Below are 137,219 nucleotides of genomic sequence, written 5' to 3'. Positions count from 1 at the left end.
ATGTTGATACGACTCAACTTCTTCTGTTGCTGATATAACGCAGGCAAAATAGCCTTGTCAGACCACTACTGGTCATTTCCTCCCAATGGCAGAAAGCCAATCACCACAATCCTTTCTAACATTTCTTCCTTGACACGAATCCCAATCACAGTGGCATGAGCTCCCTGGGAACACATTTTGAGCTGCACCGTACCAACATAAAACCCTCCAGTCATTTCCCATAAAGAGTAGTTAGGCAAACAATATATAAAGGTCTAGCCGACTGTATTGTGATTGTAATTAAATTAATTGTTCATAATTACAACAACACTAACTCACAAGCCATTTGTTGTTGATAACAGGTGAAATATGATATGTATTGAATGTTTTTTTTTTTTAAACCAGCCATAAATATCATTAGAAAGGCCAAGGATCTGTTGGGAATGCATCAGGAGGCTTTCGGTCCCGTGTGGTTTGTGCTCGCTTGTTTTGTCTTTGGGAGCAGCTGTGTGTGTGTTTGTGTGGAAGTGCTATTTTATTGTTAACTTCACAATAAATCACTAAAGAAACTTAAAGGAGATTAATAATAATAATAATAATAATAATATGTAAACGTCATCCAAATAATCTTTTTAAAAGCGCTGTTTTACACCACAGGCTGGTCTATGACAGGAATCTGTTTTGACTTTAAGTTTAAAAAAGGAACTGAATTCAACATTTTAATTTAATATTTTAGCTGTGCTAATGCTAATTTGCAATACAGCAATGGAAAAAAATCCTGCTCTTAAAAAATTCTGATTAACTCGGACGATGTTGTGTTTTGCCATGTGGCTGTCTGCGTTGTAGAGTATCACGATAAATATTGGCCTAAGGAAAAATGATTTCCTTATTATATAAATACTTTGGATGATGTATATGAATCAGATAAAATCCTTATTCAGGAATAATCCATGCTTGGGAAAGAAAAGGTGTCTCAGACTATTTATTTTTAAACTCATACTTGGAATGTGACTGACAGTAATAAATGTTATCAAAAAATGCAAATGGCCATTTATTTTCTTAAGGATGTGTTCAAAAACAGCACAAAAAATAGCTGTACCGCCGACTAAATGAAGAATGATACTAGAATGCTCTCCTGAAACAAACTATAACCTGAAAACATAAGACAAACACGACTGTCACGCAAAAAATTAGCATAAAATGTTATATATATAATATATATATATATATATATATATATATATATATATATATATTTTTTTTTTAACATTTAAATTACCCGTCCTGCCCCTGTGTAAAGTGACCACAGCTAGGGCTCTCAGCTCTCTAATAAGGCCCTAAAAGATGCCTCCATTTTCTATGGCGGGGCTTGTGACACAAACAGACAATGGGACAGGCAATCAGCTTAGAAAAGTACATCGCCCGAGCGCCCGAGCACCCCACCCCCTGGTCCTCCACCCCTACGTGGGGCAGATCAACAGAGGGCCCTACATATCCAGAAATGACTGTCACTGAGCTGTTTGTCAGTACAGCTATGAGTGATATCTGACTTCGTCTGCCTTGTAACCATGTGACCGAGCAGCCAAGGGCCAAAGTTTAGGAGAGCGGGAGGGAGAGAGCCTGACCCCCCTCCTCTGGCCCTCTCCCCCCACACCTCCTTCCTCCTCTGCCCTGTTTCTCTCTGAGACACAGGCCTTTGCTTAGGCCTTCCCGGTCACTGGAGAATCAAATCTGCAATTCACAGTGTTAGCAGTGGATGAAAACAGTACAATGACGAGAGAGGACAGACATAAGAAAACCTCAGGCTTACCTCTGTGGATGCATGGCTGAAACAGTGTAATGTCAACACTTATCAAACATGGAGGACAGCCTCAGCCTGTAGACTAGGGAGGGCTCTCCTCTCCACACTCGGAGCTCAGGCCTGTGTGATCAGAGCAGGGCCATGATTGGCTGCCCTCCGGCTCGCAGGATGTAAGGCCTCGTCTGATTGGCCGAGGCGCTTCCTGAGTAACCATCTTTGTTCAGCGTTGCAGGATCAGTGAGTGCGGGAAAGAGCACAGGGGAGAGGGAGAGACACAACTAGGCCTCACTCGATCAAAAACAGGCTTGATTTGAGCAGAGACACTGCGAACTAGCAGCTGAATGTCGGTTATCTGTGGAAATATGTTGTGATTTCGTACTGAAACTGCTGTTTGTCTCCAGTCCGTGTGGAGGCCTTTGTTTAATCCCTGCCCCCACAGGAACCGGTTGAGAAATAATGAGACACTCCTTCAGTGAACATTAGCCCTAGGCAAAAATAGTACAGCCACCATAACTTCCTGTGCTTGAACTGCAACCGATTCATGAGAAATATGTAAAGCAGATATTCAACCTAAAATGTGAAGAGGAAACAACAACACAATGTATTATTCCACCGTGGTTTGAAAATGAAGGGATTCTCCATCCCAAAAATGAAAATCACCTACCGCCTTGTCGTTCCAAATCCGTGAAAGCTTCGTTCATCTTAGGAACACAATTTAAGATATTTTTGGATGAAAACTGGCCTCCCAGACTGTCCCATAGACTGGCCAAATAAATAACAGTGTCAAGGTCCAGGAAAGTCGGAAAATCATCGTCAGAATAGTTCATCTGCCATCAGTGGGTCAACCGTAACGTTATGAAGCAACGGAAATATAATTTCGTATAGTTAATATCACACGAGCGCCCTTTAAAAAATCAGCATGGTTACATATGTGATATTGATTTTATTCAACAATTCAATAAACAATACGTTAATATTAAGAGACTCACGTTTTAGACACCATATTAGCAGTTCTTGGTCTATTTCGCCCCAAAAAAAAAAAAAAAAAATTAGTGTTTCGTTCCTGAATTAATCGATCGTTTAAATGAATCGGTTCAGTCGCAATATATATATATATATATATATATATATATATATATATATATATATATATATATATATTATATATATATATATATATATATATATATATTATATTTAAAATAGCAGTATTTAACATTTCATGTTTAAAATATCAGAACATTATTTATGCAGTGAGTAAGGGCAGGATAAATCATTACACGTCCCTCTAGGCTGCATTAACATGTAAATGCCTCTCCATATGCAACTTCTGCAAAAGATTAGTTTCGTTGATACAGATGTCCTTTGTTTAGTAACAGTCTAAATGTATTATTATTATTATTGACTGATTACATGTAAGAATTTGACTTTTTTTTATAGGAAAAAAATGGCTTTATAAAGGTAAAACTGCACATAACAGGTAAAAATCAATTTAAACTTATTGGGAAAGATTTATTTATGTCACTTCTGTGAACTAACCACTCAGAATATGAAATAAGGTTTGTTTGTTTTTTTTTTTTTTTTTGTTTTTTTGGCTATTAGAAGTTATGAATGGCTAGTAATATTACAAAAAATATAATATTCAAATTGGCTGTTGAGATAAAAATTAAAATTTTAATCCCTGTGTGCCAATATTATATCAGTAATCAGTGCAAATCCAAATGAAATACACTTGACATTACGTAATGAGTGAAGTAACAAAACAAATAAATGTAAAAAAGCTTCCAGTAGGCCTCGGAAGACATTTACACAACACTGACATCTCCTGGAGAGACAGGGAATACACTTTGGTCTGAAATCACCTTAAAGATTTAGAAATGAAATAATAACACGATGAATTCACAAACCTGCTTGGTGAACGTTTATCAAAAGAAAATATGTCTACAACAGTGGTGTTATTGTTAACTAAATCTATTAAACATTTATTTTTTTGCATTGAAAAAAAGTTGAAAAATGTTAATGTAAAAAACATAAACTAAAAAAAAGTCAATAAATTTTGCTTTGACAACTGAATGAAATCAGTAAGTTTAAGTCACATTACTGAAAATACTAAACAATTTATTTAATAATTACTAAATAACTTAAATCCAAAAAGAAAAACATATAAACAAATAAAATATAAAAAAGAAATATAAATATAAATATAAGACTTTTTTTTAATTAATATAAAATTATATATATTGCATTGGCAACTAATTTAAATGAATAAAGTTCTTATTTACTAAAAACAAAACTAAAACTGAAATAAAATAAATATAGAAATGCCAGTAAAAAAAGACAAAATCACATCACAAATTACTAATACAGAAATGTAAAAATTAAAACTTATTTAAAGTTTATAAAGTTTATAAATAATGTCTTCAAGTTCTACACTTTCTTTTAAATTTTTTATTTTATTTAATAATTTGATATTATTTATTTATTTAGTAAATTTAGTTACATTTTAAATTGTGTATATGACTGTGTAAATGTGCATATAAAATGCTACTTATATATTCATAAATATATTTAATAAAAAAATGTATCCACACCTTCACTCTCTCTCTCTCTCTCTCTCTCTCTCTCTCTCTCTCTCTCTCTCTTTAAAAAAAAAAAGGCAAGGCATTTCACGTGATATGAAGAACCACAAAAAGAGTGACCTGATAAGAAAATGAAGAAGAAGAAAAAAAGATAGCAGGGCACGAACAGCTGTCTGGAGGCTTTGCCAGTTGTCTCTCAACTCCCGCCGAGAGGTAAGCTCACTAATCCTGTCTTTAATACTTTGCTTATATTTATTCACTTTTCCTAGAAAGTTTTCAGTTAGTGAAAATGGAGATATCAATTGATAAACGTGTACAAAGATCAACTAATGATTTCCGAGTGAATGTGAATGAGTGTTCTGTACTTCTATTGAAAGATACTGATGTAATCATACTTTTAAATTATTATTTTAGAGAGGAACTAAAGCAAAAATGCCCCGACCAGCTAGCACAAACCTGGGCTACACTCCTCCAGATGGAGGCTGGGGCTGGGCTGTGGTGTTCGGGTCCTTCATCTCCATCGGCTTCTCTTACGCCTTCCCCAAGTCCCTTACCATCTACTTCAAGGAAATCCAGGAGTATTTCTCCATCTCCTACAGTGAGATAGCCTGGGTCTCCTCCATCATGCTGGCTACCATGTACGCAGGAGGTTAGAGAGCATATTACTCAACTTTGCATGCTAATATATACGTGCATGCATGTCAGTTTTGGAGAGCTGCGCCATTGCTTGGCACTCCAGGTGCTCCCACAATCAGGCAGAGCAGAACAGTGTGTGCTAGAAGAAACCAAATAACAGAAGGAGCCCAAATCAAAGATTGCTTTGTACCCCATGGTTGCATAATGAGCCAAAGCTGTGGTCTTTTTAGTCTAATTTTGCAGTCACTCACATTCAAACCAAGGTCAGATTACAAGTCAAGGCTTTAGTATAACTTTTATTATGAGCATTGCATCATCTTTCTGTGTCCCCTTGCAGGACCCGTGAGCAGTGTTTTGGTGAACCGCTATGGGAGCCGCCCGGTGGTGATAGTTGGAGGGCTAATGGTTGGGGTTGCAATGGTCACGGCTTCTTTTGGCACCACCATTGTGCATTTGTATTTATGCGTGGGAGTCATTGGAGGTACATATTTCAACGTTTCTATCATTTAAATACATTTTCCTGCTTGTCATATTGTTCTGCTAATCTAAACCATGCTAGATTGTGATTGGTTAGTACAGTGCACTGGGGTTCCTCCCCGGCATGTGTGTGTGTGTGTGTGTGTGTGTGTGTGTGTGTGTGAGAGAGAGATCAAAGATTACGACTGGCAAGGTCAAATCTGTCTGTTTGATCTCCATGTCTAAATTAATATTCTGGGTTTTAGAAAAACATGCCATTCCTTGTTATTTTGAAGTGAAGTGACTGATCCGAGACGTGATAGATATCTTGAATGAATCAGTTTGTTCATGTGTGAGATTGAGTGGCAACACTCACTATTTCATTAATAACTCGAAGCACTTGAAGCAAGTTTTAAATGAACAAATCACTGAATCTGTCTTGTCTGACTCGAAATGAGCCTAAAAGAGGGAGTAAAATGATTCTCAGAGCTCCAGTGTGCTGATCGGACTCGAAACTATATAACATCATATCTGCATTACCGTTCAAAGGTTTCAGTTACACTAAAGATAGTAATGCCGATTTAATGATCAAGAAACTTGTCGAATAATTATCATCATCAATGTTGAAGACAGTTGTGCCACGTAATATTTTTTTGTGGAAACTGTATATATTTTTTGATGATTTAGAATAAATAAAAAAACAGCTTTTATTTGAAATAGTATCATATCATAATCTTTTGAAACATTAATAGTCTTTTTCTGTCACTTTTGATCAGTTTAATGTGTCTTGGTGAATAAAACTATTAATAAAAAAAATAAAAAAATACTTATTAAATAAAATCTTCCTTGAAAAACTTTGAATGGTGGTGAATGTCACAGTGTCTGGAACATTAGACCCTTCTCTCAAAGAGGTGTTTTGAGCGTTATGGATTATGTCAAATCATAGTTACTTTTGTCTACAATGCTTTTTGTTTTTTTTGCCCATCCGCTGAGTTTTGAGTATCTGAGCGCAGGCTTTTTGTGTCTTCAACCACCGAACTGGTGCACGTCTTCAGTGAAAGAAAGGTACGGTTTATTTAATCTCTAAAGTTTTTATTGTGCTGTAAATGATTTATTTTACACACCGCAACTTGTGTAAGTTTTTTATTGCCAAAGCCTTGCATTACATGCACTGATTTACAGGTGCATCTCAGTAAATTAGAATGTTGTGGAAAAGTTTATTTATTTCAGTAATTCAACTCAATTGTGAAACCTATGTATTAAATAAATTCAATGCACACAGATTGAAGTAGTTTAAGGCTTTGTTTTTTTTTAAATGATTTTTGTGATGATTTTTGCTCATATTTAACAAAACCCCATCAATTCACGATCTCAACAAATTAGAATGCTACATGAAACCAATAAAGAAAAAAAATTTAGTGAGTTATTGGCCTTCTGGAAAGTATGTTCATTTACTGTACATGTACTCAATACTTGGTAGAGGCTCCTTATGCTTTAATTACTGCCTCATTTCATCGTGGCAAGTTTGTGGCACTGCTGAGGTGGACTGGAAGCCCAGGTTTCTTTGACTGTGGCCTTCAGCTCATCTGCATTTTTTGGTTTCTTGTTTCTCATTTTCCTCTTGACAATAGCCCACAGATTCCCCCATAGAATCAAGCACACCAACACCATGGTCATTTAACTAACTTTTGGTGGTTATGGCAGTGTGGGCAGGTGCCAAATCCTGCTAGAAAATGAAATCAGCATCTTCAGAAAGCTGGTCAGCAGAAGGAAGCATGAAGTGCTCCAAAATGTCTTGGTAAACGGGTGCAGTGACACCAGCAGATGACATGGCACCTCAAATCATCACAGACTGTGGAAACTTAACACTGGACTTCAAGCAACTTGGTTTATGAGCTTCTCCACCCTTCCTCCAGAATCTAGGACCTTGGTTTCCAAATTAAATACAAAACTTGGTCTTATCTGAAAAGAGGACTTTGGACCAATGGGCAACAGTCCAGTTTCTTCTTCTCCTTAGCCCAGGTAAGAAGTTTCTGAGGTTGTCTGTGGTTCAGCAAATTCCTCGACCGGTCTGTGTGTGGTGGCTCTCGATGCCTTGACCTCAGCCTCAGTCCATTCCTTGTGAGGTTCACTTAAATTCTTGAATTGATTTTGTTTGACAATCCTCATAAGGCTGCGGTTCTCTTGGTTGGTTGTGCATCTTTTTCTTCCACACTTTTTCCTTCCACTCAACTTTCTGTTAACATGCTTGGATACAGCACTCTGTGAACAGCCAGCTTCTTTGGCAATGAATGTTTGTGGCTTGCCCTCCTTGTGAAGGGTGTCAATGATTGTCTTCTGGACACCTGTCAGATCAGCAGTCTTCCCCATGATTGTGTAGCCTAGTGAACCAAACTGAGAGACTGTTTTGAAGGCTCAGGAAACGTTTGCAGGTGTTTTGAGTTGATTAGCTGATTGCATGTCACCATATTCTAATTCGTTGAGATAATGAATTGGTGGGTTTTTGTTAAATGTGAGCCAAAATCATCAAAATTAAAAGAACCAAAGACTTAAACTACTTCAGTCTGTGTGCACTGAATTTATTTATTACACGAGTTTCACAATTTGAGTTGAATTACTGAAATAAATTAACTTTTCCATGACATTCTAATTGAGATGCACCTGTAATTTTTTTAATGTTAAAATATGTTCTCTAATCTCATACTGTTTGTTTATGGGCAGGTTGTGGAGTCAGTCGCGGGATCTTTCAGCTGTAAGTGAAACACGAGGCAGCAGTCTGACGTTCTCAGTTTCGCCGCCCAACACGAGAATCAGGACTATTTTGGATAAAAAGGATAATAGACAATGTTTAATACACTTAAATTGAAATGTTACTTTTAAATATTACTTTTTTATTTCTAAAATGCTTGTTAATCGATTTAAAATATATGTAATATTGTGTAAACCGTGCTGTATTCACCCCAATAAATTAAATTTGTCAGTGTGCTCTTGCTTATTAATGTTTGTTCACCTTTTGATTATTACTGTTGCCTCTAGTAATTCTGAGCGTCTGATTTCTAGCTTCCAAACCATTTGAAGCCAGGAATTATATAGTCATTTTAAAACAAATAATACAACCCATGTGTCCTGTCCAATATTTAACCAGAGCTGGGTTGCTAAATAACCCATGGTTATTTTTAACCCTTAAGTAGAGTACATTTATTGTAGTAATGTGTCATCAGGACCTCTGTACTTCTCAAGTATGGGATTTATGTACTTTGTCAAATGTTAACCCAATGAAAATTCACATAAAATGCTTTTTGTTTTACAGGCTTTGGCTTAGCTTTTAACCTGCAACCATCCCTTACAATAATCGGTAAATACTTCCTTGTGAAAAGGCCCATAGCAAATGGCCTGGCAATGGCAGGTAGCCCAGTCTTCCTGTCCACTCTGGCTCCCCTCAACCAGTTTCTCTTTGACCATTTTGGATGGCGAGGAAGCTTCCTCATCCTCGGAGGAGTGCTGTTCAACTGCTGCATGGCAGGATCCCTTATGAGACCCATCAAGATGAGGAAAACCACTGATGAGAACGACACGGGAAAGCTGGACGTCACCTCTCAGAGAGCTGGAGAAGACGAGTCCAAGCAGTCAGGCTGTGCCACCAAAGTCAACCAATTCATTGATGTCTCCCTCTTCAAGCACAGAGGTTTCCTTATCTATCTGGTGGGAAATGTGCTCATGTTTTTTGGATTTTTTGCTCCTGTAGTCTTCCTGGCACCATATGCCAAGCATCAGGGGATAGACGAGTACTCCGCAGCATTCCTGCTCTCCATATTCGCTCTAGTAGACATGTTTGCACGTCCCGGAACGGGTTTGGTGGCCAACACCAGATGGATTAGACCCAAGATCCAGTATTTCTTCAGCCTCTCTGTGATATTTAATGGCCTGTGCCATATAATGTGTCCGCTCTTACCAGGTTACAGTGGCCTGGTGGTGTACGCCGTGTTTTTCGGCCTGGCTTTTGGGATGGTGTGTGCTCTCCTGTTCGAGGTCCTCATGGATTTGGTGGGAGCCCAGCGGTTCTCCAGTGCGGTCGGGCTTGCTACCATTATAGAGTGTGGGCCTGTCCTGCTAGGGCCACCAATCTCTGGTAAGTTCAGATGCTCACGGACTGACTGACGTATCTCTGTGTTACAATGCTGAGGATGCTTATTCACAGATTTCTTCCTCAGGTTTGCTGGTCGACATCTTCTTGGACTATAAATACATGTACTTTGCTTGTGGCGTGATGATGGTGCTTGGAGGTATCTTCCTCTACATCATGAACTATTACAACTACAGATGGTTGGAAAAGGAAGGGAAACAGAGAAAGGTGGAAGAGCTAGAGATCGGCTCGGCCAAAGAGCTTGCTGCCAATGAGGAAAACAAAGACACGAGGAAGAGATCAGACGAAACACACAGGAGGAAGGATGAGCTGTCTGTCTGTCTGTCTTAATATCTGTTGTTCTGTCTACTTATTTATTGTTCTGCCATTGTATTTATACGTATATCTATCTGTCGTTGGTATATCCGTCATTCTGTCTTTCTACCTATCTATGTATATCTGTCCTATGTCTGTCTGTCAAGAGAGAGGCAAAGAGTTGAAATGATTTTATATCCGTTCCTCTATATCATGTTAAAGCTTCTACTGTGATATAAGAGACATGAAGTAGTACCGGTAGTATTTCAGAAATATCTGACTGCTGAGACTGACCAATCAGAATCAAGTATTCCAGACATCAGCATTCTGTATTTTATTAAGATTTATTGCTTTAATTGTAGAGTTTTCATTGTATATTATTACTTAAACAATGATATAGGTTTCATTTCAATCTGAAAATGTTATGCTTATTGGCAAACAGATGACTGAAAAAAAAAAAACAGATGAGTGTACATTATTATAACAGACATTAAAATGCAGAGCGCCAAATTAATATAGTGAAATGTCTTAAGAAAAAAACACACATTTATCTATAAACACACAACACTCAATATAGGTTCATTCTTTACACTTTGATTAAAAAAAAGTTTAGTTGTTTAGTATTAAAGACATTAAAAACAGCTTTAAATATATTTGCTATGCAAGCTTTGCTATATGCATACACATCTATGTTCCAGACCCAGCCATCCTTGTTTAAAAGGATGGTTCATCCAAAAATGGTTTACTTTCTGCCCTAATGTTACCTGCATGCATTACTTTCTACTCTGGATCACAAACAAAGATATTTTGAAGAATGCTGTGCCCAAATAACATTGGACCCTATTGACACTTAATACAGACACATTTATCAAAGTATCTTTTATGTGTTTTCCACAAAGGAAAGAAAGTCCTACAGATTGGGAAAAGGACAACATGAGAGTGAGGAAATGAAGACTTATACGGACTTTCACAAAGTCTTTTCATTCGACACACACAGAACAGACATGAACAGAAACCTATTCAAGTAAAAAAGCCAGAGAGGGTTACAGATTTAGCCAGGGATGTTTGAGACACTCGGCTGCTGTTGGCAGGAAGTCCAACATCTGTAACAGGAATCAGAGAAAAGCTGCAACACTTCTTTTGGAGAATAACAGTAATATTAGTCCGGGCAACATTTAAATCATTCTAGCATTAAAATTATGAATCTGACCTGTCCAATTAGGAAAGCCAAATGTAGTATTGTACTCACCCTTACGGTTGAATACTGATAGAAATACTGACACTGGGATCTTCCCTTACGAAAGGAAAATATATTTACCAATATATTTCTTAAAATATATTGTGATATATTGTAATATATTATTTTCCCTTTTTATTTTCTAATATTTTATATTTTTGAATACATTTAATAATATATTGATGATACATATATTATATAATATACTGCAAAATATACAAATGATTGCCGCTTTCAATATATTGCAATATATTGGAAAAAAATAAATATATATAAAAATATATGCCAATATATTACATGATATTTTCCAATATACTGCAATATATTTTTGTTTCATAAGGGTTACCCAGGAGCTCAATAATATGAGCCAGCTGGTCTAAAAATAATAGAAATGGTCAACCCCAAAAAACAGTGCTGGGCTCCAGAGAGAGATACTGTCTGGTCTGGATCTCATGACAAAAGTGTTTGTACTATAACAACACAAAAAAAGCGGAAGTAATCTAACCAGGTATAAACATCATTCATTTGCATCCACAAGAGCACGCTGTGCATTCTTTGACTTTGAGGACAGCATTATATGAACTGCACCACACAACATGAGCTGCCAAGGTCTGCAATCTTCTCAGTGATATTATCCAAGTTTCCAGGCTTTGCAGCTGCTTCTGTGTGACAGTAGCAGATGATGAATTAATGCTACATTTATTGCAGTAATACAATGTAATGATTTACTTCATTCACACTGAATTATTATCAGTGACCCTGGAGGATTGTGGTTTTAATGGCTGAAGAGTGAGTGTGTGTTGCGCCCCCTGGAGGATGAGATGAGGAAGTCTGGTCCCAGCAGCTCCAACAGCAGACACATATCTACAATAACGGTCAAGAATCAACTAATGACTCTCAGTATGTATTGCTGTATTACATGAAGACTAAAATGCTATAAAAGCATACCCCAAATTTCCCACAGAACAGATGTGAAATGTTGAGAAGTTTATACAACAGTTAGTGTGTCTTTGAATGTGATTCACCGAGCAGCGTTTCAAAAGTGTTGAAATATGGGACTTTTCACTGTACTGTAGCGTTCCACGTGCGGTCACATTTATTGTTTCTCAGAAAACAATCGTTGAAACTGTTGCAATCCAGTCATTTCAATAGGAATCTGCTTTTTTGCTGACAAAGTTTGGCTGAAATTCTGCAAAGGAAGGACCATCTAGAAAACTTATTAGTGTGTGCTGGGCATTTTTAGTGACTCTCTGCTACACCATTATGCCAGTAGGTGGCAGCAAGTGACAGTCTATTACAGTTTTTCTCAGTCACTTTGGTGCATTTCATCAAATCAGAAATGAAATTCTCAAAACTACTTGTACAACCTCCACATCATCTAGTCATTTATACACATCATAAAACCAGTTTCTCATTCTTTTGAACAAGTTGCGATTGCTTTTGTACATTCATGCAATTGATTACGCACATTTATCTGTATTATTTATATGCACATTTAAATGTATTATATACTTTTGAAATGGATATATGGCATACATAAGCAAATTGCATACTGTTCAATACATTAACTGTCATCCAAAATGTTGCCATAGTTTACATCAGAACGTCCCTCCAGAGTACACTGTTATATTGACAACATGACTAAGTGATTTTGTGTCTTATCCGCAAACTATGACACAAGGACTTGTCATTCTGATGGCACTGACATGTTCATTGACACAGATATTTATTTCTGAGAGATGAACTAAAGATTTTGAGCAAGAAACTGGCTTTTGCAGATAATCCATGGTGTTCTTCTATTTGTATGAGTTGTTTTGAGAATTGCACTTACTGTTTTGCAAATCTCAAGGATGATTTATGAAATGTGCCAAAGTGACTAATAAAAACTGTAAAGAGACAATTTACTCACCCACAAGCCATCCTAGGTGTAGATCCTAGATGAATAAAGTCCTAGGAAACAAACCAGTAAAAGTCTTCTATTGTTTGCTAATGATGAAACAGTTCTTTTTTGCACATACAGCTTGTTGAATGACTGTACTGCAGGTGAAGATTGTTTATATACAAAACAGTATTCAAATAAAAGAAGAAGAAGATTTTTGATGGGTTGCCTGTTACTGTTGAAAGGCTAGAAACACCCCTGAATCTCATCATAAAGTGTGCTAATTTTACTATGAATATGTGATGAATATAATTTATTATATAATTTATAATTTTTATGCAGTGCTTCACTTTACATAAATGATATTATGAAAGTATACGGATTCCATTCACTCCAATTATCTTAAACTCACCCTGTAACTGCACTATATGTCCTTTAAGAGGGTTACAGGCTGTGGGACCAGTGGTCTGGAGAGAGGGAAAACATTTGAGATGTATGTGCAAACATACAATGGAAGAGAGACAAAGAGCCAGAGAGAGAGAGAGAGAGAGAGACTCACTCACACATCACAGTAATGTCAGTTGATCTTGGCCAGACAGAGTGAATCCATATTCATGTAACCGAGGCCAATGAGTAGGTGCTTTACAGGTAAACCTCACTACACGCATAACCACACATGTATGATGCAAAAAGTATCACAAGAGTCATACATTTTTGCAGATGTAAGCATAAGTGATTCAGTGGTTGCTGATGTAATGGAGCATATACAATATTCCCATATATGGATATATGGCATACATAAGCAAAAAAAAAAAAAAAAAAAAAAAACATTTTATTGACACATGCAAAACAGTACCATGGTAAATACCATTGTATGACTATGGTACTCAGTACCAGAGTATAAATCATTACCATGGTAGTTCCACCTGATACAAACACTTCACCACTAAAAACATAGAATTGATTTTAAATTAGTATTTTTTTTCTTGTATTTCTAATTTCTGATTTTAAGCAGCATCGATATGTAACCAAGCACAGAAAGTAAAAAAAATAAAAAAAAATAAAAAGATGGACTAAACTATACATTACACAATATATTGTTTTCATAATATATTATTAAATGTGTTCAAATATGTATAATTTATAATAAAGTATTTTACATTATGCAGAAACTATTATTGTTTTAACTGAAATTCATCTGAATATTAACACATACAACTGCATGCTAATTAATTCATTGTAAAATTATAATTCTATAATTATTGGGATGTATCTTCAACTAAAAGTACTTAAACTAAATCTCAAAGAAATGTAATTTAGGTAGATGTTCTTAAAAGATCTTAAGATTAAAAGTTCTTAAAAGTGGAACAAGACCTGAAGATATTTAGACCAATAAACCCAGCTATATATATATATATATATATATATATATATATATATATATATATATATATATATATATAAACAACAACATAATTCATCTAAATACAAAGCAGACATTTTGATTATACAAGGATTCACTTTTGCCAACACCAACTGGGCAGTACAGTATCCATCTCCCGAAGACGGCGTTTACTATCATACAACTTCATCCAAACTCTGTCATTTAAACTTTTTATAGAAGAATTTAAAAAAGACATTTATTATATGGCTACCAAATGAGGGATAGTAAATAACCAAGCATGCAAATATTAGTTGTGTACCAAAACTAAAACAAAAGAAAATAAAACTTTTCTGACATTTCACCAAATGAATGAGGGATAGCAAATATCACAAAATTTTAATAATAGCTGTTAACAAAATAAAACGAACCAAAAGAAAAAAAACTTTTTTTAATTAATTTAGAAGAGGAATGAGAGGTTGTAAATAGCAAAAGTGAACAAAATAAAATAATACAAAACAATAATGTATTTAAACAAATGTAGAAGAATGACGGAGAGCAAATAGCAAAACAAAATAAAACAATAAAAACGCAAACAAAACACAAAAAATATTACATTATGGTAAATGGTAAATAAAACAGAGCAATGATTTAGCAAACTCATACTCAGATCTCCATTGTGGTATTTAGTGCCATTCAAGTCCCAATATTTTCTGAAGTTAATTACTTTGATTTGGAAATGCACTGCATTACAGAAATAAAATCAGTTGTGAATACTGTTTCATGTTTGTTTGAAATACAGTCCACATAAACTTACTAAATGTCGAATCATTTTACGGAAGCCACCGTTCGATTTCAGTCTGATCACAATCTGATGATTAATAAACACTGATAATAATGAATCAAATCTGTATCTCAGAAAGCTTCATGGTAATTCTCTTCCTTCTTTTAGCGTTCTCCCCTGGGCTTTGTATTCTAAATGGGACATGTCTGAAAACTGCATCATGGGTCATAAATAGATCAGCTATTCTCACACTGCCAACTGCCAAAGTGTCTGACAGTAACACAAATCAAAAGCAGTTATCTGGATGAGAAAGCAGCTGAGGCGTTAATCACATAATAATGAATGAAGAGTTTGTTAGAAGTGAGAAGGATTCAGTAGGCCTTGAAAAGTGAATGAGTTGTAATTAAAGACATATTTCACTAGTTGAAGTAAACAATTACAGAATGTTCATTTTGCAATCATTGATGCAATCATTCTGTTTTGCAATGCAACTTTCTGAACAGTTTGTTAAAGTAAAGCTGAATGTCCAACAAATTGTGAAACATTTAGATTTATAGCAACATTTTATTTACAATAGAAATGCACAGGTAAAAGAACAACTGATGGTAGAAACAATTTACAGTCGCTTCAAACAGGCCAACACATCCTGTGCAAGACTTACAAAATAAACATAGCCACACATACGTACAAAAGAGTGAGCACAATAGTGAACTACAGCAAAAATAAGAGCAGTTTATCTGCATGAAGAGATCTGAACAAACACTGACAACTGCAGTCGGTCCACTGTAGATTACAGGCTGAAAGAAAAAAAAAGAAGTAGTTCATTTTAAATTTGGGAGGGGTGCATCATAATTACCAAATTTGGTCTGTACATTTATCAAACCCAAAATAAATAAATAAATACATAAAAACCAATAAGAACGTTAAACGTGCGAGCGATGCACACAGCACAACAGCTCACAATAAAATGTGCATTCGGGGTTCGGAAAACTTTAAAAATAGAAAAATCTAAATTTATGTGATCTGATCAGAAAAAAAGAAAAGAGATATATATATATATAAAAATGTTTGAAAGGATGGTCATGATCGCACAAATAATATATATAAAACAAAAACAAAACAGCATAAATTAAATACTTCAGGCATAATTATTATAGCTAAGTGTGCACACGTGGTGACAGCCACGGAAACCTTTTTTTTCTTTTACTGAAAGCCAACCAAATACATTGAAAAGCACACTTTAACACTGAAAAACAAACAAACCTTAATGACTAGAACAAATGCACAACTGAGCATTGTGAACGTCACATGAAACCTATTCACCTAAACCAAGTGTGTTAATCGGGTTAACCTGCCATTTACACGATCAGAATCCACGCTAAAATGCACACGCGACTTGCATGTGCCAACCTAAAATTCACGGTGAGTATTCATGCATGTTAATGTATATAATACTGTAGCCTGTGCCACATGAAAACATTTCAAACGGCCCTGTTGGGGCGACGTCCCTTAAACCAGTGTTTTTCATTTAAAACAAAACTAAAAAAATCTGGATAAAACCTGTTTTCAAGAGAAATGTTAACGAAAGGTCAATGGGAGAGTTGAGCAAGACGTTTCAGTTGTCCTCAGAAGCCATCCTTTGTTCTTTATGAGCAGGTCAAAGGCTGCAACATAAAGCGCATCACACTGAATGCATGGATAAACAGTTTATTAAGAATCCACCGAACAGTAACAGGCCTTTGTAAGACTTCTTTTTAAATCCAGAAGATGTGGTGTTTTGATCATTCTGTGCTCGGGCCGCACGTCTCAATGCAGGAAACCCTGTAGCACTAGCGCATCAGATAAAGGACTCCTCTCAGAAGTGTGTGGGTGAGTGACGGCTGTGCAGATGCAACTCTACAGACCAGCTCCAGTGTACATGTGACATCTGTGAGAGGTTCAGGCTCCTCCAATCTGTGAATGCTGTCTTTAATGGGAACCATCCGTCTCAGATATCCTCCGTGCTCTGGAGGCTTCAGGAAGTACGAGTTCATGCCTTCTGGCGAGGTCTCTGCTCTCTTTCTGCCACGGGCTTTGTCTCTTTTACAGTCTTTCCGAGCGTCTGTCCGAGGTTACAGGTCAGAGGTCAGTGACTTTATTCTCCACAGCTGCAGCGATCTGTTGGAGTCTGTAGCCCAGCTGCATCTTTTGAGCAGTGGAGTCCTCCTCTAAAGCTGTGATGATCTGATAGAAAACAAGGTTTTATAAGAAAAGGTCGGGTGTTTAACTGACTGAAAGTGCTGTATGTTCATAGCTCAATAAATATTTGATTCTCAAAAACTCTAGAAAATGAGACCTATGTCTACAGGCGAATATTGTTCTGCTTGTAATTGTAGATGTTTCCAACAAGAGTCTATTTTTGTCACTGTTAATACCGTGCATCATTGTTATTGTTATTAGGTTGCTATAAAACACATGAGCTTGAGCGCATGACAAGAACGTGCTGTCAAGACTTCTTCATCACTATTCACACCAGAGAAGACAAATATCACTAACTCATCTGAAGGGCAAAGCACCCAAAACAGACAAAAGAAGAGCTACTTTGAGTTCAAACGTGATTTCGTTTTAATAATCCAACAAATTTAAATATACACTTGCTGTTTGATTAAAAACCTAGAGAGACGGAGAGAGAGAAGTTCTCACCTGATCATAGTATTTGTTGATATACTTGTACAACTCATGCAATGCCACTAGATGATTCACTTCATTAGAGTAGTTCTGCAATGGAAGCAAAACAGAAGATAAATATTATTATAATGAATTCATTATTATTCAAAAATGCATTTAACATATTTGTTGTCTCACACTGTGGGGGGATGATTTACATAAAATAAATATATGGCAGCCTCAGATTGCGGTCCGTCATCTTAGTATGTTCAGGGCTTCGCGGTTTGCTTTATACAAAGAGCTTTCTAACAAGAGTCATGTTTGAAGGCCGGTCAAAACAACCACAATCTAATGGATCAGGTGAGGGCTTTATTTGTGGTTCATTTGCAGCTACTGCAGGCGGTTCGTCATCATCAGATGTGTAAATATTGTAACCTGAGCATCACGGTGTAGGTGGACGTCCCATAACTCACCCTAGAGAGTTCAGCTAGAGAAGAGTTCATCTCTTGGTCACTGACAGGGATGGTCTGTCTAATATCTGAATAATATCTGAGATGAAATACAATCAACAAAGTATGGTGAGTGCATCTCATTCCACATTAACTGCATTAACTGCATGAGCCGACTGAACTCACTTCTCCACCATCTGTTTGTAGCGTGGGATGTCCCGAGCGTACAGGAGCTTGTTGATCGGGGAGTCCTGTATGTACAACACAGAAAGTCATTAGCAGCTGATCTCTCTCTATCTGGATTCTTCCCACGATGCAGTCTGATTGGCTTACCCTGCCCAGTTTGTGGTCGGCGATGGTGCAGGAGTCCATGAAGGTCTGAGCAATGACTGACAGCACCGCGTCTACATTGTCCGAGGCCTGCACATCGAAGATGAACTGGGGGTTCTTCAAGATATTAATCCAGAATCTCAGCGGCAAGCTGCAAACAGTGACCAAATATAAGCTGTGACCGAATCACTGGTGATACCTGGCTCATTCTTTACCGACCTGTTTGTTTTCCATATGTGGATTGTCTCTGGGTCTGTGATGTTGTGCTGGGCGGCCTGGTCGTCCAACAGATCAAAGAAATATTTGACAGCCAGAGGAACCGGCTGACTGGTGCTCAGAATCACCATGAACAGATCGTCTACGAACTTCTGCAGGGTGCCCTAAAACACAGTACAGGTGACCCATCTGGCCCTGTCTAGAGGGAGGTGTGAGAGGGGAGTGTGTGTGTGTGTGTGTGAGGTACCTTCACAGACAGCAGGCGTGTGAGGTAGATCTCTGGGATGGCCTTGGCTCTCTCACGCTCTTTGTCTCTCAGACTGCCCCGTCTGTGTTTGGGTAGCTCCGCCTCCTCACCGGCCTTCACCAGGTGCCACTGCTTCACTCCTCCTTCATCTCCATCCTCCAACATCGGAGTCTCTGAGAGAGGAAAGAAAGAATAGGAGAAAATATGAGAAATCTCTTATAGTGGTCATTATTCTGGATTATACGCTACTGTTCAAAATATTTTAGTTTTGAAAGATGCTTCTCATGCGCACCAAGGTTGCATTTATTTGAATTTAGAATTTTAAATTCTGTTGTAATATATCTTAAAATTTATTTTATTCCTGTGAGTCAAAGCTGAATTTACAGCATCATTCCTCCAGTCTTCAGTGTCACATGATCCTTCAGAAATCAGTCTGATATACTGAATGACTGCTTAAGAAACATTTCTTATTATTATCAATCTTGAAAACTGTTGTGCTGCTTAATACTTTTTTTCAAGGTTTCTTTGATAAGCAGAAAGTTCAATTTTTGTAACATTACAGATGTCTTTACAGTCACTTTTGATCAATTGAATGCATCCTTGCTAAATACAAGCATTAATTACTTTTTACTGACCCCAAACCTTTGAACGGTAGCATAAATTCAATAAACAATCCACAATATCTACTATTGAAAACAGTGAATTAAATATAAAATAATGACGTGTAATTAATTTGATCTGGAACATAAAAACATACTATCATAACAAATAATTATTTCACACTTCAATAATAATAAAAAATGTATTCTTAGTAAAACTAATATTTTAAAACTAAAGGACTGAGATAGTTCAACCCTGAATTCTGCACAGATTTGGTCAATTTGTATGCGTTTAGTTCTCTCGAAAAACCCCAAAACCGAAACCCATATGTCAAGCTGAGAAAGGAGCAAACGCACTCTCTCCTGGGACGTAGTCTTGGCTGTCGTGGTGGATCTGCTTGGACCGTCGTGACACCAGTGTTACTGTGGCTCCGTCTGGGACCTGCAGAGATATAGGTAACACTTACAAATCAACAGTGACTCAAGCATGTCAAGTCTCGCTCCACAAAATGAACAACTTGAGAGACCTTGTAGTGTTGTAAGGTGTTGAGGCGCTTCCAGGACCCCTGGACCACTGATGTCAAGTCCTGATCCGACAAGATCAGATGACCAGCCACTCCAGCCCTCCACTCTATAAAACACACCATTACAACAACTTACATTTATTACTCAATATTCAATTAGACTGTGTTATTTACATATATTTTTAGTGTTCCTGTAGCTCAAGTGGTAGAGCATTGTGCTACCAAGCTATTAAGCAAGGTAGGGGGTTCGATTCCCCGGGAACACATGATAGGTACAAATTAGCATTATTATTTAATCTCTATGTATTTTAAGTAATAAATCTACATTTATTTAAATAATCGTCTGGGTTTTTAATCTTACCCAGATGCACAGCGTCTGCGGAGGGTCTCTGGGAGTATGACGTTCCCTTCCACGTCTGCTCCACGATCTTCTCCTTCACCTGTGTGATGGTGTCACAGTCCAGCACTTTAGTGGGGACCGTCTGAGACTCGCCCGCACCCCCGCTGCTCACCAGGACATTCAGGGTCTATGGGGCAACATGGACAGAGGTTGAAAAGCTTGTCGTTTCCTTTTACTGCTCGTGAAAAAACGTTCTATATTTTTTCAGGACTCTGCAAAGTTATATGTCATGTGTGAAAGAGTTATCAGATTAAAAACCATATCAACCTTGAATTATGGACAACACTTAGTGTAATGTTTATTTCTGCATCAGTGTAGAGTGTGTGTGTGTGTGTGTGTGTGTGTGTCTCACCAGTGTGCGGTACTCCACGTCCTCCCGCAGCAGTCGGTTGTCGTTGAGTGTGTATTTGGCTTTGCCTGTGACAGCGTCCACTGGGCCTTTATCCACCTGGTGCTTTATGGCTCTGAACAGCATGTAGAACGCCTCACCTGCTGTGTCCTACACATAAATACATGGATATATGTAACCCTTAAGTCGCTGGGGTATATTTGTAGCAATAGCCAAAAATACATTGTATGGGTCAAATTATTATTATTATTAAATTATTATTAAATTATGTTTCTTTTATGCCAAAAATCATAAGGATATTAAGTAAAGTCAGTTCCATAAAGTTAATTTGTAAATTTCCTACCGTAAATATATTACAACTTAATTTCTGATTAGTAATATCCATTGTTAACAACTTTAATGGGACTTTCTCAAATTTCTTTTTTTTTTGCACCCTCAGACTCCAGATTTTTTAATAGTTGTATTTCGGCCAAATATCATAACAAACCATACATCAATCAAATTTATTTATTTAGCTCTCAGATGATATATAAATCTCAATTTTGAAAAATTATGCAGACCCTTATGGTTTTGTGGTCCAGGGTCATATATAAATAAATAATATAAGAATGTATAATATATAATACAAAAATAAATAAATATATATAAATAAATCCTATAAATAAACACATGGATGTCAAATACCTCTGTCTATCAGTTTGCACTGGTTAACAATAACTGCTCACATATAATTCTAGACATTAATGTTTGTTTTCAAAACCAGCCCTGTCTCTGCACCCCTTTACCTAAATTCACTACTTCAGACTTATGTGTCTTCTAGAAGCTTGTGAATTCTTTTAGACATGCACTCTTTTCATTTACTAACTGCTTTGTTTTCTTTAAAAAAAGATTGTTCTATTCTGTTCTCTTTTTATTATATATGCTATATATTTGCTATGTGTACTGCGTTATGAAACTGAGACTTGTTATAGCACTTGCTATCTTGTTGATTTTGATTGCTACCATTGTCCTCATTTGTAAGTCATTTGGATATAAGCAACTGCTAAATGAAAATGTAATTATGAAATAATAATTTGAGTTATGCTTATGCTGGATTAACTCCATTTACTGACTCTTCAGACAATATATATTTACAAAAAAGAAAGTTTCCACATGTTTTTTCGTGACCAAACTGAACAAAAATAGGCAAGGTGCAGTTGGTGCGGAAAAATGTATACGGTAAAGGGATATAATTCAAAATTAAATCTTTATTACGGTTTAGCAGACTACTTAATTAAAATGCATATATACATCAATTGTCATTCCATATTTTACGTGGATATTATATGTCTTATTAAGATGATATTTAAATGCTTAGTTTTTTTGCTCAAATCTGTTTTTAATGAAATACAATGATGATTAATCTACCTCAAAAACCTCATGTATCATATTTGACACACATTTTAACATGATTAAAAAAAAACCAGTATAGATAATCAAGTAAACCTACATTGATTCAGTCCAGTAAGTGTACATCTTGCAATACTACTAACAATAATAAAGTTATTCTCACATTTACTGTAAAATCAGTAAAGAATAGAATCGTGTAGGGGACATTTTTACAATTATATTACTTGTTCTTTCTTCAGACAGTAAAGTTTTAATAATGCAGATCATTATGAAACCTTAGAAATGTGTGCATCAGCTATGATACAGCAGGCTCTATAGGGTTAATCTGCAATCCAAGTGACTTTTTCATGGTACAGTTACATATTTAAATACAAATACTGGCATGTCTTCCTCTCTCATCCAGTTCACTGTGAGCCGAACACAAGCATCACTCACCCTGAGGAAGCTGTAAAGACATATGGACATCCAGTTAGTCAGCAGCTTCTCCACCACAGACTCGGTCCTGCAACAGACGAGAGGTTTCCACTGAGACTCATAATGCAACAATTATAAGTCGAAAGGATCCAGCTCCTGGTCATTTATGCACGGATTCAATGGTATCAGTTCAGATGTGAGAGACTGGTCACTACTGACCTGCGCAGCATGAGTTTGGGGTTTTTCGTGGTGTACTGCTCCACCAGGTGACTGAGCAGAGTCTTTAGGATGTCGGTGAAATACTCCAGCTTGCCGTGCAGCGCCACCGTGAGGAGGGAGGCCACATACGCCCTGTCCCGCGGAGAGAAGGTCCGCTGGGCTTCCAGAGTGTGGATGAACTGCAGGGAAGTATATGAGGGATATGAGATGAAGAAGACACTACCAACCCTAAAGCCTTAATGGTCTATATAACCCAGTTTGAATGATTCTTCCTGGCAGGTTTAAGGAAAGCCCACCTTGGTGAGGAACAGTTTGCTGTTTAGCAGGTTGGAGAGCTGAACCAGGCCTTGCTCCACTGTGGCCCGGCGACAAGCGGGAACGTCAAGGTCCCGTCTCAGAGGAGAATCACGGTGACCGGGGAAGAAGATCCTCTCCGAGTATTTACGATAATCCAGGACTGGAATCCCAGAGCCCATGAGATCACTGGACACATCCATCATCTCAGTCATCAGATCTGCACACACACACACACACACACAGACGGTTTATTATAGAGGCATTTCAAGCATGTCGGCAGAGTCTGGCTGATGTTTACGTGGGAGCGTCTGACCTGTGAACTCCTTTTTACAGCGGTCTCGGACACTCGTCTCCAAGTTCTCCAGCTGGATCTGGACTTTCTTATAGTCTCTCAGTGCTTGCTTGCTTTTCCTCCTGTTAAACACACACACACACACACACACACACACACACACACACACACTGCTGAGTCTGGAAATGTCTGTTTATTCTTAACTGTGCATCCTAGTCATCTGATTTATTGTAAGTTTTGAGAAGAAAAGCATAGCAGCACAAACATATATACTGTACAGTGGGGTCCAAAGTCTGAGAAAATACTTTAAATCTTACATATTTGTTAGATATATGTTTCCTAATTTTATATGAACTTGTGAAGAATAATTAATACATTTTATTATTATTATTATTATTATATTATTATTTAATCAATGACTAATTTAAACAATGTATTAATTATAATTAATTATATCAAAACTTGATTGTAAAGAAATACATCTAGGTATTATGGGTAGGTTATAATATAGTATAATATAATATAATGTAATATAATCACAAAATGTGCTACTTTCACTAGCTTTCTCAGATTTTTGATCCCAGTGCATGTCAATAATCAGAAATAAACTGGTTAAACTGTGTGGGAATACCTGTATATGAGCACGATAACCAGCACAATAAGAGCCACGATGGAGGCGCCCACCCCGACCCCCACCTGAGCCTCCAGAGGGAACGCAGCGGGGCCCTGAGAATCATACTGCACCCGTCCCAGAGAAAAGTTCAGATTCCCCATCCTCACCTACACAAACACACACCAGATTTCCATTCCGTATCATGGGACACAGCACAAAATGAATAAGAGTTATAAGATAGAAGTTGTCGTACAGTGAAGTCTGGGAGCGCGTCGGCCGCCTCTCGTTTCTTCAGCGCGGTCACTGACGGCTGCAGTGACGGAGGCTCACAGTACAGATGGGTTCTGGTTAAAGTCTTCACAGCACACTCTCCATCACCGATCAGAGCTACCACTTCCTCTTTAGACATGGCCAGGTCCAGATTCTCCCCCTAGAACCCACATTCAGACAAGTTCATGGGACACACAAGTGTGGAAATAACAAAAATATATATTGTGTATTAACACACAGATCAGAAGAGATCCCAATCTAGATTTACAGTATGTTTTCATAGCACAATGCAATCTTTTTTAATGCATAATTTATTTTTATTAAATAAAACAATTATATATATATATATATATATATATATATATATACACACACACACACACACACACTCATATATATATAAAATATTAAAAATGCTAATAATCCATTGTAATTTAATTTGTACATTTATTAACTAAGTTTAAACAACTACATTCTCACCAAAAAAACCTCCTAAAACTACAAATTACACACAACGGCAGTACTATTTGTAAAATTATAGTGGATTCATGCATCCAGCATGACACTTGTAATATCATATATTGTAACATAATATAAAACAATACTTGTTCTGGTGAGGAAGTTTTGAGTTTTGAACATTTATAACTCAAAACTCATTTTCATTTAGATACTATTACAGTTTTTTATACGTTTTTGTAAGTTTTTGTCATTATGTTTATTAGTAATTGCTTTTTTAATATGTCTATACATTATAAGTTTTGTAATGAATATACACACATATATATATATATATATATATATATATGTAATTCATTTTAATTTAATATATGTAATTAGTTTCAGTATTAGTTATTAGTAATTTTTATCAAGTTAAAATTGTTTTTTTATATAATTTATTCATTTTTTTTAATAATAATTTTTTTTTTGTATGGTTTTTGTTAACTATAATAACTCTGGTTCTGAATACTTTTTTAATGGTAATAATGTCAATATTTAATATTTAATAATATTTTTGTAATTAAATAAACATACTAAAAAGAAATGTATGTTTTTTTTATAGGATGGTATTATTAATATAATATAATTTTATATAATACAAATACAAATATATTATATTATCTTAACTATTATTAGTTTTGGGGCTTTGAATTATAGTTAGCATATGTTTGTTTTACAAATCTTCAGTGCATTCACACACGTGTGAGAGGGGCCTGACCTCCACAGAGATGATGCTGCCAGGTTTGTATCTGAAGGGTTTGCTGGGCTCGTGTTGATTGAGGCTGTGAAGGACAGGATTGGGCTCATAACTGAAGGGGTTGCCGCTGACCGCCTCAAACTCAAAGTGCAGGTTATCCAGGAGGAAGCGCACGCTGACAGCAGCACGCAGGGCCTCGGGGCCCACCTCCGGAGTGGGACACAGGATCAGAGTCGAGCTGTTCACTGTGCACCGCTCCTCCACCTGATCACCCACAGGACACGAGGAAACCAACTGTGTTACAATAACTGACACGTGAGCACTGGACAGTTTGTTTAATGCTGTGAGAAAGCACAAGCACAGACTCACTTGTGTGAACTCTACCTGTTTGACCACACAGAGACTATCTTCAGGACAGTTGGGCTCTGGGACGATCCGCCGAGCTCTTCTGAGGAGACTGGGATCCACGCTGCTCCTCTTCCTCTTCCTCTTCTGTGAGTGTGGCTCCAGTGGGGACAGGGTCACGTGGATACGAGGCTCCTGTACCACGTCCAGATGCTGGCCAGACACTCGAATGATACGACCCCCGCTTAGACAAACACACATGATCCATGAGATGGTCATTATATATGCTGGACTAATAACTCATTTTTTTATTTCCAAATCACAGATGACTGAAGAAAAAAAAAAACATTGCAAAGCATTAAATTGCTGATTGGCGCAACTGTGCATGTGTCAAATATATAACAAATGATATTACCAACACTTCTGTAAATCACAATAAAGAGTTTATAATATAAGAAGTCATATGCATCTTTTTCTTCTTGAACTTTTAAAATAAAAAGGATTGCATATGTTAACATACTCATACAAAAACAATTTCTGAATATGACAGATAAATACACTGGCATATATAAGATTGCTCACATTTAAGGTAAAGTTGAAAGTTGATTAATTTACTTAATTACTTAATTGAATAAGACTTGTTAAAAAATCAACAACAACAACAACAAAAACAAAAGATTGGCAAAATGTTTTTGATTATTTGAAGCATTCTCACTAAAATGTCCTACTTTAATTAGCTTATGAAAAATAAACATTAACATATACTCTATATATATAACAAGTCTTGGTCTTTTGCAGTTTTGTAATATAAAATAAGATATATAAAAATACAAATAAAAAAAATCCTTAAAATAATACAACTTCATGGATTTTCACTCCATTGGCACAATGTTTAAAATAAATAAGTTTAGTAAGCATGTATTAGCATAATGAAGCTTTTTAATATAAATTAAATAGACTACAGGATTTCCACGACACAGGACAAGCAGTTTCGCAAATAAAATAAATATAAAAAATAAATACATTTTAATTTAAAACCAGCACATACTGTTCTCACTCCACTGGCAAAATATTAAATTTTCTACAAAAAAAAAGAAAGATTAAAAAACAAGTCTTAATACTTAGTGTAATTCTGTAAAAAAAATAAATAAATAAATGAAATAAAACTATGCTTAAGTTGATGTGATGTGCTGTTTCTCACCTGATGAAGCTTCTGGAGGGAGCAGCATGGGTCACGTTGGGGTCTGGGGTGTACTGATAGAGGACGTCCTGTAGATGGCGCTCAGCTCGACCGAAGCGCAGCGTAACGCCGCTCTCTCCGGTTCTGTTCCTCCCTCCAGTCACACACTCAACACGCTCACTGTTGTACTGCTTGGGAGAACTGGTAAGACATACACTACTAAAACTCTGTGTTGTCAAATGGGAATAGAAATAAATGACAATAAATCCGAGTAATTTATGAAGTATATTCTAGTCATGAATTGATGTTTTTAGAACACAGCTCATTGTTTTAGATCTTCAAAGACTTCCAGTGTTAACAGAAGGATGATTCATTATTTATAACACAATCAGCTGACATAATCACTGTATTTCGTTGCGTTGTACATTACATGTGCTATGACAAAGTTGTATCTAAACTAATCTAATCTAATAAGATGCAGAGATGACTTCTGTCTGACTGGACGGCTGCAGAGGACGCTGCTCTACACAGTCACTTACATGTAACATGGGACTCCACCAATCAGGATGCTGATCTCATTGGGACGTCCCGTCAGAAGGTTCTGTCCCGTGATGGTGAGGGACGTGCCGCCCGACATTGGGCCTTTCAGTGGAGACACTCCCAATAACACTGGGTCCTTGAGTTTAGGAAAACAGAACACGCACACGCACACACAGACACGCACACACACACACACACACACGTTAGAAAACACTGCCTTATACATGTTTGCTGTTACACAATGACCTCATCCTGTTAAAGCCCTGAATAATGCATTTTTGTTTGCCAGGAGAACTATCTAAAAATCCTTAAAATAAGATAGATTTATGTAACTGAACTGTATGAGATTTTTTACATTAAAATTATTATTTTTTTAAATTACTTTATATAGATATTTTTAACCAAAAAAGCTCACTATATTTCCCTTTTCGCCCTTTAGATTGTGTGGTAAAGCCCCTGAAAAATGCATAATATTTAGGTCTTCAAATAATATGCATTTACTTTATTAAATTGAGTTAGGCTCAAGACTTTTTAAATAACATGAAAAAAAAAATGTTTCACTACATTGATAAAATAGTATTTTTCTTTTCTTGTTTGAAGCATAAATCTCACAATATTTACTCATCCTATTAAATATTTATGTTTTATTTTCCAGTAAACATATCTAAAATATTTTTTTAAACAACTTAATATATTATATATATATATATATATATATATAATATATATATATATATATATATATATATATATATATACATATACATATATATTCATAACTATTTTAGTATAACTTTATTTTTCACCATAGTTTGAAGCATTAATCTTGCTATATATATATATATATATATATATATATATATATATATACACACACAATGTTTTTTAAATAAAAATAATTATTAAAATATAAACTCCAAATATACCTTTCACAATTATGTAATAAACAAATGAACAAACGAATAAAGTCTTAAGTGTGACAAAAACACTGTTAAGGAAAAGTCATTCTGCAGTGTAAAACTTTGTTTTAAAATGCTTGAATGCCTCCCTGCCTTTAATAAATACAGGATCAATTCCTTGCATGTTATTCATTTTTGCTAAACAATTTGTATCCCTTTCGTGCCTGTTGGATTAATGTTTACCTGGTAACGGAAGCGCTGGGCAGACTGCCCGATTCCTCCTCCTTTAACCTGAACTGATACGTGGCCGCTCTGCTCCCCTGCACTGGCTGTGGTCTCACACACAATACTGACAGACACACAGAGAGACCACTGGGTCAATACTCTTCATCACACTGTGGAGCTCAACTGCCTGAAGCCATTTACACAATGTCATTAACGAGTGGCAGTAATATCCAGCATGCCCTCGCTCTCACACTCATATCACATTACCTGGAGGACACCTCGTATCTGTCGGGGATGACCGTGCAGGGGACTCCGGCTACCGTCACCGAGTGCTGGATGTCTTCAGCTCTCTGACCCAGATTAGAGCCGGACACCGTGAGCACTGTGCCACCCTCCACTGGACCAGAAAGAGGCTCAATCTGTAATACACCACAACATGTGAAATGGACTCGATGATGACAAAATCATAGATGTGCATCGAAAACACTACACTAATTTTCAAACGTTTGGGGTTGGTAAGATTTTCAAAAAAATATTCTTTAAATAAATCTCTTGTGCTGTTCACCAAGGCTGAATTTATTTGCAGGAAAACAGGAATATTGTGAAATATTATTGCAATTTACAACAGCTGTTTTCTATGTTAATAATATATTATAAAATGTAGTTTATTCCTGTGATGTAAAGCTGCATTTTCAGCATCATTACTCCAGTCTTCAGTGTCACACGATCCTTCAGAAATCATCCTAATATGATGGTTTACTACTTAAGAAACATTTCTTATTAATATCAGTGTTTAAAACAGTTGTGCTGCTTATTATACATTAAAAAAAAATAGAAATTTCTCCTGAAAAATGTAACAAATCTCACTTTATATTTACTTTTTTCCCTTTTCTTCCTTTATTTTTTGTGTGGTGTTACACCATTGATCTTATCATATTAAAAACCTTGAAAAATACATAAGATTTTGTCTTGTTTTCCAGTGTAGCACATGACAGTCTCACAAATGAACTTTTTCCCCCACTCTAATAGCATTTTTTTCTCATTTGATGCATTAAACCCTCTGTATTATCTAAAAAATAAACATTTAAATCTATACTCTTAAAAAAAACTTAATATATATATAAAAAAAATAGTTTTAAAGGATGACAGGACAAAACACTATGAAAATAAATTTATGCAATGTAAAAGGTTTGCTTTTTTCAGTTAAAAATTCCTTGCATTTCATTAATTCCTGCGTTACCACTTCTAGACCTTTTTATCCCATTTTTGATCACTTTGACAAACAGAACATTTCAAAGAACAGCTTTCATATTACCTTATTACGATGGCATGCCAAACATCCACAGCACTAGCAATATTACTCACATTTTCATTAAGAAAAGTCCCTGCACACATCTATGAGGTAATTTAGCTAATCATCTAATGTCAGTTGAAATATTGTAATCTGCTATGCTCTGATTTATACATCTAATGGACAAAATTATTATTGTACAAACACACAGGTCAGCAAGGAAAGGCATAAGGACAAGGGTCAATCCTTAAAGGAGTGAAGAAAATCCTTCCACAATGCAGTTTAGCCCGGCAAGGTTTATTCCAAGTTCTTAAAGGGACAGTTCACATAAAAAAATAAACGGCTGAAGATCTTCTTGTGAGTGAAACGGAGGGCAAAAACACAGAACTGTAACTTTAACAATACTGAGTATAGTGTTAATGGCTCCCAAAAGGCAGAAGTAAACAGGTGTGTCCCTCACCGTGTGTATGTGAGGAGCAGGACAGGTCTGCTGGACGTGTTGGGTGCAGGAGCTCCTGTAGACGCAGCTGGAGCGAGACCCTTCACACCACACACACTCGTACCGCGGATCAGCTGTGTGACAGCGACTGCAGTCGGACCGGCCCACGGAGCAGTTATACAGCCGCACTGCAAACACAAAACACACGTCACAAACAGAGAACGGCACATTCATAACCTCAGCAAACAGCTGGTGACGTACCATGAAGGTCCTCTGGGTAATCCACCTGGAAAGAGTCCCTCCTCCTGACTGAGATCAAGCTCCTGTATTCCTCCACCGCAGCCGAATAAGAGTACTTTGAAACGAAATACAATCAGCAGAACAAAGCTTAACAGGCACATTCAGATATTTAATGGATGTTATATATCTGCCACATACTGGTTGTGCCAGCAACACAATTACTGTTAAATTAGATTGCGGTGAAATATAACGAAGAAAAAAAAATAGAAAAATTAGACTTATTTCAGCTAGTTGCCAAGGCAATATTTCAGACTTTCATTTAATATGCTAAAAAAAAAAAAAAAAAAAAAAAAAAAAAGTTTTGATAAAAATGACAAAAGCATAAAAAATGAACACCATAATTAAACCTTTAAATTTAAAATGAAAAATAAAAGGAATTTAAATAATTCCTAAAAACTATAACAGGTCATCAACAATCTGAATATACATTGTAAAAAAGAAAGAAAAAGAAAACGTACTGGTCATTTTTCTGCCTGGACCTTGTCCAATAATTCTTACCGACATTTCCGTTAATTCTAAATTCCGTAAACTAACTCTAAAACACAACGTAATAAAAGTGCTCAAATTCAAAAAGCAGGTAAAACACGTGTAAAAAAAAAATCACCATGAAAAATATTTTCATATTAATACAGATTTTTTTTTTTAACAGACCTGGTGAAGCTGGCAGGTAATGAAGAACAAAGATGGCTGAGAGTCGTCCACTTCCACGAAAGCGTCCACCACCACCGATCGGCCCTCAATCACCAACACACACTGATAATCAAGATCTCTGTCCTTAAAACACACAGATATATTCTGTTCATGGCCTACAGGTTTTTAAACACTTCATCAATAAACCAGACAACATAATACCCAATAAACACAATTCTTTTAAACTTTCCATTCATCAAAGTTTCATGAAAAAAATGCATCACGTTTTCCACAAAAATATTAAACAGCAAAACTGTTTTCAACATTGATATTAATTAAAATGTTTCTTGAGAAATCAGCATATTAGAATGATTTCTGAAGGATAATGTGACTCTTAAGACTGGAGTAATGATGCAGAAGCTTTGACATTTTTAAACAGAAAACAGTAATTTCATAAAATTGTATTACTGTATACTGTTGTACAGTATTCCTGTTTTACTGCATTTACCGATCAAATAAATGCAGCCTTAGTGAGCAGAAGAGACTTTGAAAAATCTTACTGACCCCAATCTTTAATGCAGGTTTATATTAGTGTGCAGGCTAGAAAAAACCACAGCCCCTTGCTGTCTATGTGAGCATTACCAGTCATTATTTTCATAGTCAAGCCCCAACAAGCCTCAAGACGTTGATTACCTGATAGAGGTGTAAGTTGCGCCCCAGCAGAGTGATCTTCCTCTCGACATTGACAGGAAGGAGGGAGCTGCCCTGGATGGCCTCCACACAGGGACAGGTGTGAGGACCTCTGCTCACGAGTAAACTCTCCTCTTCCTGATCACACACACACAGATGGACAACACACTTCATTACACACACCACGGCTCTGAAAAGAGCAGATGTGGAATATCTCTCTGCTTCTGCTACATTACAGCAACACGTATAACAAGCAGACTGGCAGCACAACAAAAGTGAGAGTGTTAAACAGAGATTTAATGAAAAACAAAATGGACACAAAAAGACACACAGGAAGTCACACATGACACACATGAAGTCACACATGTTCTGGGTTCAATACAGTGCAACACTATCCCTCCGCACTGGTTCAGGAAGTATTTTTTTCTATAAATTATTCTAATAGGGGTTTTAAAAAAAGTATTTATTAAAGAGTTATAATCCATGAACAACATCAACCAGTGACGAGGTGAATTACAATATTACAAACTTTGATTTGAAAAACAACAACAACAAAAAGCTATGTACTATGTACTTATCAGTTTTAATGAGGGAAAGAACTACATTCCCATTAAGCATTGTGAATTACACGGTGAAAAATTATGGATGCATGGATACATTTATTGGCCTTTAAATTCATACATGTACACAGAAATATTATATTTTACAATTATTACAATATTTACCAGTTTGATAGCATAGGAAGACTGACTATTGCGTGATTTGTGGTGCTTCATGGGAGAGGACGGGCACTAAAGAGCTCTTTAGGTGCTCTTTGCTTGCTTTAATTCCCAGATGGGTGGAGATTTTTTTGTTGTTGAAGAATCATGGGTGATGTTTTTCCTTTTTTAACCTGGTATTCTGCTGCTAAACACGATTAAAGAAATACAGGTACATCTCAATAAATCAGAATGTTGTGGAAAAGTTCATTTATTTCAGTAATTCAACTCACATTGTGAAAATAATGTATTAAATAAATTCAGTGCACACAGACTGAAGTAGTTTAAGTTTTTGGTTCTTTTAATTGTGATGATTTTGGCTCACATTTAACAAAAACCCACCAATTCAATATCTCAACAAATTAAAATACTTCATAAGATAAAAAAATAAAAACATGTTTAGTGAATTGTTGGCCTTCTAGACTTTGGTTTTCAAAAAACACAATGGACCAACACCAGCAGATGACATTGCACCCCAAATCATCACAGACTGTGGAAACTTAACACTGGACTTCAAGCAACTTGTGCCATGAGCTTCTCCACCCTTCCTCCAGACTCTAGGAGCTTGGTTTCCAAATGAAATACAAAAATTGCTCTCATCTGAAAAGCGGACTTTGGACCAATGGGCAACAGTCCAGGTCTTCTTCTCCTTAGCCCAGGTAAGACGTTTCTGATGCTGTCTGTGGTTCAGCAAATTCCTCGACACATCTGTGTGTGGTGGCTCTTGATGCCTTGACCCCAGCCTCAGTCCATTCCTGGTGAAGTTCACTCAATTTCTTGAATTGATTTTGCTTGACAATCCTCATAAGGCTGCAGTTCTCTTGGTTGGTTGTGCATCTTTTTCTTCCACACTTTTTCCTTCCACTCAACTTTCTGTTAACATGCTTGGATACAGCACTCTGTGAACAGCCAGCTTCTTTGGCAGTGAATACCACATTTTGCTCACAGTAGGTCTGTCTTCTAAGTTTATGTTGATAAGTTTATGTAAAAAATTACCCTATAGAAGAAAATTTAAATATAAATTTTTACTACAGGTACCTGTGTTGCACTCTAATTTATTGAGAAGAAATACAGAGACCTGTATTTCTTTATTCGTGTTTAGCAGCAGAATACCTGGTTAAAAAAGGAAATACATTACCCATGATTTTTCAATTTTTTTTTGAATATTTTCTATTTTGTAAAGTGTTTCTTTTACAAGCTGTTTTTGTATTTAAAATGAAAGTCAATGGGTATTGACTTTCATTGTATGAACAAAAACAAAAGAAACATTTTTCAAAAACATATCTTTTCCATATTAAGTCATACAAGTTTAAAACAACATGAGAGTGAGTAATGGAGTATGGAGAACTATCCATTTAAACTGCAAGAGCATTACTTTAACCCAGATTTTTGCTTGTTTTTGCAAACTGATGAACAAGTCAAAATGAGTTTCAGTGCATCATCATGAACCCAGAACATTGCTTTAATGTTGTGACATTAAATGACTTTCATATATAATTATGGTCAAATTTGTAATAGAGCAGAACCACTTTCATCTATTTAATTATATATCCCATCATTCACGCATGTAATTCACGCTTTAGGTACGTTCAACCTCCAGCATCTGCAGCGCTACATGCAAGCAGAGTTGGCCTGAGGACCCACACTCACCAGGAGGAAAAGGTCAGCTGAGTCGGACTGGTAATCTGTGTCTGGAGCGAGGGGGAAATCAGATGAATCAGGCCCTGCCTCGCCGTCGCCAGAGGGGGCGCTGGCTGACGACACAGGGACGCCCGTGTCTATAAGAGCATCTATATCCATCTCGGTCTGCGAGAGGGTGACCACTTCAGAGGTGGATGAGGGCAGTGCTTCAATCAGCGGCCCCATCGTCACCACTTCCCCAGCTCTCAACGCGGGCAGCGTCACTTCAGCGGCCTCTTCACGCGACGAAGGTCCCACCAGCTCTTCGTATGACTGTGGGGTTGGTGTTGACAGCAAACCTACCTGGATGCTCTCCTCCACCCAAGAGGTATTTTGTGAGAGGGTGGTGCCCTCTGAGATGGTATCGGTTGACTCTGTAGTGGCACTGGATGGGTGTGTAGAGGAGGTTGTAGCATGGTTGGGGGTGGTGGGTGTTTGCTCGAGGGGGGTTGTGGTTTCCAGAGCTGTGGTGGGGGCGGCCGTGGGCTCTGGAGTAGTGGGTGGAGTCAGAGGAGGGGTAGTTGTGACAGCGGTTTCGGTCGTTATGGCCTCCTCAGTGGTGGAGAGGATTGATGTCGTGGGTGTGGAGGTGGTGTACGTGTACGCGTCAAAGTCTTTTATTGTTTGAGAAGCAGACGTGGAGGGTGAAAACTTTAGACAAACACAGGACAAAACAGAGAGAATGAGGGGGAAAATGAAATAAATGGCAACTGAAATAAATTAATATCAACTCAAATCAATAAACAATGGGGCTGAATTAAACATTAAAAATTATAAAACACACAAGAAAGCGTTATGTGCACTACCATTTAAAAATCTGGGTTTGGTAAGATTTTATATTTTTGAAAGAAGTTTTGAAGGCTGAATTGATTTAATTAAAAAATGCAACAAAATTATTATTGAGAAATATTTAACAATTTCAAGTAACTGTTTTCTATTTGAATATATTTTATATTTATGTTTCTCTGAATTTTCAGTATCATTACTCCAGTCTTCAGTGTCACATGATCCTTTAGAAATCATATAATATGGTTATTTGGAAACATTTATTATAATTATAATGTTGTTTGTCTACAATTGTTGTGCTTAATATTTATGTGGAAACTTACACTTTTTTCCAAGATTCTTTGATGAATACAAAGTTCAAAAGAATAGCATTTATTTAATATAAATTTTTTGTTACATAAAAGTTTTTGTCATCTGTTGTCATCAATTTAATGCATTCTTGCTGAAAAAAGTATTAATTTTCAATTTTCAAATTTTCAAATGGTAGTTAATATGAACCAAAAACGGTTATTCAAAGCAAAAGGAACCAAAAACACATACAATGGGGTCTAAAAGATGGAGACTACACTGAAACGTGTGATTTAAAAATTTTCATATTCTACTAAGTACACTTGTAACAAAATCACGACAAAATATACGTTTTTCCACTTAAACTTCCACAAATTGCCAAGCAAAAAAAAAATAAAAAATGCAAACATGCAGTTTCACTGTTGGTCTCAGACTTTTTGCCTCCACTATAATTGCACAGCATATCAAACTCACAGATATGACCTCACAGACTAACACAAACTTACATGCTGGTTGTAGATGATCACACCACGGTCACACGTGGACCGGTGAGTGCACACATGCTGGTGGACACACCAGTTACATTTCCAGCGGCTGTTCACACAGCCCCTACACCTAGAAACAGATCGAGACAGAACACAGTGGGCCAGAAGTTTAGAAGTGACCGCATAAATTAAACCCATCTACACCCCTCTGAGCATTCAGATAAAGACAGCAAAGCACCACTGAATCCAAAATAGCTGAGGTCTAGAATGACACATGACTCCCCTAAACTCATCAAAGCACACAGAGCTGAGTTCACAGCTTTCCCACATCGCAAATCAAAACAGCATCAGGGAGAGCCGCCCAATCAGCGGCTGACTGCAGGGGTGTATGGGTAAGGGAGGATGGTCAGGGCGGATGATACGGCAGGAATGTGGGACACAGCTGTTAAATCATCAGGGATGTGCTAGTGAGGTCCGGAGAGACAGACAGCTGCCCTGCCCCTCTCACGCCTCTGGGACATTCTTCAACACATGACAGCCGCTCACCAGTGGAGGTTTAATATTGCTCTTGGATGATGATGGCATGACACTATATGGCTAAAACTTTTCACTACCTCTTAAAAATAAGTTTTTTTTTGTTAATATTAGCTAACATGAACTAGCATTACCTTTTATTAGTTATTTTTCAATTACCACAAGTTTGAAACTGTTATTTTTTAGAATGAAAAAACGTTGTACTGTTTTTTTAATGATTGCTTTATTCATGTGGCATTAAAACGCAGGAGAGTCCATGTGACTTACGGCCTGGTGCCAGAGAGCTGCTGCGCCACAGAGCAGTCGTAGAAGGTGAAGTCTGCAAGCGCTACGGTGACCGTCCGAAAGCGCAGGGACAGCGCGACGGACACAGAATCTGTTATAGAGGACAAAAATGAGAGGACTCTGGGTCAAACTGTTAAATGGATATTATGGCACTGGAACATCATGTCACGCAATACCTTAAAAAATAATCAGATGTAGTTAAATGCACCATCCACAGCTTATGTCACAATTCATCTAACGTCATTAACTTTTCAGTGGATTCCTTCAATGGAAGATTAACGTGCGGAAAACCAACAGCGGAAGAGAAACTGGAACAGGACTGTTATAAAATTCTAGAGTGATGTACTACTGTTCAACAGATCTTTCTGATGTTTTTGAAATAAGTCTCTCAAGGGAGCATTTATTTAATCAAAACTACAGTAAAAGTTTTAATACTGTGAAATATATTCTTAACTGTGAGAAAAACTCACACTGACAATCTGGACTGGACTTATATTTAGTTGATTGGTGCTTGAAAGTCAAATCACGACAATCCCGCTCATGAACGAGTCTGCACACATCACACAAAGGTTTGTAAACCAGTTCCTTAAGGCCAGTTTTTCAGGTTGTTGAAAGCTTGTTGTCATGAGTGTGTGGGGTTTCTCACCCTCTCCCTGTGGCAGCGCTGGGAGTCTGTGGGCCTCAGGAGTGGCACAGGTGACTGTGGTGCCCTGGACCGAAGCAGCCGTTTCAGTGTCTTCAAAGAAACACGAGTACATGTCACCCTCTGACAGACTGGGCAAACCTGGGACACCCACAGCAATCTAAACACACACACACATATTAGCTGTGGTTATAATCAAGCAATCATTGTCCAGTAACACAAAACACATTTCATTGTGTCATCAAGCTTTATAGCTTTGATCATTCTCTTACAAAAGCATCCCTTAAGGAATAGTTTAATTAAGATGACAATGATTAGGGAAAAAGCTTTTAAGCATCAAAAATGACTCAACGTGTGAAATGTCCCATTAGGGAGTGCAGGGCAGAATCTGCTGGCTTAGTGACTTTTAATCAAAGGGACAGTTCATCCAAAAATAAATAGAGAAAAAGAGAAGATATTGTGAAGAATGTTGATAACTAAACATTTCTGGTTCCCAGTGAATTACATTTGCACCGCATGGACAAAAATACAATGGACGTCAATGGGAGCCAAAACAGTTTGTTTACTAACAATCTTCAAAATCTGTTCAACAAAAATATTATTAAGCAGCACTGCTCAACATTGGAAACAGTAATAAATGTTTTTTGAGCAGCAAATCAGCATATTAGACTGAGTAATGATGCTGAAAAGCTTTAGATCACAGGAATAAATGCCATTTTAACATATATTACAATAGAAAGCAGCTACTTTAAACTGCAGTGGCATTACACAATATTACTGTTTTGACTATTTTAACATTGGTAAGCATAAGAGACAACCCTAAACTTAAGAATGCTAGTGGATGAAAGATATTGCAGGGTCTACTTTAGGCTTAATGGCTGAAGGAGGACTGAAGCTTGATGGGGCTCTGAATCAAATTCTGATGATGATTTTATACCTGTTTCTGCTCTCCAAGGCTGGCGTTATATTGGCTCAGTGACTCCACTCTCAAGCACTTCTGCTGCTCATCAAAACTCCAGAGCCAGTGACCTTCGACCGAGCCCAGCCTGCAGTCTGAACGCATCCCACACCTGCAGGAGAAAAAGGAGGAGTGAGAGAAATGCTCCTAACATAAACTGAAAACTGCAGTCCATTGCAGGAATTATAGGAAGAGACTCACCGGCCTTCAAGAACACACCAGCCGCAGTACGGGTCCTTCACTGCCAGACAGGAAGTGCAATCAGTGTGCTTGTCACACTCTGCCACAGGCCTCTTCTCCACCTGACCACAGCAAGCAGGAGAAATCACAAACAGTTTTGCAGTTTTTATAAGCACACTTGTGATACAATTGCCAAAAAAAGGGGATTTTGAATTATTTAAATTTGAAATAATAGTTCATAATACCAAATTCACAATATATATATATATATATATATATATATATATATATATATAAAAAAACAGCCTTGATGAGCATAATAAACCTTAATTATTCTTTTTGACTGTCAGTACTCATGTCATGGTTTGTTAACTCACAGAACGGCTGGTCATGATGTAGACGTGTCTATGGGTGGAATCCAGCAGTAAGTCACTGTTGATGGCCAAACCAGGTTGGATGAGAAGGGTGGAGTACTTCTTCACCTCTCCTGAGTTACCCAGGAACACCTAACATGTGATGAAAAACACCTTGAACTCACCACGAAAAAACAAAAAAGTTTCAATAACTAACCTGACAACGGCTCCTAAGAACTTCTTCAAGGTTTAATTGAATATTTAGGCTTGTGGAACTGCACTAATTGCAACAGGACACCTCGTAGACCATGTAGACAGGTCTAACTAAAAGTGCTGAAAGTGTCAGCTGAAATGGTTTAGCGCTAGAGCACTTCTACGTCTTATTAAAGGAAAACGACCTACAAGGATCTGAGAGAGGTGCCTAATGCCTCTTGAATTCTATCACGACGGGTCGATTTCAGCAAACCAGATTAGAATAGTGAGAATCCCCTCAGAAGAGCAGGTATCCTGCTTAAGAGTCTCAGACACCTTACACCGCGAGCTGCTCACGCACTCCACCCAGTCAGGTTTGTGTTTTAACTGGATTAGCATTGACGAACTGTCGGCCACAGTCTGCTGCAGGAAAAATCATGCATTGCAACATCATCGTATCATGCAAGACCAAACAGTTGTGTAGATGTAGGGTTAGAGGAGGTGTTCCTGCATGTCTGTTTGTGAGGGAAAATACAAATGCAATTAAGTTAAATTAAATATAAATAAAAACAATTTAACACTTTATCTCTCTCTATACATACATATATGTTTACACACTCACACACACACTCATTCTATTACATTCTATCAATCTATCTAGTAAAGTGTGTACTGTTTTATTTTCATATTTCAATGTTACCGGTTAACATGTATTTACAGTATATAAAACAATATCTATTTATATAATACGCAATACATACACCTCCCATTTCTGTTGTTGCATTTTAATAATTTAATTAAACTTAACATATTAAACAGCCAAACTTTATGCATATAGTTAAGATGCCTCTTCAATACGTTGTTGTCTAAATGCGTCACTATCTTCCACTGTGAAAATGTCACGCATGCTTGTGAACAATAACACTGAGTTGCCAAAATGTGTCAGAACAGCAGAGAACAGTGGATGGCTGTCATAGGGGGGACTTATGTCATGCACTGTTGTTCAGATTTAACCAAACACTACCTTTGTTTAACCTTTGTCCATTGAGACACGCAAATCTAGTCAGTGCAAGGCCTAGACGTAACTTGGTCTGTGTTTAAATTTCAGCCTAGGAGCCCTTAGCAGGAGCCCTTGCAAGCATTGTCAAACTGAGATTTCGGTGGTCTCTGAGTGATCACAATCCTGCAAATACAGAGTTTCACACAGCGTGCTCCGGTCCTACTGAGGAAACACAAAAAGCTTTAGGTATGCTGTTTCAGCACTGTATTGGCTATGACACATTCACCCTGCAGGCCAAATCTCTTTCCATCTGCTTAAGTAGATAGATAATATTACCATATTAAGTGGACTAATATTTCCCTAGTGGTTTAAAAGGCATACTATAAATCATAACTAAATTGTTTTAGAAATGACCAGTCAAACGGCTAATTTTCATGTCACAAACCTTATGCAAATAGCCTTTGGAGTCACCCAAGAAAACAATCGTGTGCCCCTCCTTCACACTAACGACGACAGCAGTGAGACGGGCGGATGAGCTGCTCAACACGGCCTCAGTTTCAACCGGCTCCCGGCTCGCCATTGGACTCGGGGTGTGGTCCGAGCCACAAGGATAAGCGTTCAGGGTGTTCTGTGAGGCACAAAAACAAGTTTTCGTGACTTTGGTTTTGGCAAAACCATCATGACACAATCCAGTTTCATGTTGTGTAATAATAAACTCTGCAAATCTCGTGTTTTTTGTACCGTGGTTCTCAGTCTATTGCCTCAAGGCTGTCGAATCCTCTTAGAGAAAGCCAGATTAGATGAAGATTATCTTGGTCTCACAGTAGGATGGCAAGGCTGCTCCTTTCTTAGAGACTAACACTATCAGATCTGCTCCAGCTTTCTTTGATCAAATCTAGTTTGCATGTCATGCCATGTTCCCTAATCATCAAAAGTGATCTGTTTGTGTACCAGACTAAAGAACATATGGGGATCAGGGAAATGTGTTTCAGTGTTTGGGGATTTGCAAAAAGCACAGAGAATCCTGTATTTGGGTGGCAGTGTTTGTCTGTGGATCAGTGACATCCCTAATGACATTTCAACCTCATGTTGTTAAAAACATGACTTTCTTCCTTTGGTGGAAGGCAAAAGAAGATGTTCTGAAGAATGTTTAAGCTGCTCTTTTCCATTCAATGAAAGTGGATAGGGACCAATATGGACAAAAAAGCATAATAAATTATTATAAATGTATTCTGTATAAACCGTGCCATATAAGTCCAAAGTTAAATAGCTTTATATACATATATTTCTTTACATTTTTGGAGATCTCCTCCAATTCACTTTCATTGTAATAAAAAGATCTGCATGATCATTCTGCATAATATTTCCTTCAGTGTTCTATGAAATAATGTCATATTGGTTAATACATCATGACGGTCAATAAATGAGCTAAAACTAGCTAAACGAACTATCCCTTTAAGAGGCAATGCTCTCCTTTCTTTAAGTAACCCTCTTCAGACTTTCTCCTCTCTACCCCCTTTTCTAGCAGACATCATTAGTAGTTTGAGCTTGGGGGTTTATTGATCCACTAACCCTGTTTAGGACCGAGCAGGCGGGGTTCTGGATGCTGAATAGGCAAATACTTGGAGGTCATGAGCAGGTTGTGTGCCTGTGAGCCCACATCCTTGAGGTCTTTGATATGTCTTAAGATCTTGTTAGGACTAATGCTAGGTAGGCCGGTCTTACGCTCGTCAAAGAGTGAAAACATAATCCACTCAGATCATGGCAGGCAGAATCGTCTGCGCTACAGCAATTTGCCTGAGAATTAATGAGGGGCGATGCATCTAAATTAGGATAAATGTTAGTTTGAATACACTGTTAGAGGAAAATGATGTGGCCCAGTTCCCTAGAGTTACATTGTGGGCATCATTTCCCCATGCTTTTCAAACAAAGTTAAACTACTATGATGATCATGTGGAAATGGTTGACCTCAAAACCTATTTATATGGATAATATATACGTATAATGTTTCAATGTGAAGACAATGTACAAGTGAACTGCGTCTATCAAATATTCCTGTAAAAGGAACTCTTCATGAATTAAATATATTTCTAGCATTAATAAAATCGTCTGATTTCTCCAGGGCTTCACAGAAGAACTCTATCATTTTTTTTCTTTTTTGGAAAATTGTCTTTTCCACCAAATTTCAAAAGACATTAATTATTTATTAATTTATTATTAATTATGTAAAAGAAATTACATTTTGAAACAACTGTTTTGGAATCAAATTACCGAGGGGTACTCACCGTGGGCAGGTAGGCACAGTTGGATTTAACGTCATACTCAATGTATGCCACCTTGTTGCCATCTTTTTCCCCGTATTGCGTGTAGCACAGATCTCGTGTAGAATCAATACCGTGGTCAACATCATTCAGAGAGTACACACACAAAGCAGATTCCTCGCCGGGTCCATTAGCAGCACTAACCCCCGTAGAAAAGACTCCCATCAAAACCTGCGAGCCTCCAGATTCCTCACCGCTCACCTGCGCCCCCTGGAGGAAACTGTAGTTCCTTCCTGTTGAGCCCGAGCGGCATATTAGCGGTACCTCAACGTAGGAGTAATACGCCTGATCGTCCAAACACACCCGGGCCACGTACGTACGGTATTCCCTTGATGAAGCTTTCAGGTCACGCCTGTAGAACAAAAAGTAAACGTGGTTGCGTCGCGCAAAAGTTGCGACAAAATTGTGGTCGTACTCCGAGAGGCGCCCAGCTACAGCGAGCTTAGCGGTTTCCTCGTAGGAAAATACAGGCTCTGTCGAAAGTTGGCGAGTGGAAACTGGCGGATGACTGCTGGTGTAGCCTCGTCCCACATAAAGGACAGGATCCTTGTCTTGCGGTCGCACCACAAGCCCAACCGTTGACACCGTAGGGTCGTTAGCCGCCACATACTGCGTATCAACAGGCCTCTCAGCAGAGAAGAGGACTTCGCTCACATTGGCTAGGCTGCGTTTCTGGCAGGTGCCCTGGTGTACACTCCCACAGGTGATGAGCTGGAGGGAATATGGATCCACTAACAGAAGCTTGTTGTGATTGTTAACAAGCCCAGCTTGAGGGCAGTTCTCCAGGGTAACCGGAGGCAGACAGTCCTTGCTGTCTCTCACCGGGCCGGTTCTCTCGTCCACTTCAAGACGGAGGCCATCAAGGCCAGCGAGCTGGAACAGATGATCCCGAGCCCCCACGTAGACTGTGCCTATGCTGGGGTCAGGGTGCAATGCCAGGTGCTGGAAGACCGTGTCATTGGAGGAGAAGCGAGGGTAACTGCTGTGGACCCCCAGAGCACCCAGGATGAAGGACTGAAGCAGGGTCAAGATGAGGGCCATCCCACACTGCACTGCAAAAACACTGATCGCATGTGACATGGGTCAGTATTACAAATGAGTCATCTCAAACACAGTACAGATAGTCAACAACATGTATTAACATTTAAGGAATTAGGCTATTATTATGATTACAATTAAGAATGATTGTCAGGCCTGTCAACAAATCAACAAATAGTTTTTAAAATGGATACTGAATGAAAAGAAACATTACACTCCAAGAAAACTATATATATATATATATATATATATATATAAAAAGCACTGAACCATGAAAATGTCTTGTACTTTTAAGTGAAGTATATAAATATAAATATTACTATTGAATATTTAACAATGAACAATACTAGGGTTGCTGATTTTTTTTTTTTTTTATCAGTCAACCTCAACAGAACTGTATGATACTCTGTATTATACCATATTCTTTCAAAATATTAATTTGAAATAATTAATATTCATTTAAATGGTACTCTGAACTATTATAAAAATATATATAATGTAAGTGTAAATGTACAAAATAACAATAACAACAAAAACATATTGTAGTATTTTTTTTGTTTTGTTTTGTATTACGGTAATATAATCTAAAATAAATATTACCATGGTGTAAGGTTTTAAGTAACAATAAAAATGTACTTAAAATAATACCAAGTGTTACCAATTTACATGAATAGAATGAAGTGGTCTGCTGCAATAATGAATTATCATTTGGACAAGACCGCAATCTTCAGACAAGGCCTGTAAAAACAACCCTATTGAATAAATACAATGGGAAAATAGCACACATACCATTTGTCAGACATATAATGTTCGGGAGGCTGCTGTCCTCTTGGTTATCCAGTGGCATAGCACATGCCTGTGGAGACAGTCTGTGAGGGTAGAAAAACATGCCGGTTAGCTCTTACACGGAGCGGCATTGAGCAATCTGAAGAGAGCAGGGTTAATGCCATTTGTGGCTCAGGGGAGACACAGCTGTTGAGCTGAGCAATCCTTCCCTGACAGGAAATTGGATGATACAGGCCACCATCGGAGTCCTAATGCATTGCTCTGCAGTAGCTAATTGGCAGAGATCCTGTATTCTGAGGAGGAAAACTGTTGATGATAGTTTATATGAATTTGATGCGATTAATGAGAAGGAATTATAATGCAGTAGTCACGGAGGCAATTCAAGCTGACCTAAACAATCAAAAAGATAAAAAGTGAAATAATGTGATTTTATTACTTGTGTTATGGCTCAGCATCACCCCTGATTCTCCATTACCCCAAGTGAGCACTAGGGGTGTCAAAATTGCTCAAAAATTACGTTCGAATATTCACAAAAAAAAAGCACGAATATTCGAACTATTCGAACAACTATCGGTGGCACATGTTGTCAATGACGCGCATTACGTCAATAACAGGACAAAATAATACAAAGAGACATTACTTGTATAGGTAGTCTATTTAAGTTTAAGATAAAAGTGGTGGTTTGAATCAAAAGGAATGTAACAATGGTTCCGATTCTTGTTCTATAAATGATTCTTTTTCATTTGAGGAAGAAGTACTTGGAAAACAGAAATGCTGTAATAATTTCATAATTAATGTAGGTCAGAGACAAAAACTGGTTTTCATGCAAAATAAAAGTGTAATACAGCTTAAAAAAAATGTCTATACATTATAATGTGCCCTGTTTAATGTTTAACTTTTTTTTCTGAGCACAAAATGACTTTTAACAATAGTTAATATATCAACAAATCATGCAGAACAAGAATCCTTTGATGCCATATTAAAAGACTCTATTCAAGGATCATAGTTCAGCCCCAAAATACCTATTAGTTGATCATTTAAATCTGTATACTTCACCACTATCCTTCAAACCAATAGGTTTTAATAAGGAAGTGAAAATGATTGAAAATAAAATAAATCTTAATATTATGAGAATTTTTTTATACAAGAATTTACATTAGTACAAGGCAGAATAAGTATGTTGTTTCATTTTTACATAAATATAGCTGTTAGGCAAAATGACGATGGTTTGTTACACTGAATGAATCATTAAAAAGAACTGGGTCATAAGAGTAATTCGTTCTTATGTCTGATTCCTGATGATTTTAGTGGCCATGCTTTATGTTTTTGGTGCACTAAAAAGAAATGGCTCATATGAGTCATTCGTTTGGCAAGTCTGATTCTTGCACAAAGGACTTTTAATGGGCAAGCTCTTTTTAGTAATTGGGCTGTATACGCTTATGATTACGCCCGGGGCGTAATTTTTTCGCGGCAGCACGAGCAGATAAACAAAAAATCCTCTGTGTCGCGAAGCGGTTTTTCGTCATTTATATCATTTCACTGTGTGTGGAATTGGCAAATTGGCACTCCCTGCAGCTGCCGGTGTTCTGTCGATTTGTCCTACGCTGTCAGATTTTCCTACCTCCCACCAAAACAGTGGGTAGTACAATTCCACAACGAAAATTCTACTGTAAAGTTATGATTTATTAATGTCTACACCTACCACAACCCTAATCATACCCTTACAGTACTGCAAATACAGTAATTATGTGTTATATTCGCAGTTGTAGCTAAAAGGGATACAGTTACAGGAAACCAACAATAAATATTATTTTCTACCAATTAGATTGCGTTTTTATTAAAGTCTACACCTACCCCAGCCCTAAACCTACCCTTACAGTAATGCAGATACATTAAATATCGTTGTTTAGCATAAGACAAAGGACGCGATATTGATGTGCGCGTGCGCAGTAAACCCGCGTAGGAAAATCTGACAGGGTAGGATAAAATGTCAGGACACCGGCGTCCCTGCTTGCTGAAAATATCCACTGTAGCTTTGTGTTGTGAGAGAAGTGTAAGTGAGTGGGGCGAGAGGCGCGTGCGACATTTCACCTCTGGGTCTCTCTCAAATGGAACGGACAGGGCGGGGGTGGACGGGGACGGGGGATCCACACTAGTAAAATAATTAATAATAGGCTAAAGTCAGTCACACACCTCGACTTTCTTCCAAATAACCCACATTTCATTCATAATGTTATAATACAGGCCTATAGTTCCTGCAAATGAAACTAGGTAATACAAGACGATTATGCGGTCATCAAGGTGAATTGGTTTAGTCTTGACTTCTGGTCCTGAGTGACAGTTGGGGGGATGGGAAATCTGTTGATTGTCGAGTGCCAAATAAACAGAGGTGGAGAAGAAAAGGTCAAAGCCAGGTGCCCAATTTCGAAAAAAAAGAAAAGAAGAAGAGGAGAAACGAGCAAAAGATAAAGGTATGCAACTATTGTCTCTGTATGATTACAGTATCCATTTCATGAATGAAGGGCTAATGTTAATTGGTGGTGGGTATAACTCTTTGTTAACCTTTTTGCTATGATGCTTGCTATGCTTATACAACAATAATTTGGTTTCAACTCGATGGCGAGATCTAATTTATAATATTGTTTTTTTGTAATAAAACTGTTAAAAGTTCAGTTATCATTTCCATCAGTTGGTTTAACATTAGGCCCTGTAAATAACCAATGGCATTTTATTTGCTACACAGTATGCCAAGTATTGTTTCCTAAGTATAGTTTTACAAGCCATAACTAAAAGTGTGTCATGCGTATAATTTGAGGCAGTAACCTAATGGCACCTCCATGATAGTTAGATTGATATACTAATTTTGGTTGAAAAATATCCTGAAACCCAAAAAGTTTTTGTTTTTGCCTATACACATAATTTAAAGTCATTTTATTTTTTTAAACAACTGAGTCCCAGTGACCATAGCATAACGTGAATAAAATATAATTTTTCAATGTATTTTTTTTACTATTTGTTTCTATGCTCTAAAAAATGTGATGACATGGGGAAACAAATGAAATAAATAAATGTTTTTATTTTCCGGGTCTAGGAGGATATAGCGTGTAATTACAGACATTTAGTGTGTAAGAGCATGTTTATGTAACCATTCTATTATGTTTTGAGTCAATTTGACCGTAGGCTGTTTTAGCTTTATAAAACATTATCCTATGGTCTTTTGATTTCAAATGCAGTTAAATTGCAATTTCAGGGGCACTTATTATTGTGGCTCATCCTGCCACTGGTCAGGATGAGCGAGGGGGGCGCTCGAAAGGGGTCTCGCCCAGGGTGTATTTCAATGTAGAACCGCCACTGAAGGGCACACAAGAGTCATGAGAAGTCAGTATTCGACGCTTTCTAGGCCATTGATACGAATCAGCTAATATGAATTTTAAACACACAGTCCATCATTTAAAACTTTATTTGTTTAATGAAATTTATTAGGTGTACAGTTTGTAAGAAAATGTTTTAAGCACCAAAATAGTCTGAAAATGAGGTAACTACTACAACTAAAAGTGTAAAGTATAAGTTGCGAACTAATGACAAACTTGTTAGCGCAAACATGCTAAAGCTAACCAAGTAAGTGCCTCTGCCAAACTGTATATAAACGCATAAATTTCACCCGAGTTAACAGAGAATGACAGTAAAATTAACTATTAACTACTATTAACAAAACCAAACAAATTAAAGTGCCCCAAGCTGACCTATTACCAGACTTTGGAGGTGTGTTCCAAGAGGTCCTGTTGACTGATTAGAAAACAGACAAAAGGTCTCAAAAAGAGCTCATCCTCCACAGTTAGCGAACAGCAACCTGAATAATAGAGGCTCGTTAGGCCGACTGCTTTTAAATCTTCACTAGAGCAGATATGCAGGTGGTGTTGATTTAACACCAGTGACAGTTAAAGCCAACACAATACAGAGTCTCCTTTTCACAGACCAGTCATAGAGAAAGAGGGGGAAGGAGATAGAGAAAGAGAAAAGCGAGAGAGCAAGGATTCCACACAAGAATGACAAGCACTTCACCCGGTATTAAAGGATAAAACTCTGAGTCGACCCCTCCGAATCGTCCCTGGGCTGAAGGGAGTGTATTGTTTGGAAGTGTTCCCAGGGGCACAGATAGACGCCGGGACCGGAGGGTAACAACAGGCTCACACAGCAGCGCCGAGAGGAGACTGACCCCTCTGTGTCTCTGGAAGGGGTTGGCAGTGACCCCACATTTTTATGGCCTCTAACAGAATGTTACGCTGTCAGGCCTCATTGGGCATGACAATGAACATGTAAAGTTGCCACTCTGGATGATTAAGAAAGCTATTTAACCATCTCTGGAGACAATGCGGCCTTTCAGCACATCGAATGAGGAATGAAACATAATTCACAGTCTATTAGACGTCTTTTCAGATATCAAACCGATGTCGTTAGCCTCTCCGCTAAAGGAGATTTGCCTGTAAAATATGGTGAATGGGTGTAGTGAACAATCCTCAAGAACTGAAAAGAGAACTGAAAGAGAAATGAGGAAGAGTGAGAGGGTGAAACAGTGGCATGTTCATGTTATTAATAGAGCTCCTGATCGTAGAGGGGCATCGCAGCATACCCTGCATTCCTGACGCTATTGTTGACCTTTCCAGAGGCTTGAGAAGCCCGACTTTATCACTAATGTTGGTCCAGATGTGCAGCTTTTACTAGCTAAGAACTGCAAAACTAGACAGGATAAAAATCATCTGATTTAAAACAACCAACCACACAGCGTTTAGTTTTAAGTCGAGTTTAGAAGGTGGAGTTATCTGATTTGATTGACAGATCAGCATGGGGAAAAATAATTTAATAATAATTAAGTGCACAACTGAACAAAAAGATGATATGAAACGTTACTTGCAAAAAAAAAAAAAAAAAACATTGCAAATATGTTGATTGTTTTAAAGAAGAATCAAATCACAATTTGGGGGTGAAAAAAATCGATTAGCGATTTTCTGATAAAAATTGTGGTTATGATTTAAAATGCAATATTGTGCCTTCTTGTAGAGCTGCATAATTTGGTAAAAACTATTTGTGATTATATATCATAAAATAACATTGTTATTAATAATAGTAATTCTCATTACTACAACTAAATACAATTTTTAATAAAACTAATAAATATTAGTATATTTAACTAATAGTAATATTTCTTTGTAAAATTAAAAAAGAAATTTAAGATAATGAATAACCTACAACAATAAATTAAACTACTTCTACTACCACTGCTACTAATAATTATTATAGATATAGTTATTCATATATTATTACTGAATGTAAAAATAACAAAACGAGAAAATTTTTACTGTTGTAATATTTCACTGTAAAATATAATAAAAAAATTATTTGAGAAATTATAATAATATTTACAACAACAGCAGCAACAACAGCAGCAACAACAACAATAATTGTATTAAACAGTACAACTGTAAAATTACAGTTCTAATATTATTGTTGTAAAATTAACATTAGCTAATATTAACAATGTCTCTGAGACCCTGAAAACACCAGATCACATACAGCTTGTTAATGAACAGCAGTGTTGGGCAGTAACATTACTTAGTAACACGTTACTGTAATTTGATAACTTTTTTAGTAAGGGAGTAATCTAACGCGTTATAATTTTAAAAATAGTAATTAGAGTATAGTTTCCCACTTCCTTCAAGCAGATGAACTTCCCATGACAGCTGGACCCTCGGCACTATAAATATCCCCATCCTAAACCACTTGTGTCACAGTTGCAGATCGGGTGGAGACACTAGCAAATGAACGCCGCTAAGTCTACAGTTTCTCAGCACTCTCACTGTATCTGTCTGCGCTGTCGCTGTCATGCTGTGCTTTTTTCTACAAGCTCGCCTGTGCCCACAATTACACTTGACACACAAACCAATGAGAGCGACTCGGAGTGCCAGTGTACTGACAGAAACCAGCACTGAAACTCTGTGGTACCCTAAGAATCCCACATCAAATCAATTACAGTAAACCACATGTGAGATAAATGTTAATATATAACTCATAACATGAGTTGTATAGCATGCTAAATGCATAGTATACTAAATTAGGATTAGTGTCTTTAATCATAGTATGGATTTTCATAGTGTGCAACCATGCAAGATTTTTGGGCTTATATTGGCAATAACTCATTGCTTAAGATAAGATTTATGATGCAATAGTGTATTGTATTGCTTGATTACTTAAGCCAGACATATTCCCCACATGAGTATGCATATGAAGACACAAAAGCTTAGCCAAAACATTGCAAGTGTCTGTGTTACTGTACTAAAGGGGGCGATAGCGTGTCAGCTGTCATTAAACCAGCTAATATTAAGGTATTTACTTTTTTTGTGTGTTTGACTGTAATTCAGCTACTTACAATTTACAGTACCTTGTAAAAATTCCAAAGCAGCTCCCCAAACCAGTGTTATTTTACAAACCAATATAAAATATATACTATTATAGCTATGTAATGTATAGTTATTATTTATATATATATATAAGATTTAATTTTAGTAATTTTGTTATATGCTTTTGTCATTTTGTCATAGATTGTGTACTTTAATGTAAACTAGCATTATTTCAATTAGTTTTTAAAGGCAACATTTCTAATTTTAAAGCAGTGGTATTTTAATATTATTTAAAAATTATTAATTTTATATTTTCAGTTTTAATTATATTTTTTACAGTAATTTTGCTGTGCTGCTATCATTTTTTTCTTTTTAAATATTATCAGTTGTTTATTTGAACTGTTTTTAATTTTTACTTTTAGTGCTTCTACACTTGCTTCTATGTTAGTATTAATATTATTTTTTATTCATTTCTTTCTCTCTTCAGTTTTAGTTTTTATTTTAATACCTATTATTTTTAGCTTAATATAATACGTAAATTTTATTTCATCTTCATTTCAGTTGACAAAAAAAGTTTTTTTTCCATCTAATATTTATTTTATATTTTACTTCTATTAACAAAAAATATTTTTAATTGTTTTATTTGCTCCAACCCTGACATTGTCAGTGCAGTACATACGTTTTGTGCTAGCAGATATATGCAAATTTTAGGTCCTTCTCAAGTGATCAATAATGCAGAAGCAAAACTGCAGATCTGAATCCTGGTTCATGTGGCAAAGCACTGACTGCTGGGCAGCACCACAATAGTAATTGATGGCAGCTGTCAAAGAGACCAGAAAAAAACAACTGGATGCTGATCAAGAAAGGAAGGAAGCAAGTCAATGATTGAGAATGAGGAAAAAGAAGACATCTGCCAAGATTAATTACTGAAATTATATGTAATTACAATTAAACCGACTGCATTTCTGCATTTGGCAAGAAATTTTAAAACCAACTTATCAGATATCAGTCAGAGTTCAGAACTGATAAATCAAATTTAACAAGGCACATGTTAAACATCTCTCCGACACGATACCAGTGACTTTGTTTGAGGAGCATTTAAAGGCCCCCAGCAGCTTCCTAATATGGCTGTCTGTCATTAATTTTTCATGGGTTTTCCCATTATGACGTTTTCAGAGGGGTGATGTCCGTCCCCCTCTGAGAAACTAGCCTTTGTCTTGCCTCGACAAACCAGAAAAGAAATCCCACAGCTTCAGCTGAACAGTATAAAACAAAACCGGGGTGGGGGATGAGCCACACACCTGCAGGTGAGGGTGAACAGACACTTTTGGAGCCCTATCCTACATTCAGATGAAAAGAGGGCTCACGTGGCCGTAGGACGCGTGTTTATCAGGGAGAGTCCTGAGGCAGGCTTCAATTATTTACACACTCTCTGCCTTTATAGCAAACTCCAGATGCTTTCTTTGGGCTGCTTTGATGAATCTAACAGTGATGGAACAAGGAAAGGGGGTTTGAGTGACCCAGATGTGACAGGCACTCAATTGGGCGTCATACGCTGGTGTCAAGCTGAGGTCAAGGAAGGGTCAGGAGAATCAAGCCACCGTTTACTAACAAGCTTTCAATTACATTAATTATTAACTTAAAGGTGCTGTATGTAGGATTGACACCGAGTGGTTGAACTAGGTATTGCAGTCCAAATTCAAAATAATGGAGAGGGTTTGTCGATGAATGAAATGAAAAGCACTGTGTTTTCCGCCAACTGGCAACCCGCGGTTCTGAAATAAAATTGGGTTAACTGGCAGTGGGCAGGGTTTCACAAACCAAAACATAGACTGATGATTAGTGATCGACCGATATTGATTTTTTATAACCGATACCGATTATTTGCATGTTTATGTACCCGATAACCGATATGCAGAACCGATATTTATTTACTGTTATACTTCTGTTTCTGACAATTATTACAACACAAATGAGCTGAAAAAAAAACATTTTATTTATAACAATCACTCCTTCCTTGCATACAAAAAAAACTTTATATTTATACACAAATAAATAGAGGGGTCTGAGTCCAAAAAATGTAAGTGCACTGTGCAAGTGCAAGTGTCTTTGTTTTAAAATAAAAGCTTTGATGAGGTAAAAAAATAAAAATGGGTAAAAAAATAAAGCACAAAAATGATTCTAACATATTGGTGGGGGCGGGAGGGCTATTTAGGAGTGCATAGCTATTTAGTAGTGTAACTTAATACTCCCAGTTAAGCAGAACTAGGTTTTAGTGTAGAAAACAGAGTCTTTCAGCATTCTGCCCTGTAAGCCTGCTTGCTTCCTGATCATCAACCCAGTCAGGTGCTGAGCAATATGAACGAACTTTTATCCCGAGACTATATAAAATTAAACAGCACTTGTCAGTTGGCATTTTATGATCTAGATTCAATCTAACGTTAGATCATGAAATGCCAACTGACAAAGTGCTGTTTGACTATAATTTAATTAACCGCGATCGCGCATGGAGATAATAAATAATTAATTTCCACAAAGCGGTATATGTATATGTGTATTAGCGAAATAATTGTTATGTAGTAAATGATAATATAATCTAGGGTGTTTAAACAAGATAATCTTGTCAAAAGTTTCATTCAGTGGCATTGCTTGAGGCTTCCTGATCATCAACCCAGTCAGGTGCTGAGCAATATGAACAAACTTTTTTTCCCGAGACTATATAAAGTTAAACAGCACTTGTCAGTTGGCATTTTATGATCTAAATTTAATCTAATGTTTAATCATGAAATGCCAACTGACAAAGTGCTGTTTGATTATAACTTAATCAACCGCGATCGCGCATGGAGATAATAAATAATTAATTTCCACAAAGCGGTAGGCTATATTTATATGTGTATTAGCGAAATATTTGTTATGTAGTAAATTAAAATATAATCTAGGGTGTTTAAACAAGATAATCTTGTCAAAAGTTTCATTCAGTGGCCGTGCTTAAGCCTCCAGATCATCCGTCAGTTGCTAAGCAATATGAACAAACTTTCTCTTCTAGACTAATGGTGAGCAAATACAACATAGAGAATTAAATTCAACGCTTTTCAGAATCAGAATCAGAATCAGAATGAGCTTTATTGCCAGGTATGTTTACACATAGCGTACGAGGAATTTGTTTTCGTGACAGAAGCTCCGCAGTACAACAGAATAACAGCGACAGAACATAAAACACATAATAAAAGAATAAAAAAAACATTTTTTTTATTTTCAACATGCACTCATTCATGTCTGTTTTATTTAATTCATTTAAAGATACGTCTTTATTGAAGCAGGACATGACCAACACTACGTAACTCGATGAGTTCGTCTCAATTGTTTAGAAAGCTGCATAAATTAACTATATCAGGAATTTATGTCTCAGATCTCATTTGTGCATGTCTGTTATGTTAAATAAAGTTGATTAATTAAAGCAAACCAAGTAGAACATATACTTTACCTGTGCACTGAGTTGTTGTTGACTGATCACCTCAGACGCCCGGGCTGCAATGGCGGAAATCTCAAAACGGCCACAAGATGGCGCCGTAAATCGGCGAATCCGATATTACAAAACCGATACCCGATTATGGAAAAATGCTTAAATATCGGGAAAAATATCGGTAAACCGATACATCGGTCGATCACTACTGATGATCCAGGCTGGAACAGACATTTTCAAAGGAGAATAACTGACTGTAGCACTGTTTTTCAGATTAACATGTATTTTAACTTAGCATGTTTCTTAAATATCTGCAAACATATAATGGTATCATTCAAAAATGGAATTTACTCATCATTTACTCACCATGATGTCATATCAAATTAATTAATTTCTTTCTGAAGTATGGCAAGAGCAGGGGCTCTCTTTCAATAGCTTACCATTACAGCCAATGGCTTTGTGTATACTGTAATAATTACGTGATTATATATAATAAATAATAATAATAATATTTAATAAAAGTTATCATTTAATAATACAATCTTTTAATGATTAAAGCTGCTGTCCATAACTTTTGCCTTTTCGTCACCATCTCTGTGTAAAACCTGCAGTGTTTCAACGAAAAAAGTCAACTAAACAACCAAGTAAAATGTCTGCGAGTTTTGTTCTGACCAACTGAAAAAAACATTTTTCACAATCAATTGCGCTTCCAATGCTGATTAAATATAACAAATCTCAAAGTTAGCTCAGATCACGTAAAACCGTGCAAATGATTATTGTTGTACTTTGTTCTCAAATTGTTAATTTCAACAACATCAAGATTGCACGACTGTGTATTTAGTGTGTATTAGCATTATCTGCTAATCTGCCACCTGCAGCATCCACACATGCGGTAGAGTCTACTAGCAGGTAGTGGTCAACCGATATTGCTCGCCGTCAAAATAAAAGTCCCTCCTTAAACACACCGGCCAAGCAGAAAAATTTATCTGCCGATGCCGAGATTTGAAAGATGCCAGATATCAGCCGATATATCAGTCATCCGCTACTAGGTGGGACTCCTTCTTTATGTATACAGACACAATGACACAAAGATGAACAGCGGCAAGCTCGTATTTCCAGTGGGAACAGTACCATTCAAATTAGAAAAAATTATTACAAGCTCATCCTTGTGAATCAGGCTTAGGTAAGGAGATAGATTTGAACACTGTTTGATTATGTACTTGTTCAAAAATTTATTTTAGATCATTTTTAACCAAAAAAGTAAAATTTACAGAATGCAGCTTTAAATAATCATATATCACATACAGTACTTATTATTTTACTACTCACTGATAATCTTACAAATAATTATTTATATACATTTAAATAATATTTCTTAAAATAATTGATACATTTAATCAACAATAAACATTCTTTAAAAATTTTAACCAAATTACTATTTAGATAATACACAGATAAAAATACAAAATAATGATTTTATAAATAATATTTTAATAACTGATAATATTGTAATAATTTAAATTAATGATAAAATATTTTATGTAATAATTAAATGATAATGGCATTATTACTCTATGATAATCTTACAAACAACTACTTAAATTGTGTTTGCATATATTTTTATAACTAATACATTTTATTAATAACTGAATAATATTAATAATATTGAATGAAATAAGATAATTACATTACTATCATACATCACTGATAATCTCAAACAAATAACCATTTATATAGGATAAACAAAAAATATTGAGGTTATATATTATTATAATTTTTTCCTTATCGTTCTGTTTATTATGGCAACAGTGATTATGAACGGTTGATGTATCCAAAAGAGTTGTGTGAATATTCTTTCCACAGAAAGAAAGAAAAAAAAAAGAAATATTTGCACCGAAAATGACTATGTTTTAAGCATCGAGTTTGGTTGCATTTTGACTCGTGTCCTGTGTCTAGACAAGGCATCACTGTACTGTGTGAGTCAGGGGACATGTGCTGTGTCAGTGACTGTATACACAGCCTGTAGTAACTGTATTTAGCAGCAGTATGATGAAAGAGCCAGCTGTTATCATCCTGCCCTCACATTCACACACTTCCCTGAATTATGTCGGCTGCTCGTACAAAATCACGTTCCTGCAGGACAGCATCACAAATGGCTCACTTAATATGGCAGCTGAACAGGAGCCAAAGGCCTCAGCGTTATATTGGCTATCCATATATTGTTAAAGCCATTAACATCAACATGGATCCAAATAATCGTTTTAAATCCTATTAACATCATGTTTTACCCTTAACGGAGTTGATTCTTTGTTTTTGTGCTCCTAACAATAAAACAATGAAAGTTATTTATAAATTATACTATTATTTTCCCTTCTAATTCGTTTTAGATGTCCATCTGAGTTTATTAAATACAAGTTTATCCAGGCATATGATAATGTCGTTTCTGTTTGGGGTTATTATGACAATACAAAAACACAAAACTACAATCATTCAAATTAAATTTCATTACTAGGGGATGCACTATTCGATATGGTAAGTCAGTAATTATTTTCATTTTACAGCTGACAACCAATAATGGTTTATATTTTTCTAGTATAAAATACTAAACACTAAATTATACAAGTGAATTCAGCCATTATAGACAACATCATAATTTACAGTGAATGGATATTTATTTTGAGATTTGTTGAAGATCACATTTAACATTGTTATTAAATTAATAGTGTTTTTAAAGATAATCTTTAAGTGAGCGTTAGATGATGGCAAAAGTAACCTAACATTTCTATATGTTTCTGAGACTCATCCAAATAAGTCATCCAAAAATGAAAAAAATAATAATAATGTATAATAGTCTCAAACATGTGTGATATGTTTCCATAATACACACATCTATTTCTTCATTCTGGGGAATACTTAAGAAGATATTTTGATGCAATTAAATTTTGATGATATTTCGATTCATACAATGAAAGACAATAGGGTAATTACAAATATAAGTACACTTTTTCATTAAGGATCTTTGCAGCTTGCAATCAAGTTGTATCTTTTTTCTTTATAATCAGATCTGGCATGATTACAAATCAAAATAATATATTTAAAAATAAGTTTCCAGAAACCTTCCTCCATCTGCCATTAGTCACAGAAACAGATACCTCAAACTCACATCCTTGCTTGGGCCAATGTAGCTGGTCGGGACGGTCAGAAATACAGAGTAATGTTGTCTTCATAGTTCAACAGTGCTTGTTTTTTCAACTTACAAATGGCGGAGTGAGAGGCTAATTCATTTCTGAGCTTTCGGTTTCATTGTGACATGAGTTCATGTACGGGTGTGTGAGTGTGTGTGTCTGTGTCCATATGAGATCAGTATGACCATATCCAGCATCAATTAACCATGTAAATGTGGACTTCTGTTAGCTGCTCACAGATATGAAATGTGATAGACAACGGAGCCGAGTTAGCATGCTTATTCATCTGTTTGCACACTAAATGAATATATTACTTCCCACCCACAACTCCAGCACAAAAGCCCCTCTCTCTCGTGCCTCTGAATGGGGCTGTGAAGGCTCTTTGTAGCGTGAGGTTGTCTTGACGACACCCCATGGTCCAGCGATGAGGGAGTCTACATGGATATGAGCTCCAGACAGGGAGTCTATTAACTCACACTAAAACAGGGCCTAAAAGACCTAATATTGTTACTCTAGCTTACACCCACTGAGAAAGACTGACACCTTTAAATTAACCAAGAGTGTAAAAGTTTACAGCATACACCCTGTGCATCTCCCAACATTATTTTTTTTAATAGTATCAATAATTTCCAAGAATATCGAACAAAAGAACATAATTTAATGGCAAAAATAAGGCATATACTGCAATTTCTTTATGTCCTGTACTGTACTTACAGTTGCATACAACTGCATACATTGACCAGGAGTGAAATCTGCATTTGTCTGGGTCTTAATGTCAACTTTGGCAGTCTAATAGTGTGATCCTTGTGCAAATCACTCACTCACACAGAGGCTTTTCTCACAGGCTGTACGAGAGGAAATATAGGATAGACGTCAGAGCTAATATTAGTGTGGTAGCCTGGAACTCATTTAGTATGTGTGTTCAGGACGAAGCGTTTCTTCACAGTTTCCATTTCAATGTATGCAAAATCTAATTTATATTTATCTTTTGGGAATGCTGCATTAAAAGTGAAAAGTGTACTTTTTAAACTAACAATTATCTTAGCATTTAGCTAGAAGGATACAAATGAATTGCGAAGGCTCACAACAAATGCCAATAAGAATGTCCAAACAAACTGAAAATCTACTGCGGATGTATTGAAAGGAATCATTCACCCAAAAAACAGAAACATTTGACATTTTTTGCACAATACGAATTGATTTTTGTGCTTTTCTAAAATATCATTTTGGCAGTCGAGAGCATGGATCCTAGTTCTTTTTCATCACAGAAGTGATAGTTTGTGTTACACTAAAGAAAGAAAGTCAGACCGGTTTGGAACGACATGAAGGTGTGTAAATGATGACAGAACATTTCCTTTTGAATGAACCATTTCTTTAAAATGCCATGCAGAAGTCAAATATGATAAGATAAGTAACATAATGATGAGTGAGTATGATTTATACTGCTATGTGCTGGAAAAAAGGCATTGTGAGGAGCTGCTGTAATGGATGTTAATTCATTCACAGGTGCCTGAGGCAGCGTTATTTCCAGGGAGGACTGCTGATAACACAGATGAAATACCCAAGAGTCTTGCACCCCAACTGTGGCACTAATGGAGAACTCAGCTTTTTAACATTGTAACTATCCTGTGTGGACTCTGTCGGACAAATATGCAAGCATCCGATTGGAAATCAAGAAGCTGAAATCATCTTTTGGAAAAAGGAGATGTAGATCTCTTATCTAATAGATCTAATAAATCTATTACAGTATGTACAGTCGTGGCCAAGAATATCAGTCCCCTTGGTAAATATGATCAAAGAAGGCTGTGAAAATTAATCTGCATTGTTAATCATTTTGATCTTTTATTAAAAAAATTCACAAAAATGTATCTTTTCATTGGATAATAAGAATTTAAAATGGGGGAAAAACTTAATTATGAAATAAAGGTTTTTCTCTAAAACACATTGGCCGCAATTAACGGACCCTTTTTATTAAATACTTTTTGAAAGCTCCATTTGCCAGTTTAACATGTCTAAATGTTCTCCTATAATGCCTGATGAGGTTAGAGAACACCTCACAAGAGATCAGAGACGTTTCTTCATCCAGAATCACTCCAGACCCTTTAGATTCCCAGCTCCATGTTGGTGCTTCTCCTCTCCAGTTCTCCACACTTCTTGTCTGTAGGGTTCAGGTCAGAGGACTGGAATGGCTACAGCAGAAGCTTGGTTTTGAGCTCAGTGACCCATTTCGGGGTTGTTTTTGAGGTTTGTGTTTGGATTATTGTACAGTTGGACGATCCAAACATGGCCCATTATAAGATTTCTAACAGAGTCATTCACTTACTGATTTTTTATATGTTAGTATTTGATAGAAACCATGATGCCATGTATCTAAACAAGATGTCCAGGACCTCCAGCAGAAATTTAGGCCCACAACCAGGGCTGTCGCAAGTGTGGTGAAAGGTGGTGACGATTATAGGGGCCCACTGATGAGTGGGGGCCCCCAGCGAGTCTGGCTGAGGCTAGCCTAAAAAGATGATCAGGACAGTTGACAGGCCACTACTGCGTGTCGTCGCTTGGACCCGGAAACAGGGCTTCTTACGTTACCACTTAACAACCGAATTATTAATTTAGCTAAGTGAGTATAGCAAAATAAAGCGAACTGTGACATATTATACCCAAAAATTCTTCATACAGTGGACTACTAGTAAAATTGATAGAAAAAAATGGGACCAAAAGTTATTCAGACACTTTGACCTCACCATGTTTTGCTTATGTGTTTTTTTCCTGAATTTCTAACGCAACCTATTCACACCACAGACTGAACAAAATTAAGCATTGCTTGGTAATTGTTCAACAAAGTATCGATAGTTGTGAAAATATTGCCATACTAACATTTGCTTGAAGTTTTGGTTGATTGTAATCCATTACGTATCTTTATTTCAAAGTTATTACATATCTTTCTATCAAATGTCTATCAAAATTATCAAGATGAATTTGTTCTGACAGTCCCTGAGTTCTTGTCATACTGTTAATACTATTTAATTTGAATAATATTTGATTGTTAATACCTGCTAACACTTTTTTATGGGGTAAGATGAATAGGTGCAACTAACATTAGCAATGATGAATAAACACTAATAAAATTGGTTAGTAAGCCTAAAGCATTAACTATCGTCAACTAGTGAGACCTTATTGTAAAGTGTTTTCATAAAAAAATACTGATCTGGAAACAACCCCCTATCTTAATCATTACGGCCAAAATAAATCATCAGTCAAATCTTGAACCCTCATTTTTATTCACTCAGCAGAACAAAGATCTTTTTGGCTGAACTACAGCAGCAGGTCTGGTGTGACTGCCCTGTTCTCACCAGTGTGGACAATAGTTTCTCACTCATTTGTCCTGCGTGGTGTTTGATCCAGTGCCAGAGAAGCCATGCTGAAGTAATTATAAAGGGGTTTCAGTCTTCCATGCAGCTCACCACAACCAGTCTTTTGTTTTAATACCCTTTACCCTATTTTAGCCAATCCAACCTGGTCCAACACTGAACACTGTAACAATCAAATTACTTAAAGTTTTAGCAATAAAAATCTATACTAACCCCCCAAAACAGCCCAGGGGCTGCACCAGCACACATCCTGAATGAATTAAGATCAAATCGACTCAAATTGACTCCGAATTAATGGCTGGGAAGTCAATTTGAAGCCAGTTATTAAACAAGGAGCCACACATACAGCTGGACACTGCCACTCACTGTGAAAATAACAATCTATATTTTTTTTCTGATTGATTTTTGAGTGGGCAAAGCCTGGGGGAAAATAAGCGTCCATTGCCAATGCAGCCATGCAGTTGTTGGATTGCATATGGATCGTTTTAAACAAGGGAATTACTTAGAGCTGACGACATATAGCAATCAATACTAGTTACTAGTTCAGATAAGACTCTTGCGTATGCCACATGAGTTCATTATTCTTTTTATTAAAGCGCACACGTAGTGAGCGAGTAGGCGTCGTTGATGAATTACACTAAATACAGGACGACAGCGGTCAAGGACAGCGTAGGTCAGAGTAGAGGGACTGTGAATTTTGGACCTGCATCACAATCAGCAGAATCTGCGTCAACAAAGAGATCCACCCACAAATAAGCTTTTGAGGCAGAGGACGGAGAGAGCTTTCATGACCTTCTGTTCCAGTTTTGGAAGGGGGACAGCTTCATTTGAAAGACAATGGACTACCCCCGGACACACACATTGTCCTTGCTGGCAGATTGCAAATGAGAAGAATCTAAGCCGTGGCGTTTGGAGTGGGAGGTCTACAGTTGTCAAGCACTTTATAAAAACCCTTCTCTTTGGTTTCATTCACTTAGTTGGATGGAAACACACAACTGAGCATGCACACAATCCCACACTACACAATTAGACAATTGGGAGTGATCAATCGCCAGCCCTCTCAGTCACCGCTGTCAGGAAATCGTTGGCGATCGATGTTGGCTTGCCAAGTTGAAAAGCCCCAGTGTCACTGACTGTGGGCATGAGCGTGGGTCGGCAGGAGGATCGACCCCGATTGGTGGGTGGAGCTCTGCAGGTGGTAGAAATTAAGACATCTGTCTGTTTGTTTCTTCAGCGTGAGGGATGGCATGGCGAGAAAGGGGAAGAAAGCGAGGACATGAAGAGGTGACGGGCTCAGCCTGGACTGAAAAGCTAGGGAGACTGGAGCTGAGGAACAAGAGGTGGTCTCTGAAAAGCACAGCAGATGCCTCCTCTCTCAGCAAGAGCTCTCCACGGCGCTGTCCACCAGGACGCCCGCATATGTCCTCAAAGTCAGGACAAAGGACACACGTTTGGGGATCTACATCTGGCTGTCATTCTAGAAAATGGAACATTTATCAGCCCACATGTGCTAGTTACCCTTTAACCTCACTCTTAGACCCGTTTCACATCACAGGCGTATCCGGATTGAAGGAGGTCAGAGTATCAGCAGCTCTTCACAGAAAATAAAGACATTTCTCCACTACTACATTGAGTATTTTCATTTAATCACAGCCGTAAATGATAAAAACAGTCATTAAGAGTGCGCCATTTATAATAACAAACTTGATCATCATCATTAAATGTATTTTACATGAAGAGGGGATTGCATTTAAATCCAAAAGATCATTAATTTACACAGAACATAATTTAACTCGCATCAAACTGGAAAGCGAGGTTTTAATAATAAAAAAAAAATGAATAATAATAAAATAAAAATCACTAATTGTATTTTCTGATGGAAAAGTTGTCATTGCTATGCTGCTGCTAAAATGTTCTGAGTGGGTTCTAGAATGTTGCTAGGTGGTTGCCATGGTGTTCTGAGTAGTTGCTAGGTGGTTACTTAAGGTTGGAATAAACAACGTGACTTTTGCCCAGATTTTTGTCCAAATTTGCAGTCGGGATCTTTCTAAGATAGCTGCCAAAAGTCAGAGTCAGTAAACAGACTTTGGGCAGTCAGAGCTGGTGAGTATCACAGAACATTTTGCAATGTATGATGTGTGCAGACATTGATTTCTTCCCCTTAAGACTATGATTCCATCCAGAAGGAGGATAGTAAACATGTTTTATTATTATTTTTATATAATTAATAATACTATATTGAGCCAATTTTACACCACAGTTTCATTTGAGACATGAGTATATTGTGTTCAGAATGACTTAGTGTGTAATGATGGTAGTGTGTGATCCTCAGTCATTCAATGAATGATGCCCAGAGTTTCTCTGTAACCATTTACAAAGTGTAACTTTTCAGATTTTAAAAGTCATGTGGTATATTCCAGCCATTTACTGACTCATGTCAGAAGAACCCATTTCTTTATTATATGTTTGTCCCAGAATTTTGAGTCAGTTTTGCTGTCCACTAGCAGGGCTCCAGAAAATAAAAAATCAAATAAAAATCCTCAAGGAGCCATTTATCTCTATCTTTTTGCATTATTTCTTATTATGTTGACAACAGGTTAAGTAAAAGCATATAAATAGCACCAAAAATGTAATATAAAAAAGTAATATAAACTAAATAAAACCACAACTGATATATATATACATCTATATATATAAAAAAAATTCTCCTATAGCTCACCTTATCTCCCTGAAGGGAAAGCTATAGAGGCTTAACCCTCTGGAGTCTAAAGGGATTTTTGGGGCCTGGAGAAGTTTTGTCATGCCCTGACATTTGTGTTTTTTTCAGTTTCTTATACACATCTAAATGGCTAAAGTCTAATCTCACTGTTATCAGCACAAACTGGGCTATAATAATATGTGACCAGCATGTATGTACTTGATTGTGTTTTTGAGAAAAACAAATGTTATGACTGGTTAGTGAAAAACTAAAAATGTTAAATCACTTGAATAAAGCCACAGACCTTTGAGAGGCAATAAACTGGACGACGACCAGCAAAAGAACTTCACCATGAGAAGGGTTCACCTCATATACTCATAAACAAACCAAAACTTTAAAAGGAATAGTTCAACCAAAAATGAAAATGTATGATTTTCCTTTTTAGGTAAGACAAATTAAGTCTCCTTACAGTATATTATACAAAATCCTAAACAGACACTCATCCACCCTAATTAAAAAACAAAAAAACAACAACTTTGTCTGCATGTGATTAATAAAGGAACTAGTGACATGAACAACCAGACAAACGTGGCTTCCTCAATCTACAGGGAGCAGAACGGAGATAGACAGAACACGGCTTCCAGCAACATGGGTAATGGCTCAAGTAACCCCGCCGTTAGCTTAATTGAAGCAATCTTGGGATGGAAAGAGATAGAGGGTGGGAGAACGAGGCCATAAACCCTTTAGCTGGCATGAGTGGTCCCTTGAGATTTTAAGTGTGAAGAGAAGCAGAGAGGTTTTGAAGGATGGAAGTGTGCAGAGGAGGGAAGCACTGGGGTTCTCCCCTGTGCTCACTGCAAGTCAGTTAACAGGCCAGACACCTGGGAACCACATAAATGATTAATATGAGCAGAGTCACTCGCAGGACAAGCTCCGCTGGGCCAGAGACACAGAGGTGCTCTGTTCTCCCCGGAATCAATCGCGAGAGCCCGATCCAGACAGCCTGATAAAGAATGCCATCGCAGTGCAGATTCTCCGCTTATCTATCGGAGCTTTGATGAGGGACGACACTGAATTAACAGACCATTATTCTGTTCTGCTCCATTAAAAAAAGACTTCCTAGGCATTGACCTTGAACAATGTCTTCCAGCCAAGGGAAGTACAAATCGAACAATTCCATCTGTCAGTATTTAATAAAATGAAACGCATGACACAAATAAAAATAACCGAAATTGGCATTTCCCTGACAGTAGTCTAAACAGCAATCCGTCCAATGGAGGGAGTGGTTTAATATTCAGTGCGCAGCGCTATGTGAGGTCGGACACAGAGAGCGGACGCTCCCACACTCGCTTCAGCCGCCGGTCATCCCACGATCCCCCTCTATTCCTCCGTCCTCGACCGAGACCGCAGTCAAAGACAGAGAGGAAGTGAATTCTGGGATGTGCTCTGCATGGAAACGACCGGATGCCTTAAAGAGGGAGGCGGCCTGTCAGGTTAATTCATCACTCCTCCTCAGTCGAACGGACGTGAGCCATTTGGTTTAGCCTTTAAGTTGAACACACCGAGGAACATTAACCCGAAAGTCGGCCTCAAAAGTTCTGCAAACACAGAACTGGGGGCAAGAAGATTTTATAAAGGAAAGGAGGAAGGGAGGATGGATGAAGATGGCATTAAATGAGAATAAACAGAAAAAAATGAAAGGGAAGAAAAGGAAAGGACAAACGGAAGGAAATCAAGGTAAACAAGGAAATAAACGAAAGGAAAGAAGGACAAAACAATGAATAAAATGAAGGAAATATAAAAAGGTCAGATGGAAAAGGAGGAAGAACATCAAAAAAACAAAGAAAGAAACAAAGAAAGAAGCAAAAAAAATCTCAAAGGAGACGTATTATTCCTCCACAAGTCTTTGTGCAGCTATAACATGAGCAGGACAAATGTCCGAGTGTGTAACGGTCTAATGTTGCGGTTCCTTGTAATCTATGCACAGTGACTCAACTGTGTAAACAGCTGAAGCTACAAAGGCAGCGTGGTGTCTGTCTGCTAATGTATGTGCTCAATACTCTCTACGAAGACCGGCACAATACACAAATCACCATGAAGTTCAAAGTCCAAAAACCACCTTTTACATAGAGCTGCAAACAACCTCCTGCTCCGATGTCTTTGTGTATAAATAAGCTTCATCTAATGCTTCGGCCTCATGTGAAGCCAGTTTCTGAGTCAGAGCTGGTTTAAATTGCAACAGTAACTGTAAAACGAGCGTATCGCTTTACATTTTCACGCATTAAGACTGAATTTCACACACAGGAAATGGATGCTAATCAAAGTTCTTTCTTCTGAAATATGGCTCATTTCCTTGAGGCAAGCCAGACTTTGGCAACTGTTGGCATGTTGAGAAAACACCTCCTTGAATCTCTAGCGCATGATGCTATGAGCAAAAACAAAAGACAGCACACAGCTGGCAAAACAGTGTAACTGCCCCGGGAGCCAAAAGCAACAGCAAAATCAACAACGGCCCAATCCAGTAGCTGACTCCTGCAGAGCAGAGCAAATGGAGGAGATCCCTGCTTTAAATGGATTTCAGAAGAACGGCTGATATATCCACAAGACAACTACATAAAATGTGAAAAAGGCACTACTAAACTGTCACCAGTTAAGTCACATATCTAGCAGTGTTGTTTAGCAGCGCTTTAATTAAATGGCATACAGTCTGCGCCACTTTGCAGATTATTCCGGCCAAGAAACGTCTACTTGGACACGAACTAAGACCATCTGACCAACATGTAAAGCGATCAACCACCGTTTGTTTTGTTTCAATCTGCCTTTTAAGGGTGGGCTTATCTGAAATTTGAAAGATTTTATCACAATAATAGACTGGTGTGGGAAAAATGTGAACGGCTTTACTATACTTGGAAAGTTAAACAAAATATCTAGTTCACTTGTTTCTCAAACAAAACTTTGTATACGCTAAAGCCACCATTCTTGCATACTTTGGAAAATCTAGCAATTATTCCATTTTCAAAAGTGCTTGTATTAGTCAGAGACAACTTGTAATCAACTTGTTTCCCAGTTGCCTGAAAAATTAAATACAGCAATTATTTCCTGAAGTTGCGTAAAAGCAGCCAATCAGATCAGAGCTTGCCAGATCGAGAAAGTGCTTTCCAATTTAGTACACAAAAGTTTATTCTGGCAAAGAACCGCCCATCTAAATAAATTTAATATGTAAAGCACCCAATCAACAAACACTTGGTTTCCTCACACACTATAAGACCTACCAGTGTCTCCTCTCCTCTAGCTCACTGTATCTCCCTGAAGGGAAAGCTATAGAGGCTTAACCCTCTGGAGTCTAAGGGTATTTTGGGGGGCTGGAGAAGTTTTGTCATGCCCTGACATTTGTGTTTTTTTCAGTTTCTTATACACATCTAAATGGCTAAAGTCTAATCTCACAGTAATTAGACTTATGCCGGTATCCAGTAATGCGATATATTGCAGTGATTAATATGCACGATATTGTTATCGTGGGCACTTCTAAATACCGTGAATAAATATACATTACAAATTATTCAGAATTTGGAATGCTTTTTAAGAATAGTATTCCCATCTAGCTAACATGAACTAAGACATGTATTTTTTTTTAACAAAGATTAATAACTTCTATAGTAAATGTAGCTATTGCTCATTATTTAGCTGTGCATTTATTGAATGAGCACTATATGCGATGTCCGAACTGATTACACTATATTTTATGTATTGCACTGTATTTTATGTAAAACCATTTTCTATTTTTAAACTGTCTTAAATTCATTTTAAGTCAATTTTTAAATAATTTTCATTTTCAAGTTCTTAAATTGCTCGTTTTATTTTTGTGATTATTTTTCTTCATGATTTTTTTTTTACTTTCTTTTATGCAAAGCACTTTGAATTACCATTGTGTACGAAATGTGCTATATAAATAAACTTGCCTTGCCTTGAATGTTAATGCATTAACTAAGGTTAACTAATGAGGTCTTAATGTAAAGTGATACCTATTGGTTTTTATAGTTCTTTTGCACTTTAATGTGTAAAACATTTAACTTTTAAATATTTTTCTGTATCGCTTTATTGTTTTAAATGTTTAGTTATTTTTGTTATAAGAAAAAAAGTTACCTTTTAACCTTTTATACTGTTTTATGACCACTTTTTAGAACAATATTTCAATACCGTGATAATACCGTGATAAAAGCATTATCAATTAACCGCAACAGGAAAATTTGATACCGGCATATCCCTAACTTTAATCAGCACAAACTGGGCTACAATAATATGTGAGCAGCATGTATGTACATGATTGTGTTTTTGAAAAAAAAAAAAATGTTATGCGTGGTTGGTGAAAAACTAAAAATGTTAAATCACTTGAATAAGGCCATAAACACATACAGAAAAATGGTTCCCAGGACTTTTGAGAACTGGAGCTTGTAGCCTAGAATTGTTCTTTCTAAATTATTTGCTGCTTTAGCTCTTAAAGTTGTACTGTTGTACTGGGACGCTAATGAAGCATGAAAAGAAAATAAAAATGAAGAAGTGATGTGGGGATATCAAAAAAATTTTTCACACCACAGACCTTTGAGAGGCAAGAAACTGGACGACGACCAGCGAAAGAACTTCACCATGAGAAGGGTTCACCTCATATACTCATAAACAAACCAAAACTTTAAAAGGAATAGTTCAACCAGAAATTAAAATGTATCATTTTCCCTTTTAGGTAACACAAATTAAGTCTCCTTAATAAAATTACAATGAACGAGGAATGAAAAGCTATGAACATAATGAAATTCAAGTCATAATTTAATTATAATAGCTCCTTCTCAAGGGTGGTTAAAAGTAAAGTCAGTTTAATTCAGAACCAATTCAGTCTGATGTGTAAAATAACTATTTGAGTGAAAAGTAATCAGGATATTCATCAAAAATTCAGTTGTGAACGATGACATAATTTTCATTTTTTGGGTGAACTATCCTTTTAAGAACAGAGAAAATATATGAGCTGCAAGGTTGTTTTACATTTTCAGCACATGAGTACCCTGATAATGACAGCATTTAAGCGCATTGGAAACAGAGCTAAAAATAAATGGATAAGATTCACAGCAGTTTTCCAACAACCCCTCATCTCCAGAAGGCCTGTTTGTTCCCTCACAGCCTCCGTGTGTAATGTTTAACAAGCTCTGGCTGGGACACTGTGGTCTTTTTCCATCACTGGGTCTAAGTACGGTGAAATAAAGAGAGATTTGTGGTGTTCAGAGTGAAAGTTTACCTAGGGTTGCCGTGAATGGCTCTTTCTGAGGAGGTCTGGCTGTTTTGCATGTGTCAGTGCAGTGGGTCCACCCATCTGTAATGCAGTCACAAGCAGCTGGGCTAGCACCTCAGCCAAGCACTTTCCCATTAGCTTATGCACTTAACACAGGCGATTATGAATGCTTTTAAACAGTGTTTTTGAGCTTGAACACCTGAGAGTGAAGAACACTGTGTACATTCTTTAGTACATGACATATGATACACAATGAAGTCCATTAAGACTATGGCTGCACGATATTGGGAAAAAATGATATTGCGATATTTTATTTTTCTGCGATATATATTGCGATATTTTTTCATACAAAAAAAAAATGGTGTGAGCACACATACATTCTCATTTTAAATGATTTAAACATCGACACCATTGTGTCAATTGATTAATATGCGCGAGGGAGAGAGAGCAAGACAGCGCTCGTGTTGTTTGAAGATGCATCGCTCTCTCTCTGTCTCTCTAGCGCGTGCTCTCTCTATTTCTGTCTCTCGCGCGCTCTCTCTCTCTCTCTGTGTCTCTCTCGCGCGCGCTCTCTCTCTCTGTCAATCTCTCGCGTCCGCTCTCTCTCTGCCCTGTTAAACTTGCGTGTGTTTTTCAGTCCTGTCAATGATAAACTTCCCCTCTATGATGGTTTAGCTGTGCAATTAATCCGCGAATCACATTCGTCAAGGGCCAGGGAGCAGCTGGCCCGTACAGTTAATGAATAACAGATCAACTAAGGCAGCCTACTATCGTGGATTCATACATCGCGATATCGATGCTTAAACGACACATCGTGCAGCCCTAATTAAGACTGTGGCTGTCACTCTATGAAGTATATATACATGGGTGGAAAAACATGGCCTGTTTAGTATTGCTTCAGTAATACACCAACCAGTGTCTTCTTACAAAACAGAAAATCAAAGGTTGTCAGCGTCACATAGTATTCCCATGGGATTTTTTTACGATGCTTTTGTGCAGGCTTTTTGAGCTAATAATAGCTAATATCAGCCACAAATCACATGGATAAGGATTTTGTGATGATTCGATTTTGTCAGTTTCATCTTAGCTTTCTTTGCCAGTTTCATACAAAGTAGTTTGTTCAAATCCAACAAATCGCCAACGTTTAGAATGGATTTACCATAGTAACACCAACTGTAGCATGTTATTATGGCAGAAATGTGGGAAATTCATATTGAATTGTATTATATTATGAATGTAGAAATGTATTAATAGAGTAACGGAATATATTTAGCCTTCTGTTTTTTGTTATTACGTTTTTAGCATTTATACTGAATGTATTTAGACTGTTTTCAATACCTAGAGACCATATATAGTTTTTATTTTATATTTTATAGTTTGCTGCTATGTAAGACCAATGGTCAATTTTAATAAAACGCAATTAGGTTTTTAAAATGTGCACTGTTTTTTATAATAAACATAAATTTACATCTGTATTATAACTGCCTACTTAATGTCAAATGTGCATTTCTAAGAGACCAAAAAAAGGTAATATTATTATAATATTATTATTATTTTGAAACTTGCACCGCAAACTGTGCTAAACATACATATCATCAATGTAAGGTAACACAAACCTTTCTCATGGTATGATACAGTATCAGTAATTGGGACATGCAGAAACTAAGAAATTAATATTTCTATAAATATATTTGTTTTGTTAAGGACAAATGACTGGAAAAGTATAAAGAATTCAACGTGAAGTGTTTGTCATGTTTTGACCATAAAGAGTAATAACTGGTTTATATAGCTTTCACTTAGGAGCAAAAATAAGCCTTTAAACTCTGCCTTTAAAAGAAATATATCATGATAATTATCTGGAAAATATTTACTTGTTCTAGTTTGAACTTTATGCAAAATAAAAAGTAATAATAGTAATAGAAATAATAAAATTAATCAACTTAATAGCTTAATTTTCAGAACATGTAGCAGTACACGTAATACATGGAAATATTTAGCTGCCTTTAAAGTTTCAAAAACTCCTAAAATCTTTAGCAGGCTTACAAAAGACATTCAAAACTTTTGTGGTCAGGAAGATTCTCTTCTGCTCACCAAGACTACATTTATTTGATACAAAATACAATAAAAATAGCAATATTATTCACAATTCAACAATTCAAAACCTGTTTTCTTTATTGATATATTTTAAAATCGAATTTACTCCTGTGATGTAAAGCTGCATCTTGACTATCATTACTTCAGTCTTGAGTGTCACATGATCTTCAGAAATCATTCTGATATACTGATTTGCTCAAGAAACATTAATTATTATTATCAATGCTGAAAAATGTTGTGCTACTTTGATGAATAGAAAGTTTCAAATAATTTATTTGAGAGAGAATGTTTTTGCTGAAATAAAGTAGACTATTAATTTATTTAACACACACTCTCTCTCTCTTTCTGAACCCAAACTTTTGAATGGTAGTGTATGGACAGAAATACATTGTAGTTTTACAATCCATCCAAAAATAATGTTACCTTCATATAGGGCATGTGTGCACATATTTAATGTGTGTATTCTTTGAAAAACATACAGGTCTGTCTGCACAACAAGACACGTGGACAGAGAGCATGAATCTCCTGAGAAATTGTGCTCATGAAGTAAAACAGATGTCAGCGATCATCAAAAAATCCATCTCTGTATGGTTTCAACGTCTTGCGATGTTCTAGGTCTGCGACATACTTTTTCAAATGGGCTGTCACTTTTGAGACAAATCTAATTCGAACGGATATCGAATATCATGCAATGTATTCGAATAATTATTATTATTATTATATGTTAATTCATTATTATTATATCAAAATAATTATATTTAAAAAATAAAAATATTTTGTGCAATGTGCAATTTGAAGGCAATAAAAACAAAGAGTGAAAGCATATATGTAGGCTATGTGCAATTAAATATTATGCAATAATATAGTCATTTAATGTGCAAAAAAGGGATTCAAATTTAAACTGTTTACATTTTGAAAATATAAGTTACAATCACAAATTAAAAAATTATATATATATATATATATATATATATATATATATATATATTCATTCAATTCAAAATAAAAAATAAATAAAATAAAATCATTCAAAATAAATCTCTAAATAAAAATAATAATAATTTAAATTTAATAATCAGCCAACAAATTGTATGTAACATTATACAATATTACTTCTCTTTTTTTATAAAGTTTACAGAAGTAAAAATCCCCTAAAAAAAATCAAACTGCATAACAAGGATAAGGCAATGAGAAGATAAGTGACCATGGCCTTGCTTTACTGTTATGTTTAGTACAACACCAAACACAGAAGTTGAATTAGATTAGAAGTTCTTATGAGGTTTATTTAGAAGAGATAATCGCACAACTATTTTCATGAGCAGACATTCAAGAAAATGTGACTGCGCCAAAATCAAATGAAAGACTATAGCCATGATGACAGACTACAGAAATTAACCCTAATTCTATCAGCAATACACTGCTGTCACTATCCCATAATAATAACACAGCAGATTCATGGAGACCATGGGAAATGCTTACATGCCTCTTGCCCTGAAGATACAGGCCTGGCATAGGAACACATTTCTTCATTTATGAGTATGTTAAGTTTAATTTCTTGTCAGGAAATCGATTAACTTCTTCACCCCTCTATGTGGGATATACAGCTAATTCGGCAATAAAATAGAAACAGTAACACTCTCAAGACGGGGAATGGATCTTTAGCCAAGGCTGACAGACACAAGCCAAACATCAGCAACATGATTGCAAGATATTTATTCTTCATCGTTTTATCTTCTTTTTATGAATTTCAGAGGGTCATGAACAAGTGATTTATTTTACAATCAACTGAACTGTTTCTTTGCTTACTTTGAAACTGAGGCAGGCAGAGGTTAGTCTAAGACACTTACAAAGACAACAGAATCAAATCAGATATATGCTGGAGGCTTTGTGAAGTATTTTACCCCATGATGTGACTTTGAGCACAGCTTTAGAGATAAGACGAGTGCTGGAACATCCTCTCAGCAAAAAATGCCTTTGAACAAACTCCAAATCCAAGAAAACATTCCTTTCATTCAGCACTACATTCAGCTGTATACTTACTGAAACTTCTTACATAAGCAAATACATGGCCATCATCAAGCCCAGCATGCTTTTATTTCATAAGTGGAGTGGGACGATATTTAAAAGAAAAAATAAACATTAATATTAAACATAAATATTAGTATTTTTTTTACATACACCAATTATTTTGCTTTAGAAGAATGAATGGATTTGTATGGATTATCATCATCTTTGTTTTGTTATTGTAGTGTCAGGAACATGCATTACGTGGATTCACAGAGGTGGATTTTTTCTTAAAAAGTTAAATAAAATAAACTTGTGGTCATCCGAAGAAATTGAGTTTAGAAATAGCTTGAGGGTGAAGAAAAAGATGAGGGTGAGAGTTTAAATTATTGGGGGGTAGGGGGGGGGTATCACTTTAATGGCACATGAAAATGTCATGTGGTGTTACTGTGGAAATAAAAACAAAATCCTATTACAGTCCAAAAAGTAAAAAACAGTGCTTACACAATACGGATCTTACAATTAATTTTATTACAAACAACATGAATTATCAGTTCATCAATTATAATTAAATTGTCTCTGCACATTACATTTGGATAGAAGTTTTGAAACACTTAGAAAAATATGAAAGTGCTTTTAAGTAACTGGCTGTTTAATGACTGTGTGTCACTATTGGCGAGCTCCAGCAGTCTTCACATACCTTAAATGCTCTGTGCTCAGCTATGTGAAACATGGACGAAGTAGCTGAATGATGAATTGATCGTTAATCAAACAGAAATATTCCCTGATCCAATGGGATTAAGGGATTATGGAGCAGGAATAACCGGAAGGGAGGGGCGTGTGGAGTCAGCCTGGCTTCCCACCATCTCTCTCTTCATTATTCCGATCATCTGAGATTTGGGGAAGAAAGGGGGTGATTCTTCATTGAGAGGTGTAATCCTCCTTTCTCTCTGAGGGTGTGACTGGGATGAGGGTGTGATGCTCTGGGTGGACACTGGAAAATGGACTGTTACACGTGCAATGGTTTGGCCTCACTGATTTTAGCCATGACATAGATTTTTTACAGCTTCCTGCCAAATAAGGTTAGCTCAGCCAGCTTGTATTACTGTACAGTGGTGCCTGCAAGTGGAACTGAGTGCAAACTAACCACATTTAAAGCCATTATAAGCATGGAAAACTGTGTTGAATAGCACCACTATTTCCTTAGTAGTAATTCAGTCATGCATGGGGAATAATGACAAGACAATTTGCACTTTTGCATGCATTTCTAGAGCTTGGGTTTATGCATTGGAAGATGGGAGTTTGTGCCATTTGGTTTTCAAACACCCTGAACTATACTTGTTCAAGTCAGAAGTAGATATTTGTCCACTGCACCAAAGTGTAAGGATCAAATGACATTATTATTATTATTATTTTGCTCAGGTCTATTAATTTATAAAAAAATACATTAAAAGTTATGCATACATCTCATGAGTCAAAACACTAGTGATGCACCAACATTTCAGTAAATGAAAACACTTGCAAATATGATTTCAGCTAGATTTGGAGGGCCGAAATAATTGACCAAAATGGGGACGTTAAATTAGCACTTTTCCAATGACATGCTTTGGTGTAATCTATGCCTACTTCATGTACACAACCTGAATGATCTACAACAATAGTGACAATATCGATTCCTTGTTGTTCACCACAACATACATTGACCTCAGGAAAGCCAATGTCCATCATTAGGTAGCTAGAAAAGAAATTAACTCTAGAGAGGAGCATTTTGTTAAATATATGCACTATATTACATATTCATTAGATTTCATTTTAACATAAGTTTGAATAAATGTCTGATGAAAAGTTATTACGGCCACCATTTAATTAGTAGATAAATAATTAAAATCATTAAAATGCTGATATAAAAAATGCCTCATGTGCAATTTAAATGTTTATATCCACTCAGATATTATTCGATTTTAATAACCTTATTTTCATTATTTTTTTAAAAAGTAGCAAAGCTGTCACTATGGCAGTACCCTTTCAAAAGGCACAATACAGTACATATACTAATGTGTACACTTTAGGTAGAAATCTGTACCTTTAAGCTACTAAAATGCACCTTTCGGGAGTAAATAAGGCACAAAGACACAGCTTTTGAAAGGGTAGTGTCCCAGCAGCAGCCGCTTTTCTGAAAGTGCACCGTGGTGCTTTCAACATTGCGCTATATCTGAGCTGTCACATGTCAACTTCAGAGGTGGGATCTGTTTGGCTGAATAATGGAAGACAAGGAAGTGTTTGGGATAATACACTGATAAAATACAATAGCGTTACTATTTTCAAAACAGCAGGATGCCTATACAAAAAAAAAAAATATTCAGTCACATTTTTGAAAAACCAAAATTGTTGAGATACTATACCATATTATCCAGTTTAATGCATGTGACATCAACATTGATGCTTCAAAATCTTAACTTTCAGTAAGACGTGCAATCACATGCTAGCTGCACAGATGGACTAGCTGTTCCCATCTGCACTGGGATCTGTGAGCAATTAACTAACTAGCAGAGGTAAACAGATAATGAACTATACCAATGATCCATGACACTAGTGAAATCTAAGACGCAACAACAACTTTGTGCATGCATTTTAACTCACAGACTCAAATGTATGAAACTAAACTATACTCCAGCAATAGATGTAGATAAAGATTATAGATTAGAATCATCTCCCAATATCTGCCTCTTCTCCTACTTTAGGCTGCTGTCCAGCAAAAAGTCGTTGTGCATCTCTGGTACAATTGCTTTGCTTCAGTAGTCACAGCTAATTTCATCTCACCCAAACAAATATGTGAGTCACTGTGCGGATGTCCACAGATAAAGCCAATATATTGTCAAAAGGACCCCGGGTCAAACCCCCTCCAGTGGCTTGTAACATTTCAGCTAATGGATTAGTCAAAATGAGAGCAGATGCAGCTGTCGTGTCAGGCTGTCTGTCTGTGGCACAGACCTGGCTTACTGTACTCACCAGGAGCCACATTTCATATGGCTTGGCAAAGCTCTGCGGGGGGAAACGGCAAGTGGCATATGTCAAATCGCAACATGTACAGTTCATCCAAAATGAGAATTCAGTCATTATTTTACTCATGCAACCCATTCAAGTCATTATTCAGTTATAATCTTTCCTTTCAGTGAGCTGATACTTAAAAAAAATGTAAACGGGTCAGTCGAATTGGCTCACAAATAGTCAAAAGGTTTAACTTACAAATCAGTCCAGTTTGTTTATGAAACTCACCAGCTCTTCAAATCGTGTTCATTTTAGCTCCATGTAAAAAACACAGAAAGGAAAAATTTTGGAACAGCACGAGGGTAAGTAAATTATAAAATGAACTACTCTTCTACAGTCAAATGTGACAGGAAAGGAGAAATAATACAAACAGATGAAACTGGACGTGGACACAAGGAAAAAAATATATAAACAGAACGAAAAGTTTAGTCTGCTTTTAGATCGGAGAAATCATTTTTTCTAAGCTACTCTCTCCAGATTCACCTTAACACCATATAAAAACACCATACATGGCCTTCACAAGAAAGCACACTTATGTCACGGCACATATGCACCACTGAATATTTTTAGCTCAACAACTTACAACACTTGCTATCATGGAGAGGAACCTCACACCGGTGGGAGACAAAATGACAAGTATGTGTTAAGTTGGACACAGTGAAAGTGTTTTCACACATTCAACAGTTCCTCAAATGAACTGAGCAATCACCTACCCCAAAGAGATCATGCTAGCCACAACTGTCCTCGCCTGTTAGCACACGCAACACCTCCACACACTTCTTAATCTCTCCACCTGGCCCCAGTCGAGAATAAAAATACAGGAAAAGCTCACTCTTGCAAAGTAAACACTCAACCGTGCGCTAATAAAAGGGCTTATTTATGCTCAAGGCACAGCTAGGATGGATGTTGGCACACTAGCCTAGCATTTGAGGTTTAGCTTCTCAGCAGGGCCCTGACAACAGACGTGTATATGAAGTTAAAATATATATATTCAGAAGATCATCACTGCTAAAGAAAAAAGTACAAAGTTTTAATTTGAGCAAATATTAGATCTAACATAGTAGTGAAATGGGAGAAAGCTGGTGTAGGGAAGCTATCTGAGGGTTGTTAGTCTAAAAGTGTACCCAACAGGAGGAAAGGAGAGGTATGCAAGGCCTTTACACATGTGACCAGAAGAAACGAGAAGCCCCGGGTGGGCTTTCTTTTAACAAACACACAAGCTGGCATGGTTTCACAAAGGCAACAGCATTATTTCAGTATTCAATACACTATTCTAAATGTGGGAAATATGTGAAACGTAGTGAATTAGCTTATTTAAAGCACATTATTTCCAGTACAAAACTAAGTCACAATGTTAAGGTATTTTGTGTGATTTTTAGCGAGTTTCTATGTGGTTGCTAGAGTGCGATTTATATGGCTGGTTTATTTTAATGAAATTTTTCAGATAAAAATTGCCATTAAAATGTTAAATGTGACTTCATTTTTTTCCAAGGTTTGCTGTGCTTGCTTGGAACATTTGCAGAATCACTGTAAAAAAAATAAAAATAAATAATAATAATAATATATAGCGTATATTAACAATATTGTACATTTTTATTTTATTGTATGACTATAACATTACAATTTAAGATACAGATACATTTAATTAAATCACATCCTTTGGAATTTGATAACACTAAGCCATATTACAACTTGGGTTTTAAAATAATGATGGTGGTAAAAATAGAATACACTTGTAAAAGTTTTAAGAGGTGCGCTGTATTTGTGCTCTTGTATGCAGCGGGTTGTGCTGACCTGAAACACAACAATAAAAAGAGAGAGCCGATTTCAAATCTCTTTTAGAGCTTTCATCTGTTTGCCAGACTTATTAATGAGCATCTGCTCTTCTAACCCATCCTCAGATAACTGGTGGTGTGACCCACGGCTTTGAGGAAACTGACCTTGCCATGGCAGCACTGGCATGATATTAGAACCCAGAGAGATTTATCTTCTTCTTTCATTTTGTTCCTCAAGGCTCTTTCCACATTCCCATACATTCTTGTATACACTAAATATTATTTATCTACTTTCCATTTTTCAGTTCTGGTGTGTATAACCTTCTACGTGTGGGCTTGGAGATTATAACTCAGGTTAAGAAAAACAATGACAGAAAAACCATGGACCAAAAATGAAACCCTTTTTTTTTTTTTTTTTTTTACAATTATTATTATTATTATTATTATTATTATTTTGATTGCTTTCACAAAAATATTTAAATATTATAGAGCTGAAAGTGACTAGTTTATGTCATTTTTAACATTAAATAAATAAAAGTTATTAATTTCTGCTGCTTTTCCTGGCCCGGAAACCATCGTTTTTAATTGCCTAATATGTCAAGGATTCATGATTTCTGGTATTTGTATAGAAATGCAAGCCTGTGCGTGCAAAGAAAAGCCTGAAATCCAGATATCTGGTGGCTTATTTATCATCTAATTTCACAACTCTACACAATAATTATGAGTTTTCTTTGTGTTTCTTGGCTGAAACATAAAACAGTGCAGATGTACCAGATCACTAAAATGTCAAGTTCAGTGCCTTATGGTTAAAAGTCATCGGAAGCTCTTCGGTCACACAGCAACAGATGCTTGGAGGCAGAATCATGACCTCCTAATATACCCACTCAATAAAAACTTGTACCTTACACCTTCCTCTCTCTAACAGAGCTTTAATGAAGATATAGCAACAGACCAAAAACTTGGATGTACTATGCAATCTTTCAGTTTTTGCTCAGTGACACATATAAGCCGATGACACAATAGTGATCAAATCGCTAAAACAAATCTTACATAATCAGTATCATTAACGCAAGTTTAAAACACACACCAAGAACACCAAAACCCGAGTTTTAGGATGTGGATTTAAATGAGATGGCCAGTCGATGTCTGCTAGCACCTGTGAATGCTGGCACCCTCCAGACCCGTGGTTTCACCCCACACTCCCATAGAACATGAGGTGAGGGGTTAATCTGATATTGGGCTGAAGGAAACTACAAAGCATGCGAGCAGATGGTCATCTTTGAGCAAGGTTTCTGCTAAGACAAGAAAACCAGAGATGGAAACAAGAGAAGCGTTTTTTACTTTAACCGCAACATTTTTGACTTGACGTTCACATCTTTGTGCAGATAATGAAGAAGATAAAATATTGATATATTTATATATTGGTATATTGAACCTTAATGTGTTCCTCTATAGGTAGAAATCAAATATGGGTTGGGTCACGCGTCATTTTAATGTGCTTTCGCGTTACAATAATGCGCTCTCCTTGCTGCTTCTGCACCGCTTACACATACTGTATACGCACTGCAAATGGGGTACGTGTGAACCTGTATAATGTATAACAAATATATTTCAACACCTGAAGCACCGCTACAATGAGCTCTATGACTAATGCATGGCAAAAAAGCCATGTGTCTAGACATTTTGTCACACCTTTACTTAGTGATTATTTTGACTTATGTCTGTTCTAGAGACATGTTACAACTTTTCTTTTGTTTTGGAAATGTTTCAAATTCATACTGAATGCCTTTATGACTGTAAAGCATATCTGTGTGTATGTCAAAATCGTGATTAAAAGGTTTATTTGAGGTGGAGTAACCCTTTCACAGAGCATGAAAAGTGCAATGGACAGTCCGTTAACAAGTCCACCACAGTCTTCCACACAACACATCCTTCTGTGAGATCCAGCAACTAAATAACGTTTGCTGGATGTGAGAGTGTGGGAGTATGAACAACTTATTTATTTTTTTCCTAATGGGAGGAGGGATGCCATCAGCCACACATTGAATATTTACACAGTTATAATCATGCAACAAACTGTTTTTCTGAAGCTACAAATCAAGCTACAGTCAAAATGTTTACAATTTGTACAAATAAAACACAAAACAAAAATTCTAAATGCAACCTTACCATTGAAAAAAGGTTTAACAGGCCATAACCTGGCCATAACCATGTCTCTTATATTTGTTATCAGTGCACATTAGGTGATTTGTGTTACATTTCATGTTTTATTAATGTTTATTGCATTATTTTACTGACATCTTTGTTAAAATGATAGTATTTTTCCTTTGACCCTGTGAACAATCAATATCCAAGTACTGATACGGACAGACGTTCATTTAACCAGTTTAATTGTGTGGTTTATCTCCTGTATTATTTTGGTGGTTATCAATAGATTTTAAGGTATATAGCAGATTTAAGTAGGCTCGTAATTTACCACTTAATGAAATATGTATGGTTGTAAAGTGTAAAGTATACAGGTGGCAATATGCCATCCAGTAGAATTAGAATAAATCTGGATCTCTGCTGGTGACTCTTATTTAAAATTCCCCTGCATAATCTAAACTCATTCCAATATGAAAATATTCACAATAAATATGAGGCTGCTTTGTGTTTCTTGGCTAAAGCATGAAACAGTACAGATGAACCAGATCACTGACATTAAAAGGCATCTAAAGATCTCCTGCCACAACCAAACACACACACAGCCGAAGAATGCACCATGAGGCAACAGATGCTGGCAGGCAGATTCATGACCTCCTAAAATACATGCTCATGAAAAACCCTCGTACCTCACAGCTTCTTCTCTGATCACCATTTAACCGAGCTACAGCGGGGTTTGGTGTATTTCAGCTACAATTTTCACCCTGCTGGATGAAGCCCAGCTAGAATGGCATTATCTAGGTCTGTTAGTCCTGACCGGTACAATTTCAGTCAAAACAAAGCATTCACACGACATTTTAAAAAGACAGATTTTTGCTTTAATCCAACTGATATTGAACATTTAAAGTGCATGTAAACACACATTTTGACAACTATCTAGCTAAGTACAAGGAGTTTAGGTATCGGAGATTTACTGTTAAAAGTACACTTTTAACAGCCTGGATGTATGAAGATTTACTAGCTGCTGCTGATTTACATTTCTTCTGAAGATGATTTGTAAAGTACTAGCCAAAAGCTAGTAAACATGTTATTAGTAATGTAGGACTCATAATGCAAGGCTGTCCGGTGAAGCCAACATGAAGTGTAATTTAAAACATTTTTTACTGTATGTCTTAATTGAAATCATTAAAACTGTTTCTAATAGGCACCTTCATTTTATTTATTTACTTTTTTTGTGCATGTAAACCATTTTGATTTACCCCCCCAAAAAATGAGAGCACTTTAAGAGCAGCTGATCATGACAGCAAGTTTATTATGGTGATGCTTCTATTGCCCAGTTTCATGTATAACCTGAAACATTGAATCAATAAAAAAATATATACTGTAATTCAATATATAATAGTATACAGATTAACAACAAAACAACTTAAACATGGCAGTCTAAAACAATCTTTTCCCGACTGCAACCTCAGAGACTGAATGAGCTCCTCCAATAAAGCACAGACTTCACATTCAAATACACAAATGGGAGCATTTAAGCGGAATCCGAAATTATACTGAAAAAGACAGACGTTTGGATTTAAACGGTGTTGGCAACTTTTGTTTAATCTGTGCCCATTTCATTGGTTAATTTCCTCAGCTACCACAGAAGTTACTGCACTACTGCTAACTCCAGCTTCCACATTAACAACAGATTAAACCGAGCACGCGACTACATCAATTATAAACCCCAAAGCAGTTTTTAAATCAACAGTGCTGTTCTTTCTTTACCTGCATTTAAAGCGTTGAGATCTTCTTCGGAACAAAACGGCGTCGGTTCGCCTCCCACAGACTCGCGGTGAGTTGAATCCCGGTTAATCCGCGCGAGAGAAGAGACTTTCCGTTTGTAACTTCACCGGGAGCGCGACTGCCGCCCGCCCGTCTCTACACACGTGTGTTTGTGTGTGTGTCCACGCAAAGAACGATTTCCTAAAATCTCATAAGTGAAATGTGTATTTTAAGCCGCTCAGACTCGGGGAAGCCCGTCTCTGCCCGTCTCTCATCCGCGGCTGTGTGTGTATGTTGAGGGATAACGGGAGGTGAGCGTCGGTCGGTTCAGTGTGTTATTGTCCGTGAGTGATGGAAGAGGGCTGGGCTTCAGACATCAACCATCCACTCACAAGCGAAAACAGCCATCTTTATTCATCTAAATGCTTTCTTTGCTTTTGTTTGTTTGTTTGTTTGTTAAAAGCAACAAAAACAATCATGTTGTTTCGTTGTATTAAGAAAAATGTAGGCTATGTATTTGTTTGTTGAAAGAAAACCTTATTTACTTTTGTTTGTTAAAACAGTGTAGTCTGCATTTGGTTGTTTGGTTTGTTTGTCTGTTGTCTTCACTGAATCCTGGTTCTGGTAGATAGTTCAATAAATAAACAAACAAACAAACAAAAACCCTGAAACACAGATGAACATTGTTTTCTTTTGAAAGAAAATAAATACATTTAAATAAATACATTTGGGACTGTATTTTTGTGAATATCTATCTATCTATCTGTCTGTCTGTCTATCTGTCTATCTATCTATCTATCTATCTATCTATCTATCTATCTATCTATCTATCTATCTATCTATCTATCTATCTATCATTTGTCTGTCTGTCTGCCTAACTATCTATAATTGATTATTTCTGTCTATCTACCTGTCCGTCCGTACGTCTGTCTGTCCGTCCATCCCATCCCATCCCATCCATCCACCCATTTAATAATTTTTGTTTATTTCACATTCAATTAAAATATAAAACTCTGCTACTTTAGCTCATAACACACATGATGTAAAATGGAAGCCTCATTCAGTTTCTTCTTTATTGAGAGGATGACAGGGTCAAAGGTCACATTTGGGCTAGCTATAAATGCAAACAAAGCTTGAAACTGAGAGGAAATGCAAAGTAGTGTAGGAAACAAAAATGACAGAATACTTTAAAGCAGTTGATTTATTTAGGAAATTTAGTCATTTTCCATCTCTGATTGCATCATTCTAGACATTCTGTCTTTGGCAGATTTTGAGAGAGAGGGTATATGCTCATGGTCCCACAGATGGTGGGTGTTTGTTTGAGTGGGTGTGTCTGTGCGGTGGGAGCTCACAGAGCCAAAGAAAGAACACACAAACACATTCATGAAAACACACCCAGTCGGGCCACACCTCTCATCCAGCATCACCGTCATGTGACCAATCCCTCTTCACCTCACAGTGGGCTTCGTAAAAACACAACCAATCTCCTGTCACCTCTGTGTATGCCCCGTGGGCAGTCTCCTCCACACCTCCAGAGTAAACCAACATCAAGGCCTCATTCTTTTCCACAAACACACCATGTTTATTTTGCCCATATCAGAGCAATTCATTGCTTTGAAAACCACAGTGTAGCGGAGTATATTTTGAATACATGTGTTACAATTAAGGACACTTTCTGAGTACATTATCAAAGCCAAGACTGACTTTCTTACACACACACACACACACACACACACACACGTTTGTTTTTATGAAAAGTGGGGACATCCCATAGGTGTAATGGTTTTTATACTGTACAAACTGTATATTCTATGGCCCTTCACCAACCCTACACCTAACCCTAACCCTCACAGGAAACTTTGTGCATTTTTACTTTCTCAAAAAAATGAATTCTGTATGGTTTATAAGTGTTTTGAAAAATAAGGGCATGGGTTATGTCCTCATAAGTCACCCTCTCCTTGTAATACATGTGTCATGCCGATGTCATTTTACAGAGTTGTGTCCTGATATGCCACAAAAACATGCCCACACACACACACACACACACACACCTATATAATCTTTAAAAACCCACTTAGGATAGAATTAACTTAAGATAGCATAACCAAACTAAACAAAACTGAAGGACCAAACGCACTCTGTCAATCGTCTAAAGATAAAAAGGGATTCATTTAACCTAAGACTTGTAATGCTGCCCACAACCAGAAGAGGACAATGTTGTCAACATTTTTAATTAAATGATAATGGTGATAATATTGTGAATATGTTTTAGCGTGTTTGAATGTGATGAAAGTTCTCTGACTTGAGGAACTGACCTTTGACCTTCTGTAAGACAGTCTATTTATTCCTCTGCAGCACTGTTTTATCTGAGGAGTCTGCAAACACCATCTGTATTAGATGTAACACCTGCATGTGGAAAACACATGTAACTGAACCTCCTCTGAACTAACCCTTTGCTATACCCCGCATTGACAATCTTTCTGACCAGTACTACGTTGACAAATGCTGTCTGACAAACATTGGATCTTGTCAAATGTGTATGTGTGTGTGTGTGTGTGTGTGTGTGTGTGTGTGTGTGTGTTTTCATACAATGAAAGTCATTCAGGTCCAATGTTGTCCATTATTTGTACATGCAGCTCACGAAGTTCCGTCTGGCAAATAATAATGAGTCATATTATCTGCAGCGATATCAGCGTAGGCCTATGTGTGAATAATCTAGATGATCTGAAGAATCATTATGGCAAACTATGTCAGTGTTATCTCTTGATTTCTTTTCTTCTGCTCATTTGCTCACACTTTGCTGCTGGATGTCATAGCCTGAAACATCACACAGCCCACCCACAGTCCATCCCACAGCCCATCCGTCCGTTTGATCTGTAACAATGCGCACAAAACCTGGAAACACTTTTTTTATATATAATATAAAAAGCTCGAATTTGATTGTCTTCAGAAAGTAAAAGCTCAACGCCCTTTTTTATCAGTCTGTCTGGAAACAAAGCAGAGTTTACCAACGCAATACAGCATGCTCTGCTGAAGAGGAATTTTTTTTTTTTTTGAAGATTCAAGTTTGCAAGGTTAGTGACATCAAATCTATATTCAGTTTGATGAATATAAAGTAAAAACAATAATAATGTGAAATATTACAATCTAAAATAGCAGTTTTTTATTTGAATGTTTTAAACTGTAATTTATTCCTGTGATGTAAAGCTGAATTGTCAGCATCATTAGTATGAAGGTATTTTTGATTCAAATTAACTGAGCACCTGTGGCAGTGCGATTTGTAGTTGTAGAGAAAAGCCACACATGTGTATCAGTAAATTTGAAGTCACAGAGTGAAATGTTTTAAGAGTTGCAAACCTGTAGCCTTTTTTTCTCTCCCACAAACACAACACAACAGTTACACCTTCTCAAATTCTTCATTGCAGGTGCACAAATCCTATTCTACAAATCACACATTTAGAAACTCGTACGCTCACATTTTTGAAACAATTGCTGCAGTGAATGTGGTGCAAAACGCATTTACACACCCGCATCAAGAAATGTGAAGTCGTGGAGAAATGTTGAACATCCGCAAATCAGTACGTGAATTCATCAAATGAGAGTTGCACACTTGTAGAATATTTTCTCAGAATGTCTTGTATATTTTTCTAACACAAACACAAAGTACATAACTACAGCTTCTTGAATCTGCTGCGATGAAGCTCAAACACTGTTTTTTCGCTTTCAAGTGACAAGTTTCGCGCTCTCCCTTTTGCACGAGATATTTGGTTCAAAAGTGATTTGTGCATCTGTAGAGGTAGTGGGCGGGACTGTTTAGAGATTACAGAATTTCAGCCAATCAGAAGAGCTACTGAGCCAGTAGATATACGCCCCAAGCAGTTTTACGCCCCTGTTGTTCCTCATGCGTCCAGTAGGGGGAGGCAGTATATTAGTATATGAGCCCAGTCATTTATAAGAACAGCAGACCATATCTATATGTATGATAGCAGCAGACCTTCTTGAAGCGATACGGATGAGGTATGTTAAATAATCTGCTAAAGTACTTGTTGTTGATTGTATTGTGTAATGATGCAACATTTATTATTTATAAAAGATTGATCAATTAAATAAGAAAGAATAGCGATATCAATTCAAAAGATGGATCAGTTTATTTCGAGAGGCAAAAGTACTTGATTGAGTCAGATGTTCTGTCTGACTCAAACTTAACTAACCACAGTCTATCATCAATGGACAAAAAAAAAAAAAAAAAAAAAACAATCAAAGTGACTTGACACTTTTTCCAAGTGTTCCATCAATATTGTTCATTGAAGATCAGGAGCGAATTGATGTTATCTACACTCAGATGACTTCAATTTTGGATGGCACACCTACACACACCCACAGTGACCAGATCAGATTCATTATGGATGTCCCTTTTCCAGAGGTATGGTCTTGTGTGTTAGTTGTGCTCTGCATGGTGTCATATTCACATTGTTTTTAATGTCAAATAGTTTATCCATAATGTTAGATAATTTCTATAAAATAATAGTTTTGTGCTTAATATAGAAAAGGAACTTTGGATTTTGTTGTAAAAAAAAAAAAAGCAAAATGATGCTTGGCTTATTTGGGCTGTGATAAATCTTTCTCTGGTAGTCCATCATCTGTGCTCTTGCTGTTGTGAAAGATGTGTCCATCTTGGAGGCTGAGGAGAAATTCCTTCAAGGACCTGTCATTGACGCAAGGTACTGTAAGGATCCTATAAAGGAAAAAAAAAATTGAAACATGACATCCTGCCATTATTGATAAATAACCATTGTTTTCTACCACTATGCAACTTTTGCTTTTTTATTTATTTTTATCAGTGAGTGGGATCACTTTGACCGCAGGATAAAGAAACAATTAAAACAGAGTGGCAAACCATTGGAGAGTCATCTACAGGAGTCATGCTGTTAAGAAATAACCAAGTCATGGTGTTAATAAAAATTTTTTGTGAACAACAATATTGTCTTTCTTTTAAATGACCCTTGGAACTTTAGAAAATTGTTAAATTTTGTTGGTCTTCATAAAATGCTATGTAGAACATGTTCTGTTGCTGTATAACGAGCAATTGTGAATTGTAAAGCAAATATTTCATTTAGGATCCATATGATTACACAGTACTGTATGTCTAATGGCCTGAATATGGTTAATATCTTAATATAAATTCACAACATCATATATCAGTCAATCTCTGTATATAAAAACAGTTTATAAATATATATAAATAATACATTTTACAGTAGGTCATAGGTCTGCAGCCTCCCCCTACTGGACGCATGAGGAATAACAGGGGCGTAAAACTGCTTGGGGCGTATATCTACTGGCTCAGTAGCTCTTCTGATTGGCTGAAATTCTGTAATCTCTAAACAGTCCCGCCCACTACCTCTACAGATGCACAAATCACTTTTGAACCAAATATCTCGTGCAAAAGGGAGAGCGCGAAACTTGTCACTTGAAAGCGAAAAACAGTGTTTGAGCTTCATCGCAGCAGATTCAAGAAGCTGTAGTTATGTACTTTGTGTTTGTGTTAGAAAAATATACAAGACATTCTGAGAAAATATTCTACAAGTGTGCAACTCTCATTTGATGAATTCACGTACTGATTTGCGGATGTTCAACATTTCTCCACGACTTCACATTTCTTGATGCGGGTGTGTAAATGCGTTTTGCACCACATTCACTGCAGCAATTGTTTCAAAAATGTGAGCGTACGAGTTTCTAAATGTGTGATTTGTAGAATAGGATTTGTGCACCTGCAATGAAGAATTTGAGAAGGTGTAACTGTTGTGTTGTGTTTGTGGGAGAGAAAAAAAGGCTACAGGTTTGCAACTCTTAAAACATTTCACTCTGTGACTTCAAATTTACTGATACACATGTGTGGCTTTTCTCTACAACTACAAATCGCACTGCCACAGGTGCTCAGTTAATTTGAATCAAAAATACCTTCATACATTAGTCTTCAGTGTCACATGATCATTTAGAAATCAGTCTTATATGCTGATTTGAAGATCAAGAAATATTTACTATTATCAATTCTAAAAACAATATTTTTGCCAATTTTGTTAAAACTAGTATTTTTTTTTTTAAATCTTGATATATACTTTTACATACTGTATGTGTGTGTGTGTGTGTGTGTGTGTGTGTGTGTGTAGAATTCAGGATTATTTGGTAAATAGAAAGTTCAGAACAACATTTATTTGAAATAGGTTGATGTTTTTGTAGCAACATAAAAATCTCTACAGTCACTTTTGAACAATTTAATGCATCCCTGCTGAATTAAGTATTAATTTCTATAAAAAGTATTAATTCCTCTCAAAAAGAAAAGAAAAACTGGCCTCTTACATTTGAATGGTAGTGTATATATGCATAAACCTTTACACATTTTATCTATAACGGTAATTTAATGGGAGGAACCATGCTGACAATGTAGTGTGACAACATACACCACTGCACTTGTGTAACAACTCAACTATGTTTTTATACATTATTAATATATTATTTTATACACTGCTATACAGATAAAATATTAGGCCTATATAGTAGGACAAATTTTTAAACCAGTTTCTACAAACAAACAATAGTTACTGCAGTTACTATAAACCATGAATAATGAAATGGGATCTCTCTCAAAGAGCTTTCATATTCTTCCTGATATTTTATTTAATTTTTTTTTTTTTTATGGTAGTAGTCAATAAAACCCTCAACTTCCTGGACGTTCAGCAAAAGTTTTTGTTGTTGATGAACAAAGACAGACGACAGTCAGGTGTGCACTATTCATCGCAAAAGACAAATAGCTACTGTTAAAATCCTAATTGTTATTTTGGATGAGCAGAGAACAAGGACCCTCACCTTAATCACGTGACGGTGAAGGCGCGTGGAGGTGGGCGTGTCCTCGCGCGCTTGACTGGCGCTCACCTGGGTCACAGTGAACCATCCGAGGGTCGAGCAGTGCGCTTTGACGGAAGTGGACACGCAGAGTAAGGTGGACGTGCTCATGGCTTCTCCTCTGAAAGCGGGGTTCCACAGACTGGAGATCCAGAAAACCACATGGGACGTTCCTGACCGCTACTCCTCACTCAAGCCCGTTGGCTCTGGAGCCTATGGGACAGTGTGGTAAGAGGGCTATTGTTATATGTAGAAATAGAATTACATATGGAAACGAGGTTTATACTGTATATGTAAGGGGGAGTTATATATGGTATGTGGCAAGTGATAAATGTTAAGGAGGTTTATAGGCTATGTTAAAGAGGATTTATATATGCTAGATGGAACTGATTTGGAGAAGAACCAAAAATGTTGACAACAGTTCTTTAAAGAGTGGTATAGACGTATTAATTCTGTATAAAATGAGCTTAATGTATTATTATTAGTATTATTATTTTTCTTAAAATGCAGTGCTACACTTTACGGTTTCTAATGTTTATCATGTAATGTAATCACATAGATGATATGTTATATATTGAGACTGAGTGAGCCTTGGGTGTAATGAACACAGATGTGCACTCACATACCTGAGGGGCAGGTTTCAGCACGCTTGCTGATAACACAGAAATTCCCCCAAAATACTGACACTGTCTCAATCAATAGCTTTCTTCTGTCATGAGCAGAGTCTTTTCGACAGTTGATAATGAATGACTATGTATTGTTGGTTACAAGGTTATGTTTTATTATTGGAATTATATTATAATTAGTTTTTATTTTTCTGACTCTACAGGTCAAATTTGACCCCCATTAGAACAAGTCATGGGACAAGAACAAATAATATATAGCATGTTATGCTATATAATTTTGTATTTATTTTTTTTGTAGAATTTGACTTAAAATATAAGACATTTTCTAAGATCGAAAGATCTCTATAATGGAGTACAGCAAAGCTACATTGTGTTCTGTATAAAAGTCCTCTTGCTTGTAATTTTCCCTTAACATGCTACATTGCAACTAAAACCGCAAACCCTGAACACATGTTTTACTGCAGCTAATTGATTTGAATGCAGTAAGTGGAGCACAGTGGATTTACAAATGTGCAGCATATATGGTTTTTATTATTATTTCAATATGCATGATCTAAAATGCACATAATCTAAAAGGAACATTATGCATAATTTCTCATCAATAATGTGGTAACACCAAGGACAAATGAAATGAACCAGAAAAAGGGAAGTTTAACTCTTAGTTCTGTAACATTTATTTATATCAAAATTGTGACTCCGACATAATGATGATAATTAATGAATCTAGATTTAGTTTTAGTTTTATGACATACAATAGTGGGAGTTGCAAACTAACTAATTATGTGTTCAACGAACGTGTGGTGAGGTTTCTAACGGGGGTTAATGATAACTTGTGCGCAGTTCTGCAACTGACCAGAAGACAAAGGAAAAGGTGGCCATTAAAAAGCTGTACAGACCGTTCCAGTCTCTGATCCATGCTAAACGTGCCTACAGAGAACTGCGCCTGCTCCGTCACATCCAGCACGACAACGTAAGTCTCAAATTCCCAATATACACAATACACCTAGACCAGACTTTTCATCAAATATTGTTGTTTCTGTATTATTTACATCGTCTTACATTTTCTTACTGTCTTCTTGATAGCCTTTTAATTTATGAACTCTCATTTATCATTTAGACCAGTTATTATGTATGTATGTTGTTTTAATAGCATCATAATCCTTCTGTCAGTTTAAAGAGAATGAAAAGATTTCACGATACTGTTGTTGTGTAAGCCCCCCTTTATCTTCTCAAACTGGTTTCTGTGCTCAGTAAACTATATGCTTGACCTCACGCTGCTGCTTGTTTAAAATAGACTTTTGGTTGAGTAGCAAGAATAATTAATGCTATATTTTATCCTCTTTTCAAATCCCAAACCAGTTAAGTCACTACCATTTTCAAGTCCATAAGTATTTTTAGCAGCATTGAGTTTTCCAGGGCAAAGTTTGCTTTAATAATTTTTTTTTAGCAACAGCAAATAAACAGCTGCAAGCAGCAATTATGGGGTTAATCACAAATTTGCAATAAGTTTGTTTTTTGTAGTCAAGACACCTCTTGGTGGCATCAGTTTAAGATCAAATATTCATTTTCAATACAATTACATTAGTAAAACTGAGATGATTTGATGATTCAACAACAATTACAGGAGGAGTAGCTAAATAGTGTAACAACACACAATCCATTTAAACGTGTGAACAAGCATTTGATAGAAATTGAAAAAGTGTTAATCATTTTATTCTTCAAGCCCATATGGAACCCCTAAGGAGACACAGTAATGGAAAAAATATCAGATGGTAGGAAGAGTAACATTTCAATACTTTCACATTCTCTACAAAAGTTTTCCTTCAAGTTTGCATTCTCCCAAGAAATGTTGTGTTTGCCTATAAAAGCATTGAAATATAGTAATTTCTCCCATCTCATATTTCCATCATCAGTTTTGCGTTTTGTGAGTGAACACTGCTTTTGCATTCTCTTCTGGAGTTTCTTGGAGAAAGCTAAAGTTTTGTGTACCAGCACCAAAGCTTTGTGAGGAAAAGTTTGTGAGCAATGTTTCTTAGATGAACAAAAATGTCACCTTGGGTGCTCCATAAGACATACATGAGCAAAGAATGATGTCTTTAGAGTAAGATATTTTCACTTTGGCCAGTGGACTGTCGCCTGATCAGTCTGCTAGCGCTGACAACTCTAAACCTGAAGTCCTGCTTCCTAAAATGCAAGAAAGATATTAAAAACTAACAAACACTATATGTGCCATTCTTTTATTATTGCCTTAAACTAAATAACTTATATTGTCATGCTGAATAATTGTGAAATTAATCATAACAAAACAATGCAATGCAGAGACCAACCCTGAATGCAAATATACTGTATGCTTCTTCCTGTAGGTGATCTGCCTCCTGAATGTCTTCACCCCTGATTCCACGCTGGAGAAATTTGATACTTTGTGAGTGTCAAGATGAACAGAATGCATTCCTGTGCAAAAATCATACGCTTGTCATGACAGGCTGAAGGATGCAGTGCATGCATACAGTACATATATGTGTGGATGTATGTGTGTGTGATCGAGACTATGTGCTCTATGCAGTTTTTCATTTTTCACCATTTTGTTGATGTGAGTGATTTTTCAATGTTAAGTTATACATATATTTTAAAATCTCAGTTTAAGTAAACAGAATAGAAAAACAACACTGAAAAATACAAAGGTCAACAGTATTGAAATGCTTAGATTCTCTAATGTTTTTTGCCCAGCTATATGGTGATGCCGTTTGTTGCTCAGGATCTCGGGCACATAATGAAGAGAAAACAGTTAACCAGCAAAGTCATCACATACCTGTTTTATCAGATTCTGCGAGGACTCAAGGTCTGCCTTCAGTCTGTTCACTGAAACTCTGCACTGTACTTCCATTATTGATGTTTTCGATAGACGTCATACACAAGTTCCTTGAACACCACTTATTGATGAAATTGAATTTTGATTGATATTGCATCTAAATAGTAACAGATACTTGTTCCCTTAGTATATTCATTCTGCTGGGATCATTCATCGGGTATGTAATAAACATACTTATATACTAGTATTAAAATGTTTGGGGTCTGTAAGAGTTAATGATTTTACTGTCACTTTTCATCAATTTTAAAGCATGATTAAATGCAAAACGTTAATCATGAGATTACTACAAATAGAGGCTGTGATGTTTCTTTGAATGTTTTTTGTATTCATGATGTATTCATGGATTTACTTCACAATATGGTCAATCTTTGATTAATAGGCTTGGAATATATTCTTGTGCAAGTAAACCCCGTTGCTGATATACACGATGAAATGACGGTAATCACTGATGTCTTGTTTCAGGATCTTAAGCCTAGTAACCTTGCAGTGGATGAAAACTGTGAATTAAAGGTGACTATTAAATATAATATGAAAAAACTGAATGAATGTAAGGTGTTGACTATGACCAGAAGAGTAATTTGTTCGTTTGTTTCACTCCTGAAACCTTTTGAAACTTCTTGTACTATTTGTGTTTGTTTGTTTAACTACTATTTGGCCTATACTATGTGCTTTCTTACACTCTTGGTAAGATCCTGGACTTTGGACTGGCGAGACACGCTGAAACGGAGATGACGGGTTATGTGGTGACTCGCTGGTACAGATCCCCTGAAGTCATTTTCAACTGGATGCATTATACTCAAACAGGTGACCTTTGACCCAACCCATTGTGTATAAGGTGATTTAAAAAGTAAGAGACTGACTATTTTAGTATTGTGTGTTTTGTGGCTGGGTCATATTCTCAGTTGATGTTTGGTCTGCTGGCTGCATCCTGGCCGAGATGATAACAGGAGAGGTGCTTTTCCCAGGCACTGACAGTATCCTTTCTCTCTCATCACTTGTAAAATATATCTGCTGGCCAAAGGAGTGCCTATTCTTTAACGCCATGTTAAGGTATTGACCAGCTGAAGAAGATCCTCAGTTTGACAGGCACTCCAAACTCAACGCTTGTTCAGAAAATGCAAAGCAAAGATGTAGGCAAATACCATCAGACCAACTCTTACTGTCTGTTTTAGGAGTCTATTTTTCATTATTGTATTGATGTGTTTGCAGGCACAATCATATGTCCGCTCCCTTCCAGTCCAAAAGAAAAAGGCCTTCAAAGAGGTCTTTTCTGGTATGGATCCTAACGGTATGTCTACAACTCCTGAATCGACTTCAGTTTCATAAATATTTGAAAAACTAATAGCACTCAGTAAGTATTATCTAACAGGTTAACAAGAATAGTTTAGCCCACAAAATAGAACATTTGCTGTAAATGTACTCAGTCTTAGGCCATCAGAGATGTGGATGATTTTGTTTCTTCATCAGAACAGATTTGGAGAAATGTAGCATTACATCACTTGTTCACCAATGGTTCGTCTGCAGTGAATGGGTGCCGTCAGAATGAGAGTCCAAACAACTGATAAAAACATCACAGTAATCCACAAGCAATCCACACCACTCCAGAACATCACTTAACATCTTATGAAGCAAAAGGCTACATGTTTTTAATAAACAAATCCATTAAGACATTTTTAACTTCAAATTATTGCTTTAGGCTAAAATATGAGTCCTCTACCATTGCTTTCTTTAATAAAAAAGAAGAAATGTTCACAGATTAAGAACCGTTTAAAGGCGATTCGATGGATTTGATTCTTACAAAACATAGGGCTTTCACTTTTACAAGAGATTAACTGATGGACTGGTGGATTATTGTGTTTTTTTTTGTTGTTGTTGTCATTTTTGTCTTTATTTGATAGGAGAGTGTTTTTTTAACAGAAAGCAAGTGGGAGAGATGGGGTGGGGGGAAGAATTGGGAAAGGTCTGTAAACTGGGACTCAAACTCGGGACATCATCCGCATCATATGTCAACATGCTACCTTTGAAGCTATCGGCACCATTGTGATGTTTTTATCAGCTTTTCAGACTCTTATTCTGATGGCACTCATTTACTGCCGAGGTCCAGAGAATGGGTACATTTTCAGCAAAATAAAATTTTTGGGTGAACTGTTCCTTTAATTATCGTCACAAATGCATTTGTGTGATATTGTATTGGTTTTGAATGAGATAATGTCGCCCTCTAGTGGCAGACTACCACGTTAGCTACTATATTACTATGATAGCTGTTATTATTATACTGCTTGACAAAGCTTTAAGCATTTAATACTATTCTAAACTCTCAAACAAGGCTTTGTAAAGAAAATATTAGCATTTGTCTCGACAGGGTTCCATATCTGATGCATTTTTTACTGTAATTTAGCTTTGATTTAATGTGTGTACCATCAACAGCCATTGACCTGCTGGAAGGCATGCTGGTTTTAGACCCGGAGGTCAGACTTACGGCAAAAAATGCTCTTTCGCATCCATATCTTTCTGAGTTCCACGACCCTGAAAACGAGCCTGTGTCTCCTGCATATGATGACTCCTTTGAGAGTCTGGATCTGGCCGTCAGCGAATGGAAGAGTAAGAGCATATACATACACACATATACAGCTCCATGTTATTTAACATTGATGCTGCTTGTGTACTCTGACATTCTGTTTAATCTGCTCTCAAACGTTTCTAAATTCTAATGATGGTCTTGGCATTATTGATATTTAAAAGTGTTCTGCCTTTTCATGTCTCACAGGTCTTATCCACATGGAGATCATGACATTTGACCCGGACAACCCCAGAGCGACTGCAACATAACACCTCATATTCACATCAGGAGAACAGCACTCCAAACAATCAAACACACTGATCGACTATTGTCTGCTTTTTTATCAAATGTCTTTAAAACCTGTTGTTTTCAAGCACAGTTCCACAGTTTTTCATCCTTTTTTTTGTTTTGTTTTGTTATCAGTGTTAACTAGATAGATATTGACTCTGTCTAAGTGTGTAAACCAACTTTTAAAGATTTTTTAAGATATCAAGTATTTTAAGATAATCAAGTGAAGAAAGATAAAAGTGTAAAAAATAAAAAATAAACATTTTTTGTGGATGCCTTTGTTCTGCATTAATATTCTATTCTATTATACTGATATTTAATATCAACTGGTTTATATTGTATTTATTGTATTTTATAAACAATCGGATGAAAGATGGATGTAAATGTTTAACTTACCGTTAGGGGGCAGTATTTGGAAGGTAAATTTAGTATTTTAAGTTACCTTAAATCTCCATTCAAACCTATGATTCAAACAGGCCAGTCTGCTTTGAAGTGTCCTGCCTTCACCGTTAACGGAATATATTTTGGATCTGCTGGATGACAGTGCAGCAAAAAACACACTTCACTCTGATAAATCAATCAGCTGCTTTCAACAGAGGTTGGTATCTCCCACAGGACAATAGCTATCAGGTTCATCCACTTAAACAACAACAGAATTGTCCTTAAAGGAGTTTGAGTAATACTGACTGACCTGCCAGCTAAACCCTCACTGAAAGGAAGCTTAGTTTACCTGATGTAACCCGATATTTTGGCACTGCTTGGTCAGGTAGGTCCTATGGGAATGCGTTTGAATAGTGGTTGGGTAGTATTTATCTGTTTAGCCAACAAATGTTTTCATGTGTAGTGTACTTTTAACAGCGTTATTTAACTCTCTGAAGAGTTTGTATTTTGGTTCTCCTCATCTTTTTGAATGTTGCACGCGTTGACCTTTCTAATCTTGAGGTGAACGTCACAATAAGAGTCTTTTTTCCGTTATCAGCTTTATTTACTAGCAGTGTAGTCAATATTCAGAACAGTGGTGGATCTCAAATCTCAAAAGTCTCAAATAGTTGGTTACATTGATCTAGAAGATGAGATCTTAGATGTACTTGTTTCCCACTGTAATATTATTTTATGCTTATTCTTAATTTATTCTATTAATAATTACTTGCCTAAAAGGTTTTTCAAGTACAAAAACCAAAGTATTTGAAAAAGAATACCGTGTTATTACCATGGTACATTTGTTGGTTGTTTTGGTACATTTTGTTGTGATCCATGTTATATGGATGCTAGCTAATTTGTCTACAACATGGATACCATGTTTGCTAGTGTGAATTCAAAATATGGGTCAAAATTATCAGGCTGAGATGGCAAAAAAACTGAATTAATGAAAAGAATTACATTTTTAATACTAAGTAGAAAGTATGATCTTCTATTGTTATTTATTAAAAGAACAAAAATTCTAATTTACACAAATTAATGTAATTCTCACTTGTGACTAATCAAAAATTTAATGACATTTATTAATTAATTTGCACCATAAAAAAAACTATAAAAATATATTTTAAAATCCATTTTAAACGAATGATTAAGATGTGTACACTCACATATATTTAAGGTCTAAGTCAAATATGCTATTACATTTTACACTACATTTTTTAGGGTCATTAAATTTGTAACGTTTCTTAAAATCGGCCCAAAAGTTTTTTTAAACCATAAAGTACTTAACCCCCCTTTTCTTTACTGTGGACATGTTATTGAGCCAAATATCTCTACAGCAGTGATAATTAAATTAAAAATTGGTTGCATTCTTTATTCCTATGTTGTGTAAAAAAGAAAGTCTGAAGAAATAACAACTGAAGACAAATGATTTTATGTAACCCTGATTTATTGGTTTTTCCATGTGATACATGGCTCGATGATACAACAGTTTTGACATAAGAACAGCTCATCAGCCCATCATCCAAAATCAGGAAAAGGAAAGAGTAAAAGTTGGGTAATAACTGAGATTGACTCACAGTTACCCCCTTCTGAGGGCAGTACAATCTCAGTTGAGTAGCGTTTGTTGCACTATGAGTATGCAGCAGAAGCATTAAAATGCTGTTTGTAGTGATGCAGAATTCTGAGTCAGCTGAAAAAATCATTCATTTTCTCTTTAATGCTTGCATGTTGTTACATAGAGCAACAAAAGCTATTCACTCTGAAGAAGTACTTGAGCTCCATGCTTTGTCTGTCTTTAGCTCCTTTATCATTGTGTATCCCCTTAAGGACAATTTGTACTCTGCATGAGGAGCGATGCAAAGAGGAAAAAACAAATATCAAAGACAACACCGTGAGCGTGAAAAGCCATTCTGATATAACACTTTGACATGAGAGTCTCTTTGGGTCACCGTGGTTTTTGGGGATTAAACACATCAAAAAGGTATGAAGCATTGAAATGTGAAAAAGATAGGAGTTGCCTGGATGGTAGGTGAAATTTGGGAGCGGGGAACTGGCTGGACATTGTTGGTTTACTTGTGGCGCTGCTGGCTCTGAACCACAGAGCGGGAAATGGACATTTGGCTGCCGCCGCCGCCGCCACCAATGGACATCCTTGAGCCACCACCATAGCCATAGCCGCTGCCACTGCTGAAGCCACTGCCACCACCGAATCCGGATCCACCACTGAATCCAGAACCACCACCGAATCCGGATCCACCACCGAATCCAGAACCACCACCATATCCGGCTCCACCACCGAATCCGAAGCCACCGCCGCCGCCACCTGTGAACCAATAAACACACACATTAGTTTAACAAATTATTGGTTTTGTGTCTACGGTCATGATTGGAAAAGATAACACACTTACCGCTGGCACTGCTGCTTGTCTGCTGGATGTGGACGGTTGCGGAGCCACCACCAGAAGCAATCCTGCCAAAGTCAAAATGAAAATAAATGTCAGTATTAAGACACATCACAGAAAATGTCATTTACAGAAAAAATAGACTTTCAAAAGAGCAAGGAGACTGACCTGCTCTCCTCTCCTTCCAGAAGTTTCCTGTAGGTGGCGATCTCAATGTCCAAGGCCAGTTTGACATTCATGAGCTCCTGGTACTCACGCACCTGGCGCGCCATATCCTGCTTTGCTCTTTGCAGGGCTTCTTCCAGGTCCTTAATGCGGAGCTTGGCATCCTTCACTGCCAGTTCTCCACGCTCCTCAGCCTCAGCGATCTGAGATTCCAGGTTGGCACGCTGAGCAGAAGACATTGCTACTTCAGTTTTCAGAAACACTTTTACAGTAATCCCCAACCTAGGGACTCCGTTAGATTAAGTTATTTCCAACATAACATGGAAATTTGCATTATAAAGTACAACTTTTTTTCTTATGAAAGTACATTTAGTACACACTAAGGATTTGGTTGGATGTGTAATTCAGGTCCAAACTTCATCCAAAAGCATCCAAAGACTAACAAAATTCTTACTTGTCCCTTGACAGCTTCGATTTCATTCTGAAGTCTGCTGATCATGCGGTTGAGCTCAGCAATCTCCTGCTTGGTGTTGCGAAGGTCATCCCCGTATTTGCCGGCAGATGACTGCATCTCCTCGAACTAGGTGGTGAAAAGAGAGTCATTGTGATTACTATCTGTCAGTTGATTGCTTTAAAATAATGCTGGTTTGATGCTTGAATGTCATTTCTTACCTTCTGTTTGTACCACGACTCGGCCTCAGCGCGGCTGCGGTTGGCGATGTCCTCATACTGAGCACGGACCTCAGCAACGATGGAATCCATGTCCAGGTTGCGACTGTTGTCCATTTCAACAATGACTGATGTGTCTTTAATCTGTGACTGGAGTTCACGCAGCTCCTAAAATTGAAAGGTGAATGTGTGAGATAAACCTAGCATAAGTAAAACTAGCATCAGTGGTATATAATAATAATAATATAGTTTCATCAAACTCTCACCTCCTCAAAGATGGCCCTGAGGAAGTTGATTTCATCTTGAAGAGAATCAAGCTTGGCCTCAAGCTCAACCTTGTTCATGTATGCGGCATCAACATCCTATGAAGACATGCATGGAGCTTAATACAGTGTGTGGCCTTTACAGATGTACAATGAAAAGAAATGTAACTATAACTAGAGAATCAAGACAGCAGACAAGCGTTTTACCTTCTTGAGCAGGACAAATTCATTTTCCACTGAGGCACGCTTGTTGATTTCATCTTCATATCTGCAAAGATAAGTTTTCTGCTTTAGCATATGGTGCTAATTACACAAAGTGTAATCCAAATACTATAAACCTGCTCTTGCACAGCTACTCACTTGTTCTTGAAGTCCTCTACCAAGTTCTGCATGTTCTTCAGCTCTCCATCTAGCTTCATCTTCTCATTACCAAGTCCGTCAAGCTGTCTGCGCAGGTTGGCAATGTAGGCCTCGAACATGGCGTCGATGTTGGAGCGGGTGGTGGTCTGGTCCTGCAGTAAACTCCATTTTGTCTCAAGTACTTTGTTCTGCTGTTCCAGGAAACGCACCTGTATTGGAGATAAACCAGTAAACGATATGAATAAATGGCTTCAATAGGAAAGGAGAACATCAAGGATCTTTGATCTGCCATTACTCAAGCCACAAGATATGTCCTTTACAGTAATTATGAAGCATGCTTCTTATTGCATATCAGGACTTGCGGTGACACACCTTTGGCACCTTTAGGGGATTTTAGTAGCATTTGTGCCATGCCTTGTTGGCCAGCACAGCTTGTATATTCATTTTGTGGAGTAACTGTCCTCTTAATGTGCACACTCCCTTTTGGAGATAATGAAATGCTAACCTAAAGTGACAGCACAACATGTTCAGACTCTCCTTGCTCCAATTTATGCTCCCAAAACAATGTGTCCCTCCTGGTATAAAAGGGTGGGGCTCCTAGGAGACCTGTGCCAAGCTGCAGGCCTTAACAGAGATGATATAGCACGCCCTACCCTCAGGCACTAACTGTTCCCTCCCTCTAGTAGATTTATGCCATGCAATACATTTTCTACAAATTCTTACAATGACTTAGAACTTGCAAGATTCACATACCACCCCCCCCCCAAAAAAAAGACAATGCATCAATGACATCAGTAGAGTTATGTGAGCTACATGATTGCTGATCATATCTCTTGCCAGAATCATACAAATGGGCGTAGCACCTAGGTAAGGGGTGGAATTTACAAGGTGTGGTTACATTGTAAATTCCTCAAAGGTGTAAGAGAATCAAAACCGCTTGTTTTGTTTAGGATACATTAAAATTATTATTATTAGGACCTACATAAAGAATAAAAATTTTGGTACCAATTATATGACAGGCATTGCATTGAGTAAGAGTTAAAGATTATGCTCATCTGTTACACACATACACACACATCTGCAATGCTGCCATAGGGATAGATGGCATACTTGATCCATGCCCTTATTTGGATTGGCCTAGTCATTGGATCTCACCTGGCTTGGGTTTCCAAACTCACCCCCACTTGTCTAAGAACAATTTCATGAATGAAAAAATACTAAAGCCTGTGCTAAAATATAGACTTTGACTGCTTGAGTTAAATTTAGTGATAATAATGCAAAATGTCATATGCAATGCCGGCCTGTCTCCTTTGGGTTTACCGTTATACAGAATCTGACACTAGGAGGATTTCCGTGTGCAAGTGACTGGCTGTTAAATATTTAATGAGAAGAACCCAGCTCATGTGAAGGCGTTTCAAATATGTGCATGAAAACCAGACATTCTGATGAAAAGTCAAAATGTTGGAGGTGCAAAATTAGATTTAGTTGTACCATTGTGTATGCTTGAAAAGAGAAGACTAACCTTGTCAATGAAGGAAGCGAAGCGGTTGTTGAGGGTCTTTATCTGCTCTTTCTCCTGGGTGCGGACAACTTGGATGTTGGGGTCGATTTCTAGGTTCAGTGGGGCTAGGAGGCTCTGGTTGACTGTGACAGCTGTGATGGGTACCACACCACCAGGGAATCCTCCACCAAATCCTGCACCACCGCCGAATCCTGCACCACTGCCGTATCCTGCACCACCACCGTATCCTCCACCACTGCCGAATCCTCCACCACTGCCGAATCCTCCACCACTGCTGAAACCTCCTCCGTAACCTCCTCCGAGTCCTCCTCCATAGCCACCGCCGCCCATGCTGTAGCCGAAGCCTGCTCCAGATCCACCGCCACCACCGGAGCGACGGAATGACACAGAGCTCATTCTGCTGCCCATGGGTGCTGCGCTGGCAGACATGCTAGAGAAGGTCTTCTTCATGCCTCCACCCATGCCTCCACCCATGCCGCCGCCACTCATGCTTCCACCGCTGATGGTGTAAGAAGTGGTTTTGACTGAAGACATTGCTGCTGTTTACTATGAAGGGGTAAGGATCAGAAAGAGAAAGAACAGGATGAGACAGAGAGATCCAGAGCAGGCAAACTCACTAAGAGGTGATATAAATCCCTCTGAGTGCTTTCTTCAAGGAGTGCAGCAGCTTTTATACCTGATGCTACGGGAGGGGCTCACCTGACCACTCCCCTTTCGGCCTCAGGCTCCTGTCCTGCCTTTCGCCCCTGTCCAAGTGATACACACACCCATCTTGCTGAGCTGGTATGGGAGTACTTTCAGCAGAGGAGGCCTGGCCACACCCTGATTTTTATGCATAAACACTCACGTCAAGTGGAGAAATTAGGAGAGGAACAGGGAGTGGAAAAACAAGGTCAAACTACCTTTTTGCATGTACTACAAAATCTTTAGATTTTACTAGTGCTCTGTAATCCAGAGCACTTTCGTTAAATAACCATATGGCATTCTATAAACTTAACGCATGGAAAACTATACAACTCCATGCATATTTTATGATTTTGGGAGGTTCATGGCACTCTGTTTGCTTCAAGCGCCATGCAGGAGTATTAAATAGGGGAATATTTGATGAAGGGCTTAAATGTTTATGGTTGGCGCTCGTCCTGGAAGCCATTGTGACCTTCAGGCTCCTCTTTCCAGTCAAACAATCAAGCTTCTGTTCTCTCGCCTCAATGGCTCTGTCACGGACACTACTTCACCACTTTGTACTGTGGTTCCCAGAGGGCTGACGCAGTTGCATGCAAAGTAGATTTTTATGTTACCCTATGTTAAAACACATAGCAGAAACGTTACTTTGTTGGAAATGTCAACAACTTGTTTGCATTAGCATGCTAGACTTTTAGTTTGGATAGTTACAACTCAGAAAAGTGCATGGTGGCTGCAAAGAGCGGTGTGGTTTTTTTTGTAGCTGTCCTTAGGTGGCATTATTTAACAACACGTGCGGCTTTTGTTAGCATGTCAGTATCGCCTCTATCATGTTCAAAGTGTCAATGTGGATCTGGACAGACTTGTGGAAAGATTAATTGAAGTATTCATCAGATAAAGTGAAGTGTACAGCAGGTTTACTGACATGAGCTAGCACATTAACAGGGACTTCTATAAACATAGCCACTTGTCACTGGAAAAGTTAGCATATTTGTCTGTGGAAGTTCAGGATGAGTCACTTTATTAACATACATTGTTTACGTGGTATTTAGCCCCCAGTGCATTTTTCTTAAAATGGTATTGTTAATCCATTGATCTGAAAAGTGATAATGTGAAATGATGTTGAGGGGTTTTTGGTGGAGTTTCACCCCCAGCATTTTCTTTGAATGCATACAATGCAATCTGTCAGGTGATAGAAGTGACACAATGTGGGAGATTGGATTGTGAGATCAAAGATGTCTTGAAGCGTCCCATATTGATGTCATTATTTTAATGTAATTAGAAAAAAACGCCTGAATTTGACATTTTCCACAGATGTGCGTTTTAACTTGATCATGCATGAAATTTCTGTATTCATTTGTACTTTGTTGTTGAGACTTTGGAGTTATATATTTTAATCACTCTCATAACAACCAATCAATTCATTTAAGATGAAAGAGTAGGGCATTTTGGGTGCATATGTTGGTATAAAACTATATTTTCATTGGGACATATGAGAACATTGGTTTAGTAATCAAAATTGTTTTGTTATTCAGTTTAGTTATCTGAACGACTAAACTGCCTTCTAGAGACAACCAAAACAAGTAAAGGAATATGCAGTAATATGTACATATAGATACTGGCATAATATAAATATGTATTATCATATTGACATTATCCATAATGACTGAAATATCTAATGTATAGCCTTTTTTTGTGATCACTGAATGTATAAGTATACAGTAATGCCAATTACTTTATTACTGAGGGTCAGTATTATAGAGAGCACCCCCCCCCCCCTTATCAATTTTTATTATACGTAGAATTTAATATATCAGTTTATACTGATATGATATGATAATGCTAATTTCCACAATTTAGATTACCTTTGATTACATTACACTTGAATGTAATCCCAAATATTTTGAGGATTCTTCATACTGAATATTACAATTTTGTGATGACAATTCATTTGATAGCATTTACAATTATAGATAATTTTTCTGTTTATTTTTTTAGGCAAATTGTATTGATTTTTACTTTACTGGCCTGTAACAATATGAAGAAACCTTTTAACAGGGCAAAACACGATTTATGATGTGCAGCAACAATGTCTTGGACAGTTACATTTCAGGACTAACTGGTACTATCCCCTTTATACATATAATTTGGGTAAAAATACAAAAACTAATATTATAAAACTGACTCTAAATTAGTTTTTAGAGGCACATTTGAAGCACAACACACTCTTTATTTTCTCATTGCACCATTTTTTCACAATAACAACTCGTAGTCCTTTCTACAAAATGGTACATCAAACTAGGTTACCGTAACATCACATAGGCCCCATTTACACTGCATGGTTCAAGTTACCCAATTCCAATTTTTTCCTCTCATGTGGCACAGATCGGATCTGACCGGTGAACGTGTAAGCAGGAAAAAACTGCATGGATTCCGATGTTCTCAAATCGGATTCAGGCCTCATTCATATTTGGTAATAAATTGGATAAGTGCATTTGCGTGTGCCATGTAAGCAGACAAATCTGATATATTCCCCAGTAAATGCAAGTCATACATCATTAAAAAAGTGATGTCAACTCAGGTGGACACCAACAACTGTGATCACATGACTTATTATAGGTGCGAAATTCGCCCAGGCTGCAACAAGGGCTTCTCTTTTTTCTCCGCTGTACGAGACCCATGTTTTGCAGATTTTTTTGTTGACTTTTCAAAATATTATGGAAATCAAAACACTGTATAATTTTATTTGCATCTGCATCCGTTGCAAAAATCGGATATGGGACACTTTTAAAAGATGATGTAAGCGTGTCGTCAAAAAAATCGGATATAGTCAGAAAATCGGATTTGGGCATCAAGACCTGCAGTGGAAATGCAGCCATAGTGCATCAATTGCATCAATTCATACTGAATGGCAATACACCAGCTTCCAATTTATCCCTGTCCTTGTACTTCAAATCGCAACAAAGGATTCATTGTTGGTGATAATGGATGACACCTGTTGTTAATCAGCATGGCCTGCTGCAGGAAAGAGAAGGGGTGAACAAAATCAGCTAAAGAGTTTCTAATGATTGCATTGAGTTGACTTTTGAAATTTGACATTTTCAGTTGGCGGTGAGCATATTTGGCAGCATCTGTCTTAGTGAGGCCTCAATGAAGTTGGCCCAAACCTAATGCCATGGCTTGTGCCTTCTTGTTTTTACCCAAAATCTAACTGGTATAATATTTTATAGTCCAGCAAGCAGCAATAATGAAGAACTATAGAAATGAGAAATGGTGGCCTCTGTTTAATCCAGGATTTGTATGGCATCACCACACAGTGCAACAAAGAAGAGTGAATCATTGGTAAGTCATACTGTGTTTGGGATTGTCTGAACATGAACGCTGTGATTTTGTTCTACACATTAGGCGGGGCCCAACATTGCCAATAACGCAATGCTTGAAAGTTGTCCAGAAAACTGATTTATTCATTCACATATTCACTGGAGTGACTTTTTACTATCTTGTAGTGGGTTGTAACTTCCACCGTTTGATACTTTTACATGATAATTTGTCTGTAATTTATTACATAGGTTCCATGTGTTCAGTTTTTGACTGCTTTTTTTTTTTTAAATGTACCTCTGTTTCAAACTAATAAAAAGAGAAAGTTTTGCACAGCTTTACTCTACTATAATGTCTCATATTTTCAGTCTTCAATAGTTTATGATGATATAAAGGCAGAGCAGCTCTTTAGCTGAAATCTGAGAGTTGCGTGCTTGCTCAGACTTAGTCATGTTCATCATGCTGAAACAAGGGATACTGTATCTTCCTTTTCATGAAAGCCCACCAATCATTAGTGAGTAAGATGGGTCCCACCTTTTCAGACCACATCCTTTTTTCTTGTCCACACCCAACCCTTTGAGATCACTTTCCAAATATTGTTACAACCATTCACAAGAAGACAGCATTATGATCTAATAACTGTTTTCATTAAATAAAATAACATTTGGTTCTGGGTCTCCTGCATCGAACGGATTCTGCAGACCAGCCTCAATTTCCCAGTTTGGATTACAGTACATAATGGAAATAAATGAAGAGAAGAAAATGTTCTGTGTATCTTCTGTGCATCAAAATACACTTTCACTTGAGTACAATAATGTGTACTTAATATACATTGTTGCATAAGAATAATTAACTGCACTCATCACTTGTTTCTGTTTAGATTAATGTTTGCTACATTCATCTTTGCAAAAAAATCGTGCTTTTAAATATTCAGGTGTGTTTTTAAAAAATGCAGAATGAAAGGAAGAATTTCTGTCAAAACACACTAGAATAGAAAACTTTGTAAAAAGAATGAAACTAAATCAAACGTTTTAATCAATGAATCAGTTCTAGCAATCTCAGCATCAATGTGTATGAAAAATTAATATTCAGTTTCAGATAAAGATTACATTTAACGTTGTTTCTAAATTATTAGTGTTTTAGAGATTAATTTAAGCATGGGCAATTAAAAAATACCTTGTATACAGTATGATACTGATATAATATGCATCCCTATGTTAAATTGAACAACTAATAGCACGAAGGGATTGAAAATAGTGAGAAAATACACAACTTTTCTTATTCATATATATAAATGAATCTTAACGTTGAGTTTAGTTGTCTCTGCAAATTAAGTTGGGATACATGAGTATTATAATACTGTAAATGACTATTTGAAACATTCCTCTTCTATCTGTCTGTTATAATTATTTTCTAATACTGAAACTTTGCAGAAACATTCAATAATACTTGTCAGCACAAGCTGAAGAATGCTTTAGATGTCTCCTACAATCCTTGCACATCACAAGATTCATTATGACACTTTTCTCTCTCTTTTTTTTTGACATTTCTGTGAATTTTTTTGGTGATGATTTCCAGTAAGATAACCAAACTAAGTGGGCCTCAGCGTTAGCATAAGTTTGCATGTGTAGGTGGGGCTATGTGTGCGGCTCATCTTTGGATAAGGAGCCCCTCACGTACAACCAGTTTGGAAAGAGTTTTCCCATAGGAGTGCCTTTAATTATTCGGATGATAACTGAAACGTCCTGTTCTATCATAGAGTCTCCAGGCTGAGTCATAGGGCTGGGCCAACATGTCTGAAAAAGGCGTGATTGAGGCCCCTTTTCTTTCATAAACCAGACTTAACCTGGACCAGCCAGGTGTGGTGATGGGCGTCTACAATGAATGTGAGTGCATGTGGGAATAGGTGTATATGAAGTCAATGACTTGTCAAAGTGTAGAATTGCTTGGATTTCACTTGATTTCTCTGTCCTGTTAAGTGATATTCACGACTTTTGCATTTCAAAAGCCTACAGATTATTACATGAAGCTCCAGTTCAACTTAAACATACCCTTTCGAGTCATTTAATTATCTGTGTTTAAATAGAAATTCAATATAAGTTCTGTTTTGAACTGTACATTTCACTTACTTTACGCTGCGTTCGTAAACTGCAAGATACTCTCAGTAACTACCAATATATTTGGACTGATCTTGCTTACTGTTAATACTATCCATTTAGCATAACCGTTTGCTTCAGAAAGATTCTCATTTGCGTGTGCAATGCAATGCATGCTTGGTTTATTGTACTGAAAGATCTTTTACAGTATTACCACCACAGTTATCATGTCACTATCTGTGGCATAGCATCAATGAGATGTTCTACAATATCCACACATATTAAATTAAAATTACATTTATGCATTTAGCAGACACTTTTATCCAAAGCGACTTACCTATAAATTTTTACCTATCATGTGTTCTTGGGGAATTGAACCCCTTGATAAGCGCAATGCTCTACCAATTGAGCTACAGGAACACAGATCTTCATCACTACACAAAATTAATTTCACGATTGATGATCGGCTTGTATGGATTAAGTAGAAACATTGTAAACATATAAACAATAAAGGCATAGATGTGTCAACAAAAACACTGGAAAAAATATACTATTTATAACATCGTAGCGAACATGCCAGGAGTTATTTAATGAAGGACATAAATCTTTCTCTCCCTTCACACATCTAGACTCCTACGTTGTCTAAGGTGTGATATAAACTCTAGTTCATGGTCTTAGGAACAGCAGCTCTGAACACACCAACTCTGCTGGGATTCGAACCCACAACCTTCTGTGTTCTTACAGCCTGAGCTAACATGCCACTTACCAAAGGAAAACCCACAGGACTTTAAAGTCATCAGTGAAAATCCTTTGCTAGTATGTATGTTTGTTATTTTTATATTTTTCTGTATACTATGGTTGGTCTTCATTACTGTATATTCACAAAAAAAAAAAAGTGTACCACTCCAACACATTATACAGTATGTGGCATGGCATCAAAGATAACTGATGTTATCTTCTTGACACTGATCTAAACTTGCTTTTGATAATAACTGTAATCACTTTTTTTGAGGGGCAAGGTCACAGCAATGCGTTTGATACCAGATCGAACTGGCATGAGCCAGCTTATAGTGTAAAATGCTAAATAAACAAGGGAGGCCTCTTTTTACTTTTCTGAATCATACATTTGGCCTGAGCACCGTAAGACTCACTAAACATCCTCAGTGAGAGTGTCAATTACCTCACAGTTGAGACATGCCCTCACAGAGTCATAAATGAATTGTTTGTTTTATGATGTATTTTGACTCTAAATCTGTTGTTGCTTCCAGCTATTGGTGCATGGAGTGTCACTGACATCACCGCATAATTCACAGAGTGTAAGTACATGCATAAAATTGCTGTTGAAATTAAACAGCAGTGTTTATCAAATTAGCTGTCTTGTTAGATAGTATATTATTTAGGAATCATCTAACTCTGACAGTATTTATTAATCTTTTATTTAGTCCTGTTAATTGCTGAGATAGAATGAAGCACCCCCAACTCTTAATTGGACAAGCCGTTTGGAAAATTCACAGATGGATGAACGAATGGCATCATAAAACAATTAAATTATTGATGAATGAATTGAATCGTTCATAAACACCATATTTGTCATTTTTAGCTCATTGTTAATGCATTAAGGGATACGAATCCTAACTACACTGTAAAAAAATCTATGTTAACTTTAAGCATTAAAGAGTGTCAGTTTATGTAGAAATTAACATTTCTGAAAATGAAAAAAGAAAAAAAATTGGTTGCCACAACAGTAAAAAAAAAAATTGAATGCTTCTTTTGATCTCACAATTTGGAATTTGATCAACTCTCAATTGTTTGATATAAACTGAATAGCAATTGCAAGTTGCAACTTGACCCAAAAATAATTATATTATATTATAATTATAATCTCAATTCGCAATTACCTTTATTTTAATTAGTTTTTTTTTTTTTTGTGGCAGAAAAGGGCTTCCATTGTACATTTTTAATTTAAAACTGCTGTCTGTGAAGTGCTTTTTACCCTTCAGCTCTTTTAGGACTCATACTACAATGACTGATTAGGATAACATGGACACACCTCTAACACTTGGGTGTTTGAGTGCTTTTTCTGTCGGTGTGCTGTGTGAACATGTTGCCTTTTTATTGTAAGTGTAAGAGAATCTACTAGAATATTTAGTTCACAGAAGGAGCTTTAGTAGTAAATAAAATCTAGGAATGATGTACTAAAAAGACCATCTTGTGGATCTTGTCATGTCTCGAGAAATAATTCTTGATCTTAGCATCTTTGGTTCCATTTAGAACCTTTAAAATCCATGGAAACGTTTCTTTATGTTGGAAAAGAGTGAATTGTTCAATAAAAGGTGCTTTGGGAAACCCTAAATGGATCTTGTATGGCATCACTACGCAACCACTTTTATTAAAGCGTGTTTTTGAGTAAAGTCTTTTTTAAAGCCACTTATTGAACAATTTGTTTGGTGAAAAGTGCTGTACAAATAAAATAGCCACTTATGTTGAAACAAAAGCAGAGAATGTATGAACAATGCAGGAGACATTAGCATAAACTGGAGTGGATGGGCTTGAAACTTGTTTTGAACCAGCTTCGCTTCTCAACAGGTGTGGTCAGGATGATCTATGACATTGTTCTAATTCTTCATTATTATGTCCTGTGGGTAAGACTGAGAATGGAGATCTGAGACCCTGGAAACCCTTGGGTCGTACTGAGCCTGAGGCGTGGTGGCCTGTATCTTTTCTATGCTGGTTTCAGGATTCAGAAAGCATTCAAACCTGTAACTCTTGATGGTCCTGATGAGCACTTTTTCTATGCAGAGAAAATAGTGACGGGCAGATGTCCAAAAGACATGTATGAACTCATATACTGCAGTAATACATCACTAACATCTGTTATATAGGTGTTTTTTTTGTGCATCTCACATTAGTCATATCACTCTGTCACAGAATCTAAAATATGGATTCAAGCAGTTTTTGAGTTTCATCTTCTGGTTATGAGCTTGTTTGGCATGATTGAACCTGTGTTATATAAACGCTGTACTTTTCCCATGCATGCTTCGGCAATGCATCTTTTTAATAATTGCAGTGACGTGAGTGTTGATGCTGCTGACCTAACAGCAGTGGCACAGCTTGACTTTTCATTATATGAGGGTGCAAGTGAGAAAGCAACATGATCTCATAGGTAAAACTACATAAAAAGTCATGCATTTGTGTAGATACTTGTGTACATTATTATCGACAATGATAAGACACCAGCATTTGACATAGGAACAACTTTAGAAAAAAACGTATACATTCAAAAAAAAACTTTATAGAATATATATGAGATTTTATTTAATTTATTGTGTATATATATAAGCTAAAAAAATTCAAATTCACTATACAATTTTACAAAACAGAATATAAGTGTACCAGTATAATATAAGATATTAAAGCTGTGCATATGGAAAAATGTCTACGCTTTAGATGCTGTTAATATGTTCATATTGTTTCAGTGCATATCCAAATGTATGTTTAAAAGCTTTGTACAAACACCTATAAATGCAGTAACAATGATATCAGGCTGGAGGAATTCTAAGCTTGTAAAATTCATTCTCTGAAATTATTTAAAGCTTTTTTTTTGTGTGAAATAATGTCAATATTGCTATAAAATGAAAAGCCTGTGGCACTGAAACTCGTTAAGCTACATACCCATTTTCAAGGCATTTTTACAGTAATACACACAGGTGTGCATAGAAAGTGACACAAAGTACTGCATGCTTTGCTATATCAATCTAGCTCATGTTATTGTGAAATGCTTTTGCTTTATTTATGTTTCTGGTTTATATTATGATCACCTCAGTAACTGCTGCCAAGCACAATCATGTGTGATTGGACAACTTTCTGTTGAACCTGTCTGGATGTTTGAAACATGAAGACATCACTTAGGAAGAGAAATGATATTTGCTGGAGCAAAGAGCTGTCTGTGGCTCCTGTTTGTTCTCAGACCTATCTGTGAAATATATAGACATTGTGCAGAAAAAGTGTTATTTTCAGTGTAGGAGGAGGGGAAACATCTCTCAATGTGTGCAATTTTAGCCTTAAGGCAAATGCTTATTTGGTAATATTATTAATTTGATTGTTAATTAATTAGCATCTGTTTGTTTGATCAATGTTGAAGTGATTTATAGGTAGGCTACAGCTTGTCAGTGAGTAGAAGTGGCTGTATTTCACTTGATTTGGGATTGAGAAAGGTGTGTCGGTGTTTGGCCCACATTAAAAAGGATTTTAAAGGGCACTAGTCTCATGGTTTTACACAATGATGGTTTAATTATCATCTTACTAAAAGTAAACACAACATGTTTTAAACAGACAAAGGTGTTAAAAGGTTAATATTTTAAGAATGTGGGTTGTGAATAGTGTTATTAAGCCATATTCTGATTTGTTTGTTTTACACGAGGACGTGATTCACGGGTGGTTTTATTCTTTGAGTAATTGGAAATGTCAAAGTTTTTCTCGCACCAGAGAGAACATTTTCAGCAGCACATGTGAACGAACAGTTAAACATGACATGAATTTATTTTAATAAATCATATAGTGAGTAACAGGACTGTATATCAGTGTGTTCACTTAATGTAAATGTATAGGGAGCAGACAATGTGTTATATTTGCAACACTTCAAAGTTTGAAAATACAACTTCCAACCGATGTTCATTGCTTTCTTTTAATTTTACAAAAAAGAAAATTGCTCAAGGCTTGAACAGCTTTGCTCCCAACCACTAGAATATGAAAATAACTTTACTGTACTTCTGATTATCCCATAGGAATATTTTATTGCTCAGTGATTGCTCTTTCTAACCTTTTCTCATTTTAGTCTCAACAGTGTCTCAGATGTTTCTCCTAAAAATCCTTAGGAGAAATAAAAGTAGACACAACTGAGACATGAGAAAGTTATGAACGAAAGGAATCCAAAATGATGATGTGATGATGTGAATCCAAATGTGATGATGTGTTACCTACAAGTCTATGGCTCTGACAGAGGTTATATGTGCAGGATTTTAGGAGAAACGTCACAATGATCTTCTGTAAAGCTTTAGATGAGATCTCAACAACATCACACACTGTGCTCAGATATTTCTCCTACACTAAAGACTCTGGATCTCTCACATTTGTCTCCTCTAAATTTTAGAAGTGATCTCAATAACTTTACAAAGTGTGCACCAAGTCAAATGCCTCAATATGAGCTCAAACATGTATACCATATAATGAGTCTTAATAATCAAATTAGTCAATAATCAAGACTGAGACATAAGACTCACTTTAGATTTTTCTTTCCTATGGGTACACTACAAAAACCGTGATGTTCTTCCTCAGTGGTTTTGTCTTGTTTTACTGTCTGCGACTTATAAACTCATATCAATAACACGTTTATTTCCCACTGACATATAATTGTTCTTGTTTTAATCATAAACTCACTTAATTCTGATTCATTTTAAAGGCTTCATTTTACATATGCATCTCAAATAAATATACCTAAAATATTTGTATTTGAATAAATGTAAAAAAAAAAAGAACAAAAATAAAAATATTAGTGTCTACCTGACTCATCTGCTCTCTAAAAAGTGCTTTAGTTATTAAAAAATATTTTTTGAAACTGAAACTGCATTTATTAATTTATAAAATCTTTATGTATGTAATAAAAATAAATGAAAATCTAGATTAAACAAAAAAATGAGATAAACTGAAGTAAATGGTTGTTATATGAGGTGTTTTTAGACGATGGTGGAGTCATCTGGCAACAGAGCGTGTGAAAACGGTTTGAGAGGTGTGCACAAATAACTCTTTATAGATGGAAGGAGTACAGAAGATTTGACTGCATCACACCCAACATACACTATTAGTAAGCAGTGAGAAAAAACCTAAACTGAATACTGTAGCTCCCATTATTAACAATAATACACTGCAAAATCAATAATAATGGGAGCTATTTAGTTTGGTTGCACTGCAAAACTGTTTAAACAGTATAGCATCACACTTGCAAAACTAAGTTCAATTCTGGGAAATGCATGAAGGGGTCATCTTTGAATGCAGTGTATGTCACTTTGGATAAAAGCATCTGCTGCGTGCATGAAATTACAAATATTTTAAGTATGGGTTGATACAGGAACAACACACTTCAATCAAAGGATTGTCAAGAGGCACACAGAAAAATATCTTACTTGCACAACCTTAATTCTTCTAATAACATTATTAGTCTCAAGTGAAGTCCTGACATGAATCCGTTATCTCACTAATGTTACTGAGCGAAACTGTGAGGCCCAGAGGACATAAACCTGGGTGACATAACCTGCCTGACAAGAAGCAGATCCACTGGTTCCCTCTCTCACACTTTTCCACAGCTTTGCATGATATCCGTGTGCATGTCCTACTTTTGCATCATTTTAATCTGATGTAAATGCACTGAATGCATTTGAATAAGGTGCTTCTATTAAGTACTCACTATATGAAAATAATGAATAGGAAAAAAAATATATAAAATTGACTGTAAAAAAGTCAAACTGTAAGTAAATAAGTTAAACTGACAAAAAAAGTTCAGTCGGACTATACTGCAGTTATATAGCTGTAATTCATCGAACACAAGTGCAAGCTGATGTTTCAAATCCCAGCATGTCAAATTAATATATTTGTTGCAAGACTGGTTTTAAATTAGTGTATTTCAAACATTTAGGTTCAAGCTTATTAGATGTAGAAGGTCATTCAAATAAAGAGCTAAAATCGAGCCATTCATTCCTATAATCCTTTACAAGAGAATTCCCGTACTCACTGCGTTCCCCTCCCATCAGTTGCTCTCCTCCTTATTTTCTCCACCTAATATTTTATTGTCCTGCCACATCCCAACCCTCTGGCTCTCTGCTCCTGTAACCGAGAGCCCTGTTACCCTGGACATGCATCTATGGCAGACTTATCTCTGTTCATGGCCAGTGACCGCTTCATTTAAGGAATCCCCCTTTGGAATATGACTAATAATATATACACGAATGCAGATTCTGTCATCCAAAGAAACATACATTCATTCAAGGTATACATTTACATCAGTGTGTTCCCTGGGAAGTAAAACCATGGCCTTATAATGAATTTGAGGATAGACGTACCATGATCTTTGTCTGTTTTAATGATTATGCAGTCGAATTAAATTCTGTTATGAGTGGTTCTTGCTATTAATAGTGAGGTTATTACTATTGCTCATAACTTAAATTAGTTAAAAATTAGTATCACACTTTAGCATTTAACTTGTCCTACAACATTTGTAGATAATAATAAGACCTCAAATTATGCATTTTTTGCTTGTTTTTGTATTGATCATACACTGAATATAGGCACAGTGCACAACGTAAATGAATGTGAAATTTAACAATTACCCTTTACGTTGAAGACATGTTAGGGTTTATATATATATATAGTTCTAGCAAGTCTGCTTGATCAAATATTAAAGAAGGATATCAAAATTATTCAGGAAAATAAGATTTTCTTATCAAAGTGATCAAATGTTTTATTGCAAAAATTACTACCCTACTGATTTTTTTTTTACCTTTTTTTTTTTTTTTTTTTTTTTTTTTTTTTAAAGGTACAGGGGCTTCTCAATAAATTGTCAAACTGTCAAATTGTGAAACTTAATAAATAAATTCAGTGCACACAGACTGAAGTAGTTTAAGTCTTTGGTTCTTTTAATTGTGATGATTTTGGCTCACATTTAACAAAAACCCATCAATTCATGATCTCAACAAATTAGAATACTTCATAAGACCAATAAAAAAAAAAACATTTTTAGTGAATTGTTTGCCTTCTGGAAAGTACTGTATGTTAATTTACTGTACATGTACTCAATACTTGTAGGGACTCCTTTTGCTTTTATTTTCTGCCTAAGTTCAGCGTGGCATGAGGTGATCAGTTTGTGGCACTGCTGAGGTGGACTGGAAGCCCAGGTTTCTTTGACAGTGGCCTTCAGCTCATCTGCATTTTTTGGTCTCTTGTTTCTCATTTTCCACTTGACAATAGCCCATAGATTCCCCCATAGAGTCAAGCACACCAACACCATGGTCATTTAACCATCTTTTGGTGGTTATGGCAGTGTGTGCAGGTGCCAAATCCTGCTAGAAAATGAAATCAGCATCTTCAGAAAGCTGGTCAGCAGAAAGAAGCATGAAGTGCTCCAAAATGTCTTGGTAAATGGGTGCAGTGACTTTGGTTTTCAAAAAACACAATGGACCAACACCAGCAGATGACATTGCACCCCAAATCATCACAGACTGTGGAAACTTAACAATGGACTTCAAGCAACTTGTGCCATGAGCTTCTCCGCCCTTCCTCCAGACTCTAGGAGCTTGGTTTCCAAATGAAATACAAAACTTGCTCTCTTCTGAAAAGAGGACTTTGGACCAATGGGTCCAGTTCAACAGTCCAGTTCTTCTTCTCCTTAGCCCAGGTAAGACGCCTCTGATGTTGTCTGTGGTTCAGCAAATTCCTCGACACGTCTGTGTGTGGTGGCTCTCGATGCCTTGACCTCAGCCTCAGTCCATTCCTTGTGAGGTTCACTTAAATTCTTGAATTGATTTTGTTTGACAATCCTCATAAGGCTGCAGTTCTCTTGGTTGGTTGTGCATCTTTTTCTTCCACACTTTTTCCTTCCCCTCAACTCTCTGTTAACATGCTTGGATACAGCACTCTGTGAACGGCCAGCTTCTTTGGCAATGAATGTTTGTGGCTTCCCCTCCTTGTGAAGGGTGTCAATGATTGTCTTCTGGACAACTGTCAGATCAGCAGTTTTCCCCATGATTGTGTAGCCGAGTGAACCAAACTGAGAGACTGTTTTGAAGACTCAGGAAACCTTTGCAGGTGTTTTGAGTTGATTAGCTGATTGGCAAGTCACCATATTCTAATTTGTTGAGTTGGTGGGTTTTTGTTAAATGTGAGCCAAAATCATCACAATTAAAAGAACCAAAGACCTAAACTACTTCAATCTGTGTGCATTGAATTTATTTAATACACAAGTTTCACAATTTGAGTTGAATTGCTGAAATAAATTCACTTTCCCACAGCATTCTAATTTATTGAGATGCACCTGTAAGTATGTTGAACCTAAACTTTTAAAAAGAAGTAATTTCTTGATAAGTAAATGTGTTATATAGCCCACTGAATCATTGTTAGAATCACTTGGGAAAGAACAGTCAGGAGATGTATTTTTTAGCACAGAAGAGGACAATGGTAAAGGAGGAATAACAGACCATTGCTTTAAGTCTGACAATATAGCAACACAGAAATGTACTGTAAAAACAATGGACTTGTGACAAGGCCCCTGAAATGATCAGGCCTTCACTTTAAGCTTTCATATAGTGAGGAGAAATGTCAAGCAGATGTCTCTGAGCCTGCAAAAGCTGTGAAAAGAGTGACTGCTCTAACAGATTGAGATGCCGCCTGCAGAAGTGACATGCATGGTTGTTGTCCACACTGGAACTACCTACTGTAGCCAAAACACAATAAACTTTTCCAATGCCAGTATTTACAAAATATATACTTCTGAGAATCCATGCTCTGGTTTCATGTCACCTAACAGGTGCTGGTAGAGGAGGAGTACAATGAGAAGTGCCTGGTTCCCACAGTGAAGTTCAGTTGTAGTAAAGCTCTTAGACAGGAATGTATGAGTGATGAAGGTGTGAGGGAGCTGTGCTTCATCAATGCTGTCATGAATTCATAAACCACTGTGTGATGTAATAAAACAACCTGAAACAGAAGATGCTACCCTGTCCTTTTGTATTCATTCAGAGGGAGTGTACTCATTTGTGCTGAGAACTGTATTTTTGCCTGACGGATGATAAAACATTTGAAACACCTTATAAATTAGTAAACACCCTGGTAAATGCATAGTAACATGCTAACACAGCTCAGAGCACATGGCAAATGATGCACACATCCTCTTTAGAATATATGAAAATCTAGTTGATGTCCTTTCCTATAGAACTGAGACTAAACCTGATGTGGATCTAAAGGGGCCAGCAATGGGTGAGAGCTAATGGATAGCTAATATAAAGGGTGAACTCAAACTCCCTAGCTTAAAAAAGGAAACAAATAAAATACTTTATCTCCAAATCCACTGGGTGAAAACATATTGCACAAGTACTATATAAAAACAACCTTAGAATTCAAAATTAAATCGATAATAGAACCTTTACTGGACATTTATAACCGTCAGTGTTTTTAGTAGCTGTAACAGATGCTTAATGTACAATCAATTTAAACATGATCTGTTCAAAAACAGCAGCCTTATGTCTTGATTTAAGACCACTGTCACTAGTGTTTGTTATTCTAATGCTGGTTTCAGCAGAGCTGTCAAGGTTTTGGCCATTCTGAAAGATATTTAGAAATAAAAGGTGTGTAGTTTAAAGAGCTTGACGCCCTGAGGATTTATGGCGGAGACTCTAAAGTATTTTAGTTTCCCACTGCCTACTTTGTGTGTTTGTCCCCTGCAGCTGCACAGGCACAGGCACATATTCATGATGGAATTTTCTCGTCCTTTAATGAAAGACCCCCGAGTACTAAGGTAATGGTCTGTCATGTAAGAAGTGTAGGTCTACGTGTAATATTTGTATGTGTGTGTGGAAGGTTTTGCCTTAACCTGTCTTGCACTGCAGGGTATATACTTTGTCCTCTGCTTAATAAATAATTTTTTCCCCTGTCTCTTACACTGACAGACTGCAGTGTGCTTCATCACAGCTGTCAAACCTGCAAATCTGACTCCAGCTCCTCAATAGATGCATGCATTCAGTGGGCCCATAATATGATTTCATCATTATATGAGGTCAGTAATGTATATTAGCTCCCGTGTTAGGGGTCAAAATTCATCACGATTCCATTTTAATATTTTTATATTAAATGTTTTACATTCATTTAAATATTTTTGAACAAAATTACATTATAAAATGAAATCAAATGAATGTTGTTTATTTTTAATAATTTAGAAATGTATTTTTTATTTTTTTTTATGAAAATAATAAATTAAATTCCACCTGGATGTCTTTGGCTTCTGTCACAGCTTTTAGAAGTGCACTGAATTGAGAGCACATGCCCACAGGTCTAGTACAGGCTTCTGATAACTGGTGTAAAAAGAGGTCAAGTTAGTGGTGACCTTTGAGTGATAATCAATCAGCAGAACTATTTTGAACAGCAGATTTCCACAAGGGACTGTAGCTCTTACAAGCAGTGCCACAGGCCCATGTCAATCAACTAACCAGCAGTTTTCATCCCTACAGCGTGATGCCAACAGCATTATGATCGAGTCTGCCTACTCAAATCCACCAGCAGTTATGGGAATCTGATAGTTTAAAGTTTGCATTTGATCTAAATATAAAATATTAAGACTTAATACATTTATTAACAATTAAAAGATATGGACGAAGTTCAGAAACAATGCATGCAAAAGGTATTTTTAAACATTTCTCATCCAGTTTTGCGATTGACTGTATGCTACTCTAAGCAAATGAACCAGCAGATCTCACTGGTTATGAAAATAGACAACTGTTTGATGACCGACCGGTTTCAAATCATGAGATATGTAGAACAGTAAATTGGAGCTTAAACTGCTGATAGTGAAGGAAAAAAGCCAATAAAGTACTGACATGTGTCATATGTAATTTTATTATGAGATATTCTGGCATTCTGCCATTACAAATATTGCACTGCCCTCCCCCAGAGCACACACTTCTCCTCCAGGCTTGCACACACCCCGTTTGGGAACCAGTGCAATTGAGTCCGAAGTCTTTTTGAAAGCAGTTACAATTGACAACAACAGTAACTGAGCACAAATGTAGCGGGAACGATTATTGTTGCTACAACTATGACTGAACAAATATTTAAATTAATGAACATTGGGTTAATAAATCTGGTGTAGCCCCGTGTAGCCCCACCCCATACCTACTCTGATTGGTTCAGCTGTCTTTCATAGACATGCATGATAGGAAATGTGTCCTTAGTTTGATGGAGTATGATGTTTAAAAAGCTAAACACGCTGTGCAGTTTTACAAAGCCTTCATTATATATATAAATAATAATAATAATGATTGTTTAGCTAAATTAAGCTGATCTTTAGGCTAACAGACGAACAACCCAATCATTTTAGTAAATAAATTAGTTTGATTATCCACAGTGGGAGGATCAGGTCTTCAGATAAAAGTATGAATTAAATTTTAGAAAATTTGATCATTTCATATCATCAGAGTATGAGGAAGGAAATGAAAAGGGTGTATCGTTATTATTGTTACATCTAATTATCTGTCATGCACTTGACACCGCAATAGGCTGATATGTCTGCTGCGTGCCATTTCAATTTTCTTTACTACATTGCAAAGCATAGACTTTTTATTCCCATTTATTTTTAGGAAAATATGCTGCCCCGCCCCAGGTGCAGCCCCGCCCCAATCTGTATCTCAATGAATATCATGAGTGTATTGATTTATGAAAAAAAAAAAAAAAAATATATATATATATCATTTTTTATTTTTATTGTGCACCCTAGGACAAAAAATAAAAATAAATAAAATAAAATTTGATTCTGTCCTACGAATGTCCTGGTTTGAAAGTGTACCGATTATAATCAAGCTTGGGCTTAGTGTTCAAAATTACTCAAGTGTTTTCTCTTAGAGAATCCCATCTGTGAATAATAAACTGATGAACATGTTTTTGAGCATCTTTGCTAAATGATGCACACTTTCTTTTAATTGTTCATATGAAAAGACATAAGACAAGTTAAAAGGAGACTTATTCAGACAACTTGCAATACCAGATATTATATTGACAGAAATAGAAATCTTTTGATCATTGGATTCCATAGAAGTGATTTTTTAATTTTTATTTGAACATTGTACATTACCTTAAAAAAAAAAGGGATACAGCTGTCATGGGGTGGTACCCATAAGCCACAAAAACTAAAAGTTGCCTTAGTAACCTTAAAGCTACATATTAGCATTTTAGAAGTGTCTATTAGTATCTAAAATGAGCATATCAGTACCTTTGTAAAGGGTACATCCCCAGTGACAGTTTTGTATAATTCTTTTTTATATCTAGAAATTATGATATAAATTATTTTTATTATAGCACCACCTAGTGTCAGGTGGATGTCTGTTCAAATTCATGAAAGTCACTCAAAGTTTGAGTCTGTCCTAATATGGTATTAAAGTTATATCATCTTATCAGAGAAACAGGACCAGAGACTTTTTTTAATAGAACTGGATTCAGGACCGGATTGTGACTTGATAAAATCTATTCTCTGGGTGGCGGAGGTCATTCTTTCCAGCGAAAGCAATATTTACCCCCTCTGGTCTGGTGACCATCTAGCCATTCCCCAAAACGATGATTAATAGTTTTTGTGAAGAACAGACTGAGGTTTAAGACTTAAATTATTCTTATGCTTGCATGTTGTGTGTTAGCTAATTATTACTAATAATAATAAAATTTTAATATGTAGATTTGGTACATTTTGTTTGATCAGATGTTCTATTTTTCCTGTAGTTTCATGGTCCCTTCACTTATCTTCTCTTTGTACTGTATTTTCTAACGTTTTTTTCTTTGAGGCCAATGCTTCTTTCACATCTCTTATATCACACCAATGCACTGGCTCACATTTTCAGTTCATATTTTAAGATAAAACTGAACTAGATCAGAGCAACTTAGGTTTACTTGATTGTCCATCATTAATAAAAAGATAACACGTTAAAATATCCGACTTCTATGGAATGTTTACTTTCTGCTTTCTCAATCTCTCAATCATCATTGTACAGTGTTACACTGCATTATATGTTTTTCCACACAGTAAAAACTAGAGCAGACAAGTGGCAATTATTTTTTGAATACAGTACTTTCTGGCTATCAGATTTGTGAGTTCCCACAAACATCTTGCCGTAACTCCCCTGTCTCCCCAGGAGTGTTGTAACACTGTTAGTTTGACAAGTCAGAAATGAACTATGGTGATGTCATCAATATCATACACTCCCATCACATTTTTGAGCTTTCAGGAGATGTGGCATGTGACGGAAATCAACACTGTAGATTTTATGACCAAAAAACTGCTAAAACTCAGACATACAATGTCCAATCTGCCCCAAACTTCACATGGTGGATAAGACTCTGGAACGGAATAGATTAACATGCCCATATTCCGTTATAGTCATAGTGCCACCTGCTGGCAACAGGAAGTGTCATATTTTATGCTGCGCCAAACTACTCCTAGAAATGTTATGACATCAATGTCTTTTTTGTAGTCAGTCTAATCTAAAGGCCTGTGCGATGTTAAATTGTGAAGATCTTGAGTTTTCGTTAAAGGGCGTGTCCATGGCAGCGTGACAAAATTCGATGTCTCGCCATGGGAGTAGAAGTTGTTGTAACTCAAGCATAAAATGTTCGATCTTCCCCAAACTTCACATGTTTGATAAGAGTCCTGGCCTGAACACATCTGAAGGCCAATATTCCATTATAATGATAGAGCCACCTTCTGGCAACAGGATGGAATATACTTTGATATATTCCACTTATATTTATAACATTAAATGCATATGTCTCACTGTTCATCTTTTTACTAAAGCAACTCGCTGGTGGTGAGCCCGTGTGCGAGGGCCCGTTCATCGCTGCTTGCAGCTTTAATTTTTTTTATTATTACGTTTTTTTCGGTTCATTTTTGTGAAGCACTCCTGCTTAAGATGAGACAGCAGAAACCGCATTCTGTTTGTTTTCTTTATTTTATAAAAGCACAACATTTTGTTGATATTGTGAGTGTAGCCTACACATAAAAGTAGACCTTTTAAAGTTCCGAATTATGTTGTAGGCTATTACTCTTACCTTTATGAGCAAAAATGACTGCGTAGGCTATTTTAAGTTGTCTCTACTGTTTGATTGTTTTTTGACCAGCTCTCCATTGAGACTTGAGGAGAAGATTTAGGAGGAGAGACATTATGAGACACCTCCTCTGAAACTTGTTTTCCATTATGGAAACATTAGTGGAAGAAGCCACGTCTGAATGTTTTAATATAGTTTGGCTGGTGGTATTGGGCACTAACTAATTTGTGTGTAGACACAAGGAATCTTTCTGGAATTAGCTTGCATCCGAAGGTTCTGGAGGTTATGGATCAGCCTCCTCAAGCATCTCGTCTGATCTTCCAGCTGAGTGAATGATCTGATGAAAACATGTCTGGGCATGTCGAGGCTACTTGGGCTTCATTTAGTATTTTTGTAATTTTCTTATTTGTCACTTATTTTATTTGATTTTCTAACCATGCATACATATTATTTGTTCAGAATTTTGTATCTGCTTAATATTTTTGTGGAAACAATAATACCACTTAAACATTTGTATAAGATTTAAAAAAGAGAGATAAATTAATAATTGTATTCATGCATGAAAATGACAAAAAGTGAGTGAAGACATTTAAAATTATTTCTATTTAATAAATGCATTACAAATTTCATTTGCTAAATGCAAATAAATGCTGTTCATTAAACTTTATATTTATCAAAACATCTTGAAAAATAAAGTGCATCATAATTTCCACACAAAATATGAAGCAGCAACATTTTTTTCAACATTTTTTTTTTTTATTCAAATAAATTCAGCCTGAGCAATTGTAATGTTTTGTAAGGTTTTGCAGTTCAACACAACTTGATGTGGTCATGTTTTTTTTTTCATGAGAGTTCATGTTATTTTAAGGAAATAGATTAGTAATTGTTTTATTGTTTATAATTGGCACTAAGTAAAATAAACATTAAATATTTTCATAAATAAAATCTGTGATCTGTCTGTTTTAAACATATGCCCCAATCCTTTGACTTATTTTATAAGAAAAGCTTCATATGAGCTTCATATATGAATTATGGTATAACAGCTTTTTAATTAATCACATAAAAAAAACTAATCAAGTTCCAACAATAATTTTAATAATAATAACAGTGATACTCATAATTTCAAGATAATGTTGGCCAGTTGTGGTGGATGAGGAGATTCCCCCTTTCATGTAAAGAGCTTTGATTGCTTAGAAAAGTGCTATATATATATATATATATATATATATATATATATATATATATATATATATATATATATATATATATATATATATATATGTGTGTATATATATATATATATATATATATATATGTAAGGAATTATTATTATTATTATTATTAGTTGAGTTTATGGTTTGGTGCCATGCTTTTAAAACTCCTAAAAGGAAAAGAACAATAATAGCTTACATTAACCCATAGACTTTCAACAACTGCAACCTCTTGGTACAAAAGGTGCTTTTCATTCTTTTAACCACCAGATGTCCACAAAAGATTTGAATAATCAACACTTTTACCATACAGTTGAAAGGAAATCTTTAGTGCTTCCTAACACTTCTTTCACCAGAATTCCTTATTTGATTTTATTTTGTCAGCTAAGGACAGCCCTAATTATATTATATTATATTATATTATATTATATTATATTATATTATATTATATTATATTATATTATATTATATTATATTATATTATATTATTACACATGCAATTGCTTATGCTATTGTAGTAATAATTATAAATTTGTTAATTTTATCAGTTCAGATTTCTCAAAGCGATGCATGAACACTATAGTTTGTTTAGATTTTTTTGTTCAGTGGCAACCGTAAACTAGTTTAGTTTTTGCTTAAGTATTTAGGTCACTAGAGTTAACTCAACTACATCAAAATTGGGGTAATTTGGTATTAACGACCACTGTTATAAAATGAAAATACAAATAAAGCAAAAAAGGGATCCTTAAAGTTCATTACACTGTGTGAAAAATTACACAAATTGATTGTCTTATTTTAGTTGCAGAATCTTTGAAAGACAATATTAAAAGGCTTTCCAAATTAAACAACTGAATTGTTTTTACTTAAGTCAAGTCAAGACACCTTTATTTATATAGCGCTTTAAACAAAATACATTGTGTCAAAGCAACTGAACAACATTCATTAGGAAAACAGTGTGTCAATAATGCAGATTGACAGTTAAAGGCAGTTCATCATTGAATTCAGTGATGTCATCTCTGTTCAGTTAAATAGTGTCTGTGCATTTATTTGCAATCAAGTCAACGATATCGCTGTAGATGAAGTGACCCCAACTAAGCAAGCCAGAGGCGACAGCGGCAAGGAACCGAAACTCCATCGGTGACAGAATGGAGAAAAAAAATCTTGGGAGAAACCAGTCTCAGTTGGGGGGCCAGTTCTCCTCTGACCAGACGAAACCAGTAGTTCAATTCCAGGCTGCAGCAAAGTCAGATTGTGCAGAAGAATCATCTGTTTCCTGTGGTCTTGTCCTGATGGTCCTCTGAGACAGGGTCTTTACAGGGGATCTGTATCTGGGGCTCTAGTTGTCCTGGTCTCCGCTGTCTTTCAGGGCAGTAGAGGTCCTTTCTAGGTGCCAATCCACCATCTGGTCTGGATACGTACTGGATCCGGGTGACTGCAGTGACCCTCTGATCTGGATACAGACTGGATCTGGTGGCTACGGTGACCTCGGAATAAGAGAGAAACAAACTAATATTAGCGTAAATGCCATTCTTCTAATGATGTAGCAAGTACATCGGGTGGTATGGGAAGTGTTCCCGGTTCCGGTTTACCTAATGAATGCCTCCCGAACAATGTTAGGTAGGTTATTCCAGAGTTTAGGCGCCAAATAGGAAAAGGATCTGCTGCCACCCGCAGTTGATTTTGATATTATTATCAAATTGCCTGAGTTTTGAGAACGCAGACGTGGAGGATTATAATGTAACATGAGGTCATTTACATACTAAGGTGCTAAACCATTCAGGGCTTTATAAGTAATAAGCAATATTTTAAAATCTATACGATGTTTGATAGGGAGCCAGATCAGCGATTACAGGACCGGGCTAATATGGTCATACTTCCTGGTTCTAGTAAGAACTCTTGCTGCTGCATTTTGGACTAGCTGTAGTTTGTTTACCAAGCGTGCAGAACAACCACCCAATAAAGCATTACAATAATCTAACCTTGAAGTCATAAATGCATGGATTAACATTTCTGCATTTGACATTGTGAGCATAGGCCATAATTTAGATATATTTTTTAGATGGAAAAATGCAGTTTTACAAATGATAGAAATGTGGCTTTCTAAGGAAAGATTGCTATGAAATAAAACACCTAGGTTCCTAACTGATGATGAAGAACTGACAGAGCAGCCATCAAGTCTTAGACAGTGTTCTATGTTATTACATGCAGAGTTTTTAGGTCCTATAATTAACACCTCTGTTTTTTCAGAATTTAGCAGTAAGAAATTACTTTCAGTTTCAGTTACTCCAGTTTTTTATATCGACTATGCATTCCATTAGTTTTTCAAATTGGTGTGTTTTACCGGGCCGCAAAGAAATCTAGAGCTGAGTATCATCAGCATAACAGTGAAAGGTAGTTTCCTGATGATATCTCCCAAGGATAACATATAAAGCGTGAAGAGTAGCGGCCCTAGTACTGAGCCTTGAGGTAGTCCATACTGCACTTACGATCAATATCATTCTGTACCTCTTCATTCACTGCTACAAATTGATGGAGGTCATATAAGTATGATTTAAACCATGCTAATGCACTTCCATTAATGCCAACAAAGTGTTCAAGTCTATGCAAAAGAATGTTGTGATCAATAGTGTCAAACGCAGCACTAAGATCCAATAAAACTAATAGAGAGATACACCCACGATCAGATGATAAGAGCAGGTAATTTGTAACTCTAAGGAGAGCAGTCTCAGTACTATGATAAGGTCTAAATCCTGACTGGAAATCCTCACAGATACAATTTTTTTCTAAGAAGGAATGTAATTGTGAGGATACTACATTTTCTAGTATCTTGGACAGAAAAGGAAGATTCGAGATCGGTCTATAATTAACTAGTTCTTTGGGGTCAAGTTGGGTTTTTTTTGATGAGAGGCTTAATAACAGCCAGTTTGAAGGTTTTGGGGACATATCCTAATGACAATGAGGAATTAATAATTGTCAGAAGAGGATCTATGAATTCTGGAAGCACCTCTTTTAGGAGCTTAGATGGTATAGGGGACGTTGTGGGGAAGTCATGGCCTAATGGTTAGAGAGTCAGACTCAAGATCGAAGGGTTGTGAGTTCGAGTCTTGGGTCGGCAGGAATTGTAGATGGGGGGAGTGCATGTACAGTGCTTTCTCCACCTTCAATGCCATGACTGAGGTGCCCTTGAGCAAGGCACTGCTCCTGGGCGCTGCAGCATAAATGGCTGCCCACTGCTCTGGGTGTGTGTTCACAGTGTGTGTTTATGTGTTCACTGCTGTGTGTGTGCACTTTGGTTGGGTTAAAAGCAGAACACGAATTCCGAGTATGGGTCACCATACTTGGCTGTATGTCACTTCACTTTATAGGGTCTAACATACATGTTGTTGGTTTAGATGATTTAACAAGTTTATACAATTCTTCCTCTCCTGTAGTAGAGAATTAGTGGAACTGTTCCTCAGGGGGTCTATAGTGCACTGTCTGATGCGATACTGTAGCTGACGTCTGAATGGTTACAATTTTATCTCTAATAGTATTGATTTTATAAGTAACTTACCCCTTACGAAAAACAACCATGGTTTTATTATAGTAAAACTGTAGTTACCCATGGTATTTGGCGTGTTGACTACCATTTGTATAACCACAGATTTACTACAAATACCATAGTTAAACTATGGTTAATATAGCAAAACCATGGTTAATTTGTGGTTACTATGGTTTAACTATAGTAACCATGGTTTTTTGATTTTATTTGTAGTAAAACCATGGTTCATTTTCGTAAGGGACTAGGTCTATCTGCTTTCCTGGAAATATACTGTAGCCTGATAGTGACTCAGTGTTTGAGTCAGACAGCACAAAGTCAAAATATCATGCATGAGTAAGAAGCGACATTGCTGCATTAACTGAGAAATGGGTGGCATGCAGTTGTCCTGGCTTTCCCCCCTTGTTGCCAGTTGAACCCTTATGATTTAAATTACTATCACAAGTAGGCTAACTAACCTTCCAATAAATATACTTAATCTTGTATATGATGACAGTAAAAGGTTATATTTGGCTTGTTTTTACTCATTTTATTTTCAGTATTATGCATTTTTCAGTTTCATTTTGTATTTGCATGTCTGTCCGCGGCTCACAAGCACCATGCAGTTCCGTCATGTATCTCTAGGGGTCACACACGCATTAGGAATCGATTCGGTTTCTTTTGAAAGAGGAACACTCGTACAACGTGCCTCATCCAGCAAGAAAGACAATGTGCATCTATTGAGTTCTTGACAATCTGAGTTGTTGTAAGCATCCAACCCCCCCAGAATACCACACTTTTTTATTTACTCAGAATAGTATTGACTGCTTGCTTATATTATTTCAGATATATTTTTGTCTAGATGGTGTAGAGTAAGTCATCAGCCTATGACATTTGTCAGCAGGGACTAACTGAATCATGCTAACCAGCCAAGAGCCCTTAGCTTGCTGACATGTCTTTGATGGGTGTGGGCTTTGTAGAGAGGCTAGTTAGCTAACACACACACACACACACACACAAACACACACAAAAGATATGAAGACAAGTTTTAGGTAAACACTTTATTTTTGGTAGCAAAAACAGCACCTCAGGAAACAGGATAAACAATGGGCAACATCTTTCTTATTTGGCAGAGTACAATGAAACGACAGTCTCTACTAAATAGGCAAACCACATGGATCTACCACTAACATGCTAGTAATTTAGCACAAACGCAAACATATCCCTTCATGACTACTGGAAATCAGTTTCTTAGCTTGTTGAGCAATTCAGCTAAATGGCTAGCTCATGTTAGTGGCACATCAAGGATTGTCCAGCCTACAGACGTGGCCATGTTGTGCAAGGTAAGATCTGAAAACAGTATTGTTGTGCAGTGGCCTGAGGGCGTGAGTTTTTAGTGATGTGGATTAAGGCACGAAAAGAGCAGTGATAGCATTTGGTCCCTCTGAAAATTTTTTTTTGGTCAGAGTGAATGGTTTATTGCTTACAACCTTGTTTATGACTGCATTCCTCTCTAGTGCTTTGGACCGGCCGCAGTCATAACGGTTGAGAGGGAAGGTCAGGAATGCATAAAAGGCGTGTGGTTTAGAGGACAGAATTGGGGAAGGGGACTCGCTCAATCTTGGACAACCTCAGAGGACTCAGACACAACTCTGCCATCCTTGGTCTCGATCATCTTAATCACAACGCTCTTCTTGGTCTGAGAGACGGTCTCACTGTAGCCACTGCCAGAGCTGTAGCCGCCGCCAGAGCTGTAGCCGCCACCAGAGCTGTAGCCACCGCCAGAGCTGTAGCCGCCACCGTAGCCACCACCGTAGCCGCTGGAATAATTAGAGTAGCCGCTGCTTGCACTTTCCATGGGATAAGAGCCATAGCTCGCTATCAGGACAGAAACATGAAGATGTTTAGGATCTCTTGATTTCATATAGTTATAAGAATTTTTATATAAAGAAAGAATCCTGAAAAGACCAGCACAGAATGTCCATGATACAAGAGCATACTAGAACCCCATGCTGGGCTTTTCAGTAGGGTTCTCTGTGATATAGAATCAAACTTACTGCTCTGTTTTGAGATATTGACGGACTTGATTCCAGATAATAGTCTGTTGGAAAGAGTGAACAAGAAAGTAATGAGATTCCTATGCAGAATGAGAATCTGAACCTCATCTCAAAGACAGAATACTAGGTCTCACAGCAAGCATGCATTTCATTGACTCACCTGTCCTCCTCTCCCTCCAGGAGCTTCCTGTATGTGGCGATCTCAATGTCCAGGGCGAGTTTGACGTTCATCAGTTCCTGATATTCTCTAATCTGGCGGGCCATGTCCTGTTTGGCTCTCTGCAGGGCATCTTCCAGGTCTTTAATGCGGGCCTTGGCATCTCTCACGGCCAACTCGCCTCGTTCCTCTGCCTCTGCGATCTGGTTCTCCAGATTGGAGCGCTGCCGTAACAAGAAATATTTGTGCTCAGTTTCACTCTAATGTCTGTTGCCTACAAAACAAACGTAATATTCAAATATTCTACATTTTTTGTTTGTGTAGTTGCATACCTGTCCTTTCACTGCATCGATCTCGGACTGCAGTCTCTGAATCATGCGGTTAAGATCAGCGATCTCTGTCTTTGTTGATCTAAGGTCATCACCGTATTTGGTTGCGGATGTCTGCATCTCTTCGTACTGAGGAACAGATCATACGATTTAATATCTCATGCACCTCAACAGTAAAATTTGCTTTGAACAACTAGATGAAGACTTTACAGTTTGGATGATACTCAAAAGATAACACACCTTGGACTTGTACCACATCTCAGCCTCAGCCCGGCTTCGGTTAGCAATGTCTTCGTATTGAGCGCGGACCTCAGCGACGATGGCATCCATGTCGAGATTCCTGCTGTTGTCCATCTCCACAACGACTGAGGTGTCCTTGATCTGAGACTGCAGCTCACGGATCTCCTACAAGTTCACAATGAGAGGGCACAACATTATCAAAGTGTGTTTTGTCATATGTAAGTGAACTATATGCTTAGTGGGAATCTCTAACAGTAACTTACCTCCTCAAAGATCTGCCTGAGGAAGTTGATCTCATCACTGAGGCTTTCCAATTTAGCCTCTAGCTCAACCTTATTCATGTAGGCCTCATCGACATCCTACAAAAAGCAAACATAATTTAATCATCATTTACGATTGAAGTAAGCATTTGTGAGTATTGAACTATGTGAGTAAAAGACAATCTACAAACCTTCTTGATGAGCACAAAATCGTTTTCACACTCTGTGCGCTTGTTGATCTCATCCTCATACCTGAAGAGAAGTGAAGAAAATGACTGTTTAGAATCAGGAATGTTTTGAATTGTTTATAAATGGGTGTTGTTCACTAGGGGGCAGCAATGCTCCATCTTTCGTAAGAAATACTTTTTTTGGATTGAGTTCAGTCTTTCCCATGGGTTTTAGCATTAATCGGCCGATCAGATATGAATGAATGATTTGTTTAGAGATCCATGAAAGGTACTTCTGAGATGTTTGTTCAAAAGCTGTAATCTATCTGACTCATGCTGACACCCATTTAATTAAGGCACAGACATCTAAAAAATTATGGACATTGCGCAGGTTTACCAGCAAGTGACTACAGCAAATATGCAGTTTCTGTATCAGTTACATAAGCCATGTTGGATAATGAATTGAGTTTATTCCCATCAGATCTTTAAAACATGTTTTCCCTCCATTTGAATTTATAGAGCCTCATTTATTCTGGGAAAACTTAAGTGCACCACAAAAGCCTCCTTTGACAATACTTGGGCGCCGTCCATCCCCCAGACCAAATGTCCTGCCAAATTAAAATTAGTCTTTTGGGAAAGTCATTGTACGTACTTGTTTTTGAAGTCCTCAACAAGGCCTTGCATGTTGTGCAGGTCAGCCTCCAGCTTCATTTTGTCATTGCCGAGGCTGTCGAGCTGTCTGCGCAGGTTGTTGATGTATGCCTCGAACATGGCGTCAATGTTGGAGCGGGTGGCCGTCTGGTTCTGAAGGAGGCTCCATTTTGTCTCCAGCATCTTGTTTTGCTGCTCCAGGAAACGTACCTACATTGGCAAGATGAGAATAGAGGTTTTGTCTCATTCAAGGCACAAATGAAAACCATACTTGGCAGCAAGTGCAGCTTCGGTGAGCAACGCCCCCAGACCGATGTTGCAAAGTCATTTTGGAATCACGGTACCGCGCCAGCTCACAGAAGTAAGACCATATGCCAACATAGTGCTTGTGGTTCATGATCTTCACAAAGAAAGCACTGTTTTCCTTAAATAACGAGAGAGGCACATGTTTTCAGTTTGAAACACTTTTTCCCTTTGGAAATGGTGACGCATATTCCAGTAGAACATTAGGAAGGGTGACTAGAGCTGTACCTATCCTGTGGATGGGACTATCTACATAGCAAATAATTCAGTGATAGCGCTTTAACAGCTCAAGGTGAACATTGCATACAGACTAAGTTTACAGTAAAGGTGTCACTGAGCCAGCTGACACTACTAATCAGGCTTCTTATTCAAAACAGTGTGTTTTAAGTAAATAATATAATGCAAAGCAGACTATTATAGTTAACAGGAAGGGCACAAAGACATAAAGGCTTTAAAGTGTGACAGAATGTTTCCTCTTTTTGTTGCCTTGAACGCTGTTATGTAACCTATCCAGTGCTATCCAGAACATGACCCCGGTTTTTCAAATTAAATATTAACTATCTAGGTATGTGACTATCTTTTCTTCTGATATTGATTTTTTTTTAGCCTGTAAATGCAATAATACGTAGTTGTATTAACTTAACAAGGTTAATATGCAGATTACAGATTTCATGTCCTTAAGGACATCCTTATTTGGGTGTGGACTCTCCACAAGGGTTTCAGAAGAGCTTCGGGGCATCCCATTCAAATAAAAAGCCATCACACTCTGACCACGTACACACCCTTTTCTCCAACCCCATATATAGATTTTTTTTCTATGTCACACTACAGCAACTTCTAGAGATGTTTTAAGCAAGTACATGCAGTCAGTTATATCATCTTGTGGTATTTTTTGCTTTTTAGTAATTACAACCTTTAGTTTGTAACTCTTTAACCAATAAAACTGAAATGAAAGAAACTTTAAACCCACCTTATCAATGAAGGAAGCGAAACGGTTGTTGAGGGACTTCATCTGCTCTTTCTCCTGGGTGCGGACAACCTGGATGTTGGGGTCGATCTCCAGGTTCAGAGGTGCCAGTAGGCTCTTGTTGAAGGTGACCGCTTGAATGGGAGCTACGACACCGCTACCCATGCCCATGCCAAGACCATAGGCAGAAGAGCTGCTGATGAAGCCACCACCTCCCATTCCAGCTCCCATGCCACGGTTGGCACCTCCATAGGAGCTGCGCACACTGTAGCTCTGCCGGCTGACGCTGGGGCCGGAGTAAGACATACTGCTGAAGCTGCGTGGGACAGATCCAGAGGAAGAGGACTTCACTGAGTAGCTGGTTTTCTTAGTGTACGACATCCTGCTGAAGTGTTTTCTGTCTTGTGCTGGTAGAGGATGACCTGGAGCGAGAGCAGCAGATATGAGCCTTGTCTGCTGTGCTGGAGAAACTCGAGCAGATAGAGCACAGCAGACTCTGACTCCTACTTTATGTGCTGCTAAGAGGGAGGAGCCAAAACAAGGCTCTGATTGGCCGGTGCTTTGGTGTAGTAGTGGGTGTGGTTGAAATTCAATACTCATATCCCTTCATTCCTAGCCCAAACAGTACATGGATGTTTTTGTAATTTATTATGACTAGAAACAAAAAGAAATTCTGGAAATATTAATGGTTTAAACAAAAAAGTTGCTTCTATATTTTCCACCTTTTTTGTATAATACTGGTTATATATATATATATATATATATGTATATATAGATAGATAGATAGATAGATAGATAGATAGATAGATTATATGTTCTATAAAAGAATGGATCCATTGATAAAAGCCCAAATCTAGAATGTGAACACACAATAAGTCAATAATATTAAACACTAATACTGAAGTACTCTAATGCAGCACCAGAATCTACAAGCCAAATGTTTCACATTGAAATAGCTAGCAACTACAAATAAGACATCTGGAAGGCTTTAAATTCACTCTAAACCTGTGACAGCTGACATGTTTTATCTCTCAGCACTGGAAGTTTCACAAAGTGGAGCATGTGATGTCCCAGCTGCACTTTAGAATAACCTCCAGCACCCAACTCACTTGTGATCTGATATACATTTTTTAAATCCACACATATATTATATGGTGACCCAAACGCTTGAAATGCCTCTATAAAGTTGAGCTGACTTTGGTGCAAATTAATAAGGTCATGTACTATAATAGATCCATCATAGAGGCCACCAACAGTTTCTCAGTTTCTCAATCCACCCCGTAAAGTCCTGAAACCCTCTGGAATCCATGACCTCCTGAAGTTAACCAGGTTTATAGTCTTTCTGGGTTTATGGTTAAAAAACCTGAGGCATTTTTTAATTTTATTTTTCAACATGGCTTAAAGGTAACAATTAAGCTTGAGTTTTGGGAAATTCTTAAGATAAGTTTAGGCCTTCTCCAATTTTAGTTTTTTTATAAATGATTTAATGGGTTTAAAATGGCACGTTTTAAGATTTGCCCTGAATCTTTACAGATATGTGACTTTTTTTCTGATACGATTGGATCGTTTGAGCCATTGAATATCCAAAATGCTTCTAGATGACCACACCAATGCACTGAATTTCTTGGTAATTCTCTAAGCTTTACAGTATCTGCTCAAACAAAACTCTCTGCCTTGACCTGTTCCTCCAGCACAGTCCTTTCCATTGACCATCTCCAGGTGTTTATGTGGTTGGGTCATCAGGTCAAGCATGTGTTGTTTCACATAAAAGGCCTCATTATTGAAGTCAATTATGTTAACTAAGTCAGATAACATCTTCACGCTCCTGAGCAGTTTCTGCTAAAGTGGGATGACCTGCTGCGGTGCACGTGTCAAATTTTTCCTTTCTGGGTGACAAATCTTGGCATCTCAGACAATGTACATAGCTTAATACAAGAGCATTTAGAAAAGTTACTGATTTAATTAACAGTATCTTGAGATCCCCTCTGCTTTAATCTTCTTCACTGCTTTTCAGTCATGGAGTCATAATTTCTTTAGGTGCTAGCCTTTCCTAAGAATACAGAACCCCGGCTATTGTTTCTGAGAGGAACCAGGGAAAACCTAATTACGCTCAATTTTTCCATGCAAGTTTAATGCATCTTTATTTTCAGACATGTCCTGATAATAATTGTGTGCTTCATATCCAAACAACTAACAAGAGAACATTATTTATTATCATATAGCTGCCTGAATATAACAATCCAATAAAATCCTATTATTTTATGGTTTGTGACTTTACAAATGGAACAAAACTAGAAACACATCGCTAAGCAGATAAATAAATAAACAAATAAACTACCACCCAACCAAACAAACATCACATTTCCAAGTGGTTTCTGGGACCAGCTTTTCAAAGCGACTTATTGAAGTTATCTAAAGAAAGCCAAGCATTCATGCCACTGAAACTAAGATATTTTGTAAGGTTTGTAACCAGCGTGCCTATGACTCACTCTTATCTACTCAGAGATTGAGAAAGCGTATCAGAATTACAACAACGTCTCTCTTTAATGCAAAATGTGGTACATCTTTTGACTTGAACACCCCTGAAATGAAATACACTGTATTGTCCCCAAAGGCAAATTTGTTTTGGACTCAAGGTGCACTGAACTAATGATGAACTAAGAACACAAAGAGAACCATAGTTACTAGTGGAATGTTTTTTTACATTCTCTAAATATAAAAACAGGTTTGTCTGTGTTGTTTTGAACTCTACCAGGACATTTTGCTGCCATTCCCTGTATCTTATCTCATAATCAACATGAAAACAAAACTCAGAGTTATGAATCTGGAAGTCTCTGCCCAAAAGATTGCTTAATTATACAGTAAGATTCTTCTTTTTATGCAGGTATGGTAACAATGTCACTATTTGCGACATCCAGACCGAAAACAGTCATTTAATGTCACATAGTGTACATGCCAACCCTTCCTCTGAGGCTCTTGTGTACATCTCTATGTGCTTTTAAATAATCATGGGGGTATATTGCATGTTTCATGCTGTCTAACAACAAAGGAGTGAATTAGAATTGAAGCTGTTCATTTCGTCATGCACATTCTTTCTGCACAGCTAACATGAGTTATGTGGAATGAGAGTTTCATCACAAATTTGCAACCCGATATCCCTGCTGTACTTTACTTTTTTTGAGCTTTTGATTTGAGTTTTGATTGTATCTGATCACATCAAGTGGCTGATACTCTTAGAATCACTTCACACCCCACCAGAGAACAATGACTAGTCTGAACTTTGTGTTCTGACAATTTGATATTTGATGCTTACAAGGTTCAGGTTTCAATGTTGCTTAATACTTTTAGTTTTGCTTCACTGGTAAATTGCTTTGTGCATATTAATTCGATTATCTTTGTGAAATCAGAGACGCCCCACTACACCCAAAACACACGCATATGCGCATGTACGTATATACAACTTTCTCACTGATAACTCTCTCAAGGTGTGTCACTTTAAACTTCATGCTGAATTACTCACCCTGTGTCAAATGCGGGTGACAGGATATGATGTTGCACTCTATAGCCTTTGTTTTGAAAATATTAAAAATCTGCATATTAGAATGATTTCTGAAGAATCGTGTGACACTAAAGACTGGAGTAATGATGCTGAAAATTCAGTGTTTTTTTTTTTTTTTTTGTAAATCTTATTTATGCAGATCTTTTACATATATAATACAAAATAATGGCAGTAAATTGGACAAATAAGACACAAAGAAAACAAGAAAACACATACAGCCAGCATCTACAGATTATGTAAAAAGGAAAAATCACTGAACAGGGGTCCCAAAATGTTTTAGGGGAGTGGCAAAGGATCAAAACAACAAAAAACAACAACAACGACAAAAAACAAAACAAAAAAAACAATGCATTTAGGTCCCAGTTTGTGGTCTATCCTTCCTGATGTATTCTTTGAAAGGGTCCCAGATCTTTTTGAAGTCATCTCGAGAGTTGGAAAACTGAATTTCTCCAAGGATTAAACAGGAAACCATATAATTAAGCCACCTCTTGAAGCAAGGAGGGGAAACTGACTTCCACTCCTTTAGGATAACCTGTTTTACAATGGTCATTCCAAACATGAGGGATTGTCGTAAAGCGAATGGAAGAGCCAAAGAACCATTTAAGCAGCCTCGTATCACTAACTAGGCTTAGAGCAGGACCAGAAAAGATGCCCAAGAGTTCTATTAGCTGATCTGCATTTATCACAAATGGCGGAAACAGCAGGAAAACTTTTGTTCAGGCTAATCTTGGAATCGTGCAACCTATAAACTACTTTAAACTGAATAAGCTGAAGTCAAGCATTAATAGAGCATGATTTTATCCTTTTTAAACCTATCGCCCATAACTCATTAGATATAACTTTGCCAATGTCCTTGATCTACGCCTTTTTAATATGGAGAGAGGGGGGTGCCACAATGAAGAGCTTAACAAATGGAGAAATCAAATGTTTGGAGTTGGGAGGGCTGGTCAATATATCAAAAAAAGTCATGTTGCATGGGGGTCGCATCTAGAAGAGAAGTATGCTTGACAAAATTCCTAATTTGCAGATAACTAAAAAATGTATTAGTAGGGAGTTTGAACTTAGCCTGGAGCTGAGCAAAATATGTAAAGTGATTGTCAATGAAGAGATCCCTGATAGTAGTTAAACCTTTATTTGACCATTGCGTAAAAACAGCATCCATCAAACCAAGTTCTGGCATATGGGAGCATGAATTTACTTTGCTGGGAGGTTCAGCATTACCTTGATTTGCTTTAAAATTTTAATCAAGTTGCAGAGTAAAAAAAAAACGATTTGCGTAGCGATTTAATTTTAACATCAGATTCAGTGAATAGAATGGCTGACAAGGAGGCACCAGTAAGTGACACAGCATTACAAAGCTCAATCTCAGGGCATCTAGGGCCGGATCCGCTCACCTCTGACCCCCCAGCCATGGACTGATTGCAGAAAACCCATGCTCTGGCGTTACAGGCCCAGAAGTAATGCCGAAAGACGGGCAGGCCTAAACTATCCTCCTCCATGGGCTTCTGTAAGTGGGCCTTTGAAATACGGTCGGGCTTGGAGGCCCAGAAGAAGGGCATGATAATAAAGTCTAACATCTTGAAAAAGGAAGAAGTGAAGAAGATGGGCACATTCTGAAATAAATAAGTACATTTTGGGAGCACTACAATTTTTATTATGTTGACACAGGCAATTAATGAGAGGGGGAGAAGTTTCCACTTTTCTATCATACACTTAAGCCTGTCATTCAGATCGAAAATTTAGCTTTTTTGCTATTAGAAAATAGGTTAACATAGAAAATATTTATTTTAAATTGTAATAATATTTCACAATATTACTGTTTTACTGAACATAAGATACTTTTTTACCATAAAGACTATCGCAAATTTGACAAAACATCATTTATTCTTGCCCTCTATATAATATTATATTGATGTCAAATCAGCAATATATCACAGAAAACCTAATATGTGTCTGTCAGGTATTCAATTATATAAAAAATTGAATGCCTGTGAATCAAAGTAAATGAATAAGTCTCAGTGCGGCCACACATTCACTCATCGTCGTGAAATGATTGTGGATAGAAACTTATTCAGGCATTAGATATATCCCAAATGTCTCGGGGTGACCAAGGCATTGTAAAAATACCAAATTTTCAGACAACCTCCGTGAGATCTCAG

General features: G+C 36.9%; 5 protein-coding genes and 1 long non-coding RNA gene across 9 annotated transcripts; 2 read left to right on the top strand and 4 right to left on the bottom strand.

Annotated features, from left to right (window-relative positions):
• Window positions 1–1,789: 1,789 nt before the first annotated feature.
• Window positions 1,790–2,550, bottom strand: LOC113092490 (uncharacterized). The gene is made up of 2 exons (XR_003287571.1): window positions 2,445–2,550; window positions 1,790–2,350 (listed from the first exon to the last, which is right to left on the bottom strand). It is a non-coding gene; the product is annotated as an uncharacterized LOC113092490 (long non-coding RNA).
• A 1,911-nt stretch (window positions 2,551–4,461) lies between these two features.
• LOC113092489 (monocarboxylate transporter 2-like) lies at window positions 4,462–10,299 on the top strand. Its single transcript, XM_026258103.1, has 5 exons — window positions 4,462–4,572; window positions 4,774–5,008; window positions 5,333–5,476; window positions 8,762–9,580; window positions 9,663–10,299. The coding sequence occupies exons 2-5, from the start codon at window positions 4,792–4,794 to the stop codon at window positions 9,923–9,925; spliced, it is 1,443 nt and encodes a 480-aa protein (XP_026113888.1). The 5' UTR covers window positions 4,462–4,572; window positions 4,774–4,791; the 3' UTR covers window positions 9,926–10,299.
• Window positions 10,300–15,671: 5,372 nt separating this feature from the next.
• Window positions 15,672–82,015, bottom strand: LOC113092493 (plexin-B1-like). 4 transcript variants are annotated; one of them, XM_026258108.1, is made up of 38 exons: window positions 81,666–82,015; window positions 44,449–44,528; window positions 42,586–43,684; window positions 40,746–40,928; window positions 39,133–39,261; window positions 38,777–38,877; window positions 38,555–38,687; window positions 37,621–37,777; window positions 36,957–37,065; window positions 36,177–36,285; window positions 34,567–35,247; window positions 32,162–32,296; window positions 31,490–31,612; window positions 30,800–30,893; window positions 30,560–30,726; window positions 29,076–29,227; window positions 28,827–28,932; window positions 27,684–27,820; window positions 27,166–27,345; window positions 25,989–26,208; window positions 25,641–25,883; window positions 24,408–24,584; window positions 24,173–24,321; window positions 23,563–23,663; window positions 23,249–23,466; window positions 22,953–23,131; window positions 22,755–22,821; window positions 20,934–21,080; window positions 20,543–20,708; window positions 20,185–20,288; window positions 20,015–20,099; window positions 19,059–19,231; window positions 18,815–18,975; window positions 18,599–18,746; window positions 18,452–18,516; window positions 18,290–18,365; window positions 17,853–17,927; window positions 15,672–17,393 (listed from the first exon to the last, which is right to left on the bottom strand). In XM_026258108.1, the coding sequence occupies exons 2-38, from the start codon at window positions 44,460–44,462 to the stop codon at window positions 17,289–17,291; spliced, it is 6,468 nt and encodes a 2,155-aa protein (XP_026113893.1). In that variant the 5' UTR covers window positions 44,463–44,528; window positions 81,666–82,015; the 3' UTR covers window positions 15,672–17,288. The 4 variants fall into 4 exon arrangements, with proteins under 4 accessions (XP_026113893.1, XP_026113892.1, XP_026113894.1 ...); XM_026258107.1 differs by lacking the exons at window positions 44,449–44,528; window positions 81,666–82,015 and having other exon boundaries at window positions 42,586–43,701; XM_026258109.1 differs by lacking the exons at window positions 44,449–44,528; window positions 81,666–82,015 and having other exon boundaries at window positions 26,004–26,208; window positions 42,586–43,701.
• Window positions 82,016–84,642: 2,627 nt separating this feature from the next.
• On the top strand, window positions 84,643–95,172 carry LOC113092486 (mitogen-activated protein kinase 14A-like). Its single transcript, XM_026258101.1, has 13 exons — window positions 84,643–84,736; window positions 88,513–88,793; window positions 90,032–90,161; window positions 91,555–91,613; window positions 91,919–92,030; window positions 92,188–92,217; window positions 92,523–92,570; window positions 92,750–92,864; window positions 92,963–93,034; window positions 93,111–93,190; window positions 93,270–93,348; window positions 94,488–94,661; window positions 94,828–95,172. Exons 2-13 carry the CDS (start codon window positions 88,675–88,677, stop codon window positions 94,887–94,889), a joined length of 1,080 nt encoding a protein of 359 aa, XP_026113886.1. The 5' UTR covers window positions 84,643–84,736; window positions 88,513–88,674; the 3' UTR covers window positions 94,890–95,172.
• Window positions 95,173–96,757: 1,585 nt separating this feature from the next.
• LOC113092492 (intermediate filament protein ON3-like) lies at window positions 96,758–101,366 on the bottom strand. The gene is made up of 9 exons (XM_026258106.1): window positions 100,710–101,366; window positions 99,188–99,396; window positions 99,035–99,095; window positions 98,831–98,926; window positions 98,568–98,732; window positions 98,350–98,475; window positions 97,899–98,119; window positions 97,737–97,798; window positions 96,758–97,651 (listed from the first exon to the last, which is right to left on the bottom strand). Exons 1-9 carry the CDS (start codon window positions 101,241–101,243, stop codon window positions 97,398–97,400), a joined length of 1,728 nt encoding a protein of 575 aa, XP_026113891.1. The 5' UTR covers window positions 101,244–101,366; the 3' UTR covers window positions 96,758–97,397.
• A 26,046-nt stretch (window positions 101,367–127,412) lies between these two features.
• LOC113092483 (intermediate filament protein ON3-like) lies at window positions 127,413–131,997 on the bottom strand. The gene is made up of 9 exons (XM_026258094.1): window positions 131,505–131,997; window positions 130,233–130,441; window positions 129,605–129,665; window positions 129,417–129,512; window positions 129,154–129,318; window positions 128,917–129,042; window positions 128,588–128,808; window positions 128,428–128,471; window positions 127,413–128,248 (listed from the first exon to the last, which is right to left on the bottom strand). The coding sequence occupies exons 1-9, from the start codon at window positions 131,880–131,882 to the stop codon at window positions 127,986–127,988; spliced, it is 1,563 nt and encodes a 520-aa protein (XP_026113879.1). The 5' UTR covers window positions 131,883–131,997; the 3' UTR covers window positions 127,413–127,985.
• Between the last annotated feature and the right edge of the window lie 5,222 nt (window positions 131,998–137,219).

This window comes from Carassius auratus, unplaced genomic scaffold, assembly GCF_003368295.1.
Source record: "Carassius auratus strain Wakin unplaced genomic scaffold, ASM336829v1 scaf_tig00214604, whole genome shotgun sequence".
NCBI lineage: Eukaryota > Metazoa > Chordata > Actinopteri > Cypriniformes > Cyprinidae > Carassius > Carassius auratus.
This window is presented reverse-complemented; position numbering and strand designations above follow the sequence as displayed.

What these genes read in the sequence shown, in the direction of transcription:
- LOC113092493 (XM_026258107.1), bottom strand. Translation starts at nt 43,701, where the DNA reads ATGTCACATGCGATCAGTGTTTTTGCAGTGCAGTGTGGGATGGCCCTC. An exon ending in TGGTGTGTTCTTGAAGGCCG is followed by an intron (nt 38,688 to 38,776) that starts GTGAGTCTCTTC and finishes TTTCTCCTGCAG; the next exon opens with GTGTGGGATGCGTTCAGACT. An exon ending in GGTGGAGTCCCATGTTACAT is followed by an intron (nt 27,346 to 27,683) that starts GTAAGTGACTGT and finishes ATGTCTTACCAG; the next exon opens with TTCTCCCAAGCAGTACAACA.
- LOC113092486 (XM_026258101.1), top strand. Translation starts at nt 88,675, where the DNA reads ATGGCTTCTCCTCTGAAAGCGGGGTTCCACAGACTGGAGATCCAGAAA. An exon ending in GGAGCCTATGGGACAGTGTG is followed by an intron (nt 88,794 to 90,031) that starts GTAAGAGGGCTA and finishes ACTTGTGCGCAG; the next exon opens with TTCTGCAACTGACCAGAAGA. An exon ending in CTGCTGGGATCATTCATCGG is followed by an intron (nt 92,218 to 92,522) that starts GTATGTAATAAA and finishes GTCTTGTTTCAG; the next exon opens with GATCTTAAGCCTAGTAACCT.
- LOC113092492 (XM_026258106.1), bottom strand. Translation starts at nt 101,243, where the DNA reads ATGTCTTCAGTCAAAACCACTTCTTACACCATCAGCGGTGGAAGCATG. An exon ending in TCAGGGCCATCTTTGAGGAG is followed by an intron (nt 98,733 to 98,830) that starts GTGAGAGTTTGA and finishes TTTCAATTTTAG; the next exon opens with GAGCTGCGTGAACTCCAGTC. An exon ending in AGTCGTGGTACAAACAGAAG is followed by an intron (nt 98,476 to 98,567) that starts GTAAGAAATGAC and finishes TTCACCACCTAG; the next exon opens with TTCGAGGAGATGCAGTCATC.
- LOC113092483 (XM_026258094.1), bottom strand. Translation starts at nt 131,882, where the DNA reads ATGTCGTACACTAAGAAAACCAGCTACTCAGTGAAGTCCTCTTCCTCT. An exon ending in TCGATGCAGTGAAAGGACAG is followed by an intron (nt 128,809 to 128,916) that starts GTATGCAACTAC and finishes TTGTTACGGCAG; the next exon opens with CGCTCCAATCTGGAGAACCA. An exon ending in CAATATCTCAAAACAGAGCA is followed by an intron (nt 128,249 to 128,427) that starts GTAAGTTTGATT and finishes CTGTCCTGATAG; the next exon opens with CGAGCTATGGCTCTTATCCC.
- LOC113092489 (XM_026258103.1), top strand. Translation starts at nt 4,792, where the DNA reads ATGCCCCGACCAGCTAGCACAAACCTGGGCTACACTCCTCCAGATGGA. An exon ending in GGCTACCATGTACGCAGGAG is followed by an intron (nt 5,009 to 5,332) that starts GTTAGAGAGCAT and finishes GTCCCCTTGCAG; the next exon opens with GACCCGTGAGCAGTGTTTTG. An exon ending in GCTAGGGCCACCAATCTCTG is followed by an intron (nt 9,581 to 9,662) that starts GTAAGTTCAGAT and finishes TTTCTTCCTCAG; the next exon opens with GTTTGCTGGTCGACATCTTC.